General features: G+C 36.2%; 1 protein-coding gene and 1 long non-coding RNA gene across 2 annotated transcripts; one reads left to right on the top strand and one right to left on the bottom strand.

Moving 5' to 3' along the window:
- Positions 1 to 80,402: 80,402 nt before the first annotated feature.
- Positions 80,403 to 94,301, bottom strand: LOC138915425 (uncharacterized). Its single transcript, XR_011421349.1, has 2 exons — positions 93,695 to 94,301; positions 80,403 to 80,681 (listed from the first exon to the last, which is right to left on the bottom strand). It is a non-coding gene; the product is annotated as an uncharacterized lncRNA (long non-coding RNA).
- Positions 94,302 to 94,423: 122 nt separating this feature from the next.
- Positions 94,424 to 143,505, top strand: EIF3E (eukaryotic translation initiation factor 3 subunit E). Its single transcript, NM_001301291.1, has 13 exons — positions 94,424 to 94,542; positions 99,357 to 99,471; positions 101,114 to 101,231; positions 103,738 to 103,780; positions 104,802 to 104,906; positions 110,082 to 110,207; positions 110,943 to 111,067; positions 125,274 to 125,400; positions 126,231 to 126,332; positions 127,662 to 127,771; positions 141,723 to 141,825; positions 142,126 to 142,260; positions 143,314 to 143,505. The coding sequence occupies exons 1-13, from the start codon at positions 94,453 to 94,455 to the stop codon at positions 143,350 to 143,352; spliced, it is 1,338 nt and encodes a 445-aa protein (NP_001288220.1). The 5' UTR covers positions 94,424 to 94,452; the 3' UTR covers positions 143,353 to 143,505.
- Positions 143,506 to 144,179: the final 674 nt, after the last annotated feature.

Raw genomic sequence — 144,179 nt, 5'->3', positions numbered from 1 at the left:
AATACAAAGAAAGCCCTGAGATGGATATTGGAAATAGAAATTTGTAACCAATTCTAAATGTGGTATGGAAGAGAATAGGGAAACATTGAAATACTGGCTTTTGATTCGATTCTCAACACTGACATGTCTGGAACCTTTAGATAAGCCTTTTAATTCTTTCTACCTTTGTTAAGAGAGCAAGAGTTCTGCAATTAGTGTCTATACTAAAGCTTGAAAAAAATGTTTTAATGAAACAAAAAATTTTAATAAGCATTGCCTCTATATGGCAAGAAATTCAAATGGTACAAATGTATTTATAGTGAAGAATTTGTTTTCCTTTCATCCTTCTCAAGCCCTCAGTTTTGCTTGTCTAGAACCAACTACTATTAGTTTGAAATTATTTAAGAAAGGTCCTAATATTATAAGCCTATCCTTCAAATAGGAATTTTGAAATTTAGCACAAATTGCATTCAACATCCTGTACTATTCACAGTGAGTTACTAGTCATTTCTAAAGCTGATAATTATAGCAAGATCATATAACTCTCATCTCACTCAAGTGATATATTGAGGAAGTTTAAAAAGGATAAAGGAAAAATATTCAAAATAATGAGATTAATGCTACAGGCCTAAGGATTACTGATTTGGGGAATTTTTGCTTTGGGCTGAGGACTTTGTCAGGCAGAACTAAAGATCATACTACTGAGACTCTTGATTTGCAATTTCCAAACTCCCCCCGTTTCTCCCATTCAAGAGTATGGCTAGCAGTTGTCTGAGAGTCACAAAGAATGATTGCTAGATGGGGGCCTCCTACAAAGTGTTACAAGAGTCAGCATGCAGCAAGTCTGTGCTTAACTTGTGGGGTTAAAGGAGAAAAAGAATCATGCTTTACTTCATGCCCTCATTTTTCATTCAATTAGAGTAAATTATAAAAACAGTAACAAAAATGAAAACACACATGGTAACAATATCCTAGTGTGTTTGAGAAATAATGCAGAAGATGGACTTAACCAGCCTAAAAAATTTGGGAAACCATTCAGGGTTCGAAATGGAAGTCTGGTATTTTGATTAGCTAGACAACTTTCCTTCAGCTCTGTTCACATCATCAGCTCTCTCTCACCTCTATCAGTAATGACTAGTAACTCAGTGTCATACCTGTTTCTCAGAGAATCTATAAGAGAGCTTCCCCACTCCTCCCCCCAAAAATAAGTGCTGTTGCATTTTTTGCATCTTTAGAGTGTTTCCTTCTCAGTCTGAAACTGGGTTAAGACATTTAGACTTGAATAAGTGGAAAGTCTCTCTTGATTCTTTTCTAAATTGAAGTGCCTTGGTGGTTGACTATTGAAGAATGATTTACAATTCCTGGAGTACTTTGTGGGTTTGGTTTTTAAAACCAGTTCTTAATATTCAAGCTACTTGGAAGTTGGAGCATGAGTAATAGCTAATCATTTCTAAAATGTGGAATTTGTCCAGTTTTGAGGAAATACCCAAGCTGATATGTTCTGAAAAATGTAAATTACCACATTCAATTGTCCTGGAAACCAATGGAGAAGCAGTAGTTTTTTTCTCTAAATTATAAAATAATTTGATGTTGGAAAATGAAAAACTCAAAAGAGCAGATTTTCCTGTGCCGATGTTAGATTCTTGAGATAGTCCCCATTTGCTATAGTCTGGCCCCACAATGACACCATATACCTTCAGGTCTTACTAGCTCAAATTTTGAGAAGGGACAAGGGAGCCACAGCATCTTGTATGTCTTTTCAAAACAAAAGTTAATGTTACATTAATCCAGACTTTCAAAAATAAATTCAAATATCCTGGTATCCCATCAGTATAACAGTTTTGAATTACCCAACAATGAGACCAGCTCGCTTCTTGACTGCCCTTAGCTAATATGAACAAAATAATGCTTGCATCTTTTTATCATTCATGAAACTAGTCAATAAACATTGAAGATATGTATAAGCTGAAAAACTGTTTTAATTAATGAGAAGAGGCAACCAGATAACTAAAAACTTGAAAACTGGGTTTATATCTCACCTGATGTTCTATTCTTATTACCTACAATGTTAGTAAATAAAATCTCCACTCATTCTATCATTGATTCCACAAATAATTATTTAGCACCCTCTATGTGTCAAATGTCTTGGTAGGAACTATGTGTGCAAATGTTTAAAACCAACCAAATAAACAAAATGAAACAATAACCAAAAAACCACTGTCCCTGACTTTTAGTAGCTCATATTGGGGGAAACAGAAATATAACTACCAAATAAAAATCCTACACAATATGACTGCTATAATAGAGGTTTATACAAAATTCTATAGAAATACAAGGAAAGGAAGAACTTGCTATCTCTAGAGAAGCTAGAAAGAAGTCGCATAAACTGTGTCTCATGTTGGTATTTTCCAGGCATGAAAAAAGGATGATCATAGTGAGGAATGTGAGAAAGAATACAGAACTGGGAACGGAGATATTTGGGAACAGATATTGGTAAGGATGCTTGGGTCCACATTACAAAGTGCCCTCTATATCATGTTAAGAAATTTACTTATATTCACTTTAAGAAATGAAAAGTCTTTTAAGATTTACAAGTAGAGGGACCGACATGATTAGATTTGGGTTTATACAAACTACTCAGAACTATAAAAAATGTATTCTGGGGAACAAGACTCTAGGGAGGAAGAACAAACAGGAAGCTACTCAAAAGAGGAAAACCTGAAACAAGAAAACTGCAGTGGGGCTGAGGAGGAAAACAATGGAAATTAAGGTTCTTGGCCCAAGACACGATTGTATATGTTCATCCCTATGTTCATCCATTCCTTCCCCCAGCAAGCTCTCCCTCTACCCTGTTCCCACCTCCTACAAATTTCCCATTTACCTCTTTAAAAAATTATGATATATTTCAGACATACAGAGGCTATAAGGACTAATGTAATAAACACCTGTGACCTACTACACTGTTTAGGAAAAAATATTAATACTGATGAAGTTTTCCGGGTGACCCTCCACGTTGATACATGTAGCTTTTGTTTCTTGATTTTTATTACTTAGTAGTGTTCTATTGTATAAACATATCAAGATTTATTTTTCCATCTCTTGTAAATAGACACTTAGATTGTTTCAGATTTTTGGGTGTTATAAGGAATGTTGCTATAAAAATTATTGTCTAGTCACTTTCTACACGAGTGAGGTTTTTTATGTATGAACATAGGAGCAGAATTCCTGTCAGAGTATGCATTTTCAACTTCAGTAGATATTGACATATTGTTCTCTAACGTGATTATACCCCTTACAATCTTACCAGCAAATTAAAAGATTAAATTAAATAAAAATTTAAAAATAGATAAAATAAAAACTCTCTGTGTTCCACAACTTTACCAATATTCAATATTGTCAGACTTAAATTATTGCAAGATTGTGTCAGGTCTTTTAAGCTGTTGAAGGTTCTTTGACTTTTGCTCTGAGATCAGAAGCCACTAGAGGTTTCTAAGTAGAAGGATGAAAGGATCTGACTAAGCAAGATCCCTCTGGCCACCAGGTTGAGAATAGACTATAAAGAGATAAAGGGAAGGAACCAGTTAGACCAGTTAAGTGACTGTTGCAATAAGCTATTCAAATATGATGGAGAATTAAACTGGGTCATAGCTGTGGAGGAGTGAGAACTAAAAATATATCCAGACTCTAGATAGGCTTAGAAGGTGGCAGTATTTTGAAAGTAAAGACAATGGATTTGTTGTTGGATTGCAGGCAGGGGGTGTGAAAGACTCCAAGGTTTTGGCAAGAGTTACTGAAAGAATTCCGTTAATGTTTACTAAGATGGGGAGGAATTCAGGAGGAGCAGGTTTGGAAGAAAGATCAGGAGTCAGCTTTGGGCTTGATATGTTTGAGAAGACTATTACGATATCCAATAAAGACAGATAAGTCTAGAATTAATTTGATAGTTCTGAACTAGAGTACAAATTTTGAAGTCTTTATTATATAGATGGTACTTAATGCCCTGGGATTAGAAGAGGTCACCAAAAGAGTAGTGTAGTCAGAGAATAAAAAAGATCCATGGACTGAGCCCCATATTTAGGGGAGATGAGGAGAAGCCAGCAAAGGAAATGGAAACAGAGTAGAAAAACCAAGACAGTGGCCATACCAGAAGTCAAAAAAATGTGTCCCCTGCCTCTGATTGATCAAGTAAATTGAGAGCTGAGATTTGATCATTAGATTTAACAACATGAAATTCGTTACTGATTTCTCAACAGCATTTTTGGTGGAACGGTGTGCGTGAAAGCCGTAGAGCATTTTAAGAGAGGACAAAGGAGAGGAATTAATTATTCTTTGTATGATTTTGCTATAAAGGGGATTAGGGAAACAGGGCCAGAGCTGGGGGGTGGATTGGGGTCAAAAGAAGGGTTTTTTTAATATTGCAAAAGTATCAGCACTTTTATGTTCTTATGGGACTGATCCAAAAAAGAAGTAAAAAATGATGATGCAATAGAGAGAAGAGACAAATCTGGAGTGATGTCCCTGAGTAGTTGAGAAAGGATGGGACTAGTGGATAAGTAAAGGGAATATGAGCAGTTCATCAGTTGTGGCCAAAGTGAAGGCAGAATAAATGGGCATGGATGCATGTTAAGGGATAGAAATGGTGGTGAAAAAGCACAGAATTGATAGCTTCTCATTGAAATAAGAAAAAATCATCAGCTGAGAGTATGGAAGAAGCAGTGTTAGAAGTTTTAGTAGAGAGGATAATGCATGGAATAGTGATCTAGGAGAAAGAGACTGGTACCTATTCTTTCTGATTTTTAACCTATCTTGGATTATTAGATGGGAGTTCAGGTATTTTTGTACTGAGGTTGAGCTACATAAAGTTTGTACTTTACGTATGTTTACATTCAGGCACGGGCTAACATAACCTAACCTCATTCAATGCAACAAACAGAACCAAAGTGGGTAAAACTCTATGAAATTTGCTGTTAGGGATGTTGTTGAATACTTTTTTTTTTGCATTTTATAATGCCCCTATATGAGACTAACAGGAGAAAATTCTTCATGGTTCCAGACTGAGGAATAGTGCTTCTTTTATCATTATGAATATTGCAAATCATGTTATAGATTCCGTTTGTTTCTTTTCTTTGGCTGTTAGGAAACTTAGAGTCGAATGTATGCTTCTTGTTTTTGTCAACCACTTGTGAGTGGTGTGTTCATGTCTGCTGCTTCTGTTATTAAAAATAACTACACAAGGGGCTGGCCCGGTGGTGCAGCGGTTAAGTGCACATATTCCGCTTCAGTGGCCCGGGGTTTGCTGGTTCGGATCCCCGGTGCAGACATGGCACCACTTGTCAAGCCATGCTGTGGTAGGCGTCCCACATATGAAGTAGAGGAAGATGGGCACAGATGTTAGCTCAGGGCTAATCTTCCTCAAAAAAATAAAATAAAATAAAATAACTACACAAATAACTAAATACAGAAGAAGTGGATCATGCATGACTCAGTGATCCGGTTCTGTGTACCTGATGTCTAAAAGAAAAAGCAAAGTAAATACCTCTCTTGCAGGAAATATGCATAACTTCTAACCTGCATTCTGAGTGGTAACCTCACTTTTTCCTTCATTCCTATTTATCCCATCATCCTATTTTCTTAAAACCAATTTGATCCCCCATTTAATTTTAATTTCATTTTACCATATTACGTTGAGTGTGTTTTTAAAATAAATAATGAAATGAATTATTTTGTTTTCAAATAGTTTAGTGAAGTTCCCAGAGATTTGCAAATGCTCTGCCATGTCAATGTAGAAAAAGCCATACTCCGTGGAGTTTTCATTTTGTTGTGTTTTGCAAATAGGATTCCTCAGGCTTTAGGCAAGTATTTTTCTTTTCAGACACTCCTGAATGATAGTCTAACTGGAACCCACTTAAGCTAGGGAAGATCAAGTGACAGAAGAAAGTGTTTGCTCCCAAACTATCCATACTATCCTAACAAATAACCCAAAATAAAAGGTCATTCATCCTAACATAAAAGAATATTTCCCTTCACACTTGGTTGTCAACATAAAACTGTTAGCTCTATTAGATGTATTGCTCAGTGAACCAATTCTGTGTACCTGATATCTAAAAGAAAAAGCAAACTAATCAGAAAAGGATGCACCTCTCCTGCAGGAAATGTGCACAACTTCTAAAATACATTCTGAGTGTTCACCTCACTTCTTATTTATCTCATCTTATTTATTCCACGATCCTATTCTCTTAAAACCAATTTCATCCCCCCTTTTAATTTTATATTTCATTTTACCATATTACCTCAGAGGTTCCCCATGAGGAGGAAGGAATATTAGTACTTCTAGGTTTCTGTGGAGGGATCAAAGCTTAGGCAGATGAACAGGTGAATCAGATGGAGCGGCCATATCCCCTTGTCCACACTAGTACGTCGGCCATCACGATGATGGTTTTTCTCATTCCTTTAGTAGCTTTTAGGTTTACACTGGAGAATGACTGACCCCTAAAAATTCCTCTCTTAATCTTTCAAAGGCTTTGGTGTAGTGGAGGCAGCAAACTTGATCAAACTTTGCATAGCTTGTAAAAATAACTGAAAGAGACGATCCTCCCTAAAACCAGGAAATAAAATGTCACCACAACACTTGAAACCACAGTTAACACATCATATTTTTAAGTGCCTAGGAGCTAAAAATTACCCAAGTTACTTCCAGTCCTCCTCTTTTCATGAAAATTGGTGATTTTAGGAGTACAGTAAAAGTAACTTTGCTCAGAGGAATACTTGATTCTCTTGTCATGCTGGAGTGATCCATTGGAGAAACCCTGATTAGATCCAGCAGTAATGACTCCAACCCTATAAGAAAATTCAATTTGTTAATAACCTGCTAAGGTTGGTAGAAAAGACCTGAATTGGGCTCTAACTTCAGGAAGTAGTACTGTCCTTAGAAAAGTCTAGACAGTGGGACAACAAAACCTTCATTCACACTTAGATGTTAACCTTGCGAGCAGCTCATTCTCCCTAGAACCACCAGAATGCCCATCCAGATAATTAAGTATCATTTTAAAGTTGTAGGATAGAGATCACTAGTTATGGAATCAAATTATGTATTTTAAATGAAATTTTTAGATTCTCTGAGACACAGGGAGAAATTAACTACCAATGAATTGCAGTTCTCAAGGATCTACACTGCCCAGATTCAGACACTCTCCCCTGAATCTCTCCCCACCCCTAACCCTCACCCTCACCAGCACTTTGGGAACTGCAGAACCCTTCCCTTTCTAATTTCTGGGGGGTTTTTCCCCTCAAAATGGTGCTAGTGTGAAACTAGGTGTGGGTGGGTGCTTATCAGACAGATTAAATTTATGTAAAAGAGTGATAGTAGTGAAATAAGGGTCACAGAAGAGAGAAGAGCTTCAGAAAAAGAAAAATGAAATGATAGATTGTCACCCTGGTCATTTTAATGAAATGGTGTTGAGAATAGGGAAAAGGCAGATAGAAGAAGAATGAAGAAAAACACAATAAAGAAGGAACAAGAGCGAACAAGAACTCCAAAGAGGGTAGGATAACTGCATTCTTGTCTTCTCTTAGAGTCCAAAAGCAGATCTTGTCAGAGGCAGGAAACACCTGTCATCTATGTCTCATGTCACCACACACCTCCCCTTCCCACCCTATTTTGGGCAAAGCTATCAGGGTCAGCAGAATTAAACAAGCATGAGAACACCAGTCCATACTTTTCCTTGTAATTTTTTAGTGTGCTTTTTTTTTCCTGCTGTTACCCAGAAAGTTAATTGTTTTAGTTCAGCCTCTGACATAAATTTTATCTGTGTCATGCCACTCGGCTGAAAAATGTGGTTTGTCTGGGGAGAATTCTCTCAATAAATCAATATTTTAATAATATTCACCTCCCATTTCACTAAAGTTATTCTTAGGAACAAGGAATTGCCATCAGTAGGGTGTATTCTCCATAATTTGAGAGCTAAACCTCATTTTAGGAGAACTGTAAGGGTGAATATGTTTGTCAAGAGAATTAGTATCTGTCCTTAGAAGAAGACTTAAAGTGATCAAGCACAGAGACTATAATAATAACAAAAAGACAAATATAGCATTTACATGTGTCAGGTGCTGCTCTCAGCATGTTACATGTATTGATTAATTCAATCCATACAACAATCCTATAAGACAGGTACTATTACTATCCCCAATTTAGTGATGAGGAAACTATGACAAGCCCAAGATCCCACAACCTGTAACTGGAACCCCCAGGACTCACACCCGGGAGGCCTGACTCTAAAGCTTTAGCTCTTAACTACTCCATTATACTGAAATCAACATTTGTTAGAGGAAGAAACAGGCGAATTGAAGAATGAAAGGATGGTTAAATTCAGTAGTTTTTTAGATATGTTTCTTGCTATGTGTTTTGTTTCTTGATATGTATTTTGTTGAACTAGCAGCATTTGGGTATGTGAATTTTATTAATGTCTAGAGATCCAGAAAAACACAAAAACCCCTCTATACCCATGTGAGTGGTATGCATGTGTATGTATGTGTGTGTGATTGTGTAATATTGGAAGGTTTGCACACTAGAATTTTTGAGTAACTTGACTTTGATAAAATTAACAATATGTTTCAAGGACTATTCTAGCAAATTGGAACTAAAATCGTGCCTAGCAATCATATGACAACTTAGAAGAAAAATTGGGGCTAACAATTTAAGAACCTCTGGAAACTAAACAGAGAATGTAGACTGAAAACAAATTCTTTTATTTTGGTAACTTATTGATAATTTTTGGGAATAAAATTCAGTACTTCTTTCTTTCTTATCTTTCTTAGGTCTGGCCAGAGAGAGAGGGACAATATATAAGCTTGAAAAGTATTAAGACAGGATTATCTATGATTCTGGTGAATTTGTGCCTTGTTAGAATATTTCATCTGTATATAGGACTCCTCTATCGGAATTCATAGAACCATTTGCAGAAGGAATCTGATGGTGCACGGCACTGGGCTCATAAATTTTTTTGGCCTCTATATAAGGCAACATTACTATTGTGATAGGTATATTTTTGACCAATAAAAGTGATGGATTTGATATTTTGAAAAGCTGAGAAATCAATTGGGCTCCTTTGTTTCTAATTAATAGTGCTTCTGAGTTGAGAAGGAGTGGATTTTTTCAAAAAATACGTGATGTATGTGTTTGCTTAAAACCCACTTATTAGTGTAGACTGGGATTGCTCCCTTACAGGGTAGCACACACTGGATATGATAGTATTCTCTGTTAAATTTCAATTTAGACTTCATGGACTGTGAACTTGCTAGGGTGGACATCTTGGGATATTCAACCCACATATTGCCGCTAAGCATCATCTTAGTCTTTTGCTGGTGCAGTTATTTGCATAGGACCTAGGAACTGGATCTATCCCTGATGGTTCCCTCTTGCTAGATTTACCCTTGCTCCAACCTTCCTAGATTGTGATCTCAGATAGATTGTTTTCTTTTCAGCTTTGTGTCATCTATAAATTTGATGAGCTTACCTTCTCCAAGTTGTAGAGACATATATCAGACAAGAAAGAGCTAAGGACAGAAACTTATATTTCTTTGGCAATAGCGAGCAAAAGCTACAACCTATTAAGAAATCGATAAGCTAAAAAACTGATTTTTTTTTTTTTTAAGATTTTATTTTTCCTTTTTCTCCCCAAAGCCCCCCAGTACATAGTTGTATATTCTTCGTTGTGGGTCCTTCTAGTTGTGGCATGTGGGACGCTGCCTCAGCGTGGTTTGATGAGCAGTGCCATGTCCGCGCCCAGGACCCGAACCAAGGAAACACTGGGCCGCCTGGAGTGGAGCGCGCGAACTTAACCACTCGGCCACAGGGCCAGCTCCCTAAAAAACTGATTTTTGGACTGATCTAATCATCTTAAATATGGTGACTATTTTGAATACCAGCTAGGAGATTAATAAATCTTACAAAGGACATATTAGAGATAATTGAAGTCATTCAAATACGTTATATTTAAGTGAAATGAGAGCTTAATATTTTGAAAGAAAAGAAAACTTACTTCAAAATTGAACATTAATACATCTAAATGTACTATACTAAACCATCTTTGCAAATTATTGCATCCTTTGCAGTGTATACGTAATAAAGAACAGGTACTCAATAAACATTAGTTGACTGAATAAAAATAATAAAATGAAAGCCACTCTCCTTAAAATCAGTTTATTAGTAAAATAGGCATTCTTTAAAACGTGCCTACATGGTTGCTTTTTTTTGCACAATGCTTTCACTTAAAAATTGCTCTTATTATGTCACCCTCATACAGACAATCTTTTTGTGGCTTTCTGCTCCCTTGCCTGGATTCTAAGGCCTTTTACAGTTTGACTTCAACCTGTCTACCCAGTCTCCATGCCTAGTAACTTGCTTCTTCTCTTATAATTAAAACAGTCTCCTCGCTATCCCCAAAACACACCACATACCCATTCTCATTGCTTGCTTCAAGTTCTCCAAGCTTAATGCTCTTTGCTTTCCTATAAATTCACCCAAATCTCACCCATTCTTCAAGGCCCAGCTCAACTCCCACCCTCTCCCTAGCAAGTTTTCCTCTATAGCTCCAGTCGTCATCTGTCTCCCTCTTTTCTGACATTATTCAGTTATTCATTCAATGAATATTTGGATGCTAAGTGCCCAACATTGTGCCAGCATCGAGTATAAAGATACCTTCCCTGCTTTGTAACCAGACTGTCTGGATTTGAGTTCTTACTATGCAGTGCACTAGCTCCTTGACCTTGGGCAGTTTCTTAACCTTAAAATTCAGAAATAAAGATATCAAGTCAGTAATTTGACACTGAAACTGAAATTTCCCTGATGGCTAAAACCCAATCTCATCGAATGACTGCAGGTCATAGTCTCTTCTTGGATCATATTTTATTTTTACCAGAGCCTCAGTTATAGTTACTAATCTCCAGGTTTCTCAGTGGCCACAGGCAACATTGTTATACAGAGCATGTCCTCAACTATATGCTCTCCTACCCAAGTTATTTTAGAATCTGCTCATTATCACCGAATGAGGGAAAAAGAAACAAACTACATTCCCCTGTCTTTGGAATGTGTCATCTATTTTTTTTTCTTGGGGAAGATTAGCCCTGAGCTAAAATCCGCCACCAATCCTCCTCTTTTTGCTGAGGAAGATTGGGCCTGAGCTAACAGCCCATCTTCCTGTATTTTATATGTGAGATGCCTGCCGCAACAGGGCTTGATAAGCAGTGGGTAGGTCTGCACCTGGGATCGAAACAGCAGAACAGGGAACTTAACCACTATACCAGCAGCCGGCCTCTTGGCATGTGCCATCTTAATTTTTTTCTCCCTTCTTTCTCATCATATTGTTATATATACTTTCTTGCCATTATTGTTTCATGTATCTCAATCTTGTTTCCAACCCTGCCTGCTTCTTCCCCTTGCTTGGAAGGATTGTAAGCTAGCCGAGGACAGGGACCAGGAAGGGCTGCTGCATCCACCCCCACAGGCTGGCTGAGCCCTGCTTAATACTAGGGGGTGCCATCCTCACCATACACATTATGAATGTCCTCCAGGAGCTGAGCAATGTGGCAGCCCTGGGGCTCTGTGCAAGAGTTCTTTCATACTTTCCCAGTGTATCTAAGGTAGTCCAATCCATAAATATTGGTTGTTTAATTGATTATTGATTGTTTGAAGGGAAAAGCTCATGTTTTATGTTTCTATAATCAACAAACATTTAAAATTTTCCATGAGCTTTTCTTCTCCAGCATTCGATTATTTCTTTTCTAATAATCTATAATCCATTTTAAACACTCAGAATAAATGTTAGCCCAGTATTAAAACATTTAAACAAATTTATTTGTTGAGGACCTACATATTTATGCCAATGTAAAGTTTCTATTTTTAATTATTAAATGTATTTGTATCTGTCTCAGTAATAAATCCGTTAGGTTAGATGACATTTGGATGTTAAGAGCGCAAATTTATCAGATTTTTATTTTTACTTGTAACACCTCACAAAATATTCTTTGTGTATTTATAAAACAGTGACAAAGGCAAAATGCTTCTTTGAATATATATCTCATTTTAAAATAAACAGTTTAACCTCTATGTCTTGGATTAACACCAAAATGGATAATTCTGGAAATAACAGCTACATGAAAAAATGTACTACTGCTTGGTGGTTTCTTCTTTTGGCTGATTTCATGATTTACACTATTTTCTCCAAAACTGACTAAATGGAGGTTTTTCTCTGGGTTTCAAATAGGAAGCAGAATACAACAATCAAATAAAATTCCCAACTTAAACATTTTAAATAAGTGACCTCAGTGAGAGCTCACAGATCCACATTATAAAGCATGCTCACCGTGAATTATTATATAAAAAAGCAAATGCTATAATGACCTTACATTTGGAATCAATTGAAATGCATAAGTGCTTTTAGGTTGACTTTTGAACTCCTCTGATTTGTAGAACAGATAAAAGTAAACAATGGACTAATTAATTTGTGCACAGTTTCTTGGCAAGTTAATAAATATGATAAATAGTTGGGTATTGCAAGCTATCTTAAGTGCGGTAAGCTCTTTAAAGTCTGTTCAAATCCGAGGGCCTGTCATTGGTATTTGAGGAACATTTTCAGCTTCTTAGTCTTCCTTGAGACCGGTGTGCTAAGTCAGGGCCTCTTTGATTGTCTGTCTTGCTATAAACCTTGGCTCTTACTTATGTCCCCTAAACTTGACTATTTGCGGGGCTGTGGCCTTGTCTTAATTGCTGCTTCCTACAAGTGCATTTTAAGTTTCCCATTCTAATCAACAGATCAGTTCACTATTCCTGGAGCAGCTCCACCCCAGATTGACTGCTAAGAGTGCATGTGTACCCATACACATGTAATTTTGTTTGTGTGTTTGTGTTTGTTGTCATGAATTGTAGAGAAAAGAATAGATCTAAGATGTATCATCTGCTTCTTATATGTACTTCCTGTAGGGTACATCCTTACTTTATTTTCTTTACACTTTACAATTTATGAAGAGAAAGTATAGTTGCCCAATTAAAGCATGTATAAGGAATATACATGAGGAAACAAATGAGACAGAGAGGCCATGTAAGGTAGTTAAATAAAAAGGATGGAGCCAGAATTTATACACAGGACTCCATACTCCTTTTGTGAAGAGTGTTTCCCAAAGTCTTCTACTTGGAGCAGAATCTTCTCAGGCATTTGTTTAAAATGCACATTTATGGTTCTCACCATCACCCCCCTGCTGCCTCCTGGAAACTTAGGGATAGGTCCCAGAAATACTTCCCTAGTGTGTCCAGAAAGTTTAAGAAATGATAGACTTTTAAATGATCAAAAAATACTGGAATAAAGGATCTCAAAACTCAAATGACTTTTCCACTTGAAGCATAGATTTATGGAAAGTGTCAGGCACCTGAAAATAAGAGTTTATAGTTAAAATGTCTTTTTAGGGATGATTACGGCTTTATGCAAAGTTGAATTCAGTAAGTCTTTTCTACAAAGCTCAAATCTCAGTCCAGGCTGGTGGTAACTCATCTTCTCTGGCACCACAATTCCAAAAGGGAAGCTAGTGAGGACAATATTATGAATGTTGCTTTCCTGGCACTACCTATCTAAAGATTAGTTGCATGGAGTAACTTTTTCTCATGACCTGTTTTTAAATTAAGAATAGAAAAATATAGTCATCCATCTGTGTAGAAAATTATAAAGACTGGAAATAGGGAAATAAACCAGAGTCTAAGACATCCGAAGAGAAATCAGCATTCTATGCATTAAATGGTTTTTTGGGGTTTTTTTGATAAATAAAGTGAAAGTATATCACATTAACATCCAATGGGACAGGAAAAGAAAAGAATGTTAATTTACAGAGGACTTTATTAACCTACTAGTTAGCACCAATTTAGGTTATTAATAATTTCCGAAGCATTTTTTTTTTAAAGAGAGATGATCTGATTCTTCATTTTCTTCACTATTTTACCTTAAATCTAGTTTTAAATAAGGTATACTATATTTTTTAAAAGCCTACTGTTGCCAGAATCTCAATATATTCTAAGTTTCTGGAATAAGTTCACCATTAAGGAAAAAGTGCTTCTTCAAAGGCATTCAGTTTTCAAAAAAAGAAAAAGTCAAGTTTGAAAACAGCCGGTGGCAAAGAAAGACATCAGAACGCCATCAGAATGTCAAGTAATAACTGACCAGAAGAGCTGCTAATATCAACAAGAAATGGAAGATGGAAGGAAGCTGGTCCATTGATTACATAAAAGAAAGAATATGGTTGACTTCATATGTTACTAATTTGAGGAGGAGGGGAGAATCTGATTTCAAGATTGATTCAGCCCATTTGCAAAAATCATGAAATGTGCATAATCATATCAGGTCTTGCATGAGTCAGGCAAAGGAACCTAAGAGGTAAAGGAGATTTCTTGATTAATACTAATTGGAGCCAGAGAATGAATGATCTAATCTACAGACTTCTCTAATCCTCTGATTATGGATACATAGGAATGAGCGAAAACATAATAATTTTTTCACTTTTCAACAACTAACCTTTCAAAATGTATAACAGAATAACTTTACCCCATGCTGACCTGTTGGTAGTGTATGAGAGGGAGAGGGGCAGGCATCCTTCCTTGGCTAACCTTGGAGGTTTTCTGGCTGGGCTTATCCAATCAGAATGGGAAGGGCAGGCAACAAGCTACCAAGGGCAGAATGCAATGGTTGATTTTGATTAAAGCTTTATTCATGAAAGAGGGAAAAACAAGGATGAAAACACTCAAAGAGCCAGCATGCCTACCAGCCATACTGATTCTACCACATAAGCACAGAGTCAAAGATGAAACTACAAGTCAAGCCTGTCAGCCCCCTCAGCTCCTCTGACTCACCTGGACACCTTAAATATTGGTAATTATCCTAGCTCCTCTGTATTCTCTCTTTGGGGTAGATTTCCATAGTTCTGTTGATTGGATACTGCCTACTAGAGACACTCTGGGGAAACACGGAAAAAAAGCAACTGTAGCTTGTATTTTAAAAATATGAAGACTTTCTATAGTAAAGATTCTATTTACAGAATTGTTTATAACCACACTATCACCAGGGCAAGGCAGTGAGCTTTTCCTTCCCTGTAAGCACCAATCTGCCCTGTTATTACTTCGTTTCACCTTCCGTGTCACTAGTGATGCTCCTTTTAACGTAATTTTCTCTGAAGAAGACGCTAGAGCAGTGGGGCATCATGGGATCTTCCACAGGACCCAATGATGTAGGGATGATGGTCTTTGGCCCTGCTGGCGGTTGTCAAAACTCAACACAGGACTCTGACATCCCAAGCAAGAGACCACACTTGTCAAAGGACCAGCCACTAATGATTAATCCAGATTTGATCTTGGCACCACAGGATTCCTCTTCTGGTCTTGTTTTGTGTTCAGGACAGGCCTGAGGAGCTTGATCTTTTCCTGGAAAATCTGATTCCATTTTCTTCAAGGCTAACTGATAACTGATGAATCTCCTTTCCATCATTCAGGCAATTGTTCTTCATTACCAAGAAGTTTCCTGCTGAACTAATGTGTCCACATTAATATTTTAATATTTAGACCCAGTACATGCTCACTAAGTTTACTATCTTAAAAATTATACATCATAATTTTCGCATAGTAAGTTATAACTCATGAATCCTAAACAAAACTGACAAAATGTCTGTAATTGATTAAACCCATCTTTTTTTTTTTTTTAAAGATTTTATTTTTTTCCTTTTTCTCCCCAAAGCCCCCCGGTACATAGTTGTATATTCTTAGTTGTGGGTCCTTCTAGTTGTGGCATGTGGGGTGCCGCCTCAGCGTGGCTCGATGAGCGGCGCCATGTCTACGCCCAGGATTTGAACTGACAAAACACTGGGCTGCCTGCAGCAGAGCGTGCGAACTTAACCTCTTGGCCACGGGGCCAGCCCCAATTAATCCCATCTTTTGACATGACCTACACTTCCTGCCTTTTAAAACATTTTACTGATCTAATACTGATTTTCAAAAATGAACTTATCTAGTATATATCATTGACATATTTTTCAGCTTACTCAACAATATTTTAAGCATTTACTTTTATGATTATCAATTCTGATGACAACTCAATATGATTGCCCTGATGCCATATCAATTCTTAAATTGGAACCAGTCATAATAATTCATGATAAACATGTTTATGATTGATTAATTTGAATCTTTGCTTCTATTTAGTATGAATCTGAATGAAAATATGCACATAAAAGGTAAAAGATGAAGAAAAAATAGAAACGTTTATGAATATATGCATGAAAATGAATACCACCATTTTTCAAAAAAAAACCCCAAATACATAAAATATATTTTAATGCCTTAAGCATGTCCTTTAACATCAAACCAGATGTGCTGAGTACTAGCAGTGTGTCCCCAGACTCTTTTAAATCCTCAGTTTTTCTCACCTGGAAATTAGGAGGAAATAGCACCATTTGCTAGTGTTTGTGGGGATTAGATAAAATAACATTTGTAAAGCAGTTAGCACAGTGCTCAACACATAATGGTAACAATAATTTGTAGTTATCACACATTATGTTGATACCTACATTTTTATTTTTCAAAGTAGATAATCTCAGAAACATTTTGTTGCAATATTGGAACTTGTGAAAAACCAAATTATTAATTAAGAGCAAAATCTCTTCCTTGTATTAGTTTGACTTGAGGAATATTATAACCTGGAAACCAAGAGACTTAATCAAAATAAGTTTGCAGGAAAATAATTAGATTACTTAAGATAGTAAAATCAAACTTCAAACTAATCATGTCCCTAATCAAACCCGTCTTCTCCACACTCCTACCTCACGCCTGTTCCATTCATGGTTTTCCCCATTCAGTCTATAGTATTTTCATCCTTCCAGGTGCTCAAACTAAAAACATCAGAGTTATCCTTGGCTCCTCTTTTTCTTTCACATACCACAACCAATCCATCTACAAATCCTGATGGCTCTCCTTCAAAATATTTGATTATTTATCTCCACATCCTCTGCTATTGCACACTGATTTAACCTGAAACATAAAAAAATAAATAAGATCTCATTTTGATTTTCATTTATGTAAATATAAATACATATTAAAATATCTATTACTACTTTTTCTAGTTTCCATTTTATATTTTGAGCATAATCTTCAAAACATTCTCTTTAGATATCTCAAAATAAAGAGTAGTAATCATTTTGTGGCATAGCCTCTGCTCTTCATAAGTAATGCAGTTAAAACATATCACGAAACTTTTACTCAAATAAATCATAGTGTAAAATTAGTAATTGCAAACCTCTAAATTATTATTTAACGGTCAATATTTAATGATCAATACAAGTAGTATTGCTTTAAACTAGCATTTCTTCTATCATTAAATGTAGGATAACTTTAGTTTGTTAGCATCATTTCTATATCTTGTTTGTTTCATTGCTTGCTTTTCTTCCATTGGGGAATTATTAGGACCATGAAAATGAAGAGCCAAAGAGAAGGAAGAAGACATGTGTTACTTGGCCTTTCACGCTAATCTTCACTAACCCATGTTTTCATGAGCACCAGATTCACCAAGTTTTCAAAGAGGAACAGCAAGTTTTTGATGATGAGGGAAGTTTGGATTTAATTTTCACTTTGAAACACATGGATACTATTCCCTGAAAAAACACTGGCATTCTAAAGATGTTCAAGCACTCTTTCCCCAGAAGCTACCAACAGCCTCAACTGCATGTGAGGCTCTGGTGGCTCTGAGGGCTGTCAAAGCAAAGATGTTAGAAACCAGCCGCCTCCTTCATTCATCCTTTGAGATTAGACAAAGGTGTGGGTGGACTTTCCTGCCACCAAATCCTTAGAGCAGCAACTTGCACACAGAATTTGCTGTTACAGAAAAATGATTCAAATGGCGTGAAGCAAAAAAACAGCAGTAATAAGAGAGAAAAGTGGTTCTGCAGTTTATTGAGCACTTTCCATGTACCCAGGACTATTTCAATCACATCTCATATGTTATTTCATTTCATCTCTAGAATATAAACAAGCAGACAATTGTGGGCCATCCCCAGAGGAATGGCTCCAAGTAGAGTTATGAAGAACATCCTAAGCCTTCAGGGCAATGCAAAACCACCCTCACAGACACATACTTAAAAAGGTTGAGGTAGGAGCTTTACAAGCACAGTGAATTCTATATAAGAAATCCTTCACTGATATAAAATAGCTGTCCATTGAGTAAACACTGAGTCCGAGACTATATAGGTATGACCCAGACGTAGCAATAATCTTGTCCTTAACATTACTAAAATTGTTTCCTATATCCTTAAGTATTTATTCTGCATCAGAAATTTCAGATGTACTGGATTTTTTTCAGCATTCCTGTACTATTTAGCATTTGTCCTTCTCTATTTCTTACGTATGTATTTTGACTTTTTTAATTAAGAAAAAAAGTTTTTCTGGGTAACTCTTCCTCCACTATCATGACCAACATTTTACTATTTTTTCCCCTACAACTGAAACAATGACTGATGTACCAGCAGATGTTTCTAATTTGGAATGTCATATTCTTTCCAGGGAAGGAAAAAGTTTAAACTTAAGTAGCTGCTCTTTATCACTAGATCAGGTAGTGAAAGAAAAATATCACCCCTTACAAAGTATTTCTTCTTCATCTTTCCTTCTTTATTGCACAAAATTTCTCAGTTCAGTCTTTGAGGTGGTATCTATTAAAAGAGAGTTCAGACAAGGGCTATTGCCTGATCCTTCCTTAAGATCTAAGTAGACTAAACCACAAACTTGAACTTAAATAAGAAACCTAAAATGTAAGCATGATATACTGTGTTGGATACTTGCTGATTCTCACAGCCTTTTATCACCTTCTTTGGGTTCTAGCACCTTGATTGTGTTTCAGGTAATCGCCAATCACCTCTCTCAGCAGCTCATGTGCTTCAGAGAAGTATCTCTATGAGTAGCACATGTGGCCTAAACTAATTAGCAGTAGCTGGTCTGTGACTGATTCAGAGATAGCAGCATGACCTAATTTAATACAACTAGAAGGAAGCCTAAGACTTTAAATCAAAGGTTGAGAGAACGGGACATATACAGTATATTAATGAGGAAGCATTTAGCCTGAGAACTGCTGGCAGCAATTTGGGAACAACGAGGGAGAATCTACTGAGACTGGAGCTGAGATTTTTGGGGTTATTTGTTACACAACATTATCACAATAAAAACCTAGCTAATACACCACAGAAGGTAACAGATCAGGTTCCAGATATTTGAGTTATATCCTCCTAACTTACCCCCATATTAGAATATTACCAGCAAAAATTAAGATAAGATATACCAAGGCAGGATGATGACATTTTTAATGCTAGAAGAAGCAAGTTCTCTTTCTGCTAAGGTTGCTAAGCTTGGAAAATTTGAACCTGGTACCACTGGCCATCTGCATGCCACAATGAGAAGACTTACAGAATGAAGCTAAGCAGAGACAAACACTGATGAAAGGCAGGTAGTGTTAGAAAGAGAGAAAGGAGCAAAAAACAAAAGCAAAAGACAGCACAAGTACAAGAGAAAGCAGGAATGAGTGAGCAAATAAAAAGAGAAAGAGAAATGAATTAGAAGAATCAGGTTCATATACACAAAAATTTAACTTTTGCAGACACATTTTAGATTACATTGACCATGTGGCTGACATTTTTCAAATATGAAATGCAGATATGGAAATTGTGTTTATTTATTCAGCAATTAATCAGTGCCAGACACTGTTAGATGTTCTCATTAAAAATCTATAAGTCAATGTGACCCTTTTAAAGTGAAAAAGCATAAAACATGTAAAAAACCATAATGTCATGTGTAAGAGCTGTTGTATATAGAGAGATAATAAGTCCTCTGGGACCACAAAAGAAAGAGAAATTAACTGTAAGTTAATGGAGGAGGGGAAGTATATGGGAAAAGAGTTCACATAAGATGTAGCTAAAAATCAAAGGATAAGTAGAAGTTGCCTGGTAAATAAATTACAAATGAGGAGAAGTGGAAAGTTTGCATTGGTACCAGAGACTTTAAATTCAAGTAAATTCGATCACTTTACTAGCCTCTATTACCATCATGCTGTATGCTCAAACAGGGAAATAAAAATCTGCATTCAAATGTCTGCTATTATTATATTCACTGATTTTCTTCAGTCTTTTATTTTCAGTTAATGCTTTAAATTATGCTAAACATTCTGAGAAGGTGAGCAAGACTGACTTGATGTATGAGTCTATGGCATTAGACCTGCTCCAAAAGAGATTACTCTACCAACTATATGGAATGACTCAGATGGCACTTGAATGACTCTTGCTCCTCTTTCCTATTTCCAAATACTTCCTCAATTTGTCTAAAATGTTTCATTTCCTTTTGTCAGCTTGCATGAAATCAAGCGAATTACAGATTCATTTGAATGAGCAAGTTCATTTTTCAAAGTGAAAAGAAGATAAAGAGTGTTGAGGGCATGGGGGATGGGTTTATAGTCATTCACACCTTAGTATTAGTTTAAACAATTTGCTTCCCTCTTAGCCATGCCTTATAGCATGTAAGAAACAAATCCACAGCAGACGGCAGTGTTGTGGAGTGGGCAGAACTATAAATTTTCTTACAAAGATCTGGCTTGAGTCTTGCCTCTACCACTTTACTAGCTTTATGAGCTTCAGAAAATTAGTTTATGTTTGAGTGTCTTAGTTTCCTCATTTGTAAGATGAGAGAAACATGTTTACCTACTATTGTTATGTAATGTACATACATTGACTAGCACCATGTTCAGAGCCTGGTTAAGCAACGAATAAATGGTAGCTATTGAAACTAGGGTGGAGAAAAAGAGGTAATTTTATAGTAAGAACAATGAGATATGGAAGACACCAAAGACGTATTTTGTGTTTTCAATAATTTTGCTTAGGATAAGATCAGAGATGCAGATTCAACAATGTAACCATCAATGGTAGAGTTGAGGTCCAAATGTATCACCATGTGTCCAAGGTTTTTGTTGATAAAAAGATCACGTGTAGTGCATTAATATTGTATCAACATTTGATCTCTCCTGACGATTCTTTCTAGGTTTTTATTTTTACTGACTATAACTTATGATTGGTCCTTACAGAGAGAGGCAAAAGCACTATATGTGTGCCTAAGGGAAGTGAGAAGAGTGTCTTAAACAAGGGGAATATTTAAAAATTCTGTGTCCTGGTCTACCTTGCAAAGACATATTTTACAAGATCCTATTTTGAAAGCAGTTTATGGCTGACACTTTAAAGATTCCTCCTGTTAAAATATATGCACACTGAGTACAAACAGAGCCAGAAGTGTTATTTTTTTATGCTTGTCATCAGCATGTTAACATTCTCCAGCTGTCCATTTCAAAAGGACAATGGAGCCTATCCATGTAGTAAGCTTGCTGGACTCTTCTACAGGGCAGTGCACTGTGCTAAGAGACAGAATAGGGATGTTTTTCAGATCCCTTCACAAGGATTAGACCAAACTCAAAGCCACGCCCTTAAAAAGTGATAAACTAAAATTGCATTTCAATTTCTGTCTTTTCCAAAATATGGCTAATGTAGTTAATTGATGGAAGCAACTGTATATTCTCATCAGATACATAAACTATACCCTCAGGCAATATTCTTCTTGCCAATGTTTGCCCTTGATGATAAAATAATTACCATATTAACAGCATTCTAACACTCAGTGTCTCTCCCACGAAGTATGCTGCAGAAAGAAAAGTGCCAGGATACAAGCAGCGTAATAAAACTACTTCTGCCTTTCACCCTGACTGTGAATACGTGTAAATGCCTGTGCTCTCTTGGCTACTCCAACTCTGAAAGGCACTGGTTTTGTTTTGTTTTTTCTTTTTCAGTTTTCAGTATACAGCAGTATCCTACTATGAGATTGTTTATTGGACTTGTGACTCCACAGTTTTAAACCCAATATTTATCTTCTGAATATGAAATTTTCAAACACAGTTTGTGCATTTGACAAGATTGGTCTCTGTCCCACAGCCATGCTGAAATATTGTGGTTCCCCATGCTCTCTCTTGCCCTCAGGCCTCGTTCATACTGAGCTGCTGAGAACTCTCTCCCTGTCCACTGCTCCTCAACTCCTTTCACATGTCTAACTCCTGTTCACTATCCAGGAAGACTTCCCTAGAATGCTCTAATTCTGAGTTAGGTGGCATAGGTTCCTGTACACTCCTCACATTACATTTCAATTGCCTCTTTACTCAGCTGAACTCTTCACTGGACTGCATTTGCTGAGATCAGAGACACTGTTTTGTTTATAGAGTGTCTTTAGCAGCGGGAAGGAACACAGTTGCTTTTCAGAAAATATTTGTTGTAGTATATTTTATCCTTTGTTTATAGTTACTCTTTTCCTCCTGTCCTATGGTCAGGATTTGCTCCCCTCCCTCATTAAAGTGGTGGCCATGTGATTTGCTTTAACCAAAGGGATGTGAGCAGGTATGACATACAGCACATCTGGGCAGAAGCTTCGAATGCACTTACACAGTTTGACACTGCTCCTCTTCTTCCTGCCTTCCACCGTCAGAAAAGCATCTTTCAAATAATAGCTACTCCTCAGACTTGGCTCAAAGAGAGAGAACACGTGAGCCAAGCTGGGCCCAAAAGAGCCCAGCAGAGCCTAGTAAGATAAGTGACAACCATTTGTTGTTGCAAGTTGCTGAGGTTTGGGAATTGTTTGTCACTACAACAAAAGTTGATTAATAAAGAAATTGATACCTAGAGGCTGGCCGGGTGGTGCAGTGGTTAAGTTCGCACGTTCTGCTTCTCGGGGGCCCGGGGTTCACCGGTTCAGATCCCGTGTGCGGACTTGGCACTGCTTAGAAAGCCATGCTGTGGCAGGCGTCCCACACATAAAGTAGAGGAAGATGGGCACGGATGTTAGCTCAGGGCTAGTCTTCCTCAGCAAAAAGAGGAGGATTGGTAGCAGATGTTAGCTCAGGGCTGATCTTCCTCAAAAAATAAATAAATAAATGTGCGTGTTTGTGAGCGTGTTTAAAAAAAAAAGAGAAAGAAATTGATACCTAGAAGCAAGGCACTATTGTAACCACAACAACAATAAATTATGTGGTATTTGCATCATGCCTTTTACAGGAGCCCTGATATTAAAGGAGGCTTGAAAAATGAAAACATATATTAATAATGGTGAAAATTTTGGTAAAACTGCCTCATGAGGTAACTTGAAAGGCAGAAAACATACCTATAAATTTGTCACTTTGGCAAAGAATTTTCATGATGGAATGTTGGTAGTCCAAAATTGCTTATTAGACACTAAAAGAAAGAGAAGAGCTCAGAAAATAATTGGTCTTTTTTCACATGAGAATGGAAGATGTCAACCTGCAAAAACAAAAACCAGTTTAAGAGACAAAGTGTTTATTTGGGATGAAAGAATTGCAATTCAGGGAGCACAGATTTAGATAGAAACCCAAATAGTGTCCTGCTAGGGAGAAATGTCAGAGGCTTTTAAAGGCAAAGAAGGGAGGTTGTATTATGAGGAATTTTAATCAGAGTTGGAGGCAGAGAGCTAGTCTTGGCTAAATATTGATTGGCTATTGAATCTATCTTCAGAAAGTCCACAATCCTCAGTCTTTGTGATTAGGATGTCCATTCTGCTAACTTCTCAAACAATTGCTTGTAAAACAGTTGCCAATTTGGCCCAGTCCAAAGGTTTGGCCTAGTCCAAGTTTCTAGAAAGCAAATCAGTTTCTCTGGAAAGACGGCTCCAACTCCATTTTAAAATGGTTCCACTAAAGTCAATTTTGACAAAGGGAAAAGGAGAAACCAGAAATCCAGAGGCACAGTTGAAAGATGTAACTGTTTCTCATCTATAGCCAGTGAATTATTTTCAAGTAAAGACAAAGCCTCAGTGCAAAGACCAAGTCAAAGGCATAGCTAGTTGTTTTCTAGTGTGTGTGCATTTTCTTACTTGGAATAATTTTAATTATTTTAAATGAATTCAAAGCACATCATAAATTTAGCAACCTGAGAAAATTCTGAATATGAAAGTACCATAGTAACAATGTGGGCAATTTTGAGGATAATTTCAAAGAGATTTTAAATGGGATAAATGGGAAAAGGAGTAACTTTTATTATCTATCATCTTTTAGAAGCCCATTATAAAGATCAGAAGACAAGAGCAGTCACGCAAAATTCATATTGCAAAGTACCTGTAAAAATATTTTTGTCATCCTTCGTAATACAAAGAGTTTATATTTTCATCTTATTAAGTAAAAGTATACCCAATTAATAGTAATAATAATAATAATAATGATAGAAGACTCAAGCTTGGGGGCAAAGACCATATCAAGACTGTTGTCACCACACCATTTGTTACGACCTCTGATTCCTTTAAAATGATCCCCAGTAAATCATTTCACTGGAACAAAATGGTAAAGAGACTGTAGATTTGGCCTAATGGAAGCCTAAGGATTACAAATTATCTGTAATTAAGCCTAGAGGAATGTCTTCTAATTATAGATCTGGCTATTGGCAGGAGGCATTAACAGGAAACCAAGATATCAAAGAAACCAACAATGTTTTTGAAAGAGTTGTAGTGCCAAAATTGCCATCAGGTTAAAGTAAAAGAAGTTGTGATTGTTCGAACAATAAAATTATCCTCGAGCCCTTGCCTTTCTATGGGCAGGCTGAGGAAGCTGTTCAGCAGCAGCCAAAGAGGGCAATTTCTCCCAAAGAAGACATTGGAAAAGAAAGGACTTTCCAGAAGGTGAAGTCAAGAATCATGAAGAACAATAGACTATGAAGCTCCTTCCAGGAAACGAAACTGAAAATTGATTAAACAAAGTTCCCTATACTCAAATTAGTATACTTTACAACAATTGCTCAATAGGATTTCAGAATCCCTGTGGACCAGTGATTGCTAGGTTCTCCCCTTCTTCCCCTTTCTAAATGAGAGTTTTTATTGTGGACTCCACTATTTTATAATGGGTGTGGGGGGTACAAATAACAAATCTTTTAGTTTATAGGACCTTGGTTTAAAAGGAGCTATATTTGGGTACGATGTACACTCAAGATCCTGGATTTCAAGCTGGATATTTTGATTGGATGAGACCTTGGAGTAGCTTTAGGATGGAGTGATTACATTTTGTTTACAGGAAGGAAGTGGATGTTTGTGAACAAGAGGGTAGGCTGTGGTAGATTGCATTATTTCACAAATATTCATTCCCTCCATACTCTTGCTGTGCTTCTCAGTGAGCACAGTCTACTTTCCTGCCCACTGATTTTGGCCTAGGTCATATTACTTTCTTTGACCAATAGAATATCTCAGTAGATGTTTTAAATGTACTTGCATATTTTGCATTGTTTGGTACCCACACTTGATTTTTCCCTCCAAAATGAGAATAGCATGTCCAAGATACTGCCTTACTCCTTCAGCCTGGGCTGTGGAATGAAAAGATGCTTGTCCCAGAGCCAAGGTCTAGCTCAGCCAAGCTCAGCTAAACCCGGCAGAGCCACCACCCTTATGAATTTGAGCAAGTAATACATGTTTGTTGTTATAACCCACAGAGATGTTGGGGTTGTTTATTACTAAAGCAAAAGCTGGCCAACACAAGTTTTGAGTGTATTTGCTGCTAAAAATAAGAAAGGTAGAATTATATTGTCTATAAAAATGCTTGGTTTATATATGACAACCATGTAAGGGTCTGAATGTACATAGCTAAATGAACTCTTCATCAAAATTATTTGTAGGTGGAACTTGTAGAGACACTAGTTGAGTTGCTTGGTTGTTTGGCTACTTGGGCAGTAGTTTTAACCTAAAATCAAAAGAAGTGACTCTAGATTCAATGGGATAGAGGGCATTTTGATGACATCTGACACTTCTTTAAAAAATAAACTAATTGAGAATTATCTACAGACCCAAAAATCTAAAAGAAATTCCAATATATATTAGAAGATGGGTCAGTGTTTCCAAAGATGTTGATATTTAAAGAAGAGCCCTGCAGATTTATAAAAGGGAATACCAAAGTTGAATGCTTGAGACATTGATAGTTTAATATTGTATATGTATGCCAACTTGAGTAATAAGAATTTGTACCTGGAATGTAACTCAATTGTATGTTGTTTATTTTTTTTAATTTTCCTCATCCTATAGTAAAGATTACTTTTTAGATGGAAAAAAAAAGACAAAGGAGCTTTACTTAGAAATATGTTTTGAATAGCATCCATGTGTCACTGAGAGAAGAACTGCATTGGTGAATGTTGTCTCAAAACCCCAGGGAATTATGAGTTCAAGAGTTAATTAGAATCTCCACATGCAGAAGGAAGTGTCTAAATAGCCTTACTTAGGAAGGTCTATCATCTGACTACAGGACTGACTAACCCTATTATTCATCATTCTAAATGTTTTTGCAATTGTGAGAGTTAGCATCATCAGTGTTATTTTTAAATTCTAGAAAGGCATGGTTACAAGAACTGGTCCCATCTCATAGATTGCTAATTTTGTGAACTTTTCAATGTTGCATCACATTCATAAAAATAATATGAAAGAAAAGAGATTAACATATGTATATCCACAACTATCCTTTTTAAAGGTGAATTAATATATTCAGTCATTCACGAATCCATTCACTGAATAAGTATTTACTGAGCACGTACTTCTTGCCAGTCTTTTGATTGACTGAGATAGAATATAAAAGAAAGACTATCTACTCTGGGAGCTTGTAATTTAACATGTGTGTCAAGATTCCTACTTGTGAAATAATTAAGTAATAAACTCATGGTGGTAAATGATTTTTGTGTTACAAGGAATGGTTTAGAAAATAAATTCTTTGGATGCTTAGAGAGTGGGATAAATAAAAGAAGGGCTAGATGGGGATCTTTATCATTTCATAGAAGAGTCAATGTAAGAAGAGTATGACAGGTGGGTGAGATTTCTTGGGGTGAGTTCTAAGAGCAAGAACAAAGGTGTAGACGTAGGAAGCAGTAAAGAGACTACAGTAGTATCGTAAGGAGACTAAATTACTGAGAGGCTTAGTGCTAAAAGAAATATGTTATGTGGTATATTTATACTTAAAAAGTTCTGCATGCCTCACAGACAATAACGTTGCAAGTGGAGACTATGGCTAGCAGAGTAAGATGAGAGTAAGCATGTCTGTCAGGATCACGGGACTTTTAGCTTCTATGAAGCATTGCTAAGACATAAGGACTTACCCTGACTTGAAGAGTTTAAGTAAGTTCTGATTGAGAAGTACCAGTCTGGAGATCCCAATAGAATTAATGAAAATAACAAAGCAGCATTCATGAACATACATTGTCTATATCTTTAATAGGCTGTTGCTGCATGGAATGAGAGAAACTCTTTATTGTACTTGATTAGGTAATGAATGGATTGGTGCTAGCATTATTTGGTTCTGTAGAGAACACAGTTAAGAGATTCCCTATGCCAATCGATTTTAAGTTTTTCGATTGTGGTCCACAGTAATAAACACATTTTAAATCATAATCCAATACACACAGTCATAACTATGTCTATATTGAATTTGTATATTGATTAAATATACAAATTGTTACAAAATAATACATACTTTATGTTTCTCTGGCTAAGAGTAGACCGTGTTTACCATTTACTGTAGCTGTGATGTCAGAGGCTATAACTTTCCTTTTAGTGTCCTTGCTTTGTCTCCCGGGTAGTCTTTGGGTTTCCATAGAAACTCCTTAAATAGGATCTGAGGCTTATAGTTCTTTTATTTGTAATTCTCTGATATTATACAGGGAACCCTATTGATGTGGTGGTAAGGTGTGGGGGCAGGAAAAGTATTCTATAGTCTTATGATACAGTCCTAAACCCAGTCTTTTAGTGAGCCTGAGTTGGGTATTTCTCTTTACCCAGGTCAGTTAGGCTTTAGCAAAACTCAGTCAGTTAGGCCCTAGTAAAATAGTTTCCTTTGAGAGTAGACTTTTTTAAGAAGAACAGAAAGCCCTGGGTATATTTCAAAATGGTTACTTTCCCTCTTCTCCTGCTGGAATCACTAGAGGATTTGTCTCCATCTTCACAGTGAGAACATGATAGGGCTCCTGAAGGTAACACTCACTAAAGTTTGAGATTCTCCTTAAACTGGGCCCACTTGGAATTTTTAACTCTCAAGCTAGTCTACATCGAGTCACTCAACAATTCATCAATTATAGTTTAAAGTATTCCTGCTGATTCTGGCTGCTGTTGCTGGCATCTGCTCCTGGTAAACTGATTCTCTGTATTATTTTTTTAGTCTCTCTCTCTAGTTTTGGAGGCAACAATTTCTCCTTTGATATCAGTTCTCTGACAGATCTGTGAGTTGATGACTTTCAGTTTGTTCAGATTTCTTCTTATTGTGAGGATGGGAGTGACAACTTTCAAGTTCTTTCTATATTTTATTACGTGCAATGAATACTATTTTTTTCTATCCTGTTCAATTCTATCTAATTAAAAAAATTGCTGTTACAGCCCTCTAAACTGGGTACTCTTATGATTATACAAGTATTAGAAGGAAACACAATTGAATTCTTGTATAACCTGAAAATGGGGAAACTATGACTTCAGAAGCAATACAAATGATAAATTTGATTAGATAAAAATTTAAAGTATGTGATAATAAGAAACAGCTAAATAGACAAATGACTGGGGAAAAGTATATACCACAGACAAAGAGTTAATATCTCTAATATATAAAAAGCTTCTAAAACTAAAAAAAAAGATAACCCTATAGAAAAATGGACAAGAAATATGAACAGAATCCATAAGAAAAAGAAATGCAAATGGTTCTTAAACATAAGAAAAGTTTTCAACTCCATTCATAACAATATAAGTGAAATTTAAAACTTCACTGAATTATTATTTCTTTCTCATCAGATTGGGGAGAATCTAAAAGTTTGGCAATATACTCTGTTGATGAGGCTGTAAGGAAACAGGCACCCTAATGCATTGTTATGGAAATACAAGATGTTGTAACTCCTATAGAGGGGAATTTGTGAATACATATGGCAAAATTACACAGGTACTTACCCTTTGACTTAGCAATCCCACTTCTAGATATCTATCACAAAGATACATTGGAAAAAATACAAAAAGATAGGTTCACAAGGAATTCATTGAAGTAATATTCGTAACAGCAAAGACTGGAAACAACCCAAATGTCCATTAATAGGTGATGGGTGAAATAAAACCATGCTATATCAACAAAATGAATATTTTGCAGCTTTCAAAAGGAATGAGTAATATCTGTAAACATTACTATAGCATGATCTCTATGATACATGCTTAAGTTTAAAAAGGAGTGTTTATGGTATGCTGTCATTTATCTATGGGAGTGGGAAATAAGATTTCCTTATATTAAAAATAAAGGAAAAAACAACAAATGTTAAGGATATGGAGCAAAGGAACTCATTGATCATCATTATTTTGAAAATGGACTGTATATCAGGGAAAGCAAATAATTGATGTTGAGAAGGTTTCCTTTAGGGAAGTAGACCAGCTAATAGAAATGATGGAATTTTAATATCACTATTTTACAACCTCAAATCAATTAATGAATCTAAGCAATAATCATCAATGGCTGCTAATATCACTGAAAGTAAGACAAACAGACATTATGTATTTCCTGGGAGAAGTCTAGAACATCACCTATGAAGAACTCTTGCTAAAAACTCAAGCCCAAATCTGTCAAAGCCTCTAGATCTACCTGCCAATTTGTAGAAAATAAAGGGGATGGAGGAACAAGTTCTGTGGCACGACGGGCACATAGGCAGAATGGGAGGGGTGTAGGGATTCTACAGGAAAAACCAGCTGGTGTCTTTCTTCAATAACCATAGGAAAGAGAGGGAGGGAGAGAGAGAGGAAATGAGAGGGAAGGGGGAGAGAGGGAGGAAGAAAAATTGCAAGTAAAAAAAGAGATGTAAAAGAAACCTATGTATAAAAAGAAAATAAAAAGACATATCAACCAGTTACAATGTATAGACCTCATTTGGATCCTAATTCAAACAATAAACTACTAAAAGAAATACCTTCATGACACAATTGGAAATATTTCAACATTTTCTGGATATTTATGATATTAAAAATCATTTTCTGGGATGATATTGTGGTTATATTTGAAGGAAAATCTGTATGCAAATATACACTTATACATAAAAACACACACGCACATTGAAATATTCACAGATGAAACTATATGGTATCTGGAATTTGCTTCTAATATTTTAGAGGTGGGGAGAGCAAAGAGTGTGGATATATTGACAAAACAATACTGACCACGAGTTGATAACTGCTGAATTGTTAAATTTGGGTGACGCACACTGTCTCATTTGTACTCACCAGATTTTAATTTATGAAGGTGACTGAGTGCTAACACAGAGAGGCTAATGCCATTGACAGAAGATTTTCATTACTTACATTTTCTAAGAGGAGGGGGCACACCATGCCAAAAAGGGCTACAGGGGAAGCATCAGGGTGTTCAGGAGGCAGAAGACAGGAGCAAGGGCAAAGGCTATGCCAGAGTCTTTATTGGGGTTTCTGCAAGAAAGGCAAGGCAGGGCAGAGTAAACAGTTTAGGACTGGTCAGTTTGAATAATTCTGGTAGACTTTGGATTCTAGGCATGGTCTCTAGTTGCTGAGTACCTGGCCTGGGATGATTTAGGGCAGGGGAAATATTGGCATGTTGTTTGAGTTAGATAAGTGGTTGGCTTGTATATGAGAAGCGCACTCCCAAGTAAGTTGTTTACTATCTTTAGGAATTACTTGGTTCTGGGAGGGGCAATCTCTCCCAGGTCTGCAAGGCACCCGAATACCAGGGCATCAAGAATACAGAAGAGGAAATATACTTAACACAATTGGCCCCCTGATGAATGGATGTGATTAGACAAATATAGACTCTAAGAAAACACATACGTGAGGTACATTACACTGTTCTCTCTAGTATTATATATGTTTGAAATTTTTCATAATGAAATTTTTTTTTGAAAAACTGGAAAGAACATTAAACAGTGTGAATAGGTTGTTTTCCCAAAGAAAACCACAACAATATCACCCATTTCACATGATTTTTCAGTGTGGCCTTCCTACTCTCCTTTGAGGAGGTGGAGTCTATTTCCTCTACCATTGAATTTGGGCTAGCCTTAGTACCTCTTATGACCAGTGGTAGATGTAATGCTTTGACTTCTGAGGCTGGGCCTTAAAAGTTATACATCTTCTATTTTTGCTTCTTATAATGGACCAGCTGGGAATTCAGCCACTCTGATGTGAGGCAGCCCAAGCAGCCCATGGAGAGATCTGTGTGGAGAAAAACCAAGGTCCCTGACAACAGTCTCAGCAGAGTCCCCAGCCAGGAACCAGCAGTAACTGCCAGCCTTGTAAGTGAGACCATTTTAGACCTCTAGTCATCCCAACACCCCCACTGACACCATGACCCCTGACAAAGAAGAGAAACTACTTTGCCAGTCACTGCCTGAATTCCTGACTCACAGAATCATGAGCAAATAAACAATTTTTGTTTTAAGCAATTAAGTTTGAGGTAATGTGTTACATAGCGATGAATAACTGATTTAAAAATATAAGAATATCTTACAGAGGTCATTATTTCCTCATGAGAAGAAAATAAAGAACTATAATATAGATGTAATCTTTAAGCAAATGAATGAAAATAAAGAAGTATTTCATTTAAATGCCAAAAAAAAATTGATTTCATGATTCATGAAATTAAAAAATAGTGCCTGAAGTAATGCAAGGCAGATGGTCAATGAGTGGTTCAGAGTTGAAAATACCTCCGCATTTTTAGAACAGCAAGGTCTATTTAGCTGGAGTAAATAGTAAAATAAGAGGAGTAGCAAGAAAGTAGATGGGGGAAGGTAAATAGAGACACTAACCTTAAATGTCTCAGTTAATAGCTCAGACTTTCTTCAGAGGTAACAGGAAGTTGGCTGGAGATTCCAAGCAGGGCAGTGATATGATTAAATCAGTATTTTAATAAAAGAAGTTGTTTGAGTATGGATTGTGTCGACGAAAATAATCCATAACCAATCTATAAAGGAAAATTTGGGTGAGTTTATTCTGAGCTGTAATCTGAGGACCATGGCCTGGGGCCTTTCTTCCCAAAGGAAGAAAGGGCACCGAAGAAGGGAGGTGTACAGAGTGGTTATATACCCCCAAACAGGACGTTTCACATATGATTGAAATGTCCCTCCCACAATAGTCACAAGATTGCCCTGTCAGCACAGCGCTTGATGGACACAGCAGGTAGTGGGTCTGCTATCTCAGAGGGCATAGCAGGAGGCAAGTCTATTGTCACAGGTGAGCGCAGCAATCAGTTTCTAGCCTAAGGAAAGATGCTTAATCCTTAAGGAGATGCCAACGTTGGGAGGGGGAGGGAAGTTGCACCTTTATCTCAAGGGCCTTTGTTCTTGCCATAGGGAATATCTAAAGCAGATATACAATGCATGCTCAACAGCCATGGTCAGGTCCTTTTGGAAAGACAAGGTCAGGCCGAATTAGGTTTACACAAAATGGCTTCCTCATATACTCCAATATATCCTATTACTTGCCATTTTTATTTGTCAATTGGTATGAGGAAAACCTTGACACAGCAGGGCCAGTTGGGATGATTTCCAGATATGAAGTTATGAGAACTTGGACTAAGGAGATGACAATACATACAAATTCAAGAACTATCTGATGAATAATTAAGAGATGACTGGACATGCAAAGGAAATGAAGAAGTATCATCTAAAGATGATGCTGAGGTTTTGAGTTCGGATGACTGAGAAAATTGTGGTGACACTGCTGTAGAGAAGAAACTGAGATGTTCAGTTGAGAGATGGTGATGACCTACCAAGTTAGTAGAACATCCAAGTAGAAATATCCCATACTCAGTTTCTGGCAGAAAACTGAATTAAGGTGAGACATTAGCAGTCACAATATTAAGCAGTATTCCCCAAAAGGTGTTTCTCAAACACTGTTGACATGAGATGCCTCATTAAAAGAGTCTGAAGGGCCGGCCCAGTGGTGTAGTGGTTAAGTTCGCATATTCTGCTTCGGCAGCCTAGTGTTCGCACACTCGGATCCTGGATGCAGATCTACACACTGCTCATCAAGCCATTCTGTGGCGGCATCCCACACACAAAATAGAGGAAGACTGGCACAGATGTTAGCTCAGTGACTATCTTCCTCACCAAAAAAAAAAGAGTCTGAGACCAAATAAATTTGGAAAATTTTTGCTCTTTCTTGAATATTCATACTGCATGTTAGAATATTGAACACTCAGAGTGATCCGTCTGCACAGAAGCCTATATAAGTTTGCTTATGCAAAATATTCCAAACTATGGTCAACCCTTGACATAAGTTATATCATGAAACACTTAGAAAACACAGGATGACTCATCAAGAATAGACTTAGTAACTAAAGCCAGATCACAGAGTCAATCCAAATTGAAAAAAAATGCTGACCCCATGGCCGAGTGGTTAAAGTTCCATGTGTTCTGCTTTGGTGGCCTGAGTTCATGGGTTCGGATCCTGGGTGTGGTCCTACTCCACTCACCAGCCATGCCATTACTGGCGATGTCCCTCATACAAAAAAAATGGAGGCAGATTGGCATAGATGTGAGCTCAGGACTAATATCCCTCAAGCAAAAAAAGAAGAGGATTTGCAATGGATATTAGCTCAGGATTAATCTTCCTCAGCAAGAAAAGAACAAAGAAAAATAAAATTGAAAGTGAAAGTCAATGGGTTAAAAACTGAACTAGGATTGAGAAGAATCTGGAGAAGGGACTGTCTAACAAATGGAAGATGATCATGGAAGTTCAGTGTCAGAGAAGATCACAGAAGCCAACCATTAAGTGGGTTTCAGAAGGACAAGATGGCCATGTGCTGCAGAAATCTTAAAAAAGGCCAAAGCCAAAAAGAAAAAAACTGGAAAAGATAAATAGTAATAGAGGACTAGTAAGAGGTAAATCATCACCTTTGAAAGATTTTTGATGGAATGGTTTGAAGGAAAATGTATGACAGAGGCTAAAGAAGTATGTTGTGAGGGACATGAAAACTATGGATAATAAATATTAATTGGCTGTCTGAAAGCGAAAATCTGATAGAAAGGAGAAGAGCAGCTCCATGTGTTGACTGTGTCAATTGAAAAATTATCAACAGTGGAAGAAATCTGTGCACGCGCAGTGAAGGCAGTCTAGGAATGATGCTGCTGTAGAGTGAGAATAATACATCTGAGGAGTAAGGAACATTTTTAGGATAAAGGTAGCAACATTAGTCTTTCTCTTTCTCTAACATGAGTAAAAAAAGACAAGAGATGCCGAAAGAGGGCTAAATGGGTGAAGATGGAAGAGAAAAACTATTAAGGGCCAGGAATGTTGGGTGAAAGGGGCAGATAACAAGGGAAGAGGCTGGAGTTAGAGAAGGAGAAAAGCAAATGCATGCCCTCTTGAAAGAGGCTACATTAAGGACAGTAAAATCTGGGAGATTGAGGAGATAACTTAGGTAAATATCGAATATAAAATGGAAAGGAATATAAATATATATTTTAAATAAAACATATTCCTTAATATACATAACATGGAAAAGTTTGTAAAGGATGGTATGATCTGTCCCCTTATTGTTTATTTATCAGTTTATTTTAATTGCTTATTAGAGATAAGACTTCCCACTAAACTTTAAGTTCTGTAGGGCAGGCCTTGGTCTGTCATGTTCGTTTTTGTGCCATTGATGCCTAACAGTGCTTGGCACATAGTAGGTGATTGGTAAATATTGGGTTAAAATTTAAAAGATGTGCCTTGGTCCAGGAGACAGAGTGGAAGTGGGGGCACAAATGATAGCAACAAATACCTTATGATAGTAGAAGAGAAAGTCTAGGTTTGTGAGTGGGAAAACTGTCCTAATTAACATTTATGAGTTATGAAGTTAGACATTACCTCTCAGATCATCTAATCTTGATTCCTATTTCCAGGGAAGGCTCATTTAATTGCCTAGCCTTAAGAAAAAACTCAACCAAGACAAACTCATAATACCAAAAAAAGCCTATATTTTAATCATCATTTGGGTTTTTGCCATTACCAAAATATGGAGATTATAAATATAACTGCAAGCTTTTCCCCTTCACAGGTCATTTCTATTTTCTACTAGTTGCTGCATCATCAATCTTTTCAAGTCATCATTCAAATAGTGCTTGGTCTCTCACTCTCCACTCCAAAGCCTTCTCCAGATACACCCAAAATACAAGGCCCACTGTAAGAATTGTAAGTTTTAAAACACCTTATGAACATGAGATGAGGTGGAGAGCAGAGGCATTCATGTAATACATTTCAGTTGTGCCCACAGGTCTTAGTGTTTCTGACTTAAGCAGTTGACTCCTCTTTTAAGACCAACAAAGTAGTGCAGTATGTAAGAAAAAGCATTAACTTTAGGATCAATGATCCAGATTTGGTTTTGAATCCCAAAGCCATTGACTTGCTTACTACGTGAATCTAGATAAATTTTTCAACTTCCTGCAATGGGGATGATAATAACTTATAGTTTCAGGGTGGTTTTGAAAATTATAGATGTCTATAATGTACCTGGTACAAAGCAGATGCTCAGTAAAGAGATGCTAGAAATATTTTTATCCAAATACTCTGTTTTGATAGCCAAAACACTACAATTAGGGCCACAGTAAAACGTAAAACAAAAAGTAAGTCTCTGGGTATGGCAAATGAAAAAGTGCAGTGAAGATGAGTCTAAATACAGAAAATTGCTCAAAAGTCTATACAAAACAGTTAGATCCCACATCTCCTTCTCTACCATAAACAGCAAACGGTAGTCTTCTTCATCTCCAGTAGAGGACTGAAGGTATTTCTCTGAAGGTCTCTGGAGTAGGGGATACCACAGACATTGGTCTCCCTAATATCACACTAAAAATGTGGAGATTAAATCAATGTTTACATACTGAATATTGAGATGTCCTGCCTTCTTCCCTCATTCAGTTTTCTCAACACTGACAGCCAGGTCTCTACCCCGCAGACAAGAGATTGGAAGTTTTCTTTAGACAATGTGACCAGCCCCAGAGGAAAGACTAAAGATACCGAACATCAGAAATTCAATGACAGGGCAGACTACCAGTATTGAGGCCCACAATTGACAAGCACCATCCACACACTCAAACTTGATCTGGTTTTCAAGGCCCCTCTCTTAAAAAAAAGAGCAAGCAAGGATTACCAGACAAATAAACAAAAAAGCAACATAGAAGAAATGGAGACTATTCAGAGAGAAGAAAATTTCACTAAAGTCATTTTAAGAGATGAATATTATAACCATGAGGCAAGGTCAGTATGTTATTAAAAAAAGGGAGGGGAAAGCACTCAGAATTTTTCTTAAAGAGCTTTTGGAATTTAAAAAGATAGCAGGAATCAAAAATGCAATAGAAAGCCTGGAGAATAAAACTGCAGAAACTATTCAGAGAATAAAAAGACAAACAGAAAATAGGAGAGGAAAGATAAGCAAATAGAGAACCAATCTAGGAAGTCCAATACTCAAACAGGAGGATTTCCAGAGAGAAAATGGAAAATACAGTAGAGGAAATCAACAAAGAGCAATCAAAAAATTTTCCCAGACTGAAGGACATGAGTTTGCAGATGGAGTGGGCCTGCTGAATGCATATACCTTGGCACATTAAAAAAAAAAAGACATATCCAAATTAACATCTACTTTCATGCATTTTCTGAATACTGGGAGCAAAGAGAAAATTCCTCATAAGATACATAAAAGAGTCAGGTATCAAAATGGCTTTGGACTTCTCAACAGCAGCCCTGGAATCTAGAAAACACTGAAGCAATGACTTTAAAATACTGATATTCCTAACCCAGAATTCTATACCCTGACAAACTGCTAATCAACTGTGAGGAGAAATAAAAATATTTCAGACATCTAAAGTCACAAAAATTGAGCTTCTGTGAACTCCTCAGCAAACTGTTAGAGGACACATTTCACTAACCAAGAAAGAAAAGATACAGGATATAGGAAAGAAAAGATACAGGATATAGGAAAGAAAAGATACAGGACATAGTAAAGTAAAGATACAGGCTATAGAAGAAATACAGGATATTGGTAAAAGTCAAACAACTCCAGGAGAGACTTCCTCAAGAAAGATGAAACTGGTAGAATACCTAATATGTCTGGATGTATTTAAAAGTATATAAAGAACTAAAAGTGGCTGAAATTGAATTGTATATTTTATTATACATATATATTTGATTATAAATATACTACCCAAAGCATTATATATACAAAATCACTAATCAAACAAAAAAGACAATAAACTCTAATAAAAGAAAAGTAAAATTAATCTCATTATACTATGTGGCTCAGCAGGAAATGTTTACCTAGTTATAAGAATGCAAACAGTGAGAGTCGACCTAACTAAACCTGATATAACCATTTTGGAAGGAAGAGAGTACAGGGGATAAGTAGGGGATAGAGATGGAGGCAATAGGGTGAATGGTTTCCAAATAAAAACGAATGCTAGATTCTCACCTGGAGGGAGATGACATGAGATAATATTTAAAATTGAAAAATCAAATGTAGCAATAAAACCATGTTATCTGAAAATGTTCAGGTAAATTTTAAATAGTGAAAAGAAATAAAATGTTTGCTTCTGGGAATTAGAAAGAGAGGAGCAGTAAGGGAGAGGGGAAGTGTTGCTTTATAGAATATTTAACTCTTCAAGTTAACTCTCCATGTGCATGCATGTTTTGAATAAAAATCTAAAATATAAAGAAATTAAGAATGGAAAAAGAAACAGCTAGCCAGCTAACTTAAGATCGCTCATTGTAGGGGGTCTGGCCTAGCAGCACAGAGGGTTTGCACATTATGCTTTGGCAGCCTGTGCTTTGCTGGTTCGGGTCCTGGTGCAGACCTATGCACTGCTTGTCAAACCATGCTGTGGCAAGCGTCCCACATATAAAGTAGAGGAGGATGGGCACAGATATTAGCTCAGGGCCATTCTTCCTCAGCAAAAAAAAAAAAAGGATTGGCAGCAGAAGTTAGCTCAGGGCTAATCATCCTCAAAAACAAAAAAGATTGCTCATTGTAATAATGAAGAGTAACAGGAAGGTAGCTGGCTTTTACAAAGAGGTGGCTATTTTGACAAATTATGTAAACGGTGCTCTAGAAAGAGACAAAGAATGAAATATAGACTCATTGAAATTCTCTGCATCTGTGTGTGGGAAGAGAGGGCAATAGCCCTAGGGACATGGACTGTCTAAAAGTGTATTATTCCTATCAATAGTTTCTGATGATGAAACAAATAAAAAAGACAGGCACACAGTGAGATAATATTTAATAATCTACAAAGTTTCTAGAAGCTTTGTTCAATATTAATTTTTAGGTTACACTCCCACATATTTCTTTGATATTTAGATTGAACTGAATTGAATTCAGTGAAATGTCAAACATAACACATGAGTGCCATGATTTTGTTTGGTCATACTTAGAAAGGACAGTTATTATTAAGCATCAAAACTCTTTAGGCTTACAAATTTTGTGATTTTTTATGATTTTTCTTTAAAGTCAAGCAATTTGTAAAAAGAGGTTTATAGATGTTTATAATAGAGCTAACTAATAAAGACAGTACTTAGCTTTTATGGCATATTTTTCAAAACTTTAATGATTAAATAGTTCCCATTAAAAATAAAATACTGTCTACTTTTTGTTGTGAATTAAGGATATCATATATATAAAATCATTTTAAAAATTATCAAAAACCTTTATCATAAAGGCTGATTGTTTTGCCTGCTCCAGCCTAAAAAGATCCAGGAGGAAAATACAATAAATGTTCTTATATCCTGGCAATTTTCTTATCATACCTGATACTTATATTTGGTGACATGTATATTAAGTAAGATATAAAAAAGTCTTTACAAATAAAATTTTTTTAAATTAGAGACTTTTTTGAAACTCAGAACCTGAAATAATTTGTCTCTATATGTGTAGGTATGTATGTACGTGTATAGGATATAATTAGAATTATCTTTGAATTACTCAGTCCATTTTTAACTTTTGTTCAAATCAGAAATTGAAGAATAGAATGGTTTAGTGGTTCTCTAATCTTAGTATGACATAGCTGATTGGTGGAAAAGCAGTAATAAAATATTAGTCTGCTGATTCTCAATTCCATTCTACTTCCATGACATCAGTTGTAAAAGAAATTCAAGTTTTGTTAATTTTGAAATAAATGAAATTTTTTAAAAAGCATGATCTACTTATGATGAAAATAACAGAAAGGAGAAACAAAAGACTTACAAATTATTCAATCAGAGTTGAAAGAGAAGAGATTTGTTGAAGAAAATGGGAAAAATTTGGTAAGACTTTGTACAGATTGGGAATATATTCCCATCAGATTTCCTCTACATCTATTTAACCTTAAATAGAGTATCTATAAAAATAGCTCTCCCCACTCTTCAGTCTTTGCAGCATGTGCAACATGAGAGAACTCTAGAAGAAAGCCACTGTCTTTTTGGCCTAAGAATGTAAAGAACTGAGTTTGGGACTTCTGAGCAGGTAAAAATCTAGGGGGAAATCCCAAAAAGGAAGGAGCTACTGAGCAAGAAGCCCCAAAATCTGCATATAAACTCCCCTCAGATTGTTGATTGACTGCCTCCTCTGTGAATGTGCCATTGATAATCCTAGGAGCCTAGCAGAAGATAACAGCTGGAGAAGGCTCCAAGAGCTAAGCCAAGATTTGAGCTGCTGCCTGCCATAGGTAAGTCACACTTTGGAGTTGAAATCCAACTAAATCAGAAGGGCTCAGTAAACACCTGGGGCTTTCCATAAGTTAGGAATAAAGACTACAACATCAAAACTAAAGCATAGGCTTGCCCTAACAAAGTAAAAACCAACCCAGCTTCCCCACATTGAAAATGAACTATCTGTAACTTAATTGCCCACTAGAAGAAAACTCAACACTTTTCGGAGGAAGATCCAGAGACTCTGCAATGTGTTACCCAAAGCACAACGATAAAAAATTACTAGAAATGGAAAAATGTGACTTACAGTCAATAGAAAGAGCCCAACAAAGGATCTAGGTGTTAGAGTTGGCAGAGAGAGACTTTAAAATAACTGTGATAAATTTGTTTAAAAATGTGCAAGAAAAGATGGATATAACATATAAAGAAGTGGGTAATGGGGAATAAAGATTAGAAAAGCAGAAATGAAACTGCCTTTATTCACACACAACATAATTCTACAATTCTCCAAAAATCTATTAGCTCCAATAAGTGAATTCAGCAAGGTTGTAGGATATAAAGTCAGTATTTCTATGTGGTTTCAACAAACAACTGGAAAATAACATTAAAAACCAGATACCTTTTATAATAGTGTCAAAAAACATTAAATACCTAAGAATAAATTTATACAAAGGACCTAGAATAGCCAAAATAATCTTGAAATAGAAAACAAGTTGGAGGACTTAGACTACCTGATTTTAAGACGTTATAAAGCTTCAGTAATTAAGACGGTGTGTTATTGGCATAAGAAAAGACAGATGGACTGAACAGAGTAGAGAATCTAAAAGTAGACCCCCATATATATTCAGCCAATTGACAGAGATGCCAGAAATTCAATGGGGGAAAGAAAATATTTTCAACAAATGGTGCTAGAATGACTGGCTATCTATACGTTCTGATCTGTACATCACAATATATAAAAATCCACCTGAGGTGGACTGAAAAGCCACAACTGTAAAATCCCTAAAAGGAAGCAGAAAGAATATCTTTGCAATAATGCAGTAGGCAAAGATTTCCTGGTGTGTAAGAAGCAATAACCAGAAAAGAAAAAATGATCTATTGAACTTTATTAAGATTAGAAACTTCTATTCATCAAAAGACACCTTTAAGAAAATGAAAAAGGTAAGTCACCTACTCATTACTGAGGCCTAGTGGAATTATATTACACAGCTTGCTTATAATGGAAATATGGTTTTAACCAAGATTTTGAACTCTTGCAGAACAAAATATAAATACTATAAATCTTGACACTACCAAAATACAGAAGTTTAGGCCTAAAAAATGGGCAGGAGAGTTGGAACTTTGAATAGTGATGTTAATATTATCTTACTAATACGAAAAGTGAAGAGAGAGATTTGACAGTTAATGGAGGAGGCAATAGGAATTTCAGTGTAATATTTAAAGTCAGTAAGTAACCAAGAGAAATCAAAGTAATAACATGATTATCAAAACTGGTAGGAAGGAAAAACAAGTAGCAAGTAACATGAGTGAACTAAATCTGTACCCTTTATAGGTGAGAATCAACAGATAATATCTGAAGTTGATAAATCAAAAATTAGCAGTAAAACATAAACATTTAACCTCTGAAAAACTGATTTAGGGATGAAAAAGAATGGAGGAGGGTATTTTCCTTTTGATTTTACCTCCATTCTCTAATATTTGATTTTTTTCCGTATATGTGTATTTACTGCATTGTTTTTAGACAAGTAGAGAGAGAAATAGATAATAGGAAAGGAAGAAGAGAGGAAAACCTACATATGTAGACGTTATCACTGCATAGTGAGACTTCAGATGATTTTGTTCTTCATTACATCAGTCTAAATGGCTCACAATATTTTTATAACTATAAAAGGAAAGTAAAGCTGTCTTCCCTTTGAAAAACAGAAAATCTCAAATTAAAAAAAATCAACTTTGTTGAGGTACTTTATTACCTACTGGAAAATAAGGTCTGGTAGTGTTGGACCCATCTGGTGGGAAAACACTTTTCAGAATGTCAAAGTATTATTAACTTGGTTTGCATCACTATATCACACTGAATACACACCACTGCTGTTTCAGTTGATGAAGTCTGGAGAGTCCTTAGCCTCCAAGTGCCAGGTAGGACTGAAGAATAGTTGCCTACTAGTGGAGCAGAAAGTTCTCACTATAGTAGAATTACTGTCAAATGTCGTTGAGTTCTTTGCAATTACTCCAGGAGTAAAGAAGTCCTAAAAAATACCCCTATGGCAGTGTCTTTACAATTTGTATTGACATAAGCTCTTTTGGGATTCTTCCCTAAGATTAAGCCTACACCCATAATTATGTCATCATGTAAGCAGAAGTGTCATTTTTGCTTGGTTCTTATAACTTGTTTACAAGCCTGGAACAGCAATAGCCAATGGTGATGTCCAGAGCCATCTGCCACTTAGATACCAAAACCTGTTATAGTGTTCCCACTAGAGTTGTGATGTTGGTTCATCTATGTCCTAAATTAGGTGTGCAGAGAAAAACTTACATGCCCATAGGAATGCATTTTATAGCAAGCAGAGTACTGTTCCAGAAACTAGTCATCAGGTTATCTTGGCCATTGTACGTGCAACACATCTGGGAATTATTCTCAGGAAAACATTGTGTAGAAGCTCTTACTAGTGGCTTGGACTTTGACTACTGCAAAGACTGGAAAAAAATTAAGTACATATCAAGCTCCAGTGTATTATCTAGCAAAGTTAATTCCATGTGATGGATATATGATGGTGAAACCTTGATCAAGAATCCTTATTGATTTTGTAAGATTATATCAATAGGTTATGGTAGACTCCTTCACAAATGGCAGGATAATATTCTCAATTCCCTTATTGCTTTATTCATAACTCTGAGTCAGATATTTGCAATACAACTTCTGCTTTGTGCGTACATTTTTTTAAGTTAAATTTAGGATTCTCTAAGAACTTTGCTTGAGTAAATATAGTGAAGTAGTTAAAAGAAGAGATTTTGAAACTAAATAAACCCGGGTTTGAATCGTTTAAGCTGGATTTACTGGATGACCTTTGTCAACATATTCAATGTGAACCTCAGTTTTCTCATCTATAAAAACGAATGAAAGCACAACTCAGTGTGCTATAAAATTATATAAACCATCTAGTGCAGTGGTTTCAAAGTTGTCTGCACATTGGATTCTTGTGGAGAGTTTCAAAAAGACCTACTAGTTCCTGTGTCCTATCCCAAGAGACTGTGATTTAATTAGTCAGGGATGTGGCCTGAACTGTGAAATTTTTTAAAGATCTCTACATGATGCTAATATGCAGATAAGTTAGGGAACCACTGACCTGGAGCATAATAATACCTGCATTAGATGCATATGACCTAAGTGTTTTTAGAAACATTATCTAATTTAATATTTGTAATAATCCTCAGAGGCAGATACCATATTATCCCAAATGTCTAGATGATAAACTGTGGTTTCGAGTTGATAATACAACTCCAGATAACTAGCACAAAGCAGAATCAATATTTAAACCCAGTTTGCCTGAGTCCAAAGCCCAAGCCCTCAGTTATAATGCTGTCTAGCACCAAGCAATTTTCTATCCATAAATTTTCCAACCCAAGTGAGGTATAGCATACTGACAATCTCAGTTTTGCAAAGAGGAAAAGAAAAAACAAAACAAAAAAATCCTCCAGAGTTGTGATAGTAACTATCCAATAAATCATAGAAACAACTGTTTGATCATATCTCACAAGGCTCTCAAGCAAATGGTCAGACTGAAAGGATGGTAAAGACTACTGAGGATTATTACAGGAAATTGGATAATTAGATATGTTCCTCATCAATAAACATATCATTCCATGTTAGTCCTGCTGAATTTTTGATAGAAATTTGCATGAAAACTCACTCCAGCTTCCTTCTAAATGCAAGGATGTAATTTCTAAAGACAAAGATATCTTCTGGAAGTTACACTCAGCACTTATTTTTCACTTAGCTCTACTAAAATAGTTAGTACTTGTCAAGAACTGGACTAATGTGGATTTCAGCCACAATAATTGAAACATGTCTATGTTAAACAAAGTCCAAGATACAAGAGGAGGAATAGAGCATCACCATATTAACTGTGAGCATATCCCTCACAGAACCATCTTGAACTGAATTTTTTACTCTATCTTCTCAGGACAGACTAGAATAACTGAAAGACATTTTTTTAAAAAACAGCTACTCTCTGCCATAACACCTGAGTTGTCTGGGGACCAAACTGAAGAAGAACAAAGTTAGAGGACAAATACTATCTGATTTCCAAAACGTATAAAACTACAGAGCAGTATTACAATAAACATAGACAAATAAATCAGTGGAACAGAATAGAGAGCCCATAGACCCAAACATGTATAGATAGTTCATTTTTGACAAAGGTGTAAAGGTAATTCAATGGAGGAAAATTAATCTTTTCAATAAATAGTACTGGAACATTTTGAATATCCATATGAGAAAAAAAAAGATCTTCAGTCCATACCTCTCACCATATACAAAGATTAACTCAAATGTATCATAGATTTAATGTAAAAATCTAAAACTACAGAACTTCTAAAAAGCACAATAGAGGAAAGCCTTTGAGATCTTTAGAGTTTAGACGATTATTTCTTAAATACAATACCAAAGGCACAATCCATAAGAGAAAAAACAATAAATTGAACTTCACCAAAATTTAAAGGTTCTGTTCTTCAAAGGATACTGTTATGAAAATAAAAAAACAATCCACAGACTAGGAGAAAATATTTGTAAATCACATATCCTATGTAGGACTTGTATCCAGAATATTTAATAAACTCTCAAAACTCAATAATGGGAAAACAACCCAATTTTTTAAAAAAGTGAGCAAAAGGTTTGAGCAGACACTTCACCAAAGAGGTATATGGATAACAATGAGCATATGAAAAGATGCTCAATATTGCTAGTCATTAGGTAAATGCAAATTAAAACAACAACGAGATAACCCTACACATCAACAGAATGGCTAAAATTAAAATAGTAACCATACCAAGTATTGGCGAGGATGTGGAACAGCTGAAATTCTCATTCACTGCTGGTGGAAATTTAAGTTGTTCAGTCACTCTGGAAAAAAGTTGAACAGCTTCTTAAAAAGTTAAACATGCACCTACTATAATATGATCCAGCCATCCCACTCCTAGGTAATTACCTGAGAGAAATGAAAATGTATGTCCATACAAAGATTTGCATACAAATATTCCCAGCAGTTTTATTTGTAATAGCCAAAAACTGGAAACAACCCAAATGCCCTTAAACAGGTGAATGGATTAACAAGTTGTGGTATATCTGTACTTCAGGAATAAAAGTAATGATCTATTATACATGCAACAACATGGATGAATCTCAGAATAATTATGCTCACTAAAAGAAGCCAAACAAAAAAAGAATATATGCAGTATGATTCCATTTATATAAAATTCTAGAAAACGCAAACTATTACATAGTGACAGAAAGCAGAGCAGTGGTTGCCTGGGCTGGGGTACGGGAGGTGGGAAAGATTATAAAAAAGGCACAAGAAAATGTTTGAGGGTGATAGATACATTTGTTATCTTGCTTGTGGTGATGGTTTCACAGGGTATGCATGTGTCAAAACTTACACGCTTTAAATACATGCAGTTTGTTTTATGTTGATTGTATCTCAATAAAGCTGTTGAAAATCAAAATTTTTAAAAAGCTCTTCTCTTCTTGTTTAAAGACATTGTTAGCTATATAGAAAAGCATATATATGGTGGTGATATTTTTATTTTACATTTGTTTCTTTTGATGATATGCTGCCATGATGTCTGATAGGGTTAGACTTTTCATTTTTCAGTAATAAAAGATTACCTTGTTAAAAGCCCTTTTTATTCCTCAAAGACGTCACAAATATTTTAATTAATTGTGTAGGAGAAAATAAAAACTCCTCCTACCTCAAAAAGAAGTTAGGACTATCATGGATTAGAGAAGGTTGTGTAAAATTTTACAATGCTGATTATTTTAAAATTCAGTAATTGGCAAGTGTATTCACTAGTTTGCAGATTTATCTCATGTATCCTGACCCATTTGTTAAAACAGGCAATTACAAGAGAGCATCACTGGTAAGAATACACATTCTCATGACTAAAAATATATTCACCACACTTCAGTACATTTAATATCTGAGCATCAATTTGCTGAAGCTTTTGTTTGTCTTTTTCGTTTTTCTTCTCCAAAGGTAAATGGCACACAGCGTCTTTAAAGACAAAGTTGCATTTCAACAAGCTGGTTTTGGGATTTGTTCATGTTCTGTGCTTGCAGTTATTTATTGCTTTATAAAGGTTATAGGTAGGTAAATATGACTAAAGGTCAATAAAACAGAGCATTTCACAGAACATACCGTTGATTTAACATAGTAAAACTTCTAGCACTTAAAATTATTTTAAAGAAGGAATATCTTAGAATTATTAGACCTGAAATATTCATGACATATCCAGATAGATGGGAATGGATGGTTTTGAAATGCCTACAGGGAAGATTCCATAACTTGCTTTTGTAATCTATTTTATGGTAACTTTAAGGACTAAAAGTAGAGTAAATCCGTGCTTATTCAGGATTTTGATGAATGAGATTTTAATAATTAGCTTAATATTTTGGTTAATAAGAGTTGCCATATATACCATACCTGGATTTCTAATTTTTCAGAGAAATAAAGTATAATGAAAGACACTAAAATGAAGCCCTAGAATGCCTAAAACTATCTTGAAAAATAAGCATAAAGTGTGAGGAATCACTCTTCCCAAAATTAAGGCCCAGTATATAGCTATAGTAATTAAAACAATGTGGTATTGATGGAAGAAAAAGTGGATAGGTCAATGGAAAAGGACAGAGAAACCCAGAAATAGACTTCCCCTCTATCAACGTCGATATCCCGGCTGTTATATTATACTGCAGTTTTGCAACATGTTACCACTTGGGGGAACTGGGAAAGGGTACAAGGGATTTTTTGGTATTATTTCTTACATGGGCAGTGAATCCACAATTATTTCAATATAAAATGTTTAATTTAAAAAGACACTAAATTAGTAACAAGTGAAGTATAATTTTTCTGGTTTGTTTTTAAATCAAATACAAGATTTTACAGTTATTGGTGGTTTTTATTATGAAGATGAGTTATCACATACAAGGACTATAAAAACAACTTCTCATTACTTGAAATTTCTAGTTAAGCAGATTTTCGATGAATGGGCATTAACTGTACGCAATAATTGTGGTAATAAGACCTCAGATAGTTCTGGAAATTACCCAGTAACCTTTTCCAGGGGCCAGGAAGGTGAGATTTAGAAACTTGTCAACCTGGATAGCTTCTGGTACCTCCATGCATAACTTATGTCTAGGTCATCTGACTGGTTCTTATGTAATGCAGTAAGAAAAGGACGTTCTTCATCAGCAGATCAGAATACTTAACATTTTGCTTGTATCTGTTTCACAATCTTGAAATGTATAAGCAAGATTGTCAAGGATATACAAAACTGAAATATAACATTAAAATATTTGCATGAGATTATTTTTGCACAATATATTCACAAGTAATCCAACTTGGGATGTTATAATGGATGTTATATTTGTGAAAGTATTTTTTGTTTTGTTTATTCCCTAAAGTATGGTCTTTTCTGCTTTGGAAGAGAGTAATGTTGTAATAGTAAGCTGGTAAAAATGCAATTCATTTTGAATTAGATAAAAAGTTTTCAAACATAATCTCATAAACTTTTGGAGTTTTAGAAGTGTATAGATTATTAGAAATGTTTCATAAAATGCTTTATCAAAATAAAGTTGTATCTCATCATTTGTGAGATAATAGTAATATATATTGGTTTCTGCCCCCAGTTTGTGGCACAGAGCTCCTAAAACCCTTGTAATTTCTTATGTGATACGAGCACTAGGAACATCTCTCATTCTCATATTTGTCTTTGACCCTGTTCCTGACACAGGGCTCTTAACACCTTTGTAAATTCCTAAGTGATAAGAGCACTGGGAGCATCTTTTGTTCTATTGAGGTGACTCTGGGTGGGCTCCTAATTGGCTCCTGGATGGGAGTTGGTCGCCAGAAAGTTCAAGTCATGATTAGAAGCTTAGAATTTTCAGCCCTACCCTCCATCCTCCAGAGAGGGGAAAGGGGCTGGAAATGGAGTTATATGCCTATGTGAGCCCCCATAAAACCCCAATAGTACAGAGTTTGGAGAGCTTCCAGGTTGATGAACACATCCCCACTGGGAGGGTGACACACCCCAACTCCGTGGGGACAGAAGTTCCTACGATCAGGGCTCTCCTAGACCTTGCCCTATATATAAATATCTTCAGCTGGCTGTTTATCTTTATCCTTTATCATGTCCTTTAATAAACTGGTAGACGTGAGTAACTATTTCACTGAGTTCTGTGAGCCACTCGAGCAAATTAATCGAATCTAAGGAGGGGGTCATGGGAACCTCCAATTTGTAGCCAAAGTGGACAGAAGTTGTGGGTAACTTGGGGACCTATTACTTGCGATTGGCGTCTGAAGTGGTGTGGGAACAGTCTTATGGGACTGAGCTCAGAACCTGTGGGATCTGACACTATCTTCAGGTAGAAAGTGTTAGAGTTGAGTTAAATTATAGGACACCCAGCTAGTGAGAGAGAATTTCTTGGTGTGGGGAAAAACCTCCACACGTTTGGTGACCAGAAGTGTCAGAAGTGTTCTGTGTGAGTGGTAAAGAAAACACACAGGGAAGAAACACACAGTAGGAAAGAATTGGGGTTTCCCCTACATAGAAAGGAAAGAACTGAATTTTCCCAATATATCCTCATTTTTTTCTGCCACTTCACCTCACCAGAACCATCTGATTCATGCTCTAACCTCCCATGACTTGCCTGAACAATTTAAGTAGACTAGTGACTTCTTTGCTCTGACCTGTTTCTCACCTCCCACCACTAGTCCACCTTCCAAACTGTCCCCAGAGTGATCTTTCTTATAAGCAATCAGCTCACCCTCACTCTGAAATCCAGTCATTGCTTCCTATTGACTACATTATAAAGTCTAAACTTTACTGGCCATTCACTGCTGTCCAAAATCTAGGCCTAACCTACCTGCCACTCCTAAATATACATCCCACTCTCTATATAGGTCACACTTCTCCATCTTCTCAGAAAACACTACAGTTTTTCTCATATTGGTCCTTCCACTTAGAAGACCCATCTTGGTCTTTGCCTGGTTGATGATCGCACTCCCTCTCTGGAGCTGTCCTCAATATCCTTATGCAGTTCATCACTCCTTTTTGCTCTCCTGGGATTTTATATGGAATAACTGTTACTATTTATTGAGCGATTACTAGGTACCAGGCACTGTGCCTAACTAAGCATTTTACAGACGTGATCTCATTTAATCTTCCCAGCAGCCCTATGAGGTAATGTGGCACTTTTTACGGTGTCTTCTCATTCATTGTTTTCACATCTCTATCCTCACTAGAGGAGACCAGTCTTATTCGTCTTATCTGAACCACCTCCTCCTATAATGTCTGATCAAATTAGGTGCTCAATAAATGTTTCTTAAGTGAATGATAGAATGAATAAAGTGAAATAAATACAATAGGGTGCTTTAAAAAGTAACTTGTTAGGACTGGCTTTACCATACTTGTACATGGCCAGAGCACTGGGAATATACTTCCTAATCCAAATATCTCTCTCCTTGCCCCTGGCACGCTGCCTGAAAGCCCCAAGATTCTCAAGAATGCTCTGCCTTTATTTTTTATTCTTACTGCCATCCACAGAGATTAGACCCTGTCTTGCTTCTTATTTGATCTACTCATCTACTTTCAGATCTTCTCCTCTTTAATTATTACTAGACACCTTGGAAGAACTCAATCTTCCTAAATTACTAGTCTGATTATATATTTCCCTTGCTCAAAAACCTTACATTTTCTGAAAGGAAGCCTTTCTTCTAAGGCTGACTTTCAAAAATCTCCCCAATCTGGTCTGAACTTTATCTTCCACTACACATTAAATCCTATGGTCTAATCAATCTAAAATAGTTGCCATTCTCACTTCTGTGCCTTCATTCATTATAATCCCTCCAAATGTCTCCTTGGTCTCTTTCCCTACACTGTCTATAAAAATTCTACCCCTTCCGTGATACTTTCCTAGAACACACCAGTCAGAAATGACCTCTTGTGGGCCGGCCTGTGGGTGCAGCGGTTAAGTGCACACGTTCCGCTTCAGCGGCCCAGGGTTTGCTGGTTCAGATCCCAGGTGTGGACATGGCACCGCTTGGCACACCATGCTGTGGTAGGCGTCCCACATATAAAGTAGAGGAAGATGGGCATGGGTGTTAGCTCAGGGCCAGTCTTCCTCAGAAAAAAGAGGATTGACAGATGTTAGCTCAGGGCTAATCTTCCGTGGAAAAAAAAAAAGAAAAGGAATGACCTCTTGTTTTTTCCTATATGTTTATTCCACTGACAGAAGGCTTAGAAGAGACCTTTGAATTTTAGACTTATCTCCCATATTCGAAAGTTAGCTCTTTGAGGGACCAAGTAGATATTTCTAGTTAACTGCCCACCTCATAAATAAGTGCCTCCTTCCCCATACATACCCTTTTAAGTAAGCACCCCCTTCCCCACACAGGGGTGAGTCCTCCATAGCTGTGCTGCTGCCATATTAGCCTGCTTCTTGGCACACAGGTGAGTAGATCAGGGATGGGCATTTGACCATGCTAGGCCTACTAGATTCTCTCTCCGGAGACTATGAACCTGTAACAAAAAAGCCTCTTAGTCTGGCTCTGTCTTCTAAATGGAGGAGCTGGGAACTAGAGAACTGTAAGGCAGCCTGGGGCCACCAGTAATGATGTACTTGTGGGGCTGTGTCCCTCCAAAGGGACCTTTTCATTCATATAAGAAAAGGGCAGCCCTTTAGGTAGATGCAGCTTCAGGTGTGCAGGGAACAAATCTATGTGGTGATATTGGGTAGGCATAATATATGCCTTCACAGCTGGGGAAGCTGAGAGAGCTAGGCAGCAGGAAGAGCAGAATGAACCAAATCTGGGGGGGAGAAGAACAAACCAAAAAAACTGCACAGTAGCAGTGGTTTAGAAGAAAGACTGAGAGAGCAGGCCAATGCCTGGCTGTCGGCTTTCCTGATACTGGGTTTAGCCCCCTTAGAGACACCATTGCCTATGGTTTTCTTGAGAAAATCCAATATTCTTTCAATAAACTCATTTTTTCACTCAAGGGCAAAATGAGTTGTGCTTCAGTCATTTAATCTCACAAGGCTGAGGGTAGCTTTTTAGAGTAACTTGCAATGTCAGGCACCTGGCTGATAAATGTTGAATGTAGGTTAGACCACTAATTCTTAATCTTGGCTATACATTAGAAACACCTGAGACGGTCTTAAGCTTACCAATGCCTTCATCCCACTTCAGGTCAATTAAATTCAAACTGGCTTGGATAGGAGGGCACGTGCATTTGGTATTTTTTTAAAGCTTCCCTGAAATTTGATTACGATTTATCAACCCTGGGTTAGATGTTATAAAAATACAAACGCTGAGGGAGAGCTGGTAGCATAATTAAGCCATTTTTATTTGTTAACTCATCTATCTTGAATCATTTATCAGATAACACAGTCTGGGAAAAGATTTGGACAGTAGGGTAGGGTCAGGACAGCATCAGAAGCAGTGGAGAAAAGTGTATAAAAAGAGGAAGGACAAGCATTGAGTTTAGTACAAATTTTTTCAAACAGCAAATTATTAGGGCACTGAAAGTAGTTGCACAAGCCGGTAGCTGATGAAGCAGGAAACAGGTTACTATAGTCATATTCACTCCAAAAATAGGGAATTGTTTTAAAGGATATTTTGTAAAAGCAATGTTTTGCTAAAATTTTAGCTTGAAAGTCAAGCTAAAACAGTATATGTCTTAGTGAGATGAGTATAATCTCTAGATCAGTGTGATTAAGCAAGTGATCATAGCTTAGTGTCCAATTATTTGTTCTATATTAATAATTCGATGAACAATAATGCAATTATCAGGAGACAGCATAAACTTCCAAGAATACTAAAATATATATTTTTAAGGCTCTATTCCTGATTTCCCCATATTGTTCCCTGAAATCAAATATAACTTCATTTTGCTTAAAATGTCATTGGTACTCTTCCTCTACCTGTCTGGTATCGTGGCTAATTTAGTGCTTGTCTTTTGCCTTCTAGTTACTTAGAAGCTCCTTGGGAGGAGCAATCATAGTACTTATCTTTGTATCCCTCACAAGGAAACTTCTTCAATTGGAGCATTTTAGTTTTAAGCTGTTTAAGCATTTAGTTTAAGCTGTTTAGTTTTAAGCATTGTTGTTTTAAGCTGTATCATTTAGGCATAAAATCTACTGCAAATAATGGTAAACCCGTACCACAATGGCTTAAATAATGGGTTTATTTTTCTCGTATAGCAACAAATCCAGATGCAGGCAGTCCAAGGTTGGCACAGCTTCTCAAGGAAGCTATCAGGGACACACATTCTTTCCACCTCTCTTCTGCTGTCCTTATTGTTTAGTTTTTCACCTCATGGTCACAAGATGACTGCTGCACCTCCGGGCTTTGCAATTTTTACAGGCAAAAAAGGGATAGATTCAAAAGGCCTAAAGGAACATTCCAGCACAATCTATCCTTTTAAAAAGCTTTCCTGGAATCTCAGCCAGTAACAGCTAATTGGTTAGAACTAGACACATGGTCAACCCTGGACCAATACTGGAAGATGATTAGGGAGAAAGGAATTGTGGATAGGGGTTGAGTCAGCCAGAAACATTCTGCCATAAGGTTTGATTCTAATTAGAGTTGAAAGGAATATTACAGATTATTTGGCACTCCCTACTGAGATCTGACAGACGAGAAAACTGTGGGCCAGAAATGTCTGAGATCCACAGCCAGGTAATGGCAGAACAGAGACTAGACTAAGATCCAGCTATCACTATTCCTAGGCCATTGAACATTCCATACATCTGCACATGGGCCATTAGAAGGTCCTACTTTAGAAGCTGTGAGTCATTTCCAAAGACAGAATTTAGAACACTGGAACTTTGTTGCAGCTGTCTCCAAAGGAACCTTCCTCTTCCTATAAATCTTCAGAGCAACAAATGAGAAAACAGACCTGCCAGTCCTTCTTTGACTTAAAAGATGGCAAAATAAATGGTTCAAAATTTCCATGGGACATGGCCTCCATAAGTTGTTCTCTTGCTCTGTGTAACTTGGAAGATTGTTTTTTAAAATCCCTAACGCGAAACAAATTCATTACACAATGCAAATCCAAAAGTTTTCAACTGCAATCCCAATTTTTTCTCTTTTCCTTTAGTATACCCTATCATTGATTATTTTTTAAGAAATTTATTTTTGCTATCAAGTGACATTACTCCTGACCCTTGACCCCCCAAAATAATGTTTTGCTAAATCTATGCCTCCTAAATAATTATCATTCCATAATTTTTCAGTCTCCCCTAAAGACCAATTTAAGCTCCTTAGGTATGATATTCACATTTCAGGAAAAATAAGCATAACTGCATTTCAAGCGACTAATATTCTACAAGAGTATTGAAGATTATTTCTCCATATCTATGATTTTTATTATGAGTAAATGCAGAGTAAGTGGTAGCTATTATTAAGTTTAGGTTGATATAAGTACAAGAACAAGACAGTAGATACCATCTTTGAAATAGTAAATCATGTTAAAACAAATCAACTGTATTTTTTATCATATTCAAACACATTTGGGCCTGAACTTCTGGGATTCTTATAGTTTTTCATAACTCTATCATTACATTTACACATATCTGCTTAGCATATATGTATTTAAACCATTCATCCATCTGCTGTCATGTGCAGTTATTTTATACCACTTTACAAATTTGTTCAGCAAAATAATCTTGCTACCACCACACTCTGTTAGGGAGAATGATTTCTATGAAAATTCTACTTCATAAGCTATCATTTTAAAGAGGGAGGTACAGTAAAAAGATGTTTTATCACACATTTTGTAATAATCCTGCATAGTTTTTCTAAGTCCATTTTAATCTGTTTGGGGTGTGTAGTTTATCGGTTATATTTCAGTTTCCATGGAAACAGATGCAATCATCGCATACACATTCTGCAGCTGGGTAGACAGGCGGGCTCCTCTGAGACGTTAACTTGCAAATAAAGCAGTGTGTGAGTAAGAGGCAAGCATTCTTCTCCTCCAGGACACTGAGTACACTGCACTTCTAGGACACCAGTCTCAGGTGATAGCCAAAGCAAGGCTTCCAAATGCAACTCTTTCTCCAGGTTTCTCATGGAACAATTGAGACATCTTTACCCAAGGCATAAAGATACTTCCACTTCTGCTTTTAGAATTTGGGACTTAGGTTAAATAAAACACAATGGAAAACTGTACACTAAGTACCTGGTTCTCATCCATTTCTTAAGACTTCCTGTGTTTCTGAAGTGGAAATTTATAAAAACACAGTTCAGCTGTTCTGAAAGTAAAACTTAGATGATGATAAAAAATAAAGTTGTAGAAGTCACTGCAAAAAAAGTAAGAACTGAAGAAATTTCTGTAACAAAAATTCCTTCAGAGTCTTTCATGACAGACATCTTGAAATGGCAGAGACTGTGTATTCATTTGGCTACTTGTTTTGAACACAGTGAAATGTTTTATACGTAGTTGACTCAGTTAAAGGAAAAATGCTTTACATTTTTGGTGTAGAAAATTGCAAATATATGCAAAAATAGAAAATGCAATGAACCTTTATGTACCCATCTCCCAGATTCAGTTATTATCAATATTGTGACACTCATTTTATCTATAAATCCCATATTCTTATTTTGACAGATTATATTAAATAAAATCATGTTATTTCACTCATATATATCTACTATATCTCCAATTGATAAGGATATTTTTTAAAATAAAACAATTATGCTGTCATCTATAACACCTAAAACATGAGAAATTAATTCCTTAATATCAGAAATATCCTACTTTGAATTAATAGTAATAATATGAAAAAAGATAGATGTTAACAGTTATACATTATTTAAAAGGCTTGAAATAAGTCACTTCCATGAAAAATTGTAAATGATTTATTTTTCCCACGGAGAACAAAATACTTTTTTCTTTAACAAAGAACTTAAAGATAATAAAAAATTATCTTAAATTTTTTTAATTTCTTATCTTAAATTATCTTAAGTTTTTAATATATTTTTATTATCTTAAATTTTTCTCATCCTCTGTCTAGACGAGGCATCAACTTCTAGTTAGTTCCTATCATTTTACAATAGTTTAGGGAATACCCATTGAAGAAGTTAATTTTAATTAATTTAAATAACATTGAGGAATCTGTCATTCAATCTTCAATTCCTCTTCAGTTGGCCTAGAGGTCTGTACCAAGAGGTTACCATTCCCCACATGTCTGTCATTGCTTAAAACTAATATGTTTACAAAATCTCTTTCATTAAAAGACATTGATTAAGCTATTTCTCCAAGAAAACCTTTCTCTTAGAATGACTAATGTTCTGTTTGTTGAGTGTCTTTCTTTGACTTTCCACTTAACTTCTATGAGTCTCTCTGATGTTTTTCTTTGTCTCTCTGTTCTTGACTTTTCTGCCTATTTCTCTATACTGTGAATATTTTTATCTTTATTTTTCTTTTCCTCCTTTTTTTTTTTATTGCCAATCTTCCTCTTTTTGTTTGCGGGAGAGTGGCCCTGAGCTAACGTCTGAGACCATCTTCCTCTACTTCGTAAATGGGATGCTGCCACAGAATGGCTTTCATGAGTGGTGTAGGCCCATGCCCAGGATCCAAACCTGCAAACCCAAGCTGCCAAAGCAGAGCATGCTGAACTTAACCACTGTACCACAGGGCCAGCCCCCCATTTTCAGTTTTTATTTCCTCTCTAATCTCTGCCTCTCCTTCCTAGTTGTTAAATTTATTGTCTATAAGGCAATATTCCCTATTCTTAATTTTAAAAATAGATGAGAGAAACATTTGGAGCTTCTCTAAAAGAAAATTAAATGGTTTGTCACTTTTTTAAAAACGGAGCTATAACTGACATATAACATTATATTAATTTCAAGTGTACAATTTTATGATTTGATATTTGTATATTTTGTGCAATGATCACCACAATAAGTCTAGTTAACATCCATCAAAAATGGTTTTTCACTTGATTTTTTCTTCTTTCAAAGTAGTAGTTCTCTTAGCATGTTTGTTTAGAATACCTATTTAGCCATTCTGATAGGTAGCTTTATATTGCATGTTTACTGAAGGTGATTTCCAAAAAATTCTAAGAAGTTTTGTAAGTAGGAATTTTACTCATTCTCACAGCTTCTATGCTGATAGATAAGAGCACTATATGAAGCTTTGACTTCTAGAAAGGGTCACGTGGTTTAGGAAGTTTCAAAACTTCACTCAGCAGATAAGTGCAGACCCCTTACTAGTGCTCAGTGTTTTACTTAGTAAATGTATGGTTATTCCAATTGGATTCTAGCATTAAATACAGATTTTGTGGGCCTCGTTAAAGTTTTAAATCTGGAGGACATCTTAGAGACAATATACCCTAAAAATCCTTCATTTTACTGGTTGTGAAATTGAAACCAAGGGAGGCTGACTTCCAAGGATTGCCTCATATGTTCTAAATGGAGTTAGAACTAGAACCGGAACCTTAGTGCAATGACTACCAGTTTAGTACTTTTCCTACAATTTCTGGAAATAAGGGATGATTGCATGTTACATGGTATGAGAGGACGGTGCTCTCTCACATCAGGATAACATGCACTGTGAGTTGTTTTTCCAGGGTGCCCGATCCTCCTACGGTCTTTGACACAGTGGATCTAGAACATTAGAACACATTAGGTGGACACCTGGCTAGATCAGGAGGTATGTAAGAAGGTTTAATTGGCTTTTATTAGCATCATGGTAGGATGCAGCTGATGGTAACTTACTAGGAATAAGTTAGGATACTCTTCCAGGGGAATTTCAAAATGGGAAACTCCTCTCCAATGAAGCAGCAAATATTGAAATAACTTTAGAAAATGGCATTCAAGTTTGCATCTGTGAAAGGGAAAAGTCCATTCTTTTCTCCACTTTCAATGACCTGACATATCCGTTAGCTTAATATAGTCCCTGTCCTTTTTGTTCTGTTTCATTCATAAGTTCTCAAAGAGAATGTCACTTGCTTTAAGCATAAATGGGTACACATGCTACATTCTTGTTGTGAATAAAGTTCCTTGAAAATAATGATGAGGAGGAAGAAAGTAACACACATGCCCTAAATACTCATTTAAGTGATTTAATCCCAATGCCTTTTGCTCTGCAAAAGCAACTTCAGGAAATGTGTTTTGGCTTTTCAACCCTCAAATGGATGAGCTATATTTTAAGGCATTATTCATTTTATTTAATATTAGCTATTTTTCTCATGTATTTTTAAAATTATTGGCTTTATGTATATTTATGTTTAAAATGACTCCCTTTTATGACACAAAATTTCATTGAAAGGCTACATTATCAACAACTGGTAGCCTTTCAATAGGTTGGAATTAGAACTACTGCTGAAAAACCATGTCCTTCATTCTGTGTTTCCAATGAGAAAAATAAATAAGTAAATATTAGAAATGTCACTTTGGTGAAGTTACTAACAACCTTAAATTATAGGGAGGTGCCTTTAAAGGGGAAAAAAAGGATGATAAAACACGTCTACTTGAAAATGGCTTCATAGTTTAAGCAAACAGCCTTGCCAAAAAAAAGTCCCGCCCAGCAGGAAATGGTAAGAACAGCCTTAAAATATTCCAGAGAAATAGACTGTTTCAATAAAAAGAGAAAAAAAGTCAGCCCACAACATCAACTGAATTTTGACTGAGACTGTCAAAGACTTGGGCTGGAAAAATGCAATACTAGGGAATCCAAAATCCTTAAACAGTATTGGAAAATACAGTCTCTAGGGAAAATAATGTAGACTAATGCATAAAAATAAAGTATAGATACCAATCATATGTTGCAATTCAGTCTTTTTTTTCTCACGTTTAGCTTCAAGTATAAAACTGAATGATGTCACAATATAGCTAATTAATTTAGTCCAATATTAATTAAAGTGTAATCACTGAGAATACACACTTCCAGATCTCTATACATCACATCTAACTCATGCTGTGAACTTTGAAATTATCCTTACAAAAATATCCCCTGATATCCTGAAAAAAGTTGTTAACTTGTAGCTTTTGTCTAACTACAGTATCAAATAACAAGCGAGAAACATAAACAGTATCTAGTCATAGGATTTGATACAATGAAAACACTAGGGACTTCAAAGTTTAAATGTTTATAGCCTAGTTGTTACTCAATGACCTTGGATAGGTTATTTCAGTTCTCTGAGCCTCAGTTTTCCTTATGTATAAAGTGGGACTAGTGATATTTACCTTATTGGGTCTCCTTTACGACTTACGAAAGATTATATATATCTTGGCTTAGTGCATGGTTGATGCTCAATTAATATTTGTTTCTTTCACTGTTATGATTAGGAATAAAGCTTGAATTAAAACCAGGATATTTTAAAATGCAGACCAGTGCTCGTCCCCATAGATTACACAAATTGTTGCAGTAAACTGGAGGACCAACCTGAGAAGAAGGCTGGGGAATAAAGATTTGTCTAAGGAAGAAAGAAAACAATCAATTTTAGAATGTTTACATGGACAGTATGATAAGCAAGAAGAAGACCATGTAAGAATTAAATATGGAAATGATGCTCAGGCTTCTGTATTTCCAACATCGAGTGTATCATAAGAGTCTTTGTGGAAACACAACTCTAAAACACTGTGTTGTGTTCTGCCTTTTATTTTAAATATTTTTTTGTAAATCTCAAATTTTCTCAATGAAGCCTGGTATTTTTTTCCGATTCTTAATAATTTGATTCTCATAATGTATACTGTTGAGATATTTATTTTACAAAATATACAGGTAATAGTTAAGGGACTGGTGAGCATTTGTACAGAACACTGCCAACTTTTGGTTAGATTTTAATGAGAATGGCATATGTTTTAAGTGAGCTGTCTGGAAACACGTTTTTACAAAACTCAGAATGGGCTAGGCAAGATAAATCTAAAATATATTTACCTTTATTTAACAGCTCCATTAGTGGTTGGATATAGTGTTATCTGGTCAAATCAAAAGGATTTCCCCTCATTTTCTATTTACTTAGTTTCTAGAGAGTGTTCTGAAAATGCCACTATTTTGGTAGCAACTGTATAAATTTAAATTCTCAGTTTTTGTCCTGTGATATGAAAGGGCATGGTCACCAAAGATGGTCAATTCTACTTAAGAGGTCATGTTTTGGGAAAGCTGAAATATGCTAAACGGCAAACTAAAGCTTCATCATACTTACTGCATGTTGTCACTCATACATTCCCATATAAGATTTGTATTTTAATTTTCTCTCTATATGCATCTTCATTTCAACTCACCTTCTCGGGTAGAAAACAAGAATTGCCATGCCAAATCAAGAGGAGGCTAACTCTGTCTTCCATTCTTTCATCTACCCATCCTTAGAAATTCCATGTACTCCAATGACTTCAATCCTCCCATTTATTCACCTTGCAACTCCTATCTTGACCTCTCTCTTGAGTCAAATTCCAAACCTACATTGCTAACTTCTGGCTAGATGTCTCCTCTTGGATGTTCCACCATCACAGAGCCTCAATATGATCAAACTGAATGTTCCTTTTTCTGAAATAATTTTCCCTTCTAAACTGTCCCAAAATTACCTTGAATTTTCCTTCTTGCTCTTCCCCCACATCCTGTCAGTTACATAATCGTATTAGTTGGTTAATTCATTCAATCTTTAAATAGTTCCTGAGTGCACACTGTGCCCCCAAGAACAGGCCTGAGAGCTAAGAATATCAAGCTAAATCCCTGGGGCTGGCCTGGTGGCACAGTGGTTAAGTGCACATGTTCCTCTTCAGCAGCCTGGGGTTTGCTGGTTCGGATCCCGGGTGCAGACATGGCACCACTTGGCAAGCCATGCTGTGGGAGGCATCCCACATATAAAGTAGAGGAAGATGGGCATGGATGTTAGCTCAGGGCCAGTCTTGCTCAGCAAAAAGAGGAGGATCGGCAGCAGTTAGCTCAGGGCTAATCTTCCTCAAAAAAAAAAAAAAAAAGATAAGTCCCTGCCCTCTAGCCTCACAGTGAATGGATTTCAGATTCTTATTTAAGTCTTTCACATCAATTACTTTCTTTCCATTCCTACTGCCAGTATTTTAATCCAATTTATATTCTTGTCAGGAAAAGACCCTTGCAGAAGTTTCTAGCTGGTGGTCTGTCTGCTTCTACTCTCACTGTTCATCCCCAGCCTGAGCCCCTATCCCTTATGCTCTATCTAACCATACTGTTCATTACCAACAGAAGAATCTTCCTGAACTCTGTTTTGCAGTGTTGCTTCTTTGCTCATATGCCCTCAATGGCTGCTATTGCTGGCAGAATGATGTTCAAACCTATTAGCCTGTTTTTCAAGGATTTGTTCAACCTGCTTCTCTTGTTCAGCCTTATTTCCTACAACAGAACTGTTTCTGAAAGCTTGATCCTCAGGTTCCCTCAATCAGAATCACATGGCCATCTTATTAGAAACACAGATTTTTTTTGTCTGCCAGTGAATCAGTTTCTTGTGCTTCATCTGAAAAATTGAAAAGCAGTCCCTGACATCTGGGAGCTGGCCTGGCATTCACAGTGAGGCCTTGGTGTTCTCCTCTTGAACACAAGCAATTTCACAGAACAGCAACATCAGACAAGGCCACGCGGTGACTGTGATGACCAATCTGTAATCAAGTTTGAGCACAGACAAAAACAAGAACATTGTCCAAACCACAAAAATGGCCAAATATCCCCCGTCCTAGATAGTATGATTGATTGCTGCTTCTTTACTAATTACAGTTATAGCATTGCTTGGTTCTTTCCATCTTCCAGGTAAGAATTAAGATACCAAGTTCTAGAATTACCTCTGCTGCTTGACAACATCTAGTCCAGAGCAAAGCTCTGCTTTCTTGGGCCCTCCTCAAAATCAGCAGTACAAATCCAAATATTATAACTCCTTTCTAACACCCTCTTACTGAGATGCCCCATGGTTCTCCATGGTTTGTGGTCTCCCTCTTTGCAATGAATCAATAAACCCAACCTCCTTCAACTACAGGTGTGTTCCTCATGGTCTCTGGCTGGAGGGCATTAAGAGATCACATGAATCCTCATTTTATCGATCTCCTCAATTGAATCCAAAGTTGAGGTTGAGAACCACTGCTACAACCAAGCTATTCTCTATGTTTTCCTATAAACAAGTCACTTATCTAAATCCTTTCTATCCTTCAAAGCCAACTTACTTCCCCTTCACCACTGAGGGCCCCTGACCCTGACATCCCACATCATCTCCTCCTTCCCTGAACTCATACCAGTGACATTCATTTGGAACTAAGTACAAGACACTGCATTGCTCCTCATCTTTTAGCATTGCATGGCCTTCTTCTCCTTAAATGCTTTAGATATTCAAAATCAGACTCTCCAGAGAAAAACCAATTCCAATAGCTATCAACAGAAGAATCTTCCTGAACCCTGCTTTGCCGTGTTGCTTTTTTGCTCATATACCTTTAATGGCTGCTATTGCCAGGAGAATTAGTTCAAATATTTTAGCCTGTTATGAATGAACAAGCTGGGGCTGTTCAATATCAGATCCTTCAAAGCAGAGGATAGGAAAGTGAGCAAGTTCCAGGAATGTCAGGTCTCTCTCAGGGCCAAGCCTAAGAAAAGGCCCTCAAGATGCCTTCAGAGGCCAAATAGGAGAAGTAAAAATCTCACATCATTGAGTATGGAGGAGGAAGGTAAATAAATGAGGAAATGAATGAAAAATAATTGTTGTGCTCCTAGCAAAATTATTTATCAACAGACATGTTTGAATGGCCCTACATGTTGATTTCATTTCTCCCCAAAGATTTGTCTCTTTTTGAAGAAAGCAAGTATATGATAACTGGTCTTTTTTTTTTTTTTTTAAGCCTTTTTACCTCCATGCATTTATTCCTTTATTCATTACAAAAATATTTTGGGTGCACTTTCCATGTGTGAGGCCCTGAGTTAGTGACTGGTGGTACAAAATTAATCAAGAAAGACAGGGCCGTGCTCTCATTAAAAGCCCACAATTTATTGGATGGAAATGAACAATAACAGATTAAATTACTTTAAATTATGCTAGCTATACAACAAGGGACTATTGGACTACCTGGGAGGGATTCCTGGAAGAAACAACTTTGAATGGAGACCTAACAGATTAGGAGGAGTTAGTAATTTTATAGCATTGTAGTGAATCATTTAATATATGTGTTAAAGTCTTTTAAAAATGCACTTTAGGGGCCGGCCCGGTGGCGCAGCGGTTAAGTTCGCACGTTTCCCTTCTCGGCGGCCCGGGTTTGCCGGTTCGGATCCCAGGTGTGGACATGGCACTGCTCATCAAGCCATGCTGTGGTAGGTGTCCCACATATAAAGTAGAGGAGGATGGGCACGGATGTTAGCTCAGGGCCAGTCTTCCTCAGCAAAGAGGAAGATTGGCAGGAATTAGCTCAGGGCTAATCTTCAAAAAAAAAAAAAAGTTGGGAATTTCACATTAAAGAACAGAAATGTTAAAAAAAAAAATTCACTTTATATTCACTTGCTCAAATGAAGATTTCTATAGACCAAGGTTTAAGAAGTTATTTTCTGGGGCCGGCCCCATGGCTGAGTGATTAAGTTCACCTGCTCTGTTTTGGCAGCATGAGGTTTCATCGGTTCTGATCCTGGGTATGGACATGGCACTGCTCATCAGGCCATGCTGAGGCAGCGTCCCACACAGCACAACCAGAGGCACTCACAACTACAATATACAACTATGTACTAGGGGTGGAGGTGGGAAAAGATTGGCAACAGATGTTAGCTCAGGTGCCAATCTTTAAAAAAGGAGGGGCGGGGGGGGGGGGGAGAAAGAAGTTATTTTTCTAAGGTTTTACTTCCTTTCACTATGCTCTGACAATCATTAGCTGCCTTCTTTTAAGATAGATACTTCATTTTTCTGTCTCTCCAACATTTGTGCTCTTTGTCTGTATCATTTTATGTGAGCGCATCTTTCTGTCCTGAAAAGAGTTCTGCACAGGAAGATCTTATGAAGCCTCCTTTGATAAATATCACTTGCTGATTAGTGTCAGATCAAAAAAAGATCCTCCATTGGGGAATATTATGACACATCATAGGTATTGCCTTCAAACATTCCCAGGAGCTGCTGCAGTTTAAGCGCATTACTTTTCAATTGCTTTTTTCCTAATATTGTACAGGCTACATGGGTAACAAATGACAAGAAGGCAGGGTCCATGTCTATCTAAAGCAGTATGTCCTCCCAACACGTAGCATATTTCTTACACCACATCATAATGCCCATAATATAAAGAAAATGATAATATACCTTTGCAAAAATTGGAAACAATGTAACTAATAGTATAGAGAGGCAGAAGAGGGTAGAAACAAATAACCCAGAGTGCTTTCAATCTCACTAGAATCAAGATGGTAGCAACTTGAAATGATTCATGTATAGTGATCCAAAATTCTTGTGGTTTCAGAGAAGGTATACAGAAATAAATCACATATACTCACATTTCAAATAAGAAGAACTTGTGGTTAAAGGAGGATTATTGAACGAGACATGATCTTTTCCTTAAGCAGCCTACAGTCTAGCTGAAGAGACAAGTCTAATGAACAAGAAACAACCTGGTAGCAATTAAATGCTAGGCATGAGGTGCTTAGAGCCTGAGCTATGATGGAGGCAGAGAGAATGAGGAGGAGGAAACGGAACACGCATTTAGAATTTAGAGTTACACCCTTTCATATGCTTGTCTATGTCAATTTGCCCATTTGAAAATATAAATTCCTAGAGGGGAGCAACCATGGCTGTTTAATTGACTGAACTCTGATAACTAGGACAACTTCCACATCAAATGTCTTTCAGTGTCCCAGTCTGTGAGGTAATTCTCGCTTCTCTGTAGCTGCCTCCATTAAGGTCAAATTCACCTACATCTTCTCTGACATTTGGGGTTAAACTCTTAGGTACCAACTTTTCCACAGAGTGTCAATTTTGCTGGCTCTCTGATCCTCCAGCCTTGACATGCTGACTAGCGCGAACTTTGGCATATACTTGCTTCTCTTTGCCTTAACTGACCTACTTAAATGTGAAATATTCCTGTCTAGTCCTCTTCCTGAAATGAATTCCTGGCCCTATTCTTTCCAGGCTGGACTGCCATCTGATACTCTTGCCCCCTTGTATTAGTTATCTATTGTTGCACAACAAATTACCCCAAAATTTAGTGGATTAAAACTGAACATTTATTATCTTACACAGTTCTTAGGATCAGGAATCTGGGAACAACTTAGCTAGATGGTTCTGGTTCAGTCTCTCATAAGGCTGCAGTCAAACTGTCAGCTGGGGCTATAGTCACCCAAAGGCTTGAATGGGCCTAGAGGATCCACTTCCAAGCTCACTCACATGGCTGTTAGCAAGAGGCCTCAGTTCCTTGCCACATGGGCCTCACTATAGGGTTGCTCATTACAAGGCCCCTGGCTTCTCCCAGAGTAAATGACCTGAGAGACTGAGAGACCACATTGCCTTATATTACATAACATCATTAGTCCCACCTATTCTGTTCATTAAAAGTGAGTCCCTAAGTCTAGCCCACACTCAGTGGGAGGGGGTTACACAAGCATGAGCATACCAAGAGGCAGGGACCAGTCGGGGCTGTTGCCAAGGCTGCGTACTACACCCCTTTGTAAGGTGACTTCTTAGTTCTTCGTCTGACGTAGTTACCTTAGTTTGCTCATATATTTAACTCTTTCATGAAGTTAAAGTGAATTCTAATCTGTTTGCCTGTGAAGCAACCTATATGAAGTTATATGAAATTATATTTGAAGTTAATATTTATAGTTTAGCCTCAAAATAAGAGTTCCTCTTCCTCCTACTGACAGATTTGACCTTTCTGAGAATGAAAATATACTTGTCTTTTTACCCAATATTGTCTTCCACTGAAAACTGTAGGTTGTTATTTCTTGCTTATTTTGATTTGTAAGTCTGTCAGGATAACAGCACAAAGCAATCATTAAACTCACAATGTCAAGAAGCAAATGGAGAATTCTTTCTCCTCCTTACTGCCAACTGAAAATTTTCATATCCAGATCCTTCACCATTCAGTCAACAAGCCAAACCCAATTCACTGTAAAAGTGAACGTTTGCCAAATGTTTTCTTAGTTTACTTATATCAAATAAAGGACTGTATTAATATGAGGACTGGTTTATTTCATAAATAATTGAAATAATTCAGGACTTCAGTCTTCAGTGTTTGGAGGAAGCAAAAATTCAGCAACTAAAACATAACCTACTGTTACCATGGCTTGACTCTGGGCAGGATTCTTTGCCAGGTGTAAATTGGAAATTGGAAGTCTAAGTCATGGCCTCTGCCATTCAGGAGTTTACAGTCGGTGAACATGTTACAGCTTGGTTCCTAAAACCATATCTACTGTCACTAAGAAAGCAAAGACTGGTCTGATAACCCTCTTCTTGCCTTTAAGAAGGCAGCAGAGATTTTGTCCTTTCTTAAATGCATGCGTACTTTGACAACACTGGAAGAATTTTCTGAAGAAAGAATTATGCTAAAACACCCATGATGGCAGATACCCATTTATGCAGAACATTCTCACATTCATAGATTTGTACATAAATCCTGGGTCAAGTGTATGAACAGAAAGAAAACAGGACTGTATTCCATTCTCAGTTCTACCACAGCTATGTTAACCTCAGCAGGATCTCTGAGTTTAGTTTCCTTAAAAGTGAAATGGGAATAATAAATACCTACACTTGCAGATTTGTATTGATGATTAAAGTGTGTTAAAATAGTAGTAAAGGGGTTGGCACATAGAAGGCATTCAGGAAATATTGATTCTTTTTCCTTTTGTGTCTCATCAAAATGTGCTGGAAATAACTCTGCCAGGGAGCTTTTTCATATAGCTGTTGCTTTTCTGGCTCCACTGGCAAATCTGGGTGTGGAGAGAAGCTTTTCTACCTTCTCCATGCAGGACATTATATTGTTAACCGTGTTCTGGACACTTAAGAGAGAATTGAGCTGAATATTTAAGTACTCCCTGAAGTCAATGCACGATTTAGAAAATTATGTATATTAGAATGTTATGCTGCAATATGATACATTAAGTCCCAATGAAGCTGTGGTTCCTAATTCAGATTGTATTAAGTTTCTCTGCTTAAATTTTATTACAGTGTAGATCATTGATATCAAGTGAATCAAGCCAACTATGAAAGCATCACTAATAAGAGAAAAACATTTTAATGTATCAAGAAATCACTCTATTAAATTTTACACAAAATATATGACCTATTTCAGAGACATTTGCTGGAAAGTTGCTAATGTTGAGATTTATATTAATTTATGTTTACCAAATGCTTTACAATCACCTTTATTTCCCATTCCCAAAGACTTCTGACAATGGATCAAATCAAACCACCAACTTGGAGAAGCAATTTTGCTGAGGTAGAAGGCACCATTGCCCCACATGCCAATTGAAAATTTAGGATAATTTGGTCTACAATATCTTGTAGTAACCCTTTTATTGTCAAAATAGCCAAGCTGTAGTCTTGAACCTTTTCTCAAAAACTCTATCTTCCGTTAATTGAAAACTGTATTGTCTCCCAAACCTCCTTCACTTTGACCACAGAGCCAGGAAGAAGTCAGCACACTCTGCATCTTCTAGTCCTTCCAAGCCATTTATTATTCCACTAGAAACTTTCTCTCAACTGCTTTTCTCACTAGAACTTAATGTAATCCTCTTTTTGTCATACCATCTCAGTTTCCTTGTCCCATCTATACTTGATATATTTTAAACAGTATTCCAACCATGCTCAGTCTTCCTCATCTCACACTACCCACATTCACAAAGGACTGATATGTAAACCATGGTTCAATTTTTAAATTTACTATGATAAATATGACTATGAAGAAAACACAATTACTCATGTTGAAAATGAGTCCATTTTATCCTTGTAGACTAATTTATGAGGAAACCTCAGTAGAATCAGAAGGCTGTTTGGTGAACATGGAAGCAGAGTAGATAGAGTTCAGTAGATGATATTCCTAGTTAATGTCTTTAAGCCATAATTGCCTGATGCTTCTCTTCACTAAAGACCATGCTGGTAAACAGACTAGATATTTGACCAATTTGTAGGAGACAATGCTTTGTAACTATATTGAGAGCACACAAAGCTTCTATAGTATTTTTTGCCTTCCTCTCAATAGGTCCCATGCAGATTTGAAAACATAGGATATATTCTTTAGCTATAGCCTATCTTTTCTTTACTCAAACACAATATGATTGATTAGACTTAGGTATTTTTACTTGATAAACCTTGGGTATTCCTATACAACCTTAACCACCCATTTACAAGTAACTACGTTTATTGAATGTTACACCATGTTATTCTTCCAAAATTCATCATGAGAGGGTGTTTAGACACCTCTTGTCCCCCACCTCACATTCTCTTAATGTACTTCTAGCTGAGGTCCTGCTATGACAAAAACCTGTGCACAAGTATAACTAACGTGACAGCACCTTGCCCCTACTGCAATTTCTTGCTTTGTGCATCAGGGAATTTTTGCTGTAGTTCCTGTGGAAGCTGCTCAGCTATTTTGACTCACACATAAGCCTGGAAGTATAAGTGAGTTAACACAACATGGGATGAGAATTGGTAGAGAAATTCTCCCCCTTCCCTCCATTGAGCAGACAATTCTGAGGTGTGTTCCAAACAGCTCCTCAGACTATTCCCATATGATAAAATCATGTTGGTTGATATGCCATATTTTTAAAAGGAATGTGTTTCTTTTCTCTTGAAAAATGTAGGACTCCGGGATATTTTGTTTTTCCCATTTTCACATTGGCAAGTAAACATGCCATCATGACTTTCATAACTATTTTATCAGCTCCCAAATCAATATGCATATTTTCTAGAATATTTAAACCAATTGAAAATATTTGGGCATTTTTTAAAATAAACACAGCATGAGAAAAATTTTAATGAGAAAAGTAAGTAAATAAAACATTCAATTGTCTACATGCTTCTCTTCTATTCACTGTTTTAGCACAAAAAAGTGAAAATCTGGAGATGTGCCCTTAGAAATTAAATATTTTTCTCATTTTAATTGATGGAAAAATGTTATAGAAACTAGTCACAAAATAAAATTACTGCATTATACATATAAAAAGTATAAAAGCCCTAGTACATGACATAGTGTATGAATTTGCCTCAATATGATTTCCCATTTAATACCTTCCCTTAAATATTGCTACAAAATCAGAGGTCGGCCAAACATTTTGGCAGTGCTAAGAAATTATACTTTAAATGCAGTATGCAAACACTTATTTTAGTTCTCTAATCTTAATTCAGAGAAGATGGAAAATACAAGTATTCAGTCCCCAAAGAAATATTAACTCCTCAAACTGGGCTGCTTTGGAATAAAAAATCCTACATGTGTGCCCTGTGAACTTAGTTAATATAACTATGAGTACTGTAATTTCTGCATTTCCTGATTTGTACTAAAATTGTAAGTATATTAGTTTAATATTTTATAGGGGTTTTGGAAGACTGCTCTTGAAATTTTCAAGGTATAGGGTTGTCATTTCTCTGGAAGGAAAAATCCAGCATCTGACAATAATTCTCTGCAATCTTTTACTTGGACAAAGGCATTGATTGGTTATAGTCATGGCTTTTCTTCACACACAAGTTGAGCAATTTCACAAGTAAAGAGGTTCACTTTTTTCTCTTTTTGTTCAAAATAACAAAAACTATCCATCATGCCCTCCCTATGTCTCTGTCCTAGTTTCATGAAAGCATTAGGTCTTATCCCAGGCACCATGATTAGTTACCTAGTCACCATAGTTTTAGAAAGAGAGAGTTTTTATCTGAATACTCAGATTGTGTTTAATGCTTTGCAGCAATGCCATTGACCTTATACATTGTTCTGTCTGTTGTTTTTATTTCTTTGTTTTTGTGTCCCTACACATCCACATGGCATTCTGTATTGATTACTGACAAAAATTTACTCAAATAATAAACTTTCTCATAATTCTAAATTATTTTGTGGAAATAAGTTTATATTCAGATGCATAGACTACCCTCCAAAAAAGTACATAATTTCATAATTCTAAATTATTTTGTGGAAATAGGTTTATATTCAGATGCATAGATAGACTACCCTCCCAAAAAAGTATGTAATTTCATAATTCTAGACTATTTTGTAGAAATAGGTTTATATTCAGATGCGTAGACTAGGCTTCCCTCCAAAAAAAGTATGTAATTTTATTTTCACATGGTCAAAAAAACCAGCAAACTTCTTGTTTATTATCTTTCACAGCAACATTCATGTACATCTGAAATTTTGTGTATATAATGACATTACCTAGAAACTTCCTGGAAATAAAAAATTCAAGAAAGTAGGCAGATGATTTTATAATTATCAAGGTCTGATTTTAAAAGTAGTATAAAGGGAACTAGCTCTGTGGCCGAGTGGTTTAAGTTCCATGCACTCCACTTTGGCAGCCCCGGTTCACAGGATCGGATCCCAGGTGCAGACCTGCTTCACTCATCAGCCATGCTGTGGAGGCATCCCACATACAAAACAGAGGAAGACTGACACAGATGTTAGCTGAGGGTGAAACTTCCTCACCAAAAAAAAAATAATAATAAATAATAATAATCAGAGTAGCTAGCATTTACCGAGCACTTCTTGTTAGGTACCTATGATGAGGAATAATTAGACCTCCCCAATCATTCCTGCTCTATTGGGTCATTTCTATCAACATATGATAATGTTTGCCTCCTTAAAAAAATCTTTTGTGCCTTTTCCCTCAAGCTACCTTCTTTTCTTCCTCTTCTCATTTATAGAAAAATATCTTAAAAGTGTGTGTATTCATCATCTTCACTTTCTTCTCTATCTTTTTTAACCCCCTCTAATCAGGCTTTCATTCCTCCACCTCACTGAAAATACACTCTTCAAGGTCACTAATTTTTGCTGAATCCAATGGTCTATCCTCAGTCTTCATCTTACTGTACCTTTTCCAGGGTAGCATTGGACAGTAATTGATCAAACCTATTTCTTGAAAAACTTTCTTCTTTCAGCTTCAGTGGCATTACACACTTGTTTTCCCTCCTATGTAATTGGCCACTTCCTTTTTTCTAGCTTTTCATACTCTTCCTGGCCTCTAAATTTTTAAGTGTCTCAATTTTAAGGTTTCTTTGTTACTGCTTGCATAGAACTCTGGCCTCTGTGGATAGAGATCCTGATTCCCAAAGGGAGAACATTTCTGCTGGGGTACATAGCAAGAGTCCAATTGAGCTATGAACTACAGCTGATGCCTGGGCACTTCTGGCTTCCTGTGTACAGGGACCAGTCAACAAGATAAGGATTCACCATTTTTGCAGGGGAAATTGACCCTGATCATCAAGAGGTAGGGCTGGTTGGAATATGTGGAATAGGTGATTCACTTGGGTGACCCCTGCTACTCCCTTGCCCAAATCTGATGGTATATTGACAAGTATAGTAAATCTGCCCAGAGAAGGGCAGGGTGCTCAGATATCTCAGAGAAAAGGGGCTGGGACACACCACCAGGTAAACCATATGGACTAGCAGAGATGATAGCTGAGGGTGAGGGGATTTAGAATGCATAGTAGAGGAGGGAGACAGCCAGTGTTAGCTGTGGCCCTGTGATGAGTGCAGGAGTAGGAACTCTAGCTTGTCCCACTAACCTTCCTTTTCCAAATTTCCTTTAGGAAGAAAGGCTCATAGGGAGCTGCTTGTGGAAACTATGCAAAGATTGAGGGGCATAAGGGGTAGATTATGATAGAAACTGTGATTTATTTCCCAAGCTTCAGGGAATGCTGCTGGAAGATGACCCTCAGCTGTCAATATTCTATAGGGATTTCTTCAGCTGAAGAAAACTGCCTTGCCCAAGGTCATGCCCCCTTTTCAGGCTAGCTAGTATCCAATGACCAATCAGCACGAGCGTATAAAAGTCCAATCCCAGCACCCCAACTCAAGACAGCTCTAAAGGGCCGTCCTGGCTGCACGGGTACACATGGGGTCAGCTGAGGCTTTGTTGGGACTGCAGTGCAGCTCAACTTCTTCCTTTGCCCAATCTCACTTCATTCTCCTTTCTTCAACAAGTGTTGATCCTGAAAGCACTCGTCAGTAAACTTTCTATATGCTGATCTCCTTCTCAAGGACTGCTTCTGAGGAAACACAATTGGAGATAATAGTATATTTTAATATTTTTGATTGAAGAATGCAAGCACTCTCTTCACAGTGCAAGGGTGGAATTGATATTCTTGCATTACTTGTTCTAGGATCCATTTCTCACCCTTCCCCTATTCTGTTCTATATAGCAGAAAGCTGGCTCCTAAGACTACATTTCCTTGTCTCCCTTTCCAATTGACTTCCAGTTAGGTTTACCAATGGGAGGGAGTGTTAGGAGATTGGATGGCAGGAAGAGGAAGTGAGTCAGGGTATTTTGACCTCTCTGTCTGCATCTCTGGTGGTACCTACATGTCCTTTGTCCCCCTGGACAGGCCGTATCTCAGTTGTCCCACTCCCACTGAGCAGCCTCTGCTGTGTTTATAGCTCCCACTGACTATACCCAACCCCTGAACTCACTACATGATTGCAACCCAGGCATATAACTAGTTACAATTCCTGAACACACCAAGTGGATTTGTGCATGCTTAGTACATGTTCCCTCTGCCTAGAATACCCAGCCTTTTTTTGTTAGACCAACTCACATTCACCCTCCAAAATTCAGTTCAGGTTTCACCACCTCCTTTAAGCCTTCTCTAACCCCAGTCCCATTCCCAACGTGTGTTCCTTCAGAAGCTTGTGCTTCCCTCTATCACATTACTTAGTGTATTAATTTGTAATTATATATTTACTTGCCTGAGCAAGACTGAGACTTCCTTAAGGGCAAGATTGGTCTGATCTTTCATATTTGTATTCTAATGCTAATATAGGGCATCAATAAGTGTTTTTGACATGAATGAATGGCATAGAGACAGGCTTCTGTATGTCAAAGGCAAATGTTTATGTGACATAGATTGGAAAATACATATTTTGGAGTCAGAATGTCCTAGAATAGAGACTTAGCTCTATATTTAATAAGAGCTTTGTGAAATGACCTTGGGCAAATTGCTTAACCACTCCAAGCCTCAACAATTTCATAAGATTATTATAAGAATTAAAACAATATTCATAATGGGTATGCTATCATTAAATATCATTCTCATCTGTTGCAGCCTACCATGCCGCAGACAGAAGGCTGAAGCTTTTCACCTATAGTTCTCATTCAGTCCTCCAAACAAATCTGCAAAGTTGATGGCAACTCCATAAAGATTAAAAAACAACAGCAAACTTAACCTCACAGAATTTACTTAATTTATCTAATGACACACAGTGTGTTAATCAGGATGGGCTATGCTAAGCTGCAGTAACAAACCAACCCTGAAGATTCAATGGATTAACAGATAAAGGTTTATTTCTTACATACACAAAGTATGCTGTGGGCCCTATGGTTCTCCTGGGTACCTTCATTCCAACTTTTCCTCAGGGGTCCAAGGCCGCTGTGTTTGCATCTATGCCATCCTTTCAAGTTCATTGCAACAGGGAAAGAGTGACCTGGAGGTTGGCTGCACATTGGCTTTTAAGTGCATCAATCAACTGACACACATCAGTTTTAACCACAGGACATTGCCCAGAATTAGTCTTGTGGCTCTGCCTAACTATAAGCAAGATGCAAATTGTGGAGGAACATAAGGCTATTTAGTGAATAGTAAATATTTCTGCCATACCTGGCTGGTAGGCCAGATTCAAAATGGTGCTTTGTATGCCTAATATGCTCCAAAGCTAGGTTTGCCAGATAAAATACAGGATGCCCAGTTGAATTTAAATTCCAAATAAATGAATAGTTTTAGTATGAGTATATGAGTCCCACGCAATGTTTGGTACTTACTTATAGTACAAAATTAAGCATTATCTATCTGAAATTCAAAGTTTTATTTGTTAAATCTGGCAATCTATCCAAAGGCTATATGTTTCAGTCATGATAAAACCTGTTGCTAATCTGAAGTAGGGAATTATTGCCCCACCTAAAGGTATTTAAAAATCTCTAGCTAATGGAAACAAATGCAGGTTGAACTTTGCTAGCCACTTGCCAATTCACAACTTCAACTACCGCATGTTATAGCTTAAAAAAAAAACCTTGAAATCAAATTTAAAAACTTGGATCTTCCTAAACTCCATCACCAACTAAAGATGTAGCTAGCCTTCCGCAACTTAAGCTGCTTGAATCTTACCTTTCCTTATTTGTAAAATTAGGAGATTTGCCTGGAAAATTTTGAGTGCCTTCTTCCTCATAAAACCTTGTATTCCATAATATATTGTGTTACTTTTGTGGCAATGTGTCAGGATATTTATGAAAACATACCACAAATAACACTTCTGAGCTCTTGCTCTCAAAGTAAGCTCCTCAGGAGGCCATACACTTATTCTAATGATAATGCTGTTGCTTAAATCATTTTTGGAAAATGTAGCAACATATTGAATATCTCTCTGGTGGCAAATTATTTTTCCATGAAAATGGGTTTGATTTCTTGGAACCAGACAAAAGTTATTCAGAGCCACGTCCAATGGTTGGTCAAACTGGAAAATAAACAGAAATTCTGGATGAAATATGAGATGAGTTTATCAAATAAACAAAACTGATTAATTTTTGAGAATCTTAAGTCACAAGTTAAAAGCAGGTAGTTTTAAGAGAGAAGTTTAAAACCTGAACTTTGAACAACAGTCACGTCCCTGGAATAAGCACATTGCCTCCGGCTTTGAAGGACTCACTCAACTGGATGTGTAAGTTCTGCAAGTTGGTTACAAAAAGTCACCGTCTATCAAGAAGCTGGCGATTCATGGCTATTCATGACAAAGTATTGAAAATACAATTCCACATGATTTATTACCCAAATGCTCTTGAAAATGACTTTTATCCTGAGACACAGTTCCTTTTGGGTGAACTTTTCAACTAGTTTATTTAAGAAAAGAAATACCCAATCCTGATGGTATTCCACCTCTCAACAGAAAACACACATACGTGCATACATATGAAGCTTTTTTTTAGTTCATCAAATGATTTTAAAAGTTCAAAAATTTATACTCCACATTGTAAAGATTATGTAACACTTGGAGAAAATAGGAAAAAATGTTTCTTTTTAATGGAAAACAATATGTCACAATCGAAGATTAATTATTTTACACAAAAATGCAAAGATTTGAAAATAAAACATTTCTAGACAGAAACAAAACAGAGATAATCAAATAAATAAATCAAAACCACACAAGTTTGCTACATTTCTAGGCCCAGACCAATAGGCCAATAGGGTATGTTTTATTGAAACAACTATGGATAGAACTTAAATTATCAAGGAAGACAATTCTGAGAATCCCCCCCCCTTATCTATTTTCTCCCCAATCTCCAATTGTCTCTTCTCTTCTCTTTTCTTTTTTTATTTTTATGCAGTACACATATGTTTTTGCATGGTGTGTATGCAAGCACACACACAGCACACACATTTAAGAACATTAAAAATGCAATTCAAAGTCATTCTTGGGGCTGGCCTGGTGGCGCAGCAGTTAAGTTCACATGTTCCACTTTGGTGACCTGGGGTTCACCAGTTGGGATCCTGGGTACAAACCTGTGCGCTGCTTGTCAAGCCATGCTGTGGCAGGCGTCCCACATATAAAGTGGAGGAAGATGGGCATGGATGTTAGCTCAGGGCCAGTCTTCTTCAAAAGAATAAATAAAAAATAAGTAAATAAAAGAGAAGAATGATAAAAAAAAAAAGTCATTCTCGAGCACAATTTGGAAATATTCATCTAAAAACATTTAAATTGTACATGCCCTGAACCAACAATTCTAATTTTAGAAACTTATCTTAATGGTGGCCTGCCAAAAGATATGTTCACATCCTAATCCCCAGAATTTGTGACTGTTATTTTATACGGAAAAAGGGTCTTTGCAGATGTAATTTAGTTAAGGATCTTGAGATGATAAAATGATTCTGTATTATCTGGGTGGGCCCTAAATCGAGCAGCAAGTGTCCTAATAAGATTAAGGCAGAGGGAGATTACACAGACAGATAAAGAGTTGGGAATGATGCAGCCACAAGTCAAGAGATGCCAACAGCCTTCAGAAGCTAGAAAATGGAAGGAACATTATCTCCCTTAGAATCTTAGGATCAGTGTGGCCCTGCCAGAGTTCTGATTTTTAGCCTCTAGAACTGTGAGAGAATAAATTTCTGTTGTTTATACACACCAAATTTGTGATAATTTGTTACAGTGGACTCAGGAAAATAATACAGAAACTATCATAAAATCAATACATATGATCAGTGCAGTCTTATTTCTAATAGCAAAAAAAGAAAATAGCATAAGATGGCTACAATAGAGGGATCATTAAAAATTATACTGTAACCATATGACAGAATATAGATCTTATAGCAAAGTAATATTAAAGAATATATTCAAAATGCATAAAAAGGCACTTTGCAAAACAGCCTGCAAAGTATAAATATTATTCCATGTTTATTTAAAAAAATATTGGGTAATAATATCCAGAATATATAAAGAACTCCTGCAACTCAACAACAAAAAACCAACCCAATTAAAAAATGGACAAAGGACTTGACTGGCTATTTCTCCAAAGAGGATATACAAATGACCAACAAGCTTATGAAAAGATGTTCGACATTACTAATCATTAGAGAAATGCAAATCAAAACCACAATGCAAATCTCACACCCACTAGAATGTTTACTATTGAAAACACAAAACAGAAAGTAATGTGTTGGCAAGGATGTAGAGAAATTGGAATCTTTGTGGACTGTTGGTGGGAATGTAAAATGGTGCAGCTGCCATGAAAAACAGTATGGTAGTTCCACAAAAAATTAAAAATAGAATTACCATATGATCCAGCAGACCCACTTTTGGATATATATCCAAATAATTGAAAGCAGGATCTCAAAGAGGTATTTGCATAGCCATGCTTGTAGCAGCATTATTCACAATAGCCAAGAGGTGAAAGCCAGCCATATGTCATTGACAGATGAATGGATAAACAAAATGTGGTACATATATACACTGGAATATTATTTGGCTTTAAAAAGGAGGAAAATCCTGTCATATGCTACAGCATGATGAACCTTGAAGACATTATGCTAAGTGAAATAAGCCAGCCACAAAAAGACAAATACCTTATGATTGCATTTATAGGAGGTAGCTAAAGTAGTCAAATTCATAGAAAAAGAAAGTAGAATGGTGGTTGCCAAAGGCTGAGGAGAGCGGTAAATGGGGGAAATGTTTTCTAATGGATATAGAGTTTCAATTTTGCTAGACAGAAAAGTTCTGGAGATTCATGGGACAAGAATGTTAACATACTGAACACTACTGAACTGTACACTTAAAAATAGTTAAGATGGTTAAAAAAACTTATTAAATTGTATATTTTAAATATGTACAGTTTATTGTATATCAATTATGCCTCAATAAACCTGTTTAAAAAATATATTGGTAAGTGTAATTTTAGCAAGTGACTAAGAATACAGATTCCAAAGTCAGACTGTCTGGCCTCAAATCCCAGCTCTGCCACCTACTAGAGGTGTGACCTTGGGCAAGTCATTTAATAACTCTATTCCTCAGCTCTCTCTTCTGTAAAATAGAGTTTCTAATAGTACCACCTTATGGAATCGTTCTTTGAATTAGTTGAGCTAATATTCATAAAGCAAGGTTTGTGCTAAATAAATGCAGTGACCTGCGTTGAGATTGACCAAGCGTCACTCTTGCTGTATCTCTACGTACAAATATTAACAGATTATTTCCAAGTGGTTGTTCTACCAGAGATTTTAATTATTTTCTTCTCAGCTTATCTGAATTTTTAAATATTTTACATATATGTATGATTTTTATAACAAAAGCAATAAAGACTATTTTATGAATAAGAATAAGTCAGCTGGTTCATCTAGTTTAGAAGTCTGTCTCTCTTGGTAACACTAGGGAAATCATTTCTGAGCAAATGTGTGTTATCATACTTCAGAATGCGTTTTAATATTTTTAGCACTCTTTATTATTGAAAAAAGAGAAAGGTACTATTACATGTGTATGAGAAAAACAGAGTTAACAATAACAACCTGTAACTGTTGTTTGAAAATTATGGCTTATAATACCCTAAATTTTTATAGTAATATCATTGGTTATTAGAGTAATTTCCTAACTGTATGTAGCTTGGGCGACAATAACACAAATTAAATGCAAGACTGCAGAAGTATTTCATAGTGATGCCTTATTGACCCATTAATTTTGCAACATTGGGAAAAGCCATGGTAGATTTGCTGTTGATCCTGCTTTTCCCCTGGACTGAGTCCGTTCTGGCCTGCTCTCTCTCTCATTACAGTGATGACGGCTGTATCCAGATGCTAAACACTCAAGAGACACTCCAGTACTACAGTGTTAAACACTCTGAACACTTCATCCCCGAAGAATGCAGCATTCCAAGGGAAAACAGGCCTCCTTCTGACACTAGTAAAATTGTGAAGGTGTGTGATAAATAAGGCATCAAAATGAGAGGCCACAAATTCTTAAAGGTACTCTGCCCCTTGCAGTGAGTCCCTGCTCCTCTTTCCAACGAAGACAAAGTCAAATATTTTATTTATTTATTTTTTTAAAGATTGGCACCTGAGCTAACAACTGTTGCCAATCTTCTATTTTTTTTCAACATTTTTCTCCCCAAATCTCCCCAGTACACAGTTGTATATTTTAGTGTCGGTCCTTCTAGTTGTGGCATGTGGGACGCCGCCTCAACATGGACCAATGAGGAGTGCCATGTCCGTGGCCAGGATCCGAACTGGCGAAACCCTGGGCCACTGAAGTGGAGCGTGTGAACTTAACTACTCGGCCACGGGGCCAGCCCCGTAAGTCAAATATTTTAAATAATAATAAAGCTTGTAAATACACACCAGTAGAAACAGCTACAAAATATGTTCAAATGTAAAGTGTTAAACAATAAGCTATTATGCAGTTAAGAAGGCTGTTCTACATAGAAATCAGAGAATAAATAGTTAGAGATATAACTAAAGATCATAACGAGTAAAATGTCTTAAGCTATTTGAAGGGATTTATTCTGAGAGGATGGGCGGGAATATTTTGTCCTTAGGACACTTGTTTTGTCCACCTTCTTTCTTTCCTTTCTTTTTCTTCCTTCCTACAGAAGTTTTCATCTCTTCATATCCACAAAACAAAGACTATGGGATTTTAAAAGTACCATTTATTTGAAACATCAACTTTCTAAAGAAATACAAAAATTTTTAAATCTAAAATAATGAATTTTATCTATCAAGAATACAAAGTGATGGCTTGTTTTTCAAACAAATAAATTTGGCTATAAACTAGAATTGTATTTCCATTAAAAAAATCAAGACTATTTTAACCAAAACTGTGTAAAAGGTTGTTTCTAAAATGGCCAATGCCTAAATTTCCTAACAAAAATGCAAAATAACTTGCTTCAGAACAAGAAATATAAAAATTATGAGTATTAATTAAAATTTACTAAACAATAGGTTTATTTATTTTGCTGAAGTAATGTGTAATTCCTAGTATTTTTTGTTTCTTTTTACTTTTTATTGTGGTGTAACTTACATAAAACATACAAATTAAGTATACATCTTGATGAATTTTTACGTATGTTACAGCCATGATCCACCAAGCAGATCAAGATAGAGAACCCTTAAAAGATGACATTCCCAGGGGCTGGCCTGGTGGCGCAGTGGTTAAGTTCCCACATTCCGCTTTGGTGGCCCGGAATTCGCGGGTTTGGATCCTGGGTTGCTGTGGTAGGCGTCCCACATATAAAGTAGAGGAAGATGGGCAGAGATGTTAGCTCAGGGCCAGTCTTCTTCAGCAAAGAGGAGGACTGGCAGCAGATGTTAGCTCAAGGCCTATCTTGCTCAAAAAAAAAAAAAATTACCTTTCCTTCAATTTTAAGTATGTAACTCTTCCCTGAGGATGTTGTTAAAAGTGTACATTCCTAGGCCACAGTCCCAAGGATTCAATATTAATAGGGCCCCTGAGACTGAATATTAAATAAGCACCTGCAGTTAGAGAAACTCTGCCCTCGAAGGAAGTCTAACTTAGAACTCTAGAAGTCCACTACTCTCAACTTTAAAGATAATTTTATTGGGAACTCTAGGTGGTTTTCTACCGAGGAAGAATATATATGACATTTGCTGTCTTTGTGTAATTTTAAATTTTAGTGTTGTTTTTTCTTTTTTGAGCCAGTCTCCCAAAGTTTCCACCAGTCCATGGCAAAATGAAAATTTGAGTCCATAGTGAGTTTTAACGTAAAGTTAAATGTCTTAAAAGGACTGTCCTTTATTTTGAGATTATGTTCGTCCTACATTTAGGACTTCGAAATGTCCTTTTTTCTATAAAATAATTCTAACAGTAAAATAGTAGGTTTCTTTTTAATTTAGAAAAATAAAGAGTTAGAAACTCTGTTGTCTAAATTTCAAAGATCTGGGCTACCAAGCCTTTAGGTTTGTTCCTGAAATTTGAACTGATTGCCACCAGGGGAAGCAGAGTACCACAGACTACAACTTAAAAAGCAGGGGTGTTTTCTCTTCCAGGGCATGTAAAATTTGACTGAAGGTTTTCTACTAGCCCCCAAAATGACATTAGCATCTTTTCTTTCATTATGTAAGTAATGTATCCTTTCCTAGAAAACTTTCAAAGAATGGGAAAATTTAAATCAAAATCACCAAACCATTGTTAATATATTGATTTATTTTTTCCAGTGTTTTCTATGTACATTTGTTTGTTTGTTTGTTTGTTTGTTTTTTTGGTGAGGAAGATTGGCCCTGAGCTAACATCTGTTGCCAGTCTTCCTTTTTTGCTTGAGCAAGATTGTTGCTGAGCTAACACCTATGCCAGTCTTCTTCTATGTGGTATGTGGGATGCCACCACAGCTTGGCTTGGTGAGTAGTGTGTAGGTCTGCACCAGGGCTCTGAACCTGCCAACCCTGGGCCACTGAAGTGGAGCATGAAAACTTAACCACTACGCCACTGGGCTGACCCCTTATGTACAATTTTTTAACATGAAAAAAAGGTATATATATATATACAACTCTGCCATTACCACTTGATATTTTTCTTCAGCATTTTCTGTCATTAAAAATCCTTTCAACATAGTTTTGGCTGTAGAATGTTTTATCTTATGAAAGCATCATAATTTATTTTATTACTCTGTATTCCAAACTTTAAACATAGAAGTTGTTTCCACTTTAAAAAGATGTAAATAGCACTACAATGAACATTTTTATACACATTTAAAAACTTCACTTTTAAATATTTAAGATAGATGGTTAAAAGAAGGAAATTGATATGGAAGGTAAAGGCCTTTGATATATACTGTGATTCATTTATCTACTGCAACATAACAAAATCTCCACAACTTAGTGGCTTAAAATAACCATTTTTTATTTCTGTATATAGTATTTTCTGGGTTCACTCATGCAGCTGCATTCAGCTGAAAGCTTGACTGAGGCTGGAACGTCTAAGAAGGCTTCACTCATGTGTCTGGCAGCTTAGCTGGACTAGTTGAAATAGAGGCTTGGCCTTGCTCTTCCTACACAGTCTCTCATCATTCAGTAGTGTAGTCTGAGTTTATTTATATGGCAGCTGGATCTCATGAGAATGAAAGTGGAAGCTGCAGGTCTTCTTAACACCTAGACCTAGAAGCCAAAGCAAATCATGGCATCAGCCTAGATTTAGGGGGAAAAGAAATAGACTCCACTTTTTAATGGAGGAGTTACAAAATCACATTGCAGAAGGGTATGTGGGGTTGGAGGTATTGTTGTGGCCATCTATGGAAACAACTAACCACATATTGTCATATTATTATTTTATAAGCATCAATTTATTATGAAAGTATATGCAAAATATACCTCCATCAGATTGGCATGAATTAAAAAGTGTCAGCAAGGATGTGTAGCAACAATAACTCTCATATTCTCTTGATGGAGTGTATCAGTGTAATCTTGAATGCTCACTTTAGAAACCAGTTTGGTGTTACCTGCCAAAGTTCAAAGGTATATACCCTGAAGAAACAGATGCACAGGTAGACCAGGATATATGTATACAAAGGTTCATAGTAGCATCATTCATAGTTCATTACAGCCCCAGATTGGAAGTAACCCTAAAGTTCATCAGCTCTAGAGTAGATTTTAAGAAGCGGTGGAATATTATAGAGCAATGAAAATGAACAAAGTGTACATTCAAGCAACATGGATGAATCCTTCAAATGCAAGGTTGAATATAAAATACAAGTCACAAAAGGATGCATACAACATGATTTCATTTATGCAAAGTTCAGAAACAAAACTATGTTGTTTAGGGATACATACATATGTAATATAAAGAAGAGCAGAGAAATATTTACCACACGAAATCTAAAGTATGAGTTTGGGCTGGTAAGGGGGTAAGGAGGATGGCGTGGAGCATCCAGGCATAGGAACTAGCATAACCGGGTGATAGGAAGGAGCTGGCTGAATTTGAGGAATTTAAAGGAAGCCAGTGGGTGAAAGGAAGAACAGGAACTTAGAGGCCACTTTAAAGATTTTCAGACTTCATGCTAAGATCAATGAAAGGCCATGATTTGCTTTTAAGCAGAGGACAATATGATCAGGTTTTCATTTTCAAAGAGTAATTTTGTCCATCATATGTAAAATAGATTAGACAAAGTCAAGAGTGGATACAGGGATATGATTAGAAATCTACTTTTAATGGCTTCAGGTGAGAGATGACATGGCTTCAAGTGGTGGTAGCAACAGTGGATAAGAGAAAAGGAAGGATCTGAGAGATGCTTGGAAGGTGGAATCAAGAAGACTTGATGATTGGGGGGTTTAGAAAACAGAATGCATTAGCACAACTCCTCTTTTCTGGTATGATCAACAAGGTACCATTGACCAAGAAAGGGGACACTAGTGGAGAGCCGGATCTTGATTTTGGATTAAACAAGTGCAGATGTTACCCAAGCAGGTGAATAAGTGATCTGGAGCTCAGAAGAAGTGCCTGAGCCACTGAGAGAAATTTGATATATTTTACTTTTAATGTACCATGGCGGGAGATGAAATAGGGCATAGTTGATGTACCAAGAGCAGGTAAAATGACTCAGAAAAGACAGGTAGAAGCAGGAAGCAGTGAAAATGTTAATATTATCTATATGCAGGGCACTGTACTTGATGCGGGGGCACAAAGGTGAGTAAGATATGGTCCCTAGTTTACTTTTAAGTGGAGGAGACACTTCATCAGATCATGTACATCAAGAACTACAAGATGCTGTGGAATCCCAGGGGAGGGCAGTTAAGCCTGGAACGTCGAATAAGATTTAGCCAGCAGGGCCAGCCCAGTGGTGCAGCAGTTAAGCGCACACATTCTGCTTCGACAGCCCAGGGTTCGCAGGTTTGGATCTGGGGTGCGGACATGGCACCGCCCAGCAAGCCATGCTGTGGCAAGCATCTCACATATAAAGTAGAGGAAAATGGGCACTGATGTTAGCTCAGGGCCAGTCTTCCTCAGAAAAGAGGAGGACTGGCAGCAGATGTTAGCTCAAGGCTAATCTTCCTCAAAAAATAAATAAATAAATGAAAAAAAAAACAAAACAAAAGAATTAGCCAGCAGAAGAAAGGTGGGAAAGACATTTGAAGCAGAAGCCATAAGATGCACAAAAGCACTGAAGCTTGAAACAATGCCATATATGCGTGTGATCACAAGGAGCTCAGTATTCTTCATGCACAGGGTTTGAAGGTGATGCAACAGGAAGTCAGACAAAAGAGAGAGAAAGGTCCCTGTTATGGAGGGTCTTGTATGCCCTGGCACGGAGTTCAGGATTTATTCTGTAGGAATAGGGAAGTGATATGGTCATATCTGCACGTTAGGGAGATTACTTAGGCCAAGCATGGAGGGTGAAGGCAAAGCTGAACACAGCAGAACTGTTTAGAAAGAAAGAAGCTGCTGCATGTAAAGGGAGTAGTGAGAGGGATAAAGAGGGTCAATACATTTGATAAATATTTAGGACGGCTCTTTAATTCAAAAAGCCTGGGTGGAAGGTCATATCTGCTTGGTCCCAGGTTTGTCCCAGCTTTAAACGCAGCTGAGTGAGATTCGGGCGAGAGGGCAGAAGCCCAAGTTTTAAATCTTTGAATTCCTACAAACAAAAAGCAAAAACAAACAACAAAAACAGAGCAACTCCATGGCGAAACCAAGAGGCCTGGGCAACATTTACAACAAAGATAGGGGACCCCAAAATACAAGCGGGTGTGGCCAGACCCCAACAGTCACAGATTCTCAGGATCTGTGCGGGAGGAAGAAGGCAGGCAGCCGGCGGCCACTGCGAAGCCAAGGCCCGGCGGTAGCCCGGGCAGGTGCGCTCAGAGGCCCGCAGGCGCAGGCGCGGGCTCGGCGCCGGGAGCGCGCGGCCGCCCGGGCTCAGCAGCCGCCGGCGCGCAGCAGCCTACGCAGGAGCGAATGCTGTGTCTGCTCCCGCAGGGACGATGCTCCAGCCCAGGGCCCGGAGCAGCAGAGCACCCTGTGACTCTAAAGCCTGTGACTCCCCCGTGCTCTGACTGGGACATGGCCCCACACTGAGGAAGAGAAGCTGCTGCGAGTAGAATAAATCTCAGCAGCACTGGGACAACTGGGAAGAAGGGAAGAAAAGGTCCAGAGGGAAGGAAACGGGGCCTGAGAATCCCAGAGAGCAAACCACCAAAGTTTTGAGCACTACACATAAACAACAGAAGGGGGAGCATGCTGAAGTCAGAAAAGCTTTTCTCCACTCGCCTCCCTGTATCAGAAAAAAAACCCTAATTTCCCATAGAAATGAGCACCAGGAGAGTACCGAGGGCAAATCACATACAAAATTATTATTAAAAAAATAAGATAAAAGAGCCTGCCTGGTGGCCCAGCAGTTAAGCTCCTGATCCCCTTCGGTGGCCCTGGTTGGCAGGTTCAGATCCCAGGCACAGACATCTGCACCGCTCATCAAGCCATGCTGTGGCAGGCATCCCACATATAAAAAAATAGAGGAAGATAGACATAGATGTTAGCTCAGGACCAATCTTCCTCAGCAAAAAGAGGAGGATTGGAGGCAGATGTTAGCTCACAGCTAATCTTCTTCTTCTTCTTCAAAAAAAAGAAATTATTTTAAAAATCAAAAAGAAATGAAGAAAAGAGAAAAACAGTGAAGCTAGTACACAGATCTTTTCCAGCAGCTACAGACTGGGACCTCGGCTCGGTATCTGCTGCTTCCTCCCAAACTTCCTCTTAGGCTTCCTTGTATATTTGTAGCCCCACTCACTTCTTGTTAGATGGCATGTACAGAATACTTTTGTTAAATAAATGGTGCTTAACTGCTGTGAGCACTCCCTCATCTCCTATCTCCAGGACTCAGAGAAGCCTTCAAAGATAAGAATACCAATAACCCACTCCCTTCCAGTACTGGCATTGAGTTAATTTTCCATTATCATTTAGGAGAATAAAAAGAGGAGATTTCCCTTTCAGAGATCAAATACCAGGATTCAAGGCACTTTTTATGTTCTTTCCTTTTTCAGTAGTTCTACTTCCCCTTCTGCACACTGTATCCTGGTTTGTAAGTAAACTTCTATAATGTAAGAAAATTTCAGGACACAAACATATTCATTTGGCCTAAATCACACATATTAATTCATTCAGAGAGTCATTCAGCAAATAGTAAGCAACAAACAGTTATTGGGCAGTAATGAACAAGACCACAGATCAGGTTCCTACCTTCACGGAATTATCTTAAGGTGAGAAGGATGTAGACCAGTAAACAAATAAACAAGGTCATTATAGATTGTGATGAGCACTGGGAGGGAAATAAAAAAGGTAAGAAAAAAACAGGGGAAGCTAATTCTAAATAGGAAAGTCAGGGAAGACTTCTCTAACCATATCCATGGTCTCATATTATCTGGTTAGTCTGATAATATTAAAATATCCAAGTGCCTCCCCATGAATTCCAGCTGTTATTCCTCTTTAGGGCTACCTCCAGGCCTTCTTTCCCTTTTCTTTATTTCCTCCAAAAAGTACATTGGTGTAGACGCAAATACACCTCATTCCTGACCTGGTAGAACTCATGGTTTAGTGGAAGGGACAGATGTGTAAACAGATAGATAAATACAATATGACAAAGGGTATACCACAAGCATGAACAGACTTACTCTTCTTCCTAGTTAACTCTTCTGCATTGGGCCTCTAGAGACCCTGGAAAACCCTGGTTTCCTGTTTGGGTTCCAGGCTGAAAATTCTGCTTGGCTCCCTACATCATCTCAATATTTACTTTTGTTGTTTGGCTAGATGAGAAGTAACTTGTCTTGCGTGCAATACTCGCTTAATTCCCTCATGGCCAGTAGATCCTAGTACTGGCTTGAGATATATAACTTAAAGTAACATGGAAAATTTATTTAAAAATTACTTTCTTAAAGGGCCCATATTTTTCACATCAGATTTTTCAAATAAATGCTAAATAATATTTTTGGCCAGATAATTGAAGCTGGTTGTTATCATACAAGAGAATGTGTTCACATGATAATTGTCATTATTAGAGCTTGTACTGCACTTTCAGTATCACTCTATTTCTATTGGTAAGTATATTAATCAACCATGTTGGTTTGGTAATCAGGCAGCAAGTGTTTATTTGGACTGCAGGACTTTTAATTTTAATTAATTAATTAATTAATTTTTGAGGAAGATTAGCCCTGAGCTAACTACTGCCAATCCTCCTCTTTTTGCTGAGGAAGACTGGCCCTGAGCTAACATCTGTGCCCATCCTCCTCTACTTTATACATGGGACGCCTATCACAGCATGGCTTTTTGCCAAGCAGTGCCACGTCCGCACTCAGGATGCAGGCCCGTGAGCCCTGGGCAGCCGAGAAGCAGAACGTGCGCACTCAACCACTGCGCTACCAGGCCGGCCCCCAAACTGCAGGACTTTTTAAAGAACGATAACACAGATGTGGAATATTCTATAAAAGACACACAGAATTAGAAGTATTTGAACAGATACACAGGTATTTTAATTATGTCCTGAAGCGGCTAGCAGTTTATATTAGCTTGTCAACTCTTTCAGATTCATCACAATTCTTTCAGATTCCCCTGAAATAGTCCCAACTGGGAATTTCTACTTTCACCCAAAGAATGGGGTAGCCACATTCCAGGTCCTAACACTGGGGACAGATGAGAAAAAGCAGTGGTGGTTCCCTTTGCCCAATATTCTTCACTTCACATATTATAAGGTCTCAGAATAGAGTAGAATTAGCTGTCAATCCTAGCTTTATATGAGGTGGTAAGTGAAGAAAGAAGGGGATTTAAGTCCTCCGAAAGCGCCTTCCCTCTGCGTGATTCTTTAATGAGGATGACAGCAGGACTGAGGCTTCTGGAAATTCTCACACAGGCATTAGACGGAATCAGTACATGAGGAGTTCCATAAGGTCCCTCCAGAGCAAAGGAATAAGGTCAGGAAAAAGTCATCTTCTGAAGATACACACTCCAAGAAGCAATAATTATTTTGGGGAAAAAAAAAGGAAAACACCTAGATATAAGATATGTCTGTACTTTCAATCTAATCAAACCACTCCATTAATATCTCACGCACATCTCTATCATTGCACTTACCACACAGCAGTATAATTGTTGGTTTATGAATCGGTCTCTTCTCCCTAATTGTGAGTTCCTTTATGTAGGAACAGCATTTTAGTCATTTTCTTACCCTCAGAATCTAGCACTGTGTCTGGCACAGAATGGGGACTGAATAAATGTGTGCTGAATAAATGAACCGGAAACATAACTAAAGAAGGCAGACATATTACAATTCAATAGGCATGAGCATGCCATGTATAAAAAAGGTAACTGGATTAAAAATAATGTTATTTAGTGTTATTTAGAAATATCTAAGAGAGGCATGAGTCAGGAGGCATGAGCATTCTAAAAATATGTCCACTACAGCAGTAGTGATAGGCATTCATTAGACTATTCCAAACTGTGGATGAACTTCTTTCAAGAACATGCACGTCTGAATATCAAGGCTCTATGCATATTTATTCATTTATAGAGCATTTATCACGTACTTCTATGTCAGGTACTAAGACAGGAATTGAGACTAGAAAGACAGTTATTCATAGATATCAAGATAATTATACTTATACTCAAGATGTTTACAGTCTAGTAGGTGGAAACAAACGTGAAAAAAAAAAAGTGAGGTACAATGTTAATAGGCTCTGAGATAAAATTTGCTGCCAGTAGAGAGAGGCAGAAGGAGGGAGTGATTACTTCAGACATGCTCTGCTAATGGGAAACACACTAGTGAAGACGATGCTTCATCTGAGTCTTAAAAAGTGAAGAGGTAGTCAACAGGGTGCGAGGGGGCAGAAGGGCATTTTCGATGGAAGGAGCTGCTGGACAGCAAGTAAAAAAAAAAAACAATAAACTGGGTGGCTTGTTTGAGCAAAACTTAGTGTGGAAGGGGTGTAGGGTTCTGGAGAGAGAAGGTTCTAAAGACCTTTACATTATGTGCTAAGAAGTTTTGACTTTATACTATATGAAAAAGGAAGTGCTAACTGTATTAGTTTTCTAGGACTACCAAAACAGAGTACCAGAGATTGGGTGACTTAAACAACATAAAATTATTTTCTCACAATTCTGAAGGCTAGAAGTCCAAGTTCAAGGTGTTGGCAGGGTTGTTTCTTCTAGGGCCTCTCTCCTTGGCTTGTGTGGCCATCTTCTCCCTGCATCTTCATGTGGTCTTTCCTCTGTACATGTCTATGTCCTAAATCTCCTTTTCTTATTAGGACCCAAGTTATATTGGATTAGGGCTCACCTAATGACCTCATTTTAACCTAATCACCTCTTTAAAAACCCTACCTCCAAATACAGTTACATTCTGGGGTACTGGGGATTAGGACTTTAACATATAAATTTGGTAGGGGGCACAATTCAGCCCATAACAGGATTAGATGTACATTCTGATCACCTAGACAGCAGCATGAAGGGCAGATTAGATGGGTGCAGGACCAGTGACAAGGAGACCCTGTGGAAGACTAATTGCTAATCCGTATCAGCAATGATCAGAGCCTGAACTAGAAAGATAGGGGAGGGTATGGCGAAGGGAGTTGTTAAAAGAGTCAACAGGAAAATCAGCCTGCAGGATAGAATTGAAACTCCTCAGCATAGTCCACAGCACCCTTGACAATTCGGCCCTCACCACTCAATACAGACTCACGTCCTACTACTCGACATCACACATGCTGCCCTCTAGGCACAAAGTCTCCAACCACATTAAGCTTTTTTTCACAGTCAAGCCTGTGTGCCTGCTCTTCCCTCTACCTGAAACATTCTCTCTCCTTTCCTTAGCCAGCTGAACACCTTCTCAGGTAGAGGAAGCCAAATGTTACCTTCTCCGTGCAGCTCCAACTTTCTCTGGCAGCCAGTCACTTTCTCCCCTGGACTCCCAGGAGCACTCTGTGCACAGACACTCTCACATTGTGCTAGGATTATTTTACATTTTGTATGCTTGCCACCCCCACTACACCATAATCTCCTTGCAGGCTGGGACTGGTTTCCTTTCTTTATTTCCCCAGAGCCCAACATGGTGATCAGCAAATAGAAAGCATTCAATGAATATTTGATGAAGGTATGAAAATCAAAGGCTTCACCTGATACCACCTAGATACTACCAGGTGAGGCCTTGCCTGTCCTTCCTCTGTAGTATCTCTTTTTAACTAAAATACTAGGAAGAGACTAAAGCAAGAAAGTCAGATTTTCCATATTTGGGGCTAAATCTCTTTTATAAAAAGAAATAGGATATTTTCACAAACCAGCAAGGAAAATTCCAGGGGAAAAGCCAGGCAAATCAGCAGAGTTTCCAATCTGTCACCACTTTAATCCATCTTGTAAATCACTTCCAGTTTAATTTTAAAAGACAAAACACCACTGTCTTCATGCCTTTTTTTATTTAAGAACTTAATGAGTGGCTCCCGTTGCCTATCTGATCAAATCCAAGTTTCCCAGTCTGGTTTTGAAGAGCTTCCACAGCCTGGCTGCATTTCACCTAGCTAATCCACTGTCCACACAACCGTCAGAATTACCTTCCTGAAACACAGATAGGATTATTCCCTCTCATACTCAAAAATACTTTAAGGATCCTCATGACCTCAGATAAATTTCAAATTCCTCACATGAGCTTTCTACTATTTGGCCCTGGTCTTCCTTTTCTGGCATATCCTCCCCTTATAGTCTTCAACCTTGGGCTAACTTCCCAAGTTGTCTTTCTCAAATATTTCTTACATTTTCCCGTTTTTGTGTCTCTACAGTGTTTGAGTTGTTCCTGAACCACCTACAGTGCTCTCTTCCATATCTGTTGTAAAAGTGAGCAGTCTCAATACAAAAGACAACCAATCCACCGTGCTTTCTCTATTTTCTCTACTCACAGTGAAAATCAATTTCTGTTTGGGACCAGTCAGATTAGGACTCCATGCTCTTCTCATATATCCTACACCTTCTCATAATACTCTAGCCTTCCATTACAGTTATTTACATAAGTGTATTGTATCATGTCCATCAGCATACACACATCTTTTAAAACACCTTCCCTAGACCTCACATCGATCACTCCATTTCACTGCTTCCCTTTCTAGTAAAATTCCTCAAAAGATATCTTTATATATGTTGTTTCACTTCCTTTCCTACCATCTTTGAGCTCACACCAAACAGACGTCTATCCACCACTCACTGAACCTGCTCTTATCAAGCTCATCAATAACCTGTATATTTTTGAAAGCCAAAGGGTAATATTCAGTCATCATCTTGAACTACCAGCACCATTTGACATAGTTCATTGCTCCTTGCTGCTCGGACCACTCTCCTCCTCTGGCGCCTGGGACATCACTTTCTTGTGTTCCTCTTCTCTCCTCCACTTACTGCCAGTCTTTCTCCAGCTGCTTCACTTGGTCTGAATTGTCTCAACCTCTACAAGTTGAAGTGTCTACGATTTAGCTCACCTCATCTCTTTTCCAAACACACACTTATCTCATCCAGTCCCATTATTTCAAATTTCATCAATAGGTTGACAAGATCTAGTTTTCTATCTTCAGCTCTTATCTTTCTCCTGAATTTCAGATTCATATGTACCACTGCCTAATCAGTATCTCAGTATCTCCGCCTAGGAGATCGGTCTCTCGTATGTCTAATAGGCATCCCAAACATAATATGTCCAAAACTAAACTCTTGACTTCTCTCCTCTCTAAAACATGCATCCATCGCACCCTTGCTCATCTCAGTAAATGGCCTTTTAGTTCTTCCAGACCTTAGAGTCATCCTTCACCCTTCTCTTTCTCATCCAATCCATTAGCAAGTTTTGATAGCTTTGCATCCAAAATATATTCAGAATTTCACTACTGTCCACAGCTGTTTCAATGCTACCACTCTCATCTAAGCCACTATCATCTCTTGCTTGAATTATGTCAATAGTCTCTTAACTGGTCTCTCTGTGTATATGCTTGTCCGCCCAACTTCCCCCAAACCTTCAAAGTGGTCTTTTTAAAGCATAACTCTGATTATGTGATTTCTCTGCTCAAAACTCTCCAATAGCTTCCTACCTAATTTCAGAATACAACTCAAAGTCCTTCCTGTGGCCTACAAAACATTGTCATCTGGCTCCCCACTCCCTCTCTGAACTCATCTTCTACCACCCTTCCTCTTGCTGAATCAGCTTTTGAATTTCTAGTCTTCTTACTATTCCTCAAGGATACCAAGCAAAATTTTGCTTGTACTTAATATTCCTTCACCTGGAACTTTCCTCCTCTAGGGAGCCTCAAGGCTCCCTCACTTCCTTCAGGGCTTTTGTCAAATTCTTCCTATCTGAGAGGTCTTCCCTGACCACTTGATAAAATTAGCAACCTTTCTCGATCATTCTCTAATTTTTACCTTGCATATTGTTCTTCATAGCATTTATCACCACCTGACGGAGTATATATTTGTTAATATGCTTTTGGGGCTGGCCTGGTGGCGAAGCAGTTAAGTGCGCATGTTCTGCTTTGGCTGCCTGGGGTTCGCCGGTTGGGATCCCGGGTGTGGACATGGCACCGCTTGGCAAGCCATGCTGTGGTAGGTGTCCAACATATAAAGTGGAGGATGATGGGCACAGATGTTAGCTCAGGGCCAGTCTTCCTCAGCAAAAAGAGGAGGATTGGCAGTAGTTAGCTCAGGGCTAATCTTCCACACACACACACACAAAATATATATATATATATATATATATATATATATATATATATATGCTTTTATCTGTCTCCTTCCATTTGAATATAAGCTTCTTTAGAGAAGGTGGTTTCTTTTCTTTACAGCTGTACGCCCAGGACCTAGAACAGTACTTAGCACATTGTAAGTGTTCAATTTACATTGCATGAATGAGTGAATAATTGTCCTCTATCAGATTGAAAGCTTCTGTGGACAGAGAGTAGCTATTACGATTATATATTCCCATTAACACCTAGCCTAGTACATTGCATATGATAAAAGTTTAAAATGTTTTTCAAATTGAATTGCATCTTATTTGTTTCTGCTTCTCAAAGATACTCTCTGTTCATTTATGGCAAGTTTCCATACTGCCATCTGCTTCCTTCCTTCCTCTGCCGCAGCTCACTTCTGTTGGAAGCCTTAGTTCTTGCTATTTCTCTCTTTAACTTCCGCTTTTCCTGTCTAAATTCTATTACAACTGTAGTGTCTGAGCTTCCAGGAAACTTAAAATTACAGCTATCATTTCTTAACTCTTGGAGGCTACAGAGGCTACTATCCCCCCAGTGTAGCACCCTATACTATCATGTATTCTCTGCTTCATGGGAATTCAGCTTTTCTTTCCTAACAATACTCTAAATGGCAGGATGGCAGAGATCATATCATACTCGCAAATTCTTGAAAACATCTAGTACAAGGTTCCGTGCATGGTAAGTGATTAACAACTATATCAACTGATCCAGAATAGATCTCCATTTGTATACGAACATCACCACTTGGATGTCTAATATCTTATTCTGTCTGAACCAGAATTCCTGATTTTAGCACCCATACATATTTCTTTGCCATTCTTCTCCCATAGTCATCAGCAGGTATCCAGTTCCTTTTTTTTTTTTTTTTTTGGAGATTAGCCCTGAGCTAACTGCTGCCAATCCTCCTCTTTGTGCTGAGGAAGACCGGCCCTGAGCTAACATCCATGCCCATCTTCCTCTACTTTATATGTGGGACGCCTACCACAGCATGGCTTGCCAAGTGGTGCATTGGTCTGCACCCGGGATCCAAACCAGTGAACCCTGGGCCGCCAAAGCAGAATGTGCACACTTAACCGCTGTGCCACTGTGCCACCCCTCCAGTTTCTTAAGCCCAAAATCTAGGAATCATTTTTTTAAAATAAACTTTTATTCTGAGATAGTAGATTCGCATGCAGATCTAAGAAACAATACAGCGAGATCCCATATACCCTTTACCCAGTTTCCTCCAGTGGTAACATCTTGCAAAATTATAGCACAGTTTGGCAGTTCCTCAGATGATTAAACATAGAGTTACCATAAAAACCAGTAATTTCACCTCTGGGTATATACCCAAGAGAAATGAAAACATGTCCACATAAAAATGTGTACATAAAAGTTTATAGCAGCATTATTCATAGTACCCAAAAGGTAGAAACCACCCAAATGTCCATCAGCAGATGAATGGGTAAACAATATGTGATATATCCATACAATGAAATATTATTTGGCCATAAAAAGGAGTGAAGTACTGATATATGCTACAACTTGGATGAACCTTAAAAACATTATGCAAAGTGAAAAAAGGCCACAGATTATGTGATTCCATTCATATGAAAGTCCTGAATAGGGAAATGTATAGACCGAAAGTAGATTAGTGATTACTTAGGGCTGGGGTAGAGTGAGCAAGAGGAGAAAATGGAGAAGATGAGGTCAGAGATGTAATCGGTCCAGATGATCTAGGACTTTTTAGGCCATCATAAGACTTACATCTTTTACTCTGAGTGAGATAAGGCTTGGAGGGTTTTGAGCATAATTTGACTTTTAAAAGGCTGCTGTATGGAGAATAAACCATAGGAGGAAAAGAGGGGGAAGCAAGGTGATTGGTGAAGAGCCTACTCCAAAAATCAAAGCAAGAGATGGTGGTTTGGACTAGGGATTAACTTTGGAGATGGTGTGAAGTGATTGGATCTGGATATGCTTTAAAGGTTAGAACCAAAGGATTTGTTGGTGGATTCAATGTAAAGTGTAAGAGAGAGAGAGAAAAGTCAAGGATGACTCCAAGGTCTTGAGTCTGAGCAACTGGACAGATGGAGTTGACATTCACTAAGGAGGAGAAGAGTGCAAAAGGAGCAGGTTTTGATGAGCCACATGGGGGAGTTTGGTTGTGGACATGTTAATGTTGAGATGTTGGGTAAGCAATTGGATATATGTGAGTCTGTGCTTAACTAATAGTCTGTGTTGGGACTATAATTTGGGAGTTGTCAATGCATAGATCACATTTAAAGCCGTTAGGTTGAATGATATCACTTAGGGCATTGGCCTAGACAGAGAAAAGGTCCTAAATCCCAAGGTACTCATGAAAATGCTTGAAAGATGAGAAGGAACTACCAAGGAGACTTCAGAGGACTTATAATAAAATCCACACTCCTTACCTTAATCATGACCTGGCCCTTCTCAAGGTCTTTAACCTCACTCTCCAGTCACACAGGATACCCAGTTTTTGAAACACACCAAGTCTTTTTCTGTTTCATGGGCTTTGTCTTTGCTGTGCCTTCCACCAGGCAAAATAACCTGAGTTTTTACCCAGGCTCCAATTGGTCACCTCCTCTTAGTACAACTCTTAGCTAAATTGTTACCCCGAGTTTTCTCTCAACACCCTAATTGAAAAAGCTCAACCCGACCACCCCCACCAAGTTATGGCTCTTACTATAATCTGAAATTATTTCACTTCTTTTTCTGTCTAGAAACCCATCCCACCTTAATTTAACAAACGCTTACAAAACGATTACTACATGCCAAATAAAAGCTCATATTCCTCCATTTAAGTAACTTCCCTGGAGAGCAGGAGCCTCATTATCTTGTCCTCTGCCGCATTACAGTGCAATCAACATTCTTGCCTTAGCAATAAATTCTTGAGTTTTCAATATTTATTCACAGAACGGACCGCAGGACACCGACAATCCTGTAAACATAAGAAACCGCGCTCCGCCGTGTCGCCCCGCCCTGGAGTTGCCCAGAAGAAGGGAGAACCCTCGCGCATGCGCTATTGTTCTCTGCGCGCTCCAGGCTGAACACTGTCCCTTTCCCAGGGCTAGTTTAACCACTGCACATGCGCAATACGGGCCCTGTCCGTTTGTTGTCTCTACCAATAAAGTTTTAGTGAGAACAAACTCCCCTTTTCCTTGGCAAGATGGCGGAGTACGACTTGACTACTCGCATCGCGCACTTTTTGGATCGGCATCTAGTCTTTCCGTTGCTTGAGTTTCTCTCCGTAAAGGAGGTGAGGAGGGCTTTGAGCGCGAGGAAGGCGTGGGAGCGCGCGAGATGCGGGGCAAGGCCGAAAGGCGGTGGCGGTCGCGGTAGGCCTGACACACGTGTGAGGCAGCCGCGAATTGGGTCCCAGGTCGGCCAGTAAGGATCTGCTCGTAGCTTTTCGTCGTCCCAGTTGATTAGCACTGCGAAGTTCGGCCGGGAAGAGGGTGAAGTGACAGTATGAAACTCGGGAGAAAAAGGTCTCTGCTTCACTTCTTGAGGTGCCGGGACCCGAGAGACTTCCGCGTCGTCTCCTGTCGGAAGTTGATGATTCGCTGGTTTCGCTGTAGGAACGCTTGAGCTTTACTTTAGGCTGGCTTTCAAAAGCAAATTCAAGTGTTAGAAATTTTGGGTTTTCTTTCGGGAACTGTGCGAAGCGTGTCCTTGGCTTTGTGTTTTTGCTTGCCTGGTCGTTTGGATAATTTTCTTTCACTTAAATGAAATATCTAACACTTGATTTCCATAAAGTTGTGAGTTCTTTCCGTTGGGTTTTCCTGGTCTTTCGAATAGTAGCCACTTCGTAGAAGCGTAGCATATTTTGTCGGATGGGGACAGGGACCTCCAAAAGAACAACTCGACAGTTTTTAACCTAAAAGTTTTCCAGTGTATAAACATACAGACTTCGAGTGATTTGAATTGGTCATTAACGTTCGTTTAGCTACTCAAGTATCTTGACTAAGTATGTGGTTCTGGTACCTCGTTTTAAAATGTCTCAGTTCTAAAATTCTTGAAATATTGGGCTTAGTTGTACCTTGAGTTTATTGGGAAATTAATGCATTTAAATAATTATAATAAAGTAATATTACTATGATAAAGGGATTAAAAATTGGCCAGGAAAATGAATGAATTCTATTTCTGGAAGCAGATTACAGCATAAGTCTACTTAGAGAGCTCTAGATTGGAGGAATAGATTTTGTGTTCCCCAACAGCAATAAAAAAAAAATGCTCTGTAAACAAACATTAAATTGTTCTGATAACTTTTTACGTCTTCCTAGTAGTTATGGTTCATTAGACAGGTATAATCCTCAAATTCATATGAAACTTTTCGAAACATAGCTCTAAAGTTGTTAGGAAACAGCAAAGTTCATTTTCAATAAATGTTCGAGAATGTCTTGCCATATAAAGCTTTATCTTGAAAGGATATGTTTTTGCCTCGATTTTTGTTTACATAGGATGTACTTACACCTATATTTTAGAGCTTGAATAAAACAGTCCAGTCTGCCTTCTCTTTTTCTGGATAAGTGAGGATTATTCACTAAAGATCAAGGAATAGAAAAAGATCATATCTAGAAATTCTTTACCAGCTACTTGTAGAAATGCTTCTAAAGTGGCCAGACTTCTTATTTTTGTATTTTGTTATTTACACTTTCATTTTTCAAGGCAGGCAGATGAAAGGGAGGAATATGTAAGTGTAAATTAGTTTTTCATAGGGCAGGACTAAAACTATGAATGGCAGCTGAGAATCAGTGGAAAATAACTTTGCCCAGTACCTTCCTCCCTGGAGAGAAAGTGGTAAGATGGCTGTAATTCACCAAGAGGAAGACAGATACTAGAGTATTGGCAGTTAGTAAGTATAGTAAGTGTAGGGCTACTATGGAATTGTGAGAAATCCAAGATAAAACCCAGACATCTCACCCGTAAAAAATTTACCTATTCTTTACAGGAGATAAAAGTTTATTATTATAAGGCAAGTAGTAAATGTCAGAGAAGTACTGGCAGAGAGCTATCAGAATTTAAGAGAGACTATTCAGTGGGCAAAAAGAATTTTGAGGAGGAGAGACTTTGAGTTTTGAAGGCTGGATGGTTAGGGTAGTCAGTGATGATCATACATGAGTAACAATTTGTTACATTTGTAGTATGTTGGAGAATATAAGCTCTATAAGAGCAAAAACTGTTCTCTGCTGTGTTCTCAGAGAATGATGTTCATTCTCAGGGTGAGAAGAGCAGTGGAAGGTTGTTGGAGTAGTGTAGAAATGTTTGGAGGTAGGCTTGTAGATAAATGTCATTTAGAGATTAATAAGAAGGATTGCTGATCAGCAGAGAAAAGCACATATGTGATTGAATAACCATCCCTAGTTTTGAGACATTTTATAGTGGTCCTAAATCAGAACATAGAAAACAGATGACTTTTTTCCAGGGCTAGAGAGTGATATTGAATTGTATTTGGTTGAAGAAAATGGGTGGAGTCAATGAAACTGCTAAAGAGAAATTCTTTGAAATAGCTAAAAAGGATATCCAAACTAATATAGAAAAATGACAACCAAAAAGGATGATAGAAAAATTAGAGCAGAGGATATGATGAGGATGAGGAAGTACTTTAATGGTAATGGTGGAAGAGGTGATGAATTTAAGTAGGAAGTCTTAGAGAAGTACTGAATGAAAGTTGTTATAATTTGCCTGGTAAAGGAATGTTAAGGCTTGAGTTTTTAAAGAATCATCAGTATAGATGTTGGATTTGTGAAGATGATAGCAGGAAGAGATGTCAAAAGATTTTTAATCTGTTAAAAAGTAGGAGCTGTTTGCAAGAGGTTGATAGACCAGCGGTTGGCAAACGATATAGCCTGTGAACCAAATAAGCCCTCTCTGCCTGTTTTGTATGGTTTGAATGCTAAAAATAATTTTTAATAGATGAACATTTGCAAACGTTTTAACTTGTAGAACACTAATTTTGTACCTCAATTAAGTGAAATATTTCCTGCCCCAAAATAATTCCATTCTTTTCATTAGTTGATCTATATTACAAAAAATTTTACTCCATTGTAGTCTTTCTCTTTTTTATTTTGAAAAGAAAATAAATTGGGAAAATTTGTTTCTTTTTTATAGTACTTATATATAGCATCCTTGATTTTTGGGCTTTGGCTCACAAAGCCTAAAGTAGTTACTATCCGCCCTTTGTAGAATGTGTGCCTATGAGGCATAATTTTGAGAGGGTGATAATAAGCAGATGTAGATCAAAGAAGAGACCAGTAAGATCTGATGGGAGAGGAGCAGTGCTTGGTATCTACACTTGGGAGACACATTACAAATTAAAAGCTATTAATAGGTTGTTGAGGAGAAGTGGCATGCTAGGATTAGGGTTTCTGTAGGGAAAGTGAAAGGAAACTTTAATTTTTTAATTTAATTTAAGTAAACTTTTTATCAAGTATAACATTCATGCAGAAAAGTGCATAAATATAAATATTTTTTTCAAAGTGAATACACTGTGTGACCACCATCAAGATCAATAAATAAAACATTACAAACATCCTAAAAAACCGTACTTCAAAGCCCTCTTAGTCATTCACTCCTTCTAAAAGGTAAGTGCTAGGTGATAGGTTAGTTTTTGGCTTTATATAAATGAAATTAAGCATTCGCCATCATGTACTGCTTTGTATGACTTCTTACATTCAATGTTGTGAGAGTCATCCATACTGTTAGGATATCCTGTTAGGATAGCAGTAGTTCATTGATTTTCAATGCTGAATGTTAATCCATTATATAAGTGTCCTACAGTTTATTTATCCATTCTAATATTGATAGACTTGGCTATTACAGATAGTGCTGCTGTGAACATTCTTGGAAATGTCCTTTGAATATATGTACCCATTTCTCTTGGGTACCTAGGAACAGAATTGCTGGGTCAAAAAGTATCTTTAGCTTTAGGAATAAAAATAGTTTCCCAAAGTGGTTGTACTTCTGCCAGCAGAGTAAATGTTCAGTTACTCTACATTTACACCAACACTGGTATTGTCAATTTTTTTAGTTTTTAGTGTGGTTTTAATTTGCATTTTCTTGTGATTAATGAAGTTAAGAACCACTCTGTGTGTTTATTGGCCGTTTGGTTATACTGCTCTTGTGAAGTGCCTGTTAAAATCATTTGGCCACTTTCAATTGAGTTGTCTCTCTTTTCTTACTATTTTGTAGGAGGTCTTTATGTAGTGTGGAAGGTTCAGTTTTGATCTCATGGATATACCATTTGACTACACCTTCATCTTTTCTGTTCATGGGAAGTGAAATGTGGAATCTGCTGCATTTTTCTTTCCTTGACAAAATTAAGCACAAAAATCTTTCTTTTGCTGAAGTTTTATCTTGATGACTGATGAAATTTTTAAAATTTTGATTACTGTCTTTCCCTGAATATTATTATGTAGAATCCTTACATATGGCTCAATACACTTAACTTCATGTTTATGAGAGTTTGCTTGTGTATCTATTTGGCCTCTGTACTATGGGTTGTTAGATTTCTTGAATTCCTTGCAAAACAAAAACCTGATATGATATAGTTAACTTACAGAATAGGTGCTAATTTTGTTTCAGGGGTGTGGCTGGGCCATGTGGGGGTAAAGGAGAGATGAGTAGGTATCATGTGGATGTAAGAGATACTAAGAAGGTAAAAAAAATTAAGAGTTGATTCCTGATTGCCTGGATCTGGAGAGGAGACAGCTGTAGGTGCTTACCAATGGAGTTGGTGTGGTTGGTTGTTTATGCACAACCTTGTTCTACAAAGGATAAAAGATGGCTTGTAGGGACACATGAAAAATAAGATGATGTAAATCAGAAGTAGATAAGAATGGCTTTGCAGTGTGTAATTGCTTTCATTTTTAAATTATTAGGTAAACAAAATATTCTTATGTCTCTGTATGTTGATTGCTTGCCTTCTTAGAAGAGAGTGAATTAATAGCATATAATATTATACTAAAAAATATTTCAGAAAGTATATTTCCAGGTAAACTAATCTTAGTGTTAATCAGTTTATTTGGGAGCGCTTCAATATATTTATTAGAAAGTAATTTTCTCTTGCAGATATATAATGAAAAAGAATTATTACAAGGGAAATTGGATCTTCTTAGTGATACCAACATGGTAGACTTTGCTATGGATGTATACAAAAACCTTTATTCTGATGATATTCCTCATGGTAAGTTTTGTCCTTAGAAGTAAAGCTTGTCTTGTGAACTGAGTTTCTGTGTATTAAAATTTTGTCATTTATAAAAGAGCTTTAGTCAAAAGTTTTAATAATTATTTGAATGATTACAGTCATGCACCACATAACAACATATCGGTCAATGACAGACTGAGTATATGAGTGTGGTCTTTTAAGATTAGTACTATATAGCCTAGGTAGAAGGCTATACCATCTAGGTTTGTGTAAGTGCACTCTCTGATGTTCACACAATGACGAAATTGCCCAGCGACGCATTTCTCAGAGCATATCCTGGTCGTTAAGTGACACTTGACTGTAAAAAGTTCTTTGGATGAAAGGTAATATGAAAGTTACAGGTTTTCTAAAGTCTCTCTGCAAAAGGTGTGCAACTACTTTAAAACTTGGTCATCAAGTACCTTCAATTCATAGTATGTATAATCAAAGTTGTGCCTATGAATCAGATTGTTTCTTTAGAATTATCTGAGAATGTTGCAGTGTTTGGTTTGCTTGCTTTTCTGGTTAGCATCTTGTGTGCCGTAGAGATTTCTTTTTGATCTTGAATCATCTGGGTATAGCCATGGTTCTCAAAATTATGGAAACCAAGATTGACGTCATCAGTTCACCTGGGAGAGCTTGCTAGAACTGCAAATTCTTGAACCATACCACAGATCTGCTTAATCAGAGACTTGGCTGAGGCCCACCACTCAAATTGGAGAGCTGCTGTGGTATAGTGTTTTCCAAATCCTTGTTGTCTATGATCATATATGTTCCTTAAAAAAAAAAAAAAGTGGTTCCATAAGTTTGGAAAATTCTGGTATATCATTTCTTCTATGCACAGTGTTTCTAAAGATTCTAAGAACTCGTTGAGTAGAGAAATACAATTTACTTTGTTTAAATTGACATTTTTCAGAATTTAATCACAGATCACCTTTTATGTTTGAGAAACACTGTTCTAGTATATACCTAATGTATAATGCAGAATTTATTACATTAAACATAATCACCTTTTTTATTTATATTACAGTTCCCTGTAATAACAGTAGCTCTTTAAATTTTAGTTTGTGATGAAAAAGTAAACTATTTCTTAGTGAAACTTTAAAGCATGCTAGCAGGGTATGTTACATGCAAGTTTTCTCTATAGAATTGGGTTTGAGAAATTAGAAAACTAGATTTATAGTGAAAAAGATTATTGACTGGATTTAAATTCTGTTGAACCTCATTGAAAATTTCTAATAATAATATGTAAACCCCTCTGAGCCTCTGTTCAGAAACTCTGGGATAATATTCACCTGAGAAAATTCAATGAGAACAAAGTGAAAACACTGGGAATGAAGTCTCTGAAATGTAGAGTTAGATAATTGTTTCCTCGACAGCCTGCAGGTCCCCCCCTGCCACCATATATTTCCGTTTCCTGTAAGAGCAAGAAGTGGATTCCCTCTTCCTTTCCGTGCCTTTGCAGTGCTAGGAAGAAAAAATTGGATCTGGGGGAGTTACCAAATTGGTGGTTTCTGGCATGTGAGAAATTGGGGGTAAATAAATATTTGCACAGTTTAAATAAATTGAAAATTTTCTGGACATATCTTCACAGTGAGCAGTATGGTTTATTATTATAATACTCCTTTGCATTTTTAATTAGCTTTGAGAGAAAAAAGAACTACAGTTGTCGCACAACTGAAACAACTTCAGGCAGAAACGGAACCAATTGTGAAGATGTTTGAAGATCCAGAAACTACAAGGCAAATGCAGTCAACCAGGTAACTTCTCTTTAATTTGAATTCTAAAAATTCTCTTTTCTGGATTAGTACAAATGTTAATTCAAAGTTTATCTAGTATCCCATTATAGAAGTTTGTGGTTTAAATGATGAATTTCTGTGTTTATTTTCACTTATCCTTATTGTGTGGGAACCAGGAATTCCTTAATGATCAAAGTGAATACTAAATTTTTTTTCCAACTTCTTTACCAGTTACCCAAATGTAATTATGAAGCAGCACTTCATCCTTTTCCCCTTCCCAGGGGACATTTGGCCATGTCTGGAGACATTTTTGGTTGTCACAGCTGGAGAGGTGCTACTGGTATCTCGAGAGGAGAGGCCAGGAATGCTGCTAAACATCCTACAATGCATCAGACAGGACCCTACCCCCAACAAAGAATTATCTAACCCAAAATGTCAGAAGTACTGAGGTTGAGAAACCCTGTACCTTACCTGGGCAATACCTGGATCACGTGGGTTCCTTGCTGTAAGGGAAACTTGAGCTCACTTTATCCCTTTGCTACATTCTCTTATATCCTTCCAAACTCAGTGCCCAGCCCAAGGAGGGTGGTGTAGAGCCGATAAGGTTATTTTATTACTAACTTCCCCTTAGCTAGAAATAGACATATTGTTTGGTTTCCAAAGAAAGCATGTTGCCTCACTCTGACTTAATATATATCACTAATTGAAGCCCTTTGGGTTATTAGAAATGTTTAAAATTAGAGTCTTCCTCTAAAATTGAATATTGTCATTTTGGTAAATCTTAGCTACGAATATATTTACTAGAGGAATTCCTGAAGATTTTGCCATGTTGTACCTTTAGTTTTTATGTATGTGATTAAACCAAATTTTTAAGAAATTAGCTGTAAGTTTTCATTTGTGATTTAGGGAAGTGTTACTAGATATTTTTTAGAAAAGCAGCATATACTACATTATTATTATACCATACTATAATGTATCATACTATACTGCATATGTATACATGGATGTATATAGACACACATACGCTGAGATACCTATATCTTTCAAAGTTATGGTGTGTATATATATCTTATATATAGCTGTCTGTGTGTGTATATATATATATGTATATTTTACTAAACTAATTTGTATACACTTAGAATATAATGAGTAATTACAGACTTTCAAGTTACATGCACACAAAGGGACAGCTGAAATAATCCAGGTGTTAGGGTACAACAGAAAATTTAGGATTTAAATTCTAAATTTAGTCTAGTCTCTTAAACACTAGGGATAATGAGATTAGGGTATGAATAAGATGTATGTAGATTTGTTCACCAGATATTAGAAAGAGAGGACTCCTTGTGGCTTAATAGGCCTAAATTGGAGATAAAGGATGGAATTGTGTGTTAAAAACTTGTAATCAATTAAACTACTTATTTTCAAAGTAGTAACCTCTCCCCACCAATTTCCATTTTAAAATTTCATTGAGCATATAGTATTGTACTTCTCATACTTTCCCAGAAATATCCAGAGAGCCAGAGGACGGTGTAAGGAGTGTAACACAAAGTTATTCACTGTGATCCACAGCAAGCATTAAGTTTTGTTTTGAAGTCTCTTGATGTTAAGATTTCATGCATGTTTCATATTCAGTATTATCCCCATGTTAATTTTAGTGATAAAATTATCCCCTCCCCATTAAATCTTCAAGTAAAATTATGCTCTCGAAAGATATGCCACTGCATTGCTTCTTGCAATAAGCATAAGAAAATGTATTCATTTTTCAAAATGCCCAAAAGATGGGCAGCTCTGCCCATCTATCACTTGTTCCTTGTCTTTGTCATCAGTTTGTCTTTTACCAGCCTGGCAACTTCTCAACTTATGCAAAGTTAATTTAAGATAAGTTAAATTGGGTTATTTGACACTGGTATGGATAGTAATTATATAGTGTGTGTAGCTAGATATCTTATGTTGGCATGGTTTATTAATCTTGTAAATTTGTCAAATCACTGTCCTTGTGAAATATATTAATATTGTAGAGGGGGACAAAATTTATATATAGGATTTATTCCTGCTTATTTGTATAGTACATTTGTTTCAATCTCTATTAAAAATGTTACCTCAAGTCTGCAAACACCATTCTCAGTAGGTTACCACCTAAGTAGACTACTGACCTCACTATAAAAATAGTCAGAATGTTCTGGTCTTATTACCTAAAAAACTTCTAAGGACCTTGCCATAGATGATATGGTGAAACAGAACACATGATTTTCAGTCAGGGCTAAAGAAATCTGAAAGTGAAATTGTAAAGTTTGCAATTCTCCTTGAGTTCCTGTTCCTTATGTTCAAAACATGTAATGTTCTATTTATTTTATTCTGGAAGTCTTATTTTATTTCTAGTGTTTAAGTATTAAGATATTGAAATAGCTTTGTGTGGGTAATAAGATAGTATAATGATACTATAGAATACAATAATATGCAATAATACTATACAATAATAATACAATTGTATTGTAAAAATAAAGTAATTTTTGTTTTTTATTATAAGGGATGGTCGGATGCTATTTGACTACCTGGCAGACAAGCATGGTGTAAGTGATATTTTAAAAAGTGTTTTAATTGTCATGTTGTAATAAGGCTAAATAAAGATTAATGCTGTTTACATAGGTTCGTGGCTTGACAAGGATATAATTTCCAGATTAACTTCTTAAATATAATACCTAGCATGTTTTTGAAACTTTAGTTTTTAAAAATTGGTGCTAATAGGGAAGTAATATGCTTAAGTTTACCTTTAGATAACAGAAATTCTCAAAAGTTTTGTTTTTTTTCCCCAGAATAATCATATAATAGTTAACATTTTATATTTTTGATGGATTAACAAGTAAGTAAAGACGGAACTAAATTTGAATTAGAAAAGCCTTCAGCAATAGAACTAAGTAATACTTTGGCTGCCTTGTGGAATACAGTAGCCCTTGATACTATTAAGGGCTTCATAAATCCCCAAATAAAGAAATGTTATTATAGGCTTTGCTTGTCATCTCCCAACCTCTCTTTCCTTGTGTTAACTCAAAGTCTGAGGCATTGTATATAATGAATTCTGTAACTTGCATTTGAGTTTTATCCTCATTTGACAATTACTGTAACAAGGGACATGCTGACCACTGTGTCTCTTCATTGCTTGCTTCATTAATTCTAAAAGTTAATGTAATTTGGGGGCCAGTTTTCACGGAGAACTCAAGTTTATCCTATGCATTATTTGTACAGAATCACACAACCTTACTGGATGCATATGCTTTATAGTTGTCTAAGCTCAGTCGCCAGCTGAGGGACTCACTCATCAGTCCTTCAGCTGCAATTCCAGCTTGTATTGCAGCAAAGTCGGTTTCATTAGAATGCATAACCCTTTGAGGCCAGGACTGAATGTTAAATCCAGTAATTCCTAATGTATATTTTAAGGGTCATGGTTTTCTGATCATGGTATTTTTTTTGGTGGCAACTTTTGGGAGACTTTGAAAGAATTGACTTCTGGGGACATTTAAAGGAGTAAATGGTTTGAGTTTTAAAAGTCTAAATTTAAAAATAGAACTTAAACTTTTGTTCACTTGTTTTTAGTTTCGGCAGGAATATTTAGATACACTCTACAGGTATGCAAAATTCCAGTATGAATGTGGGAATTACTCTGGAGCAGCAGAATATCTTTACTTCTTTAGAGTGTTGGTAAGTAAAGTTTTTCTCTTGTGGGATTCCCTTGGTTCCTTATAACGTATGTTTAGATTTGGATCTTTCCGTTGAGTTTTCAGCATTTGTTGGCAAAAGGAGAAAAAAATAAAGCAACTTTCCCCCCAAAAAAAGAAATAGAAACAGGAAACCTTGTATCACGGCATCAAAATTTGGAGGGAGATTTAACTTGTCCTTGAAATCCAAAAGTAGGAACCACTAATTTGTTGTTTTATGTATAATTGTGTGATTTCAGCATTACTACACTGCTGTTATGTAATGAATTTGTTATAATATTTCTGTACAGCACAGTGAGTGGCATATTGTGGGTACTTAATAATAAGTATTTATTGAATAAATCCATTATTCCTAATTTTAATTCAGTATTTTGTGCTGTATATATATTCTTTGAACTTGTTCTAAACAACTGTGGAATTCCAATGATATTTGAAAAGATTCTATGCCTTAATAGTAGCTTTTTCCATTTATTTCTGCCCTTAGTTATTAGAATACAAAGCTCAGGTTTTTTTCTTTATGTAGAGGGTAGATAAGTTTAAATGGTGCTATTAGAGGAAATTGCTAATTACAAAGTATCCCCTTTGTTATTTTCATTTGTCTGACAAGATCCTAGATTTCAGTGCTTTTGTTAGGGAAGAAAGAGTTGTGTGAAGCCAAAGGAAAAATTAGGGCTTCAAATTGACAGATTTCTTTCTCACTCTGCCTTCTGTTTAGTTAATTGTATTAATAAATGCCTTCTAGAATTATCAAAATGCCCTTGTTTTACTAGCCTCTCATTTGAGAAATTATTTGTTACTCACTTTGGGTTGGTAAGCTAGTTACCTAAGTCTCTGATTTCTCTAATTAATCCTAGAAGTTGGAAAATAACCTCTTGAGACAGGGACTTTTTGTCCTTCAACCTTTGAAGAGTCCATTTCTTCTGTCTCTGTTTTCTGGTGCCTTTTTTCTTTTAGCCCCGCATGCCACGAAGAAAAGACTAGTGGCTGCTTTCTTTAGTTGTTTTCTAGGAAATTAAATTTTCCTTTTTTGGGGTAGAGGAGGAGTTTGGTGTTACTAATTTAGGTAATTCCTACTTTAGAAAAGTACTTAGACAACTTCCTATTTTAAAACTACCATCCTTCCTTAAAAGAAATAAATATTTTTAGTTTATTTCCAAGTTTGATTTGAAAAAAATTTATTTTTCCCTTGCTCCCATTTGTAAATGAATTCTTAAACTTACAGATTAGCTGTGGTTAGCTTGCAAGTGCATTGAAGGTAATCAGTGATGCTAAACTTGTAGTGGCTTATCAGAAAATTCCATCAGTTTTACTTTGAATATTATGAAGGATTTAGGAGAACAAAAGTTGATTACTTTGGAAATGTAAACAGCTTAAACCAGGATTGTAAAATCAGAAGCCTGATATGATTACAGGTACATGAAAAGGGTTGGTTATTCATATCATTTGTTAATGCTGGGAGTGAATTTTGAGAATGAAGATTTAGTGTCATGTTAGAGTTCTAGCACAGTAAATTTATTGTTGCTGGTCAGTGAGTGAATGTGCCATTTTGCTAAGACATGGAAACTTAAGGTAACTGCTGGAAATCCAGATATTGAAACTCTTCTAACATATCCACCCTTGAAAGCAGGTTGGTATGAAGAGCCAACTGTAGTGACATGGACTTGAGCCAGAGCAGTACGCATGAACCTTTTGGGGATTAAAAAACTTGCTATATTGCTACAAAAAGCTTTTATCCGAACATATAACATATTCTAGTTTTAATAGTATCATTATGTTTATATAGTATAGTTTTATAATTAGTCTGAAAATTTCTACAAATGATATACACTTAAAGGTTTGTGGAGTTTTTGTGTTTACTTTTTTAAAATATGAAGATCCAATTAGTTCCCTATCTTAAAAAAACTTCCTGGTTAGTTTTCAGCTTTTGCATTGCCTCACAAATCTTGTGCTGGAACTGAAAAGGCATTTGGTTAAGTGATTGAATACCATGATCTGCACATAAAATTAAGAGCAGTCAAAATATAGTGATGCGGTAGTCTTGCAAATTATGTGCAATTTATTTTTATATTTTTGTCCCATCTTGTGCCACAAAACATTTGAGGTAGGTGGGAGTTGGTTACTTCCTGTTGGCATATTGATAGAAGCTAACCAAGCTAAGTTTAAAAGAACAGATTATTTCACTTCTCTTTTTCTTTTGATTTAGATAGACTCTACTATAAAATCTCTGTATTTGTTTGAAATCTTATTAGTAGCAAAGATAAAAATCCTGTCTTGGATTTAAGATGAATAATGTCAATGTTTTACTTACTAGTTATTTAATTTTATTTTTTTGCAATAACTCTTTTTCACTTCTAAATTTCTTTTCTGGTAGTTGGTTATTCCTTTAAATCTATGTTTGGGGAAACATAAGCTATGAAAGAACCATTGTAACTATGATCTGAGATTAGAATTTGACTCTCCAAGTGACCTATTGTAGGTCAGTGTTGTATAAATTAAAGCTGTGTGACCCTAGAATCTACTTTTATTTTAAAAAGACTTGGTGGCTTTTAGAATACATCAAGGAGTGTTTAGATGCACCTTATTTGGTTATGAAACTTGTTTGATTTGTGCTCTAAGAAATGCATTAATTTGAAATGAAATGGTGGAGCAAATTTGGTAGGAATTTTTTAACATTTTATTTTGAAGTTATTAACATGTATTTTAATTATTTTGTTAAAATCTGCCCTCATTGTGGCATTTGTTCTGGCTTCAAACTATAACCCCTCCCCTCATCTGGCAGCTATTTGAAGTAAAAGTGATTTTAAGATGCTAGGATTGTTGGTGATCATATTTTTTTGGTGTGAGGCTTATTTTTCCACTCAGAATTTAAAGTTTATCTACTGTAAGTACATGCCATTTGATTTAAAGATGCTTCTCCTTGACTCGAAAAAGCTTGAGTAATGATGACTTTTGGTAGCTTTACGATCTTGATCAAAGTTTTGGATCTGATGTACTTTGTTTGATGATGTCAGTGTAAAAGATGTCTATTTCATGTTGATTCTCAGGTACGTAGTTCATCACTTTTTGACGTCTGAAATTGGAATGTGTCTTGAATTGGTTGTGGTTTTGGGAACATAAATGTATTTTAAAATTGATGGCATCTTAGATTCGTTGAAGTATTAATACTCAGGTTTCTTTGTAAGGATCAAACATTTTATCCTTTATAATTTGAACTGTAATTTTATGGATTTTTATAAATAAGTTTTTTAATTTCAATGAGTTTTGATAAATGCATATACTATACAACTACCACCAAATCAAGACACAGAAAGACCCCTTGTTCCCCTTTTCAGTTATATGTTACCCCTGGTTCCTCCATTGATCTGCTTTATATTCCTGTAGATCAGTTTTGTCTGTTCTAGAATTTTGTATAAATGGAATGATATATGTGCCTGGCTTATTTTGACCAGCAAGTTTTTGGGATTCATTTGTGTTACTGTGTGTATGAGAAGTTTGATTCTTTTTATTGCTGAGTAGTATTCTATTCTATGAATATATACTAAAGTCTGTTTATTCATCTATTGATGAACATTTGGATTACTTCCAGTTTTTGTCTATTACAAATAAAGTTGTCATAAATTTCGTGTGTAAGTTTTTTTTTTTGCCGACTTGATGGCATGGAACAACAATATTTTAAAAATAGGGAGAACCAGTGGTTTCATGGATATGTTTAAAAGTTTAATTTACAAATTAAGTCTCTGCTCTTTGCCTGTTCTTAGAGTTTGCTAAATATTATTCAGTACATTTGAGTTAATTACTGCCATGAAAAGAAGAATCTCAGTATAGGCAGAGTCTGAATTAGGAATGGTTGTAGTCCCCGTTGTTTAGATACCTATAGCCCTCTGATATCATCATTTCTCATTATTTTGATATCATCATTATCATTATCATTTTGATGTTGATTCACATTTCCTGAGTTCTTAGTGTGTATCAGATGATGATGTAGTCTTTTTATATGTATTATGTCATTTAAATCATACAGCTGAAGTGGGTTCTATTACTATCCCCATTTTGTAGATAAGGAAGCTACAGCACAAATGGTTCAGCTATTTGTAGTAAGTGGTAGAGCCAGAATTATTGGTGGTTGTATTTCCAATCCTGCCCATACAATTCTATCTTACTCATAATATATACTAATAATACTTTACAGTTATACTGCTATGTTAGTGCTTCAGTGAAAAATTAAACTCAGAATTTCAGCTTGGGGTGCAGCAATGTATTCTCCCTCCAGTACCCTCACTTCTGTTGCTTGAATGCATCTGATCAGTTTGGAGTCATTCTGTTTACTTCCATTACCTTGTTTTGAGAATCCTCCTTTACTCATTTTTGTTATTAGTCTAGTTTAGTGTTTTAGGTGTTTTAGATTTGTGACCCTCTTCTACCAGTGGCTAGAAGAGGTAGAGTGGCCCTTAGTTCTCCTTTTTTGGTAGGTTAAGAGGGTGGCAGAAAATTTAGAGCTTTCATGATTAGAAGTGTAATTTTGGGCAAATTACATTCTCCATGCATCAGTTCCCCCTCTTTAAAATGGAGATAAAAAAATTATTTACCTTATGGGGTTTTTATTAGGATTATATGAGAAAATGAACTTTTATTACTCAGTACATACTCCTTTGATAGTAGACCTGCTTTTTTCCTTTTCTCTCTATAACCCCTTCCATTTGTGTCATAATTTGGAAAATTCTTTTGTTCTGGCAATAATTTCTGTAAATCATAGATGAGATCCATAAGTCTTGATTTCCCACATCTTCACTGCAGTGATTTTAGCAACAAATTGCCTCTGAATCTAACTTAATTTTCAAAGTTTTAGGTGCCTAAAATTTGATTAGTTGTGTATAAATTATCTGAAATGGATTACCCTAAAACACTTGTGCTATTTCCTAGTTTTCTTTTCGGATCTAGAGTGAATATCAAAGATCTGAATATTTTTAATAAATTAAGTTGAATGAAAGCTATTTGAATCGGTTTAACCAGTATGAGCCAATAAGGACTTAGATAACTGGAGTTTTGGGAGGAGAGCTTCAGGTCTTTCAGTAGTTTAGATGGATATGGAGAGTATAAAATACTATCTTTTTTTCATCTGGAGTATTCAGAATATAATTGATTACTATGGCTTAAACAGGTTCCAGCAACGGATAGAAATGCTTTGAGTTCACTCTGGGGAAAACTGGCCTCTGAAATCTTAATGCAGAATTGGGATGCTGCCATGGAAGACCTTACACGGTTAAAAGAGACCATAGATAATAATGTGAGTTCCACTTTTTCAAGATGATTCTCTGAAATTTCTGTGTATCCCTCATGCTTTCTGTTAAGGAAAACACTGTGCACTTTTTAGAAAGAGAAGGAAGAAAAAAAAAGCTAAACTAAAATGTTCATGTTAGATTTTGTAGACCTGATATAAAAGTCATAGAGGGTTAGTGGGTTGACTGGTTTTACTGAATCTCTTTGAAGGAACCTGTCAACTTCTTTAGGCTGTTAGAGAAGAGAACTCAGTTTTTGTTTCTGTGAACAGCTACTGTGCCTTTTTTACCTGTACCAGTGAAAAATGACACAGTTCTATTAGTGCAACGTATTATTGAAAGACCTGGGCAGAAGATGACAGTTTTCATTTATATTTAATGTTCAATAAAACCACTTATTGTGGAGTGTTTAGTTCAGCCCTTGCTTTTAAAATATTTTCTGAAATGAGTATAATTTACAGCTTCTGTAAAAATGGCTTAGTGGACGTTATTGAATCTGTCTCTGAGAACAGGGAAATTTTAGTCAAAGGTCGTGCAGAGAGTAGAGGGTATAGGAGATTGGACCTCGAACATAAAGACTCTAGCCTGTGCCTTAGAAGGTTCTTGTTTTTAACAAAAATTCTTTTCATTAAAAGAATTTTTTAAAAATTTCTGAATTTAAAAAATAATTTTAACAAAAATTATTCTCTTGCCTCTGTTTTGTATATTAATATTTCCTGTGTATACATTTTTTAATCCTTCAGTCTGTGAGTTCTCCGCTCCAGTCTCTTCAGCAGCGAACATGGCTCATTCACTGGTCTCTATTTGTTTTCTTCAACCACCCCAAAGGGCGTGATAACATTATTGATCTCTTCCTTTACCAGCCACAGTAAGTTATTTCACTGTATAATTTTGGCTTTAATTATATGAAATTATATAGATTTTCTTAAGCTTAAAAATGTGCTTCTCTCTAACATTTCAGTTTGTTGTAACACATTTTTTTCCCCTCTACGTGTGGTATATTTGCTTGTTAATTGAAAAAGCTTATATGTAATCCTTAAGTAAATTATTTGATAAAAGTGTACTCTTAAGCCCTTCATAGCGCTATTTAAGCATGGTCCCTGGTCCACTAGCGTAGGTATCATGTAGACTCTCAGGCCTTATCCTAGAGTAAGTAAATCAGACTGCATTTTAACAGGATCCCAGGTAATTCTTGTATACATTAAAGCTTTAGAATTAAGGCTCTAGGCCGTATTATTTGGAAAGAATATATACATCCCAGGAGAATTCCTTTTATGTCATCATTGCTTGATCATCCAGCTTTTGGTGATAAGAAATTTACTGCTTTACGAACTAGATAGTTCTATTGTTAGTTAGAAATCATTTTTAAAAATGTATTCCTCCAATTGAGATCAATGCTTCTGACTCTTCACATTATTTTTTATTTGTTTGTTTAGAACAACAGGAAACAAGACTGCTTTATGAAAACACTTCAGATTTTTGTAGATAATTTTTCCTGCTCTCTCCTTCCTTCAGGTTAAATATCTCTGGTTTTATCAAGTAATGTAGTTTTTCAGATTCTTTAGTATTTTAGTTTCTGTCCTTAATCACCAGTTTAACTGTAGCGGCCTTCAAATATGGATCTTTAAAATTGAAATTTTATTCTAGGATTGTTATCTAAGCCTTGTAGATTACAGTGGTAATATTAGCTCCTATGACCAGTACATATGCTTATATTACTGCCTAAGATTGCAATAACATAGTTGAGCAGTTGCTTCATGTTATTGTTTGTATTGACTGTATTGTTGGCTAAATTTCACATAAACACTTTGAGCCATGTTTTTGTTATTTGTTAACTCAAATGAAGATACAATTCTGTTACATTTCACTTGATTTCTGCTTATTCTTGTCTGTCAAATTAACATTTTTTCTAAAATGTGTATTTTAATTTATAAAAGTATAGCTTATGAATAGATGGTGTAATGCCCTTCTAATATAAAACATCAGTGAAGATTGAACAACCTGTTTTTAAATTGTTTTGTAATTTTCAGTCTTGGAAATAAGATAATACTCTATAGCGATATTTTTGCATGAATTGCTGAGATAAAACTATCTGGATTGAGTCAGGTTAATAAACATGTTCTTTAAATGCTCATTTTAGTAAGATTTTTAAGACTCTAAAATATTTGACCTCTACAGTTAAGTTGTTAACATAACCAACAGGACTTTGAATGTAAGAGAAATTAAGTTATTGGTAATACAGATGGAAGATTTTTAGCCAACCAAGAAGTGCCAGTAATTTTTTTCATGTAGAAATGGGGAGTCATTTTTAAATGGTGTATATCATGTTCTCTGCATTAAATGCTGAATGTTTCCCTGACTCTGGTATATAAAAGCACTTTTAACAGAAATATGCCTCGTTTATTTTTTGTATTAACGTCGCAGCTTAAGTTCAGTATTAATGTGTTTAGTCAGTATTTGCATAACATGCTGGTTCAGTTCATTAAAACTGAACTTGGGCAGAGGAATTTTTGTGTCAGGAAATTATGTTTTTCTTTCCTTGAAAATAGAAAAACCGAAAACTTCATGGCATTGAGTGAGATAGAAGACAATGTATGATCTTTGCCTGCATTCCAGCCTTATATTTAAATGTAAATAATGAGAGAGAAAATTTCATAATTTACATAGCATTATAGTTATTCTTTTTTTTATTGGAGATATTTTATGGCATTGGAGTATGCCTTCCAGAGTCACATTATTCACTAATGTGTACATAACAGCCTCATTCTGTCTGAGCTGTTTTTCCTCCTTAAAGAAATTCTGTTTCTGGGAAATTAACTATTAAAATTGTGTATGTACAGTTTTTAAAATTATATATACACTTTACTATTTGCTGGATGCTATGATGGGTTGTTTGTAATCTGGAAAGTTATATAAATCATAGTCCATATGTTGAATTAAGTAAAAAATGTTACAAAAAAGCCACTGTCCGCTAAAATAAGATCCTACAAAGGTGGTATTACTCTTTTCTGCCTTTGGCATAATAAGCTTACAGCTTTATTTGGCGGTATATTAGAGCTGGGATTGTGAAGAGCAAAGCTGAACCAACCTCAGAAAGGACTGATAAAATGAGAAGTGTCAGTGCTAAGAGGACTAAGTACATGAAAACATTGGGCCAGATTGTTCTGACCCTGTAGGTTTGATACATAGGAAACCATATAATAAACAGAAGGTTTCCTTATGAGTACTTTAAATCAGAATAGGAAATTAATTCATGACTGGAATGTTTAATGGCTCCATCAGGTTAAGCTGGCCTAACATAGCCGTTTTCATAATTGGAGTATTCTTGCTGCTAGGACCAGATTATGAACATTTTTTGGCACTTATGTCGCCCTAAACATTTGGATGGGCATTTCCAAGATTTGCTTTTTACTTTTCATGATTCCATTTCAGATTAGTACCTCTCACTGTCCATCTGTCTTGCTTTTTGCCCCATAGTGATTTAAATATGTTAATATCTTTTATCAGGTTCTTCTCAAGTCTTCCTGATCTGGTAGCTTTCTTTCACTAAACTGATTCATCTCTTTCTGCTCTGGTGCGTTGTTTATTTAATCCTCTGAGGACAATCTTATTTCCCTTTCTACTCTTGATTCTTGAGAAGTACCTTTTTCGTGTACACTTTGTGCAACCATTATATTTTAGAAGAGGCTTTTTTATTTGTGGTACTGACAGTTACAATCTCATGCAGACCTATCAATATTGGGTGAATCTGGAGTATCCAGAAAAATGATTGGAAAATCATTGCAAGAAATTTGAGAATGTCAGTGAGTGAGTAAAATAGCTACATATCTGTCTTTAATGTTAAAATATCCATGCATCTTATAAAGAAAGATGTTTTGTGAGAATTTCAAGCTCAAGAATTAAGGATATATTTCTCAATAATTATGGAGGATTAATCAAACATGCATTCAAATGAAAAGAGATTAAAAATAACAATAACGTCATATTTTGCCTCCGTCTTGGATAATAAGAGTCGATTAAGAGTTGATTGATATCCCCAAAATCAGATGAGAGAATGAGCCAACCCTGAATGAGCAGATTTGACCCAAACATTGAAGCCTATAATAGCTGACTCTAATCTTGACACTTAGTGGATGGGTTCAGCATAAGGACAGCTCTTCCTGAACTCAGCCATGAGAATCACTAGCAGTTGGCTTTCCATGCTACTGCTTGCTAGTAGACCCACGCTCCTGTGATTTTGTAGTTATGTATGTATCCAGAGAAGAACATTAGATTCAACTGACTTTTTCAATGTTTTCACATAAGGAAGGGAAACATGCAAACAAGAACAATAAAAATATTCAAACCCACTGTGAAAATTCTGTAATACAAATAAGAGGGAAACAGTTTGGATTAGTTTCTGACAACCTTATGGCTGATATGAAATTAAAACAGAATATATTTAATTCATAGTTGAACTGTTTATTACAGATATTAGAAATAGAGGAGTAGTTCAGTTGAAATACAGAAAGTTTTGTTAAGATAAAAAATGAAACTTATAGGGAAAACAGTGCAACAAAGTAGGCTTTTATATTTTAAAGTAAGATAAAGGTACATGGTCATAGAAATATAATTAACAATTAAATTAAGACTTATTAAATTATCAAGCTATATTCTACTAATAGGTTTAAGGCCTTCATTTGTATTTCCATGGTTCATATACATAAAAGACAATACCTTATACCATTTAAAAATCTCCCAGTTAATTTAAAAGAATAGAAATTTTATAGATTGTAGTTTTTGGACAGAATACATTAAAAGTAGAAATTATTAAAAGTCATAAATAACAAAGAAGAGATTAAATGTTAATAATGATGAAATATCTGCCAAAGCATCACTCAAAAATTAATTCATAGCTTCAAGTACTTATTCAACTTTTAAAACCTTGCTTTAAAAGAAAAACACAACAAAGGAAATGAAAATAAAATCAGCCGTGTATTAGAAATCATTGAAATTACTAATCTTAAAGTTGATAATTTAATTTCAAAATGGAAAAAGAATTAGAAATGCAAATGGCTTTATATGATGAGTGATATAATAGAAATTAAAAATCGTAAGGAAGTACTGTATATGCTCACATGATATTCCCAAAACCTGAAATGCCCCAGGTGACACAAATAAAACCTTGTTACTTATTAGATCAGCTAACTGAGGAAGGTATTGTGAGATATTTTTGTTTTATTTTGTTTTGTTTTTTAATGATTCCACTAAAAGGAGTCTGAGTTTTGATGGATTTATTGGTTATTTTGGAGCTTTTTAAAAAGTATGTGTACATGGGGAGATATTCTTCATTCTAACTTTGTGAGGCAAATAGGACCCTAATGGAACTTCGAATAAGAGCCTCTCACCCCCTGCAAGATCCAAATTAGATATACACACTGAGGAGCCATTGGAAGTTCAGAAGAAAGATATTGACATCAGAATTATCTTTGGGAATATTATTGTTACGAGTGAATGGTTCTTAAACTTTCTGTTCTTAGAACCCTTTTCCACTATTGAGAATTGTGGAGTGAAGTTTTGTTTTTGTTGGCAAAATCCATTGATATTTTCTGTATTAGAAATTCAAACTGGAAAATTAAAAATTTATTAATTGGCAAATAGTAGATTGATTATAGTTGACATCTATTTTTATGAAAAATAATTTTTAAAAACAAAAATTTAGGGAGAATAGTGACAATAGTGACATTGGAGGATAGGCTTACTTCATTTTCTAGAAAATGTCTGCCAAACACCCAAGTCTGAAAGCCTTGATTTGTGTCATTCTTTATATATGGCGTTCTGTGAGAAAAGCAGCTAATTCAGCTTGCAAATCAATCATGTAAGTGCTCTTTTTTAGGCAAACATGACACTGAAGTGTACAGCAGAAGAGCTTTGTACACTCTTCCTAGTTAGTCATATAGAATACTAAAAAGATTAGTCCACAAGGGCTGAAATTTAAAAAAATTAATTTCTACTACCTAATCAGGGACCTGGTTGAAACCAGCATTTTTCTTTTTTCAAACTGCAAGAGTGTGGTGGTGACAAATAACAGTGACTGATAGTATAGTATGGTGCCACTACCTTTATTCATGTGCTAAGGTAACAGAAGATTTCATTTGTTTGTTTGTTTAAAATTCAGTGATTTTTAGTAACTTTACCAAGGGGTGCAACCATCACCACAGATCAGTTTTTGAGTATTTTCATCTGCCCAATAAGAACTTCACGCCTTTGGAACCATTTTTTAACAGAAACAGCCTGTTAGCAAAATGTGGATAAGAAAGCTGCTCAGTGGTATTACAACTTTCAGTTTTCACCAAAATACTGTGCTCTCTGCCTTTACTGCTATAGGGTCAGGTTACCATCATAATTTTCTTCCTAATTAGTAATGTCTTCATGGCTTATTTTGATTTTTGCTTAATTCTAACTTTTTCATATGAGAATACACCCAGTTGGTTTGACAGATGATTGTTTCAGCCATTTTCCTGGATTTCGTATTCTTTAAGTAGAATAGCAACTAGTAAGTAGTGTGTAATTTGTATTTGTATGTCTGCAATCAGTATGTTTTTCCATTGTCTCTGATACTGGAAATTAATGGAGAAAGTATATTCTTCCTGTTTTTAATTTCTTTTTTTTTTTTTTTTTTTTTTTAAAGATTTTATTTTTTCCTTTTTCTCCCCAAAGCCCCCCAGTACATAGTTGTGTATTCTTCGTTGTGGGTTCTTCTAGTTGTGGCATGTGGGACGCTGCCTCAGCGTGGTCTGATGAGCAGTGCCATGTCCGCGCCCAGGATTCGAACTAACGAAACACTGGGCCGCCTGCAGCGGAGCGCGCGAACTTAACCACTCGGCCACGGGGCCAGCCCCTTCCTGTTTTTAATTTCTAATAGCACAGTAATACAATATAATGTTCATTGAGTGTATGTTAAATTGATAGTTTATATAGATTGTGGTTTCAGGCTTTTTTTAAAATATAAAGGTACATTGGAGATAATTTATACTTTTGTCCTTGAAGTGAAAGTTTAGATGCCAGTGCAGGTTAAACTTTCTTAATGTCATAATATGTTACCATTTCTGCAATAATTTATTCTGAATCTAAATTGGAGATGATTTACACATTTAAAAAATGTTGAACTTTTAAATGTAGCATAATATAGAAGATAAAGTATCAAGTGTAAGATAGAGCAGTGTCCATAGGCTATTCGAGATGAAGCTTTGCCACCAAATGTAGATGCTATTAGGGAAAAGAAAGCATTTGTAATACAATGCCCTAGTTACTCTCCAGTTGTAAAAAGAAAGAATCAAAGTTCAGTTAGCAAGAGAGTTTAATGTGTTTTCTAAATAAAAATAACAAATTTCCTAAGAAATTTTTAAGTTTTACTAATAACAGTCAACTAGATGGTGTCCAGAATTTGTCCTGATTGACCTTTCTGCCTTTATTTTTCCTGTATTTCCTAATTGTTCCTGATAAGAAAACTTTCTTTCATGCAAGTATTTTACCTGCCGTAGCTGAAGATGACCGCTAAGATCCCCATCTAAAATTCCATCCTCTGAAGTTCTACTAAGTCTCTTGCCTTCTTTTTTATTTCTTAGCCTGTCTTTCTGGAAATGCCCTTGTCTTCTTTTTTTGTACCTATCCAAAGCCTGCCTATTTTTTAAGCTCCAGCTTAGGTTTACTTCCTTCATGAAGTCCTGTATACCGTGTCTACCTTATATTTGGTATTTGACTAATGCCTTTAAAATAAATAAAAAACATATGATTGCATTATCTCCCCAACTAGATTCTAAGTGTATTTGAGGGCAAAATTTCTATTCTTTCTATATTTTATATGTGGTGTGCTACCATAGCATGGCTTGAGGAGTGATGTGTAGGTCTGCACCTGGGATTCAAACCCATGAATCCTGGGCTGCTGAAGCAGAGCATGCGAACGTAACCACTATGCCTTCCAGCCTGCCCCATATTCTTTGTATTTTTTTAGCATCCTGTACATAATAGGTTCTTAGGTATTTTTTATTTGGGGGGCATATCTTGTCTTATCCTTTGATTACTGAATGTTCTGATTTGCAATTAGAAAACACTGGAAAAAACTTCCGTAAAATTGTGCAATTGGAGCAGGGTTGTGCTTGAGGAAAAAATAAACTAAAGCATCTTTACTTACCTGTTAGGGAGTTACATTTCAGAACACAATAGATACTGAGGCTCTTATTTAAAATAAAAAATAATTAATAAATAGATTTCCAAAATAGAGAAGATAAAGCTGCTGTTCTTAAGTAGTTTATACTCTAAACAAATAACACAAGAGGTAGCTTAAGAGCACATTTAACTAAGTACAGATGTATTGTGAATGTTAAACACGCTGTAGGTGTAACAAATGAGACCTGGAGAAGTTAGAAGAGTCTAGTGGAGATGAAAATCGATCTGACCCTTAAGTTTTAATTGACAAAGAAGAAAGGAGATGATAAGAAAGAGAGATAGGGGGCTGGCCTTGTGGTGCGGCAGTTAAGTGCACACGTTCCGATTCGGCGGCCCAGGGTTCACCGGTTCAGAGCACGGGTGCAGACATGGCACTGCTTGGCAAACCATGCTGTGGTAGGTGTCCCACATGTAAAGTAGAGGAAGATGGGCACGGATGTTTGCTCAGGGCCAGTTTTCCTCAGCAAAAAGAGGAGGATTGGCAGCAGATGTTAGTTCAGGGCTAATCTTCCTCAAAAAGAAAAAAAGAGCTGGCCTGGTGGCGCAGCAGTTAAGTTCGCACGTTCTGCGTCTCGATGGCCTGGGGTTCACCAGTTCGGATCCCTGGTGCAGACATGGCACCGCTTGGCAAAAGCCATGCTGTGGTAGGCGTCCCACATATAAAGTAGAGGAAGATGGGCATGGATGTTAGCTCAGGGCCAGTCTTCCTGAGCAAAAAGAGGAGGAGTGGCAGTAGTTAGCTCAGGGCTAATCTTCCTCAAAAAAAAAAGAAAGAAAACAAACGAGCTTAACAGTTATGTGTAGGCTGTTAACCACATCTGTAGTTTTGCTTGTTTTTGAACTAAATATATAATTACTGATCTTCAAGAATGTGAAGTAAGATAACTTAACAAGAATCACCCTTAATCTCCACTCCCCTCCTTTATATATAGATCTATATAGATACATACGTACATAAGAAGGATTGCATCTGCCCTAGAAGGTAGGGAGTCCCTGCTGTGCTTAGAAGTTAGGAGTTATGATAATGCTGTATATCAGGGGTCGGCAAACTATAGACCATGGGTTAAATCTGGCCCATGCTTCTTTCCTTGAGATCTGCAATATAGACTGGCTTTTACATTTTAAACTGAAAAAAAAAAGAATGTATTGTGATGTGAAAATTATATGAAATTACAGTTTCAGTGTCTGTGAATTTTTATTGGAACACAGCCACACTCATTGGTCTGTATATTATCTTTGGCTGCTTTTGAACTGTAATGGCAGAGTTGAATTGTTGTGACTGACAGAGACCATGCATTGTTTCACTCTAGTTGCCTCACACTGCTACTTAGTGCACTGTGAATCCCAGTGATGCTGCACTTATACCTGGACAGTGTTTCAGTGCTGTGTGTATCACCATACCACAACATTTACTTCTTTTATTACCAGTGCATACTCATCATTTCAAAGCAAGAAGAGAAAAGTGGACTTCAGATTTGCTTTTAAGGCACAATGGAATGAGGGGATTATTTTGTATCGAATTAGAAAGCAAAGCTTTGAACTGGGGCTATAGGTATACTAGAAGAATGCGTGTACATCCACATTACCAGGCTGTAAGCACTCATTACAATATTCTCAACTGACAGCAAGGCAACTGTCAGAAAAATTAGGAAATGTGAAACAAGGTGTCTCATTACAGCAGAATTTCCTTACAAAAATTAATGAAAATGAGGCTTCAACCAAAGTAAGTTTCTGAGTGGCTCTTTTGTTAGCCAAATAAGGAAAAACATTTAGCAATAGTGATTAAAGGTCTGTTGAATTGCAGAGCCAAAGAAATATGTTCAGAAAAAATCAACTTGTTTAAAACTGTTAGCCTTTTGGTGAGAACAGTCACTCAGAGTTGAAGATACTGGGAGCAACATCAGCATAGTCAGTTAATAAACAGGGCGCATGATTTTTAATGTTTTTCCTTGGCTCTTGATGGGTCCATAGATGTTACCCATATGGCTTAGTTGTTATTGATTTGAGGAATCAGTGCTGGACTTGAAATGACTGAAGAATATGCCTCCATCTGTTTGGAACAACTACAGGTGAAAATATTTTCAAAATTGAGAAAACACTAATTTATTACAACCTGAAGTGGAATCTAGTAAGATGTGCTAAAACTTTTGCTGGTAAATATGTGTGAAGGAGAAAAAGGCTTAGTTGGAGAAATTTACAAAGCTTGTGAAACTATGAGGTGTTACTCATTGCATTATTCATCCCCAGGTACTTTGTGGGAAATACTTGGCTCTGTGGGATGTTTTTGAACTGTTGAGCACTGTCAACAGCGAACTGCATTTGCTCTTTTGGACTTAACTGTTGTCAGTACCTGAATTTTTGTCAGAAATAGAATATCTCATTCCCTGCTACACAGTAGTTGGATGGCCTATCAGTTGCAAAGTTTTATTGTGACTTTTTTGAACTTGGGGCGAGATTGAAATTTTTCTTAATGAGAAAAATTGCCCTCAACTGCTATTATTAAGCCCTGAGTGGCTCTGGAAATTAACTTTTGGTATTATAAAACAAAACAGTACTTACAAGCAATACTTAAACTGCAGTAATCATTTTAATGACAACTAACATAATATGAATCACAAGTGATGTTTGCTGTTTTATACATTTTTTGTTCTTTCACATGTTAAAATAAGAAATGAGACCTTCATTTCCAAACAAATTTGCAGCAGATAAACTTTTTGAGCTCAAATTGCTATTCCAGAAAGTTTATACCTCATTGTAAGTACAAAGGAGATTTCCCTATTTCAAAATTTATTCAGATGCGCAGTTGAATTTGAAGTGATTCATCTGCAATGTAATGATATGCTAAAAGGCGCTATCAAAAGAAGAATTTAGCAGAATTCTATAAATGCCTTCCAAGTGATAAATGTGCTAAATTAAAGTTATATGCTTGTCAATTGATATCAGTATTTGGTAATACCTATGTGCATGAGAAAACATTTTCAAAAATTGAACATGTAAAATCTCATTATAGATCAGCATTAACAAACATTTGCAATAAATTTTAATGATAGGGATCTCTAACTTTGAGTCCAGTTAGGCAAAATTATCACTAATAAAGGAATTCTTTAAACCTCTATTAACAAAAAATTGTACTAAACTACTCTATTTTGAGTTTTGTCAATAAAATATTTTGGAATTTTTTTTCCTTTTTATATAAGTACCTGCATAATATTCTCAGTTTTGCATCTTGGTTGGCAAAACCTAAAGTAATTGTTATCTGGCCCTTTACAAAAATTTTCCTAATCCCTGGTGTATATGCACAGAAGGAGAAAGATGATTTCTCAGGGAAATCATCCTCCAGTTAAAACAATAAAGGTATATGTGGCGCAGTGATAGAAAGTTAGATAAGTAAAAATAAATTTTAATATCATATACAATAAACTTACAGTTTTTATCTTATATGGATAAATTTATGAATGAGTTCCATGAATGCCTACTAAAATTACCTACTTCAAAACCGATGGTAAGAAAAATGATCACACTCATCTGTGCTTGTACGTGAGATCTTTGGCAAGAGAGTATTGAGGCAAACAATTGTTCTGAACAAATACTGCAATTTAAAAATTTCTGCCTGAAGCTCAGGCTTCATTTTTAAGATGATGAAACTTTTAGCTGATTAGTGTAATTATCTTTTCCTAGAAATTGTTTTATTCTGGACTGAGTGTTGATCTTTTTTTTTATACCTTGCTTTGCTTAGAGGGGATTTAAGAGGGGCTAAGTGGGACTAGATATTATTATTAGGTTATTATCAGATTCTAGGTCCCTTAAAGTGTTCAAACAACATTTTTTGGGGAATCTACAATATGATAAAATAGAAAGATTTATTAGTATCACAGTCTGGGAGAACTTGATGTTAGAGCTGGACCTTGAAGGATGGCTAGAATTTAGACTTTCAGATGGATGTCTTTCGGAGAATAATCTATGTGGAGTGAGCTTTAAGAAGTAGGGAAAGCAGGAAGTAGTCAATGGTGGTATGGTGGAAGAAGGAGCTGCATGGCTACTTTGGGGTTTTCATATTCAGTTGAGAGAAGTGGACGTTTTTGACAAATCTTTCCAAGATTGGCGTAGTGACTGGTACTCAGAGGTGCTCATTGGATAAAAATTAGGGAGCTCTTTAAGGAAATTGAGAAGAAATACATGTTAAGCACTGAGTGACAGGGTGGCCAGCTGCTGATCATCAGAGTAGCAGAATTTGCTAAATATTAGCCAAGGACCTGTTAACATTTATTTGACATCTAGTCCTTTTCTAATTCCCAGTGCTACCAATTTTTTCCCTTTTTTTGATTGAATTCATAATAGTTTACGTCATTGTGAATTTCACTTGTACATTATTTCTTGTCCATCACCATATAAGTGCTCCCCTTCACCCCCTGTGCCCACCCCCGGCCGCCTTCCCCTGGTAACCATTGAACTGTTCTCTTTGTCCGTGTATTTGTTTATCCTCCACATATGAGTGAAATCACATGGTGTTTGTGTTTCTCAGTCAGGCTTATTTCGTTTAACTTAATACCCTCCAGTCCCATCCATGTTGTTGCAAATGGTATGATTTTGTATTTTTATGTCTGAGTAGTATTCCAGTGCGTGTGTGTGTGTGTGTGTATATCTATATACCACCCCACATCTTCTTTATCCAGTCATTGGTCCATGGGCACTTGGGTTGCTTCCATGCCTTGGCTATTGTGAATGGTGCTGCAGTGAACATAGGGGTATATTAGTCGCTTTGGATTATTGATTTCAAGATGTTTGGATAGATACCCAGTAGTGGAACAGCTGGGTCATATGGTGATTCTATTTTTAGTGTTTTGAGGAATCTCCATTCTGTTTTCCATTGTGGCTGCACCAGTTTGCATTCCCACCAGCAGTGTATGAGGGCTACCTTTTCTCCACACCCTCTCCAACATTTGTTATTTTTAGTCTTAGTGATTGTAGCCATTTTAACAGGTATAGGTGGTATCTTAGTGTAGTTTTGATTTGCATTTCCCTGATGATTAGTGATGTTGAACATCTTTTCATGTGCTTATTTAGCCATCTGTATATCTTTGGAAAAATGTCTACTCATATCCTCTTTCCATTTTTTGATTGTGCAGTTTGTTTTTTTGGTTGTTCAGTTGTGTGAGTTCTTTATATTATGGAGATTAACCCCTTGTCAGATATATGTTTTGCAAATATTTTGTTCGAGTTGGTGGGTTGTCTTTTTGTTTTGATCCTGTTTCCTTTCCCTTGCAGAAGCTCTTTAGTCTCATGAAGTCCCACTTGTTTATTTTTTCTTTTATTTCCCTTGTCTGAGAAGACATGGTATTCAAAAAGATCCTTTTAAGTTTGATGTCAAAGAGTGTACTACCTTCCAGCAGTTTTATGATTTCAGGTCTTATCCTCAGGTCTTTGATCCATTTTGAGTTTATTTTTGTGTAGGACGTGAGATAATGGTCTACTTTCATTCTTTTGCAAGTGGTTGTCCAGATTTTCCCACACCATTTATTGAAGAGACTGTCTTTTCTCCACTGTATGTTCTTGGCACCTTTGTTGAAAATTAGCTGTCTGTAGATGTGTGGATTTATTTCTGGGCTTTCTGTTCTGTTCCGTTGATCTGTGTGCCTGTTTTTGTACCAGTACCATGCTGTTTTGATTACTATGACGTGTACATTTTGAAGTCAGGGATTATGATGCCTCCAGCTTTGTTTTTTTTCCTCAGGATTGCTTTAGCTATTTGGGGTCTTTGGTTGCCTCCAATGAATTTTAGGATTCTTTGTTCTGTTTCCTTGAAGAATGTCATTGGGATTCTGATTGGGATTGCATTGAATCTGTAGATTGCTTTGGGTAGTATGGACATTTTAACTGTTTATTCTTCCAATCCATGTGCATGGAATCTCTTTCCATTTCTTTATGTCATCATCTATTTCTTTCAGTAACGTCTTAGAGTTTTAATTGTATAAGTCTATCACCTCCTTGGTTAAATTTATTCCTAGATATTTTATTCTTTTTGTTGTGATTGTAAATAGGATTGTATTCTTGAGTTCTCTTTCTGTAGGTTCATTATTAGAGTATAGAAATGCAACTGATTTTTATAAGTTGATTTTGTACCCTGCTACTTTACTGTAGTTGTTGATTATTTCTAATAGTTTTCCAATGGATTCTTTAAGGTTTTCTATGTGAAAGATCATGTTGTCTGCAAACAGCGAGAGTTTCAGCTCTTCATTTCCTATTTGGATTACTTTTATTCTTTTCTCTTGCCTAATTGCTCTGACCAAAACCTCCAGTACTATGTTGAATAAGAGTTGTGATAGTGGGCACCCTTGTCTTGTTCCAGTGCTACCAATTTAACTGAAGCCCAGTAATATTGTAATAATGTTTCCTTCTCTCTATAGTTTCCAGTCTTTCATCCCTGAATTCAATTTGTGTGAATGCCTGATTTTCTAATTATGGTGAGCGATTTGCCCATAGAAGGTTTTCACACATTTGCCATAATAGGTGAATGACTAAAAGTCATAGCTTAGCAGTCTTTTGGAACAGACTGACAGCATGTATAAGGACCTTCCAAAATCCTTTTACTCAGCAAGGATAATAGGATTATTTACCTCTTAAGTGTGTCTCTCGTCTCACTCCAAATTGGGGAATACCAGCTGGTGTTCCTGTGATTTAGACTACTGTTTCTTTTTTTCCTTTGAGGAGATGGCCCTTATAATATTCATTCTTAAGAGTTTGCAATCTTACTGAAAGTGTGCAATCTAATGGGCTGTTTTAAGTGTTTTCTTTAAATCATGTGATTATAGATCTAGAAAAACTAGGTAAGTTAATAATATTAAATAACTTTTATATTTTTACTTTAGGTATCTTAACGCAATTCAGACAATGTGTCCACATATTCTCCGCTATTTGACTACAGCAGTCATAACAAACAAAGATGTTCGAAAACGCCGGCAGGTACTCAAAGATCTGGTCAAAGTCATTCAACAGGTAAAAACGAAAATTTTTATTGATTTTTAAAACATGCCTAAACTTTAGGTCTAACATTTTTTTCTAAAGTAGGACTCTTAGCTCTTAAGGTAAAAGTGTTTTAAAAATAGCAAAGTATACATGAAGAAAGAAGAACTCAAGAGCCACAGATTGGGCATTGTACTATCTTTTAAATCGAAGATATCCTTAATGTTATATGTGGTATGAATGAACACTGCTTTCTGCTAGGTGGATATTTAATATCCATTGCATATTTGTGTTGCTCTTACTGCAAAATAGTGAAGGAGATCTGGAGCTTGAAACTGTTTGTTGGGAGGTCACTATCTACCTAATTCCTGAGTAGTAACCTTTACATAGAATAATATTAATAGCCCCTGAGTTACGTAAAAGCTGCAGTCCTACTGGCTGATTTTTAGTGAGTTTCTCAGTAATATCTATGGTTTAGAAAGATAACAGATATTTATTTGCTCTAAGAATACTGTAAATTAAATACAAAAAGACAATTTCCTTCAGTAGAGTATGAATACCCTTATACTTGGGGAGGTTCATCACTGTTTATTGACTAATGGAGACTTCTGGCATTAGAGGAATTTGAGTTTTTGGAATGGTTCTAGGGTAAGAATTTAGAGAACTTGGTCTGGAAGGCATTATAAGCTTAAGGTGTGGCCTGGAATCAGGATACAAGTAATTACTTTGAGAAGATGATATGAGGTAATTTGTTAGAAATTAATGGTAAGGGAGGAGAAAATAGGAAGACTGGGATATTCTTGGGGCAGTCTACTAAAGAATGTTGAATCAGATCCAACTTGACCTTTGACTTAATTTTACAGGAGTCTTACACATATAAAGACCCAATTACAGAGTTTGTTGAATGCTTATACGTTAACTTTGACTTTGATGGGGCTCAGAAAAAGCTGAGGGAATGTGAATCAGTAAGTATGAATTTTTACTTATAAATTAATAATATTTAAAATTTTTGCATATTGTGAGAGTTAACTTTTCAGTGTTTTATTAAAATAATTATATCAGAAATGTTTATTAATCTTAAAATAGCAGATTATTTAGAAATGTGCTGGGGTGAAGACATTTTTAATATTATTGCCATGTGTATATCCCTTTTGTTAGGACAGTTTGTTGAAACATTGGGACATTATAAATTCACATATACACCCATAATTGCATGTCTTATCCTGAATGAGTAAGTATTGTGAAATATTTCATATAAATGGACAAGGTTGTATGGAATTGCACTTCATAACTGTGATTCTCAATTTCAATTCTCAAGTGGGGCTATGTTTAGAATTTTTCATATGATTATATTTAACATTTGCTATAAATCAGTCAAGCTAAGAGTGAATTTTATAACTACAGTGTCTTCTGTTGGTTGGTAGAAACTAAAGTACCTTCAGAGCAACGGAAAGAGTTAGATTTATGTTTGTTTTTTTAGTAAGTTAGTTTGCAAGTTTTAAGAAATTAAACCAAGAACTTACCTGCTAAGTGCGTTTATCAAATCCACAGATTATTAGCTGTCAGCTTCATTTTTGATCCCAAATGTTGGCACAAAAATGGGCAGAGTTTCTTGAAGGACTAAGATCTTATTTCTCTAAGGAAAAAAAAAAATGTAAATATATCTTCAGAAGTGATTTTCCAGCGTTGGACAAAATATAAAATCAGAATCCAATATGATAATTTGTCTTCATGTAGTCGTATGTGACATTAAATATGAGTATATATTTGTTATATCAAGTATCTAGACCCTCCTGAGGCAGAGGTGTACTTAGTTGCTATTTTTGAAGTTAAAATATTCTCTTTTAATTATGATATTCTCTGTGGAATAGGGTCCACCCCTTGATGTTTTTTCCTTTGTAGATTTCCGAGTCTACTTACTATCACAGAAATATGCATATCTGTAGTCCATTCATAACTATTTTAAATAGCTGGAAAAGATATGGTATCTACCTAGCTTTTATGTAGGATAATGGAGAGGACAAAGCTACAAGGTTGCTCACGTTGTCAACAGAACAAGGAAACATTGAAGTTCTTTGGTCTTTTTCTTAAGCGTTTGTTTACTTGTTTAAATTGTTAAGAGTGTTAAGAATGTAGTGTTCTAGAAAGTGCTGTGGCGTAGAACTCATGATGTTAGATGAGAGAATTGTAGTGAATGGAATAGTGAGTAAAGCATACAGAAAGGGTTTGAGTCAAACTTTTAAAAATTGCCTGTCAGTGCCATTAATTATTTTTTTTATATTTTATACACATAGGTGCTTGTGAATGACTTCTTCTTGGTGGCTTGTCTTGAGGATTTCATTGAAAACGCCCGTCTCTTCATATTTGAGACTTTCTGTCGCATCCACCAGTGTATTAGCATTAAGTAAGAACCTGATTTGATTTGTATTTTCCATTTAAAGTTAACACTTAATAGGATTCCAGTTAATTGAAATTTTATTTCATTTCCGTCTCTTTTAGAAGGAAAAGGAAACAATCTGATAATGATTTATTAAAAATCCTAACTTTTGTGAGTTCTAGGATGCTGCATACTCAGAAATAGCTTCTTTAGCTTCCATGTGTATGGTACAGCATGATTTTTGAAAATGGTGACTTAAAGGCAGTATTGTGATTGTCAGCTATCTTTTTAAAGAATACTAGTATACTATTATGTAGGGAGAGAAGAGAAGTAACCAGTGTTAGAATGATTTTTAACAGGAGTTCAAATAAGGAGTTAGCCCTTAGTAAATCGGAAATACTGTTAAAAGACCACATTTGGTAATCATTTCAGTTAATTAAATTTGTTTTATTTAATTATATATTTGACATCTCATATAGAAAACCCCTGTGACATCCTAAAATGTTGAAACATGGAAAAATTATGATGAATTTCAGTTGAAATTTTCTCTGATGTTTGAGAAAATTATTGGGGGGAAAATTGTGAAACTTATATAACCTATTAGAAACTTATTTTACATATTAGAATTTGAAAAATAACCAGTGCCCTATGGCCACAGATGAAGTCAAACAGTAAATGCTCCATAAATGTTTAAAAACTTAACTACTTTAATGTTTGCCTCTTAGGAATTGTGTGTAGACCAAAGTTTTTCTTTTGTGCCATTTGTTTTTGCTTAGGCATCCATACTTGCTTGCCTAATTTTAGTGGGTTGTCATTGAAGTGGTTCTTCAGAGTTACAAGTATAGTGTGATCATGGGGCTTTTCCTATGAGAATTGAAGCCTTGACTTCAGTTTTATTAGTACTTTACTATAGCTAGCAGAAATGTAATTTTAAAAATCTGATTCTCTTAAAGAATATATGCAAATTCCTTAGAAGTTGTTGATTGTAAAATAAAGAGATAGGTATATCTATGTGGGACTCTGGTGGACAGTAGATAACTGAATTTTTATATTGCCTTTTCCTCCTCCCCACCAAGATTTATAATTTGGACTTGTGAATGAGGGATGCTAATATTTTGGTTTCCCTTGCAGACTTTCCACCATTTCTCCTTAGAATCTGGTCACTTGGATTTTTTTGTCCAGAACTTACTTAACTATCCCTGTTGGGAGCCCTTTGAAAGCAGGCTCTACTTTTTATATCTTTAGCACGTAGTGTACTAAGTTTACAGTATCCATGCTGAATAAATATTTGTTAAAAGAATCAATTTCTTTCCTTTGTATTAGTGAATTTGTGTTTTTGTCCGTGAGCATGCTTTTTCGCTTTGGTGTTTGTTTATGAGGTCCATGAGCGAGAAGCTTTGTGCTAGGTTTAGGTCTTCCTCTTTATTAACTCTGGGACCTTGTATTCATTATTTTGCTTCTTGGGATTCAATTTACTGTCCTTAACAGTAAAATCAAGTATTTGTCCTGTCTACTCAAGAGACATGTGCAGCTCAAAGAAGGTAATATGGTGGGACTGCTTCTGTGAACTTTTATTTGATATTGTCATTATCCAAGAATTTTTTTAAAACTTACACGAATGTAGTTTTTGATTTTTTTCTTTGATTGCTGTAGTTCTTTGATTCCTGTCATTTTTGATAGTTTTAGACAAAGTCTTAAAGCGTTTTCAGATTTACGTTCTAGTGGCTTTCTAAAGTCTAGAAATCTTTTTTCTTTTCCAATGATAGTATTTACTTTTTACTTAGGTTGTTTAAATGTTTTTGGCCACCTGTGGAATGTTTTTCTAACTTAGATGATTTCAGATTCATAAATTAATGCATTTTCTTCAAATATTAGGGAATAAATTTAGAGCTGAGGGAAACCTTGGGGAGCTTCTAATCCAGCAGCACACAGTTATTGAATCATCGACTCTAGAACTTTTCAGTAGAACTTCCTGCAGTGATAAAAATGTTTTATATCTGCATTGTTCAGTGTGGTAGCCAATAGCCATATGTGGCTTTTGAGCACTTTGTGGCTCAAGTTTTAAGTTCTAGAACCAGGGTTTGTAAGTCGTTTGTGTGGAGGACTTGTTTTCAAATGTGGTATTATATATATGAGTATGGGTATTTATGTGTATATATAAGCAGATCAAATCAGACCCCCTTCACCCTGTTTAGTCTATATGTCTGTTCAACTTCCCTCCTGACTGCTAAGGCACCTCAATGAAACTGTAAGACTTTTGGCAGCACAGTGTTACAAAACACTGATTCAGTACAACTCCTTTGTTTCGGAGTGGTTTTTACCTTCTTGTTTGTAGCTGAGAAACTTAAGGCTCAGAGACTAATATTAAGCTGCTTAGGTCTTATATAATGACAGAGTCTGGGCTAATAGGCCTTTGACATTCATTGTATTGTACCTCACTATAAATTCTTTCTTTTTCATTGTGAACAGTTGATATTTTTAGAAATACCAGATTTAGATTAATTTGTCATTAATGTTTCACTTGAACCAGAGGATAAAGGTGGAAAACCGTAAGTCAGTGATTAGCTCTATGTCTCAGAATCTCTGTAGAGTTTCGTTTTGTTTTATTTTACAAATACAGATTCCTTGAAGCCACCCCAAACTTTCTGGATCAGATTTTCAGAGTATGCTCTGCTGTGATGTGTAATAGGTCTACTATGCTGTGCCTTAAGGTTGGTTATTCCAAAGCACATCCAGGATTGACAACCACTGCATCAGGTCACCAGTTTTTTAGGCGTGTAATTACAGCCTGCTAGAGAATGAAGTGAAAAATCAGTGGTTTAATAGCTTTAGAATATAATGAATTAAGAAGATAAGGGCAGAGTAGAAAGTGTAGCTTCATGAAAAAAATATTCTTCTTAGAACAACAGTGAGATCTTAGGTTGTAAGGTTCAAGGGTGGTGGTGGTCGGTGCATCCAGTAGGACTCAGTCCAAGTTCTTCGTATTTTTAAAAGCGCTTTAATGGGTTAGGAATATGGCTGAAAATAATGTTAAGCATTTAAGTTGGGTTTTTATAAATAAGGCAAACCTCATAATTCGGACTCCAAGGACTTGGAATCCATGATAATGACCAATAGAGCTAAGGTTTACCTGTAAACAATACGTAGAAAAAAATCATTGTTCTCTAGTCCAGAGTTTTTAAACCTAGCTGTACATCAGAATCGTGTGGAGAACTTTAAAAAAAGCAACAACTTAAAAAGAATAGATTTTCTGACCTCACTCTAGACCTTCTGAATCAGAATCTCCGAGATCAGAGCTTGAGAATATGGGTTGAAAGCTTCCCAGGTGATTGTTTTGCAGTCAGCCTTAGAGAATCATTGCTCTAAGTTAGTGATTTATAGTCTTAACTGCATTAGAATCAAGTGGGAAACTTTAAAAAGAAATAAAAATAGTGGATAACTGAGCCCAACCGCTAAAAACCTAAAATATTCTCTGAGGGGAGATATTGGCGTCTGTATTTTTTTAAAGCTCCTCTAAGTAATTCTGATGTTGAAACCTCTTCTTTTAAATTAAACTTTTTATTTTGAGGTGATTATATATTTACATGCAGTTGTAAAAATTAATGATGAGATCCCTTGTGTCCTCTACCTAGTTTCCCCCAATGGTAACATCTTGCATACCCTAATAAAATATCACAACCAGCATATTGACATTGATACATTCAGATACAGAACATTTCTGTCACCATGAAGATCACTCCAGTTGCTCTTTCGTAGCCATACCCACTTTGCTCCCACCTCTTCTTTTTCTTTTGTCCCCAAATCCCCCAAGTACGTAGTTGTAGATTTTTCTTTTAGTTGTGGGTCCTTCTAATTGTGTATGTGGGACGCCACCTCAAGGTGGCCTAATGAGTGGTGCCATGTCTGCGCCCAGGATCTGAAGTGGTGAAACCCTGGGCCCCGGAAGCGGAGCAGGGAACTTAACCACTCGGCCTCGGGGCCCGCCCCTCCCACCTCTTCTTAACCCCTGACAGCCAATGGTCTATTCTCCAGTTTTGTAGGTTTGTCATTTCAAGAATGTGCAAAAACTTTAAACAAAAAATAGGGTTCAACTTTCTAAAGAGGATAAATGCACTGTGTCATGATTATGATATAATTAGTTAATAGCAGTATGACTAGTACAGTTGTTAAAGAAAAGAATATTACAAATGTGAATGAGTTATGGTCAGGCACTGGGTAGAAAGTAGGGAGCACACCCTTATAGCTTAGAATCCAGAGGAAGAAACAGATATTAAATAAAGACAAAATTGCAAATATTATAGATGTTTTGAAGAAAATACAGAGTAAATAGAATGACATGGACCTAATTTGAATATTGGAAAATCAGAGAAGTAATTTATATTGAAGGTTCAGTGAACCTTGATAACTCTCTAAGTGGAATATCTTTAACCTCCAAAGTGGACTCTTCCACTGTATACTACTTATGACAGATTATTCTATTTACTAATTTGTGCTGGCCTATCTCTGGCTCTAATTAATCCAGTCTTTTGATATTTGATCTGTTTGGGGGGGAGAAGAGGAAGGATTTGTCTTTGGCTTCCTTTCTTTCTCCAAAGGGACACATTTCAAATGCTGAATAGAATAGTATTATAAAAGCCATGGTTGTTTATTAAATGACTCTTTCCATTTGTGATTTGGAACATTCTCTGTTGATAGGTTTCTTGACTAAATGGCTGTAAGCACATGTGGTAGTCATATCTTTATAAAAATGCATATTAAGAATGTTTTTATCAGTCTATATACAACCCTATAGATTTGTAGGATAAGTTACAAATCTGTTTACCATAAAGTATGCAACATCTGTCAAAAAAGATTACTGTGGTGGGATTTAATTTAGTGTAGCTGAATAGTTTATCAGATATGGTGTGTGTCTGAAATTTAAAAGCTGTTCTAGAATAATTCTTGGACCAGTTTTCAATTGCAGATAAAAACAAAGTATGGAAGTAATATTTTGAATTTGTGTGATAAACATGTTGGAGCATACATTAATATAATTTTCCTATGGGGGTTCATTTTGGCTTTTCACGAAAGAAGGTATTTGCCGACTATTTTTGCGTTTCTTTAAGTTATGAAGTCATTCTATTTTGCTTATTTTATTAAGTAACATTTTAGATCTTAATATTTTTCTGAAAGTTGTTATTACCACATAACAATTTATATTGATAATTATGCTCCCTGACATTAGAAGTAGAAAGGTGTGTTTCTAGATGGAAATAAAATAGTTTCAAAAGCCATTATCATTTCATTTTTGTGTTAACTATGGAGTAGTATACTCTTATTTTTGACTAACGAGATGTTGGAAGATCCACTGAGAATTTTCTGTCACACACAACATTTAGCATTTCTCAATTTCCTCCTGTTTTCTTTCTCCTGTTTCCTCCTAATCCTACAGTTAAACAGTTCACACTTAATACTTATTCTTTAATTAGTTGTCGTAGCATAGCATAACCCTTATAAAAGACTGGAGTACTTTGGATATGCTAAATAGTTGGCCACAGTCTTTAGTGAAAAGCAGGCCAGAGGTTCCCATAGTTTAATGCTTAAGTCAATAGTATTTGAGATAAATTGTGCTTATCAAATAAAATTTGGAAAGCTGGGTTACTTAAAGAAATAGTTAATAAGCATGTGAAATGCTGGACTCCATATCCTTATTTGTTAAGATATGTCAGGGTGGGGGCTCTGGGAAGGTTCAGAAAAGGGAGACTATCTGAAAGATTAGTGATTGAAAACCTGATAGAAAATCACCCTAGAGTTGGTGAAACCCTAATTGGTTCTCTAGATTTAAATTTATGTATCTTATTAAGTGGGACCACTGGTCTTAATTACTGCCCAGAAACAGAAAAGTATCTGGTTTTATGCTAGAGGCAAGAACACATTTAATTAATGAAATTGAACTGAGGGTGAAATACTCATTTTTACTATGTCTTTTGAAATACCACTTAGGATTCTACTTATTTCTCTTTTTTCACCCTGAAGGAATGATTTACATTTTTTCTGTGAAGTTATTAATCTTTTGCTTTATGGTACTGGATTTTGTATTTCATTTGAAAGTTCTTTCTCACGGTAGGTTTATGTGCTATTTACCTATGTTTTCCTCTAGAACCTTTGTGGTTTATTTCTTCTCCTTCTTTATTTCTTCTATTTAAACCCATCTACAATTTACTTGGGAGTAGAGAGTAAGGAAGACATCTACCTTTTTTTCCCTGAATGGCTAGCCAACATGATTTATTGAAAAACTCCTTTGCCCCACCGATTTGAAATGCCACCTATATCACATTTAAAATTCTGAGTTTTATAGGGGACTTTTTCTGAACTCTTTAATCTGTTAAAATTGTTTGTTGATTCCTGAACCAGCACCAAATTGTTTGAAATAAAGTTGATTTGTAATGTGTGTAAGTATTCAGTTTTTGTTTTCCTTGGAGTTAATAATTGCTACTTTCCCCCCATTTGCTTAGTTGTTTTTCTTAATGTCTTTATCGTTAATTCCACTTCAGACTCTTTGCCAGTTTATAAATCTCTTCTCAAGATTTTTTATTATCAGTTTTATCTTCCTGAAAAAAATCAGGACTGGTTGCTCTCTGTGCCTGGTGCATATTATGTCTCCCTTTGTCATTTGTCCTGGGGATTCCTTTAGCCTTTCTCCTGTGATAGAGCTCTAATTTCCTAGACTTTGTCTTCATTTTTCTTGGTTTACTATCATTTTGGTAAAGTATATCCTTCAGTAACTTCATAAGAAAGAGTGCTTTGGAGGTAAATTTTTTTCATGTCTAAAAATGTCTTTTACTCATACTTGAATAATGGTATTGGTAGGCATGGTACTCTAGGTGGAAAACTACTTTACTCCAGAATTTTGAAAATATTGTTCTGTTGCTTTCTAGCTTCCTTTGGAGAAGTCAGAAGCCATTTTTATCACTTTTATATGGGTCTTTTGTTTTCCTCTCTAGAAATTTGGAGGATTTTTTTTTCTTTGTCCCCATTGCTCTGTAATTTTACAATGATATGCCTTAGTATAGGTTTATTTTAATTCTTCATACTGGACCCTTTTAATTTGGAAACTCTTATTTTCCAGTTCTGGAAAATTTTCTTGAATTGTCTCTTTAATGATTTACTGTCTTTTATGTTTACTGTTTATTTCTTTTGGAACTTCTTTGTTTGGGTATTAGATTTCCTGGACCTATACTTCTAATTTTCTTATCTTTTCTCTCATATTTTCTTTTTTTTTAAATTGAGGTAACATAGATTTATAACATTGTATAAATTTCGGGTGTACATCATTATATTTCAATTTCTGTGTAGACTACATCATGTTCACCACCCAAAGACTAAGTACCATGTCACCATACACATGTGCCCTTTTACTCCTTTCTCCCTATCCCCCTACCCTCTTTGCCTCTGGTAACCACCAGTCTAATCTCTATATCTATGTGTGTCTTTGTTGTTGTTTTTATCTTCTGATTATGAGTAAAAATCATATGGTATTTGACTTTCTCCCTCTGACCTATTTTGTTTAGCATATTACCCTCAAGGTGTTATCTCCTATTTTCCATCTCCTTGTACTCTACACTGGGAGATTTTCTCAACATCATCTTTTATGCTCTGTAGATTAAGTAAAATAAATCTTTGATGTCATGTCTTTAATTTCCAAGAACCTTCTCTCGCTCCTTTTTCTCAGAATATTTTTTCTTTATAGCATTGTATTCTTATTTTTGGATGCAGTATCACAATAGTTTTTAATTTTTCTAAGGATATTAATGATAGTTCTGTTTTATTCATTTTCTTTTTTATTTGAGATGTAATTGACAACATTATATTAGTTTCAGGAGTATAAAAAAATGATTCATTATTTGTATATATTGTGAAATGGTCACCACAATAAATCTACTTAACATCCATTATCACACATAGTTAGAGACTTCTTTTTCTTGTGATGAGAACTTTTAAGATTTACGCTCTTGGCAACTTTCAAATATACATAGAGTGTTAATTAACTGTAGTCACCATGCTATACATTACTTCCTTTGATTTATTTATTTTATAACTGGAAGTTTGTAACTTCTGAACCCCTTTACCCATTTCATCCACCCCCATCTGCCTCTGACAACCACCCATCTGTTCTCTGTATCTGTGAGCTTTGTTTTTGGTTTTGGGGTTGTTTTGGGTTGCACATATAAGTGAAATCGTATGGTATTTGCCTTTGTCTGTCTGGTTTATTTCACTTAGCATAATGCCGTCAAAGTTCATCCATATTGTCACGAAAAGCAAGATTTCTTTCTTTTTTGTGACTGAATAATACTCCACTGTGTATATTTATACTGCATTTTCCTTATCCATTCATCCATTCATGGACACTTAGGTTGCTTCCATGTCTTAGCTATTGTAAATAATGCTGAAATGAACATAGGTGTGCATATTTCTTTTCAAGTTAGTGTTTTCATTTCCTTCAGATAAATACCCAGAAGTGAAATTGGTGAGTCATGGGCATTCTATTTTTAATTGTTTGAGGAACCTCCATACTGTTTTCCATAATGGCTGCACCAGTTTGCATTTCCAACAACAGTTGCAGAAGTGTTCCCTTTTCTCCATATCCTTGCCAACATTTGTTATTTCTTGTCTTTTTTGGTAACAGCAGTTCTAACAGTTGAGAGGGGCTATCTCATTGTAGTTTTGATTTGCAGTTCCCTGATGTTGAACATCTTTTCAAGTACCTGTTGGTCATTTGTATATCTTTGGAAAAATGTCTACAGTCACGTATTGCTTAATGATGGGAATGCATTCTGAGAAATGTGTCATTAGGCAATTTTATTGTTGTGTGAACATTGTAGAGTATACTTACACAAACCTAGGTATAGCCTACTACGTACCTAAACTATATTGTACTAATCTTATGGGACCACTGTTTTATATTCGGTCCCTTGTTGACTAAAACATTATGTGGAGCATGACTGTATATTTGAGTATTTAACCCCTTAACTATATGGTTTTCAATACTTTCTCTCATTTTCTTGGTGGGCTTTTCTTTTTGTTGAGGGTTTCCTTTGCTGTGCAGAAGCTTTTTAGTTTGATGTAGTCCCACTTACTTATTTTAGCTTTTGCTGCCTTTGCTTTTGGTATCAGATCCAAAAAGTTCATTGGTCAAGAACTGCTATCAAGGAGCTTACCGCCTGTGTTTTCTTCTTTATGGTTTCAGGTAGTACATGCAAATCTTTAATCCATTTTGAGTTAATTTTTGTGTATGGTGTAAGATAGGGATTCAGTTTCATTCTCTTGCATGTGCCTGTCTAGTTTTCCCAACACAGTTTATTGAAGAGAGTGTCATTTTTCCCTTGTATATTTTTGGCTCCTTTGTTGTAAATTAATTGACCATATATGAGTGGGTTTATTTCTGGGCACTTTATTCTGTTCCGTTGATCTATTTGTCTGTTTTTATGCCAGTACCATACTGTTTTGATGACTTTAGCTTTGTAGTATAATTTGAAATCAGGAAGCATGATGCCTCCTGCTTTGTTCTTCTTTCTCAAGATTACTTTGGGTATTTGAGGCCCTTTTTGGTTCCATATGTATTTCTTATTTAGCATATTCAATATTATGTTGTTATGTCACTTGAACAGGAGAGCTAGTCAATTTAAAGATGTGTATAGCATATTTATACAAAATATTTAAATATGTACTTTAAGCTGCCTACAGACGAGGTTGGAATTTTTACTGTAATCTAAATAATCTGGAAATTATTTTTGTTTTTAAAACCTAGATTGAATTATTTTTTCTCAGACATTTTGCATTTTAATGTTGTCTTTTTGTTTTTTGATAAACTAAATTTATCTAAATAACACAAGATGGTGTAGGATAGCTTGAGGCACCTTTTTGTTTTTTAAGATTTAATAGAATACTCTATTTTCATTTTGAAATCTTTGGTGTTTTGCATAAAATCACTAGAATGTAAGAGAATTATAGACTGTGAGAATTTCTATTAATCTTTTCATTTCTTTTACTGTCTATTTTCTTGTTACTTAAAAGAAACTGGACTATTGCCACATTCTTTAATTCACTCTCCTAGTGATTGGTACCCTAGATAACTTGAGATGCCATCAATAATTTACTAATACTTCTTGGACCTTATTCTAAGTTTTTCTTTGACTTGATTTAATAAAGTAAAGGATCAACAGGCACAACGCAAAACAGTAAATCCCCAAAGTGAGATTATGGGTCACAGCATGCAGGCATTTATGGTTCTTCATACATGTTGCCAGATTGCCCCAGCCATGTTGGAACTTGAGATTTAGAATGTGGATATAAAGAAAAAGGAGGGTTGGAGAACTCTAGATAGAGTTTTATACAGAATAGAACTAACTTTCTTTTATCCTAAAATCTGACCTTAAATATTTCCTTAGATAAACTGTTCCCAAACCTCTAGACTAGAACTGGTAAATTCTTTGCATCTCACATAGCTCCTTCCATTTTTTCATCATTACACTTAATAATAATTTATATATTTTGGGGATTAGATGATTTTCCCCTAGTCCCCAGTCCCTCGGCTTAAACTTTATAAAGTTGGGGAACAGACTGTATTTTTGTCACCAGCATGCAACACAGTTCATGTTTTGTTGAATGAATGGCAAGGAAGGAAGAGGTTTGGTTTGGCTGGCACATGGTATTCATGAGGGAGATTAATGGGAGGTTGGAAAATTAGATTGTAGCTAAATTGTAGAGAACCATGAGTGGGAAACTTAGAAGTTTGAATTTTATTGTTTTGGTAGAAGGACTCTATTAAAGGTTTGAAAGGAATTTGTGAATAAACTTGTTAGTTGGGTTTTAGGACTAACCTGGTAACTACGTAAAATAGACTAAGGAGAGACTTGAGAGGTAGATTAATTAGACTACTAGGAAATAGTCATGGAGCCCTACTGGGGGTAGTGACTAGGGGAGGAATGTACCTTTACTAATTGCCTCCTCTGTACTGGGCATTGTGATAATTGCTGGATATATGGCAGTGAATAAGAAATCTATGGTTTGTGCTCTTGGGTTACATATACAGTCTGTCTGGAAAGCAGATATTCAACAAAACAACTACAGCTGTTATGAATGCTATGAAAAAAAGTAGGGGGCTATGAAACAAACATCAAACAGATATGTCACAGTTGGAGAGGGTGTCCTGAAAGGCTTATGAGGGTGCTGTTTTAGCTGAGACCCATGTAATGGATAGCTAAGTGAAGAAAAAGTTGGATGAGCCTTTTTTTTTTTTTTTTTTAAAGATTTTATTTTTTTCCTTTTTCTCCCCAAAGCCCCTCCGGTACATAGTTGTATATTCTTTGTTGTGGGTCCTTCTAGTTGTGGTATGTGGGACGCTGCCTCAGCGTGGTTTGATGAGCAGTGCCATGTCCGCGCCCAGGATTCGAACCAACGAAACACTGGGCCGCCTGCAGCGGAGCGCGCGAACTTAACCACTCGGCCACGGGGCCAGCCCCTGGATGAGCCTTTTAAGTAGAAGGCATGGCAAGTCCAAAGGCCCTGAAGTGGTTAAAGACGTGACATATTTAAGGAATAGAGAGGTTTAGTATGGCTGGTTCAGGAGAGACTTTCAAGATGAGACTAGATTAGTAAGGAACTTAGATAAGAGGCAATGGTTAAAGAGATTATTAATAGGACTTCTCAATTGGGTATGAGCAGGAAGAAGAAGAATCTGATAACCTAAGCTTCAAGACTGCATGTTTCATTGTAACTTTCGTTACTTAGAGAACCTTCATAAATAGGTTTTATATTATAATTAAAAAAAAATCTTTATAATACCTACTGCACATAGTAGCTTACTGGGAATAATGTTTCTGCTTTTTAAAGCAGAATATAGAGATCTTTTTTTTTTTTTTTTTTTTGAGGAAGATTAGCTCTGAGCTAACTGCTGCCAATCCTCCTCTTTTTGCTGAGGAAGACTGGCCCTGAGCTAACCTCCATGCCCATCTTCCTCTACTTTATATGTGGGATGCCTCCACAGCATGACTTCCCAAGCGATGCCGTGTCCGCACCTGGGATCCGAACTGGCGAACGCCAAGCTGCTGAAGCGGAACGAGCGCACTTAACCGCTGCGCCACCGGGCCAGCCCAATACAGAGATCTTGAAGATTGGAGTTTAAGATATTTAGTACAAATGGTTTCGTTGATGCTTTTCAGAGTAAAATGGGCTTGACCTCACTAAACAGTTGGATTTTGGGGGATGCAGGAGGCATACAAAAGATAAATTGCTATAGGAGTGGATAAAATAATGAGTAAACTTTGGAAAGTCTCTTCTTTACCTTTAGAATAGCAGCTTCAGGTAAAAGTATCAGACATTTGCTTATTACTTTAGCAGTGTAGATGAGAATGAAATTTACACATCTCCAAAATAAGTCAAATGACAGCAAGAAAAAAGTTTAGTGGGAAGCCACAAGAAACACCAGCTTCAGAAATTTTTCCTAGTCAATAAATGTCTGCTTATTTAAGTAAAATGACATACTTCCCTATTTTTAGTAGCTTAAATAAAATGAAATTTAGAGAACAGTGATAAAGAGGATAAAATGAAATCTGTCCATGAGATTGAAGTAATAGTCATGGATTATTTGTTCTTTATGTTTGCTGAGAATGTATGCTTATAGCAAAAGTGATTGTAAAAGCACAGAGAACAAGATTTTGACACATAAACCAGGGAGTTTTGTGGTTGGGTGGTTCATGCTCACCGTCATGATGTTGTTAACTAAAAGCGTATTTTAAGAACAAATTTTAAATGATTATATCTTCATAGATTTACTTTGTAGTTTAGTTTGTAATAATTTTGTTTTAAAGATATCCTAACTTAGTTAACAGAATGTTACTCAAAATAAAAAATTCTTTGGCAATAAACGTGTAAGATAGTGGTAGGACAGATTATATTATTCCCATAAAGGTAGCTCTGGAATTATGTAATTATTTGATTGCCAGTGCCTTGAATATTTATATTTTAAAATTGGAAATCCTATCAGACCAGGAATTTTAGTGCATAATATTCTAAGGAATTATTTTGTTATTGGTATTCTAGTTCTTTCCTCAAACCAGTGATAACATTAGAAGGCTGTACTATATTCAGTGAAGGCAGGTGAAAGGCAGACAGTTAATGTTTGTGTTTAAACAACCATTTATGTGTATGTATATATATTTTCTTAAATACTATACATGCATTATGTAGATACTCCTCCATCAGCTGACTGACTGATTTACCTACTGCCAAGGCTGGTGCTTGTGTTAGTCCTGATAAATTAAGCCCTGCAATGACCTCTTTTTCAACCTGATCATAAATTGGAAAAATAAAATGCAGATTGATGTCAAAAACTTTAGGTCAGGGTCTTGGTGTCTGTCATCTCCCTTCCTCCCTCCCTGCTTTCTCTTTCTTTCTCTTTTGTGTTCTCTGTGTTTGTGTGTGTGTGTGTCTGTCTGTCTGTCTCTTTTAAATCCAGTGGCCATTTAGGTTATACAGTGAACACTTTCAGGGAGTGCCCTCAGTTTATAACACAAACATAGACAGCAGACCTGAGTTTTAGTTTTGTTTTTCATTATATTATGTTTATTACTGATGCTCCTTGTAGTAAGTTTAATCTGTATAATCATATATCATAAAACATTTTTCTTTCTTAGATCATTACTAGTGGAGCATCTGCTAAGTGTTAAGATGCTTTTCTAGAAACTGGAAGGATTTCTGTAAATGCAGAATTTGGTGCCCTTCTCTCAAGGATCTTATAATCTGGTTGATGAAATGGGATAGGTCATGCACAATACAAGATAATAGCACAAACGTGAACAATGCAGTTATTAAGAGTCATAGTATTTAAGAGAAAGTGACCCATAAATACCTATAAGTCTCTATGCAGAGTGTGAGTCAAAGACTATGTACATAAAACCGTTTTTATACTCAGTTGATATCATTTTTCTTTTTTCGTTAGCATGTTGGCAGACAAACTGAACATGACTCCAGAAGAAGCTGAAAGGTGGATTGTAAATTTGATTAGAAATGCAAGACTGGATGCCAAGATTGATTCTAAATTAGTGAGTATTGTGTTAGCTATGCTACATACTAGATATCAGTTGCTATTTATTTTATACTATTTTGGAAATTTTTCATGAGGTCATTTTATTCTATTAAGAATGTTTTGTTTTGTTTTAATGTACAGTTCTTTGAAGGCAACAGCAACCTCCTATTTTTTGTTGCTGGATGAACATTATCATCTCTCTTCAGTGCATAAAAATATGTGCAAGTCATGTAGTGTTGTGATGTCATGCTCATGATTTACCTGGGAAACCTGATCATTAACATTACAGGATCAATTTCATTCTGTCTCATTTTAGGGTCATGTGGTTATGGGTAACAATGCAGTATCACCCTATCAGCAAGTGATTGAAAAGACCAAAAGCCTTTCATTTAGAAGCCAGATGTTGGCCATGAATATTGAGAAGAAACTTAACCAGAACAGTAGGTCTGAGGTAAGAACCACACATTTTGTACTCTTTCTGGGATTTAGCAATAATGAAACAGAATTGTTACATGGACTTCATTTGAGAACATAGTAATAAGGATTGGGTTGTATCTGATTTTGTTAGGGGTAAGAACATTTTGTTTAAGAAATTACTAAACTGAAAAGAATGTTTCTTAGTTGTATTATATACATTAGTTAAAGAAACTGAAAAGAATTGTGTTGCTAGTTGATTGTAACTATTTTTCTTTTCTTTTTTACTCTTTATGTATGACTTCATTGACTCATTTCTTCAGGGTTTTCAACACATCATTTTGATACTGGCAGATGATAACTTAAACGTGTGGACCTCTTTCAAGTGCTTGAAATTTGTGTCCCTTTTAAATCTAAAGAAATATTTCTGTAAAAATGTTAATTTTATACCAGTGTTGAACTTATAAAATTTTATTTCATCTAATATTTGTGTTTATGTCAAAAAATATATTCCCCTTTTTGGAAGAGATCCCACATAGCAGATATTAGAGGAACTTGAATGGCCTTGTAATTTTGGAATCTCAAACCACCTTTAATGCTCTGTAGCCATTAAGATTATGTGTAACTGTAGGGTATGAAGTTTTTCGGTAGCTGTTGTGGAACATTCAGGGAGCTCATTTGATTAAAGTTTCAGCAACAGGTTTGTGTCCTTAGAATAGTTCTTCAGTTTTAAAAGAGAAGGAAGAATTAGGAAATTATTGTCCATGCCTATTCCAACTGAGTTTAGAATAACTGAGCCTAAAAAATAACTTTTATATAATCAATTTGTATTGATTTGTCATAATATTGGTGATATTTTCATTTTTATACTTGATAATTGGTCAAAAACTGTATCAGATGGTATTTTGATGTATTTATTTTGTTCTGAGTGGGACATCTGACGTATAGTAATTTCAGAGGTTGTTAAAATCCTAGTGAATAGTTTGGCAGGAGTAGTGCTAAAAGGAAATGCTAGTATCACCTTTTACTAAGTTGGCTTTTCAGAAAGTACTTTCTTTTCACCCTCTCAATTTCTCTTTGTATGTTTTAGGCTCCTAACTGGGCAACTCAGGACTCCGGCTTCTACTGAAGAACTGTAAAGAAAAGATGAAAAAGTTATAAAAAAAGATGAAATAATAAAACCATTATGTAAAGGGTGACATACATTTTAGAAACAATTAACATATTGAGTATAAATTTTGGATAATTTGAATAAAATTGGCTGTGTTTCATTTTATCTTGTAAATTTCCTTGTGTATACAAATGTGTGTTTTTTTAACTTTTTATTTTGGAATTATAATAGATTTACAAGAAATTGCAAAAATAGTACAGAGAAGTCCCATGTAGCCTAATTGTAGTTTCCCCCAATTTTTTCGTCGTATGTTACTGTAATACAATACCAAAACCAGAATATTGACATTGGTACAATTTGTGTGAATAGCTCTGTGCTGTTTTATCGCATGTATAGATTTGTGTAACCATCACTGCAATCAAGATACAGAACTCTCGTCATCATGAAGATCTCCCTCATGCTACCCCTTTGAAATCACACACTACTCTCATAAGCTCTAACTCCTGGCAACCACTAATCTGTTCTCCATCTCTCTAATTGTGTCATTATGAGAATGTTATAGCAATGGAATTCTACATTATGTGACTTTTCAAGATTAGCTTTTCCTACTCAGCATAATGCTCTTAAGAACTATCCAAGTTGTCATATAGATCAGTAGTTTGTTCCATTTTATTACTAAGTCATATTCCATGGTATTGATGTACCACATTGTTTAACCAATTACCTATTGAAGAATATTTCGGTTGTTTCCAGTTTGGGGCTCCTAGACATTCCTTAATTTCTATAAGTGGCTCCTTAGTCACTCACTGGGCAGCTATAGAGACTAAATAGGAGTTTAAATTAAA

The sequence above is a fragment of the Equus caballus genome, chromosome 9 (genome assembly GCF_041296265.1).
Source record: "Equus caballus isolate H_3958 breed thoroughbred chromosome 9, TB-T2T, whole genome shotgun sequence".
NCBI lineage: Eukaryota > Metazoa > Chordata > Mammalia > Perissodactyla > Equidae > Equus > Equus caballus.
This window is presented reverse-complemented; position numbering and strand designations above follow the sequence as displayed.

Coding starts and splice junctions, on each gene's coding strand:
- EIF3E (NM_001301291.1), top strand. CDS start 94,453: ATGGCGGAGTACGACTTGACTACTCGCATCGCGCACTTTTTGGATCGG. Junction 94,543..99,356: donor AGTTTCTCTCCGTAAAGGAG/GTGAGGAGGGCT, acceptor TTTCTCTTGCAG/ATATATAATGAAAAAGAATT. Junction 104,907..110,081: donor TTTACTTCTTTAGAGTGTTG/GTAAGTAAAGTT, acceptor TGGCTTAAACAG/GTTCCAGCAACGGATAGAAA.